General features: G+C 53.7%; 4 protein-coding genes and 1 non-coding gene across 15 annotated transcripts; 4 read left to right on the top strand and 1 right to left on the bottom strand.

The window, feature by feature from the left end:
• Positions 1 to 22,727: 22,727 nt before the first annotated feature.
• On the top strand, positions 22,728 to 33,956 carry SLC1A5 (solute carrier family 1 member 5). The gene is made up of 8 exons (XM_047711293.1): positions 22,728 to 23,886; positions 26,622 to 26,664; positions 27,096 to 27,143; positions 28,023 to 28,189; positions 29,851 to 30,084; positions 31,065 to 31,259; positions 31,394 to 31,528; positions 33,156 to 33,956. Exons 1-8 carry the CDS (start codon positions 23,318 to 23,320, stop codon positions 33,388 to 33,390), a joined length of 1,626 nt encoding a protein of 541 aa, XP_047567249.1. The 5' UTR covers positions 22,728 to 23,317; the 3' UTR covers positions 33,391 to 33,956.
• A 3,347-nt stretch (positions 33,957 to 37,303) lies between these two features.
• FKRP (fukutin related protein) lies at positions 37,304 to 47,749 on the bottom strand. 5 transcript variants are annotated; one of them, XM_047711298.1, is made up of 4 exons: positions 47,705 to 47,744; positions 46,047 to 46,104; positions 45,766 to 45,947; positions 37,304 to 41,815 (listed from the first exon to the last, which is right to left on the bottom strand). In XM_047711298.1, the coding sequence occupies exon 4, from the start codon at positions 41,774 to 41,776 to the stop codon at positions 40,289 to 40,291; it is 1,488 nt and encodes a 495-aa protein (XP_047567254.1). In that variant the 5' UTR covers positions 41,777 to 41,815; positions 45,766 to 45,947; positions 46,047 to 46,104; positions 47,705 to 47,744; the 3' UTR covers positions 37,304 to 40,288. The 5 variants fall into 5 exon arrangements, with proteins under 5 accessions (XP_047567254.1, XP_047567255.1, XP_047567251.1 ...); XM_047711299.1 differs by lacking the exon at positions 47,705 to 47,744 and adding an exon at positions 46,906 to 47,167; XM_047711295.1 differs by lacking the exon at positions 45,766 to 45,947 and having other exon boundaries at positions 37,305 to 41,815; positions 47,705 to 47,749.
• STRN4 (striatin 4) lies at positions 47,310 to 72,606 on the top strand. Of its 4 annotated transcripts, none has more exons than XM_047711290.1 (19): positions 47,310 to 47,651; positions 54,679 to 54,782; positions 55,319 to 55,392; positions 56,385 to 56,463; positions 58,179 to 58,376; positions 60,399 to 60,540; positions 63,776 to 63,935; positions 64,499 to 64,612; positions 64,956 to 65,071; positions 66,726 to 66,901; positions 66,985 to 67,032; positions 67,364 to 67,485; positions 68,597 to 68,764; positions 68,932 to 69,072; positions 69,530 to 69,628; positions 69,776 to 69,862; positions 71,138 to 71,372; positions 71,478 to 71,529; positions 71,628 to 72,606. In XM_047711290.1, exons 1-17 carry the CDS (start codon positions 47,370 to 47,372, stop codon positions 71,305 to 71,307), a joined length of 2,280 nt encoding a protein of 759 aa, XP_047567246.1. In that variant the 5' UTR covers positions 47,310 to 47,369; the 3' UTR covers positions 71,308 to 71,372; positions 71,478 to 71,529; positions 71,628 to 72,606. The 4 variants fall into 4 exon arrangements, with proteins under 4 accessions (XP_047567246.1, XP_047567245.1, XP_047567247.1 ...); XM_047711292.1 differs by lacking the exon at positions 71,478 to 71,529 and adding an exon at positions 53,722 to 53,839 and having other exon boundaries at positions 47,513 to 47,651; XM_047711289.1 differs by lacking the exon at positions 71,478 to 71,529 and having other exon boundaries at positions 47,311 to 47,651.
• Positions 72,607 to 75,075: 2,469 nt separating this feature from the next.
• PRKD2 (protein kinase D2) lies at positions 75,076 to 108,006 on the top strand. 4 transcript variants are annotated; one of them, XM_047711286.1, is made up of 19 exons: positions 75,076 to 75,402; positions 75,670 to 76,095; positions 78,352 to 78,490; positions 84,234 to 84,365; positions 87,661 to 87,815; positions 87,926 to 88,148; positions 89,423 to 89,500; positions 89,587 to 89,740; positions 92,607 to 92,724; positions 93,486 to 93,563; positions 94,847 to 95,105; positions 96,576 to 96,628; positions 96,759 to 96,831; positions 97,545 to 97,651; positions 98,493 to 98,654; positions 101,693 to 101,791; positions 104,484 to 104,751; positions 107,151 to 107,236; positions 107,569 to 108,006. In XM_047711286.1, the coding sequence occupies exons 2-19, from the start codon at positions 75,856 to 75,858 to the stop codon at positions 107,779 to 107,781; spliced, it is 2,637 nt and encodes an 878-aa protein (XP_047567242.1). In that variant the 5' UTR covers positions 75,076 to 75,402; positions 75,670 to 75,855; the 3' UTR covers positions 107,782 to 108,006. The 4 variants fall into 4 exon arrangements, with proteins under 4 accessions (XP_047567242.1, XP_047567241.1, XP_047567244.1 ...); XM_047711288.1 differs by having other exon boundaries at positions 75,080 to 75,402; positions 76,006 to 76,095; XM_047711287.1 differs by having other exon boundaries at positions 75,083 to 75,230; positions 76,006 to 76,095.
• On the top strand, positions 87,156 to 87,262 carry LOC125090050 (U6 spliceosomal RNA). Its single transcript, XR_007124160.1, has one exon. It is a non-coding gene; the product is annotated as a U6 spliceosomal RNA (small nuclear RNA).
• Positions 108,007 to 111,629: the final 3,623 nt, after the last annotated feature.

The raw sequence follows: 111,629 nt of genomic DNA, 5'->3' as shown, positions 1-111,629 counted from the left end.
ACATACGAGTATTGTATTTATAAGAACTGACAGGAGTATTATATATAGGAAAACTAGATTATAGTAATATACACAAGTATATAGAATATTATATGTCAAATAGATGAGTATTTTATGTGAATACTGTGTATAGAAAATATAGGAAGACTGGAGTTATAGAAATATACACAGAGGAATACTGCATACATGAAGTAGGAATATATATTTGAATACAGATATACGTACATAAAGTTTAGCAGTTAAGAGCATAACATGGCTTCTGGAGCTGCATGGCCTAGGTTCCAATCCCGGCTCTGCCCCTTAATATCCTGTGGCTTTGGGCAGGTGCCTGAACTGCTCTGTGACTCAGTTTTCCCATCTGTAAAATGGGGATAATTACAGACCCACATCATTGAGTTGTTATGGGGATGACACGCTTCCAAGAGGGCCTGGCATGTAGCTTAATAAACCAATACAGCGACACCTGACTGGTTCCTTGGGAGGAATGGGTGACTTTTTGATCTCGGGCTTGCAGGTTCGAGCCCCACATTGGGTGTGGAGATTACTAAAAATAAAATCTTTTTTTTTTTTAAGAATTTATTTATTGGGGCGCCTGGGTGGCTCAGTGGGTTAAGGCCTCTGCCTTCAGCTCAGGTCATGATCCCAGGGTTCTGGGATCGAGCCCCGCATCGGGCTCTCTGCTCAGCAGGGAGCCTGCTTCCCTATCTCTCTCTCTCTCTGCCTGCCTCTCTGCCTACTTGTGATCTCTGTCTGTCAAATAAATAAAATCTTTTTTTTTAAATATTTTATTTATTTATTTGACAGACAGAGATCACAATTAAGCAGAGAGGCAGGCAGAGAGAGAGGAGGAAGCAAGCTTCCCACCGAGCAGAGAACCCGATGCAGGGCTCCATTCCAGGACCCTGAGATCATGACCTGAGCCCAAGGCAGAGGCTTTAACCCACTGAGCCACCCAGGTGCCCCTAAAAATAAAATCTTCAAAAATAAATAAACCAATACACAGCGGGCTGTTTTTCCTTGGGGCTCACTCTACTCACAGCCCAGCATCTTCCTTCTCTGCTTTATGCGATGGGAAATCCCTCTAAGACAGTGGTTTCACTCTGGCTGGCCCTTGGCTTTCCTTAGGGGAGCTTTACAAAATACTGATCCCTTGGTTCCAGGGGTCTCTGGTTTGGCTGCTCTGGGGTGTGGCCTGAAGTTTGGAATTTTTTTTTTAAAAGATTTTATTTATTTATTTGACAGACAGAGATCACAAGCAGGCAGAGAGGCAGGCAGAGAGACAGGAGGAAGCAGGCTCCCTGCTGAGCAGAGAGCCCGATGCGGGACTCGATCCCAGGACTCCGAGATCATGACCTGAGCCGAAGGCAGCGGCTTAACCCACTGAGCCACCCAGGCGCCCCTGAAGTTTGGAATTTTTAAACACTCCCTGGAGATACTCCTACGGAGCTGAAGTCCAGGAGCCCTGGAGGAAGCCCTCCGGAATGGATCCTGGCTTGCCATTTGGGATGGCTGCCTGAAGCATTTATAAAGTGGGGGCGCCTGGGTGGCTCAGTCATTTAAGCCTCTGACACTTGGTTACAGCTCAGGTCGGGATCTTCGGGTCATGGTCTGCGGGTCGTGAGATCGAGCCCCGCAGTGGGCTCCATGCTCAGCGCAGAGTCTGCTAGAGGTTCTGTCTCCCTCTCCCTTCCTTCTGCCCCTACCCCTGCCCTTGGGGCCACACGCATGCGCCCTCTCTCTCCCTCAAATAAATACATAAATAAAATCTTAAAAAAGAAAAGAGTTCACAAAGTAGGCGAGTCATCACTTTTTCAACCCAAAGATAGTTTTTCATCTCTGATTTCCAGCTTCCTGCTACTCCAGTCCTGCAGTGAGAACCTACCCATCCATGCCTTTAGCTCACCCTGGAGACTCTATTTCTTGGGGATGCATTCCCAGCAATAGGGTTGTGATATTGTGATAGATGCTGCCAGATTCCCTCTCAAAAATGTTGTCACAATTCTCATTGCCGTCAGTGATAGAGGAACGTGCCCTTTCCCAAAGACCACACCCAGCAGCATGTGTACACCCCTCTGAAATTCGTACCATTTAGGGGGTGTAAAGGAAGGAGACTTCTCATATCTTTTCATATATGTTATTAGCCTGTTCGTTTTACCGCTCTGCAAATTATCTATTCAAACCCTTTGTCCATGTTTCTTCTGGAGTGTTTGTCTTATTGGTTTGCAAATACTTATTACCTATGTTAAACCTTTATATGTTGTCGGCATGGCAAGTAATCACTCCCCATTTGTCATCTGCCTGTAGGCCTTGTTTATATTTTGTTGTTTCCTTGCCATACAAATGTTTTTTGGTTTTAATGTCAAATATGTCTATCTTTTCTATTAATGTCTAGTTTCCCATCTTAAAATGTACTCCCCCTGCCCCCCTGCCCCCCAATAGTTGGAACCTGTATTTTCTTGTATGGTTTTACTGTTGCATTTTTATTTATTTTATTTTTAAATATTTTATTTATTTATTTGACAGAGAGAGATCACAAGTAGGCAGAGAGGCAGGCAGAGAGAGGGAAGGAAGCAGACTCCCCACCGAGCAGAGAGCCTGATGCGGGGCTCGATCCCAGGACCCTGGGATCATGACCTGAGCCGAAGGCACAGGCTTTAACCCAGTGAGCCACCCAGGCGCCCCCTTATTGTTGCATTTTTTAAAATAAAAAGATTTTATTTATTTATTTGTCAGAGAGATAGAGAGAGGGCACAAGCAGGGGGAGGGGCAGAGGGAGAAGCAGGCTTCCCACCAAGGAAGTAGCCCAATACATGACTTGATCCCAGGACACTGGGACCATGACGTGAGAGGAAGGCATGTGCCCAACCAACTGAGCCACCCAGGCATCCCAATCTCTTGCAATTTTTACATTTACATCTTTGATTTTTCTGGAACCAAACTTTTTCTTTTTTAAGATTCATTTATTGGGGCGCCTGGGTGGCTCAGTGGGTTGAGCCGCTGCCTTCGGCTCAGGTCATGATCTCAGGGTCCTGGGATCGAGTTCCGCATCGGGCTCTCTGCTCGGCGGGGAGCCTGCTTCCCTTCCTCTCTCTCTGCCTGCCTCTCTGCCTACTTGTGATCTCTGTCTGTCAAATAAATAAATAAAATCTTTAAAAAAAAAGATTTATTTATTTATTTATTTAAATATTTTATTTATTTATTTGACAGAGATCACAAGTAGGCAGAGAGGCAGGTAGGTGCGGGGGGGAGCAGTCTCCCCACCAAGCAGAGAGCCCGATTTGGGGCTTGATCCTAGGACCCTGAGACCATGACCTGAGCCAAAGGCAGAGGCTTAACCCAGACACTCCTGGATCCAATCTTTTTTTTTTTAATTTTTAAAAAATGTATTTATTTGACAGAGAGAGAGAGAGAGATCACAAGTAGGCAGAGAGGCAGGCAGAGGGAGAGGGGGAAGCAGGCTCCCTGCTGAGCAGAGAGCCCGATGATGCAGGGCTTGATCCCAGGACCCTGAGATCATGACCTGAGCTGAAGGTAGAGGCTTAAGCCCCTGAGCCACTCAGGTGCCCCTGGATCCAATCTTTTAATGTCATGTGCAACAGGGTCATCTGGACAGTTCAGGTGGTGAGTATCCGACTCTTGATTTCGACTCAGATTTCGATCTCAGGGTTGTGAGATGGAGCCCTGAGTCAGGCTCGGCACCCAGTGCATAGTCTGCCTGTCCCTCTTCTTCTCCTCCTACCCCTACCTCACACTCTCTTTCTCTCTCAAATGAATAAATAAAATCTTTTTTAAAAAATGCCGTGTGCGGGGCGCCTGGGTGGCTCAGTTGGTTAAGCGACTGCCGTCGGCTCAGGTCATGATCCTGGAGTCCTGGGATCGAGTCCCACATCGGGCTCCCTGCTTGGCGGGGAGTCTGCTTCTCCCTCTGACCCTCCCCCTTCTCATACTCTCTCTCTCAAATAAATAAATAAAATCTAAAAAAAAAAATGCCATGTGCAACAGAGGCACAATTCCCTTCACCTGTGTGTCAAAACCACTTGTTAAACTCTTATTATCTCACTGCACAGAGTTCCCACCTTTGCTATTGATTAAATTCCTGTGCAGCTGGGATTCACTCGTGGCCACTCGATTCTCTTTCCCCATTTTGTCCATTCCTTTGCTGGAACCCCACTGCTTTGATTATTATAGCTCTGTAGCTGGCCTTCCTATCTGGTAAATCCAGTCAGCCCTCATTCCTCTCTTTAGTAATGACCATTCTTAGACACCTCTCCATCTCCAGGAACTCCAGAATCGTCTGGTCCAATTCCAACATGAAATCCCACTAGAAATAGATCGAACCATAATGAATGAACTTGGCTAAGCAGCTTTATCTTTTTGAGCCTTGGTTTGACCATCTGTAAAACAGGGTCTATGGGGCACCTGGGTGGCTCCGTGGGCTAAGCTTCTGCTTTCGGCTTGGGTTATGATCCTAGGATCTGGGGATCGAGTCCCATGTCAGGCTCTCTGCTCAAAGCGAGCCTGCCTCTCCCTTTCCTTGCTGCTCCCCCTGTTTGTACTCTCTCTCTCTGTCTCTCTCTCTGTCAAATAAATAAATAAAAATCTTAAAAAAAAAAAAGGAAATGTCAAATCCAACTTTAGATGTGCTGTAGGTACCGAATACACATTGGACTGTGATGATATGATATGAAAAAAAAAAAAGAAAAGAAGGCCAAATATCACCATAATTTCTATGTTGAATACATGTTGAATGATAACATTTTGGCTTAATGGGTATCTTAGTTCCTTACTGCTGCTGTAACAAATCCCGCCCAGCTCGGTGGTTCAACAGAAGACAAATTTGTTATCTTACAATTCCGGAGGTCTGAAATGAGTCTTATAGGGCTAGAATCCTATAAATCCTTATAGGGCTAAAATCAAGCCACGTTCCTTCTGAACACTCTTGGGATAAATTCATTCCTTACTTCTTCCAGCTTCTAGAAGCTGCCCACATTCCTTGGTTCTTGACCCCCTTTGCCTCACTCCAACCTCTGCTGATGTCATCAGATCTCCCCCTCTCTCTGTTTCTCCTGCCTTTCCTTTCCCTTATTAGGACCCGTGATTACAGTAGACCCCCTCCCCACCCACAGGATGATCCAGGATAATCTTCCCATCTCGAGCTTACTGTAGCTGCATCTGTAGACTCCCTTGGTGTGTAAGTTAACACATTCACGGGTCCAGAGAACTAGGATGTGGGCATGTTTAGGTGCCATTATTCTGCCTACCTGGATTACCTTAGTAATATTATGAACGTTCATTTTGCCTATTTTTTTTTTAATTGTGGCTACTAGAAAAGTAATGACCTATGGGGCTCCCACTCTGTTTCTGCTGGACAGCACTGTTCTCTGTGTTCTGTTGGTCTATTCGTTATCTGCTCCCTCCTACGACGGGAATGCCTGCCCCAAGAAGACTGGGATTCCATTTCATTTACCACTATGCCCCTGGTGCTAGCACAGTTCCTGGCACAGAGTGGGACCTCCATAAATATTTGTTGAGAGAGCAAATATTGTGAATGTTTTTCCTGATGACTACAGACACCCCTACTTCCACTGCACACCCCCACCCCCATGGCTTCCTCCTCCTCTCCCCAGACCAGGGATCCAATGCTTAATGACTGGGCCCCCTCAGGTGCCCCTTGGATGTTTCAAAATGCAGAGATGGCTGTTCCAGTGGGCTGGCTCCTCAGTGCCTTGACCTCTCCCCCACAAAGACCTTGCCTTCCACCCGCCCTTCGTCCCTCCCTCTATCCTGTGGCCAGAGCAGACACCTGTCACTACTGACAACCACACGCTTCCTCCACTGTTTCGAACTTCTAGCAGCCCACGCCAGCACCCCATTTGGACTTTTCCCTCTCATTGCACCTGGTGTCCCAGCTCCTTCAGTCCCACCAGGACCTCCATTCCATTAGTCCAACTGCGTGATGCCGACTCAGGCCCCTCATGACCACTCAGCTGTCACCCAGCTGAGAGTCTGTGTCCCCTGCCCTCACCTCCCTGCTCCTTCTTGTTCACTGGTCTCCTAGGAAGATACCCAGATGTTTGCCTCATCTAGGCTGCAACCGTTCTGCTGAGTGGCTGGAGAAAAATCTGGAACCACGACGCCAGGTCTCATGTTAACTTCAGCACCTTGAACCTCAAGGGGGCACTAACGTTGTCTGGAAATTGGCTGTCTGAGCCCTAGCCCCTTTGCTCTTCCAAAACCTAAATTTTTATTATTTTTTTAGATCTTATTTATTTATTTGACAGAGATCACAAGTAGGCAGAGAGGCAGGCAGAGAGAGAGGAGGAAGCAGGCTCCCCGACGAGCAGAGAGCCCAATGCAGGGCTCAATCCCAGGACCCTGGGATCATGACCTGAGCCAAAGGCAGGGGCTTAACCCACTGAGCCACCCAGGTGCCCAGAGCATGGAGCTCTTAATCTCTAGGTCGTGAGTTCAAGCCCCATGTTGGGGACAGAACTTAAAAAAAAAAAAAAAAAAGCATAACAAAATTTATCATTTTAACCATTGAAAAGTGTTAAATTCAGAGTCTTTAAGCACATTCAGCATGTTATGCAACTATCCCCACTATCTTTTGGTCTCTACCGATTTGTCTGTTCTGGATAGCTCATAGATATGGGTCACTACAATATTTATCCTCTGTGTCTCACTTCTTTCATTTAGCATAATGTTTTCCAGGTTCCTCCATGTCATAGTATGTGTCAGAATTTCATTTCATTTTTTTCCCCCATTGAGGTATTTTATTTGTATGTAAGTATTCCATATCTAGGAAAAAGCTGCCAGGATCTTCCTTCCTGCGTGTTTTTGTTCTACTTCCTTTGGGTCCACGATGCCAGCTGCAGTTATCAGTGCGATGAAACCAAACTAATGAGATGGGTCTGTAAGTTTTGCAGCAATTTCCGCAGCTCCGTGATCACCAGTGATTTCCGTGTAATCAAGCTTCATCATCGCAATTAGGAACTGGAAAATGACTCTGGAGCATGGTGCCTCTGGTGCCTCTTTTGATGGCGCTGTTCATGCTCTTGGGCTCTGAGAGCGTCGCCTGGGACATTCACACCAGCTTTATGGAGACATGGAAGGATGGAGCCTGAGGAATCTTCCATTGTGTGGATATACCACAATTGGTTTATCCGTTCATGCGTGGATGGACTCGAGCTGTTTCCTAGACAACGCAAACTCCTACATCTCCTCCCTTCTTGCCCACTCTCAGCGGGGACTTTCCTTCCTACATCCCTGCAGGAAGAGAACCCACCAGAAGAAAACTTCCGCAGACTCCTACTACCCATCTACCTCTTTCCTCCTATTTCTTGGTATACCAGTTATCCGCCACCGCTGTGAAACCAACAACCCCCACGCTTAGCACTGCTCAACACCCCTGTATTAGATCCATGAATTCCGTAGGGCAGGCATTTGAACAAGGCACAGCAAGGACAGCTTGTCTCTGCTCCCTGATGACTGGGGCCTCCACTGGTGAGAGTTGCAGAATGGGAGGCTGGCAGTGGGGGTGCGACTCCCGTCTAGAAGCTGGAATCAGCTGGAGGAGTTATCACTCCTGTTTAGCAGCTGGTGGTGGCAGTTGCTGGCTGGGACATCAGCCGGAGTACCTTCATGGGACCTCTCTGGGTGGGCTACTTGGCCTGCCTCAGACCATGGTGGCTGGATTACAAGAGCGAGTGTCCTAAAAGCAGGTGGGAAGTGCCTGGCACTTGACCATGAGCCTTGGCAGCCTCCCCTCCTCTGTGCTTCATGGGTTCACACAGCCGCAAGGTTTCGCCCAGGTTCAAGGGGGAGGGAACACACCCTTGCACAGAACACACTCAGGGCACACACTCAGGGCGGAGGAACGTCAAGGTCACACTGTGAGAGCATGCAGGATGGGAGAGATTGTTGTGGCTGCCTTTGGAAAACACACCTTTCTTGCTGGTGATGGGCTACACTCTTAAGCCCGGGGACCTTTCCGGTCTTGCCTCAGGATGGACAACGTTCCAGCCATTCTCGTCTCTCTCCTCTGTTTCTCCTCTGAAACCTAGGACTCCGGGTCATCTCCACCAGCACACAAGACAGCTGTTTGATCTTCTTTGACCTTTCTATAAAACATACTGAGTCTCAGGGACGCCTGGGTGGCTCAGTTGGTTAAGCAGCTGCCTTCGGCTCAGGTCGTGATCCCAGCCTCCTGGGATCGAGTCCCACGTCGGGCTCCTTGCTCAGCAGGGAGCCTGCTTCTCCCTCTGCCTCTGCCTGCCACTCTATCTGCCTGTGCTCACTGTCTCTGTCAAATAAAAAAAAACAAAAAAAAACCAAAACAAAACTTACTGAGTCTCCCCAGCCCCCTCCATCACTCACCCTTATAGCCTTAGTCCTTACAACCGTGCCTGGCACATAGTAGGTGCCTAGTGAATATTTTTTTTTAAACAAGTATCTCAACTGAGCAGTGCCTGGGTGGCTCAGTGTGTTAAGCCTCTGCCTTTGGCTCAGGTCATGGTCCCAGGGTCCTGGGATCGAGCCCCGCATCGGGCTTCTGCTCATCAAGGAGCCTGCTTCCCCCCCCACACCGCCTGCCTCTCTGCCTACTTGTGATCTCTGTCTGTCAAATAAATAAATAAAATCTTTAAAAAACAAACAAATATCTCAAGTGAAACTGGTAATAAGAGCTGCCTTCAGGAGGAGGAACTGGGTGGGCAGCAGAAACATATTGTTTAAAAATGGGAGCTGCCCGCACCCAGCATGACAGGTGCTGTCTTCCACTCTTTGAAAATTGTAAAATAGGGGCGCCTGGGTGGCTCAGTGGGTTAAGCCGCTGCCTTTGGCTCAGGTCATGATCTCAGGGTCCTGGGATCGAGTCCCGCATCGGGCTCTCTGCTCAGCGGGGAGCCTGCTTCCCTCTCTCTCTCTCTCTCTCTCTCTGCCTGCCTCTCTGTCTACTTGTGATCTCTCTCTGTCAAATAAACAAATAAAATCTTTAAAAAAAAAAGAAAATTGTAAAATAGAGGGGCATCTGGGTGACTCAGTTGGTTAAGAGTCCAACACTTGATTGCAGCTCAGGTTATGATCTTAGGGTCATGAGATCGAGTCCCCCACTGGGCTCTGCACTCAGCAGGGAATCTGCTTGAGATTCTCTCTCTCTCCCTCTGCCTCTCCCCCACTCTCAAATAAATAAATCTGTAAAAACAAAACTGTAAAATAGAAATACTTACTTTTCCCTACAGGCCTTTTGAGTCTTCTGATTCATGCATTCTGACTCCATCTTACCCACTTAAATTAATACATTGTATTATTATTATTTTTTAAAAGATTTTATTTATTTGACAGACAGAGATCACAAGTAGGCAGAGAGGCAGGCAGAGAGAGAGGAAGGGAAGCAGGCTCCCCGCCAAGCAGAGAGCCCAATGCGGTGCTCGATCCCAGGACCCTGGGATCATGACCTGAGTGGAAGGCAGAGGCTTTAACCCACTGAGCCACCCAGGCGCCCCAATACATTACATTATTTTTAAAGATTAGCCCAGGGGCACCTGGGTGGCTCAGTCATTAAGTGTCTGTCTTTAGCTCCGGTCATGATCCCAGGGTCCTGGGATCGAGCCCCACGTTGGGCTCCCTGCTCTGCAGGAAACCTCCTTCTCCCTCTTCCACTCCCCCTGCTTGTGTTCCCTCTCTCGCTGTCAAATAAATAAAAAAATTAAAATAAAAAAAGATTAGCCCAGCATCTGGCACAAAATGAATGAGCAACTGAAAGTCATGTCATGATGATGGGGGGCTCACCCTGCCCATCCCCCCCTCCCTTCTCCTCCCTCTGAACACCCACGCCTGGGAACCTCCCTCTCCTCTGAGCCTCCCCACGCTGGCCCGGCCCAAGCCCAGCCCTGGAAGTGTTTGATCTGACCACTTCAGAGCCTTCACCTCTGGGCCTGCAGCCCATGAGAGGGACTGGAGCTGGGAATCCTCCCCAGAGGAGCTTTTGAGGATGGGATGAAAGAAAGTAGCCAGATGGGGAGCTCAGGAATGCAGGGCAGAGTCAGGAAGGGATGAGGCCAAGAGGAGTCAGGGAGGCAGAGAAGGAGAGCTTTCTAAGGCATTTACCAAGTATCTGCTGTGTACCTGGCCATGTGCTGGGCAGTGTTGGGGACACAGTGGTGACCGGCCGGCCCTGTCCTCACAGGGCATTGCGGGAGTTGGGCCAGTGACTAGAGAGTGACAACCCTAGAGTGAACAGGGTTGGGAGGGGAGGCACTTGATGCAGTCAAAGAGGGCTTCCTGGAGGAGGGGGTACCAAGCTCCTTACAGTCTACAACACACAGACACTTATCTGTTCGGCAGCATCTGATGACACCTTCCCTCATTCCCTTAAATCCTGCTGTGCTGGCCTTCTTTCTGATTCTCGAACTCTTGGAGCTCATTTCTAAGCCTCTGAGCCATCGTACTTGCTGTTCCTTCTGCCTGATTTTCTCTTCTCCTTTCCTCACCTGGAGGGCTCCTTCTCACTCAGACCATAGGCCAGTTATTCTTGCAGCATTGAACTTTTTAAAAAAAGTCCCGTTTGTACTTTCTGTTGTCTCCTTTATTTTCTGCCTGGTCACCTAGGATGTGGCCTGTCCTCAGTTCTAGCTCCCTAATCCCTGGCAGGCACCCCCCTCAGCCCCCCAAAGTTGATGGATGTCAAACCTTTGTCATGTGAAGGAAGGAAGCCAATGTCTCCCGAATAAATCTCAGTCTGGTGAAGAGGTGGGGGAAGGGAGTTCCAGGCAGAGGGAACAGCATGAGCAGAGAGGAAGCTGGTGTTTCAGAGGTCCCGGGGGGAAGGTTGTTTGTGGCTGGAAGAAAGAGCAGAGGACTGAGGAGGGAGGGAAGTTAGGGAGGGATACAGGGGAGCATGGAGGGAGGTGAGTCTGCTCCTACCCTTCTAGATGGGGTAGGAAGGGTCCAGAGCTTTGGTTCACTGCACAGCTGGAGGGGCCAGACTATATCATGACCCTTTTGTGTAGGGCTGGAGGTGGCCAAAGGTGTCTTTTTGGGAGACCCCATGGGTGGCTGGGTGAGACCAGGCCAGAGGGCCGGGTCTGAGGGACAGGCCTCGCCTCCCAGAGCCTCTAAGGGCTTCGTGCATAACATTCCATGGCGGGACCTTCTGGAACCGGCTACGACAGCTTGGCAGCCCCGGCCAGTCCTTGCTCTCGGGTCACTGCCTCAGCCTCCTCCAGCCCTGCTCCCCACAGCAGCCCTGGGCAGTCCTTTTTATAGAACACTTGAAAAAATGTTAATAGGTAATTAAGGGCACATGGCAGAGATTTCTAAAAGTACAGGAGGGGACTCAGTGAGAGCCTTCCCCTTCTCCCATCCCCCAGGGGCCCCTCCAGTTTCTTGGGTTTTCTCCAGAGATAGTCTGTCACATGTAAGCGCAGATGGCAAAGTGCTTTTCAGGTTTGTACCTTTTTCTTCTTTCTTTCTTTCTTTCTTTCTTTTTTTTTTTTTTCCAATTTAAGTATAGTTAGGGACGCCTGGTCAGCTCAGCCCGTGGAGCGTGCAACTCTTGATCTCAGGGTTGTGAGTTCAAACCCCACGTTGGGTGTAAAGCCTACTTAAAAAAAAAAAAAAAGAGTATATTCATTTATTCAACACATGTTTATTGAGTACCTACTGTATGTTGGGCACTGTTCTGGGTGCTGGGGGATACAGCAGAAAAGAAAATAGACAAAATTCTCAGCCTTCTTGGAGCTGACATTCCAGTGTGGGGAGACAGTAGATAAATGAACTAAGTACATTTTGACCTTATACAGTAGGTGAGATGGCACGGTAAGTGTTTTTGATAAGACATAAAGCAGGTGGATGTCTGGATGGCTCAGTTGGTTAAGCGTTGGCCTTTGGCTTGGGTCATGATCCCAGGGTCCTGGGATCGAGTCCCACATCGGACTCCTTGCTCAGTGGGAAGCCTGCTTCTCTCTCTGCCTGCCGCTCTCCCTGCTTGTGCTCTCTCTCTCTCTCTGATAATAAATTTTTAAAAATCGTAAAAACAATAACAAAAAATAAGGCAGGCAAAGAAGGCGGAATATTGGGGAAGCAGGTTTTTTTTTTTTTTTTTTTTTTTACAAAACAGTCAGAGAAGGCCCCAGTAAAGGGGAATGTTTGAGCAAAGGCCCAAAGAAGGTAAGGAAGTGAGTCACATGGCCATCTGGGAACATGGGTGCAAACAGCAGGCGGAATAGCAAATGCAAAGGCCCTGAGGTCAGAGTGATTCTGAAGTGTTCCAGATCCAGGAGGGAGCAGCAAAGCGGAAGAGGAATGCGAGAGACAAGTGGGGCCAAGACGTGCTCTCAGAGATGTGTCCTCAAGTTGACTTTTGCTTTCTCCTCTGGAAAATGTCTCTGTGGGATGTCTTAGTGGTGTGCTGGGACCGGCGTGTAGTGATTCAGGAGAGCCGATGGCTAAACTTTCAGGAATTTTGCAAGCCAGTTGTCACACGCAGCTATTACCAAAAATTAAATTATATACATTTACGGAGAAATAAATGGCATGAAACACAGAGATAATAAGCAGTCAACATTTACCACTTCCTAATGATTATACTACATTTTAACTGCTGTCTCTGCTCCAGGGGCTCCTTACACCTACCGTGTCTACCTGGTAGAAACACGACCTAACAGGGGGCTGTTTTGTTTTGTTTTGTTTTTTTTCCTGAATTCTGCATTCAACAATGTCACAATTCAGCAATGTCAACCAGTAGCTTGAAATGTGCAATGGTGGGGCACCTGGGTGGCTCAGTGGGTTGGGGCCTCTGCCTTCGGCTCAGGTCATGATCCCAGGGTCCTGGGATCGAGCCCCGCATCAGGCTCTCTGCTCGGCAGGGAGCCTGCTTCCTCCTCTCTCTCTCTGCCTGCCTCTCTGCTTACTTGTGGTCTCTCTCTCTGCCTGCCTCTCTGCTTACTTGTGGTCTCTCTCTCTGTCAAATAAATAAATAAAATCTTAAAAAAAAAAAAAAGAAAGAAAGAAATGTGCAATGGTGGGAGTAGGAAACCCATAGATCCTGACAACTCAGGGCTGTTTGTTCCCACAAAGAGCTGGTGGTTAAGCATTCACTAGCGCGGTTGTAATGCATAGAGATTTGGCTCGGGTTCCCTTGCACGGATGGGCCCAAAGGTATTCTGCTGTCCTCCCCCTGATGGAGAAATGCAGGTTTTCTGTGTTTTGCTGGCACAAACAACATCAGTGATTTCCAGCGTGTGTGACCACAGCCATGTAATAAAACCCCAAAGAACTTCTGTGTTCTTTGAACAAAGCAAAAGGTGTGGGAGTCTTAAGGTTAATGATTGTTGCCTAAGTTCTCTCCACGAAGGCTGTACCCATTTCCACACCCACTGGCAAATGGGTCAGAGTGCAAAGACTTCTTGTAAGGACCATGACCTTGGGGTCCCCTGGACGGCTCAGTCGGTTGAGTGTCTGCCTTCAGCTGGGGTCATGGTGGGGGGGGCCTGGGATCAAGCCCCGCATGGGGCTCCCTGCTCCCCCTGCTTGTGCTCCCTCTCTGTGTCAAATAAATAAAAAAATTCTTAAAAATAAATAAATAAAAACCGTGAATTTGGCTGTGTCACTCTGCCACTTAAACTCTTTGATGCCCCCCATCTTGCCCCCCCAACACCTCCCGCTGATTCTCCTGAGGCCTAGGTCCTTCAAAGTCAGGTCATCCCTTTGTCTGGCGACTGGGAGGTCCTGTCATGACCCTACCCTGACCCCTTGATAATCTGCTGTCTGTCCCCTGAAATGGGCCTTGTTCCTGCCCACTCTTGCTTCCTCCTACTTTTCCCTTCTCGGGGAAATTATTCCCAGAGCCTGACCGTCAGACTAACCCCCACTGGATCAGTTCGGCTCCTTTTCTTTCTTTCTTTTTTTTTTTTAAGATTTTATTTATTTATTTGACAGACAGAGATCACAAGAAGGCTGAAAGGCAGGCAGAGAAAGAGAGAGAGAGGAGGAAGCAGGCTCTCCATTGAGCAGAGATCCTGATGTGGGACTCGATCCTAGGACCCTGGGATCATGACCTGAGCCGAAGGCAGAGGCTTTAACCCACTGAGCCACCCAGGCGCCCCAGTTCGGCTCCTTTTTAATTTCAGGTGACTGAAATCCTTCCTTTAGCCGTCTCCAGCAACATCGGAATTGATGAGCTCATCAGAGTGAAAAACCGTCTAGTTGGCTGCCTTCAGGCAGAGCTGGCTCTAGGAGTTTGAACAATGCCACGAGGCCCATCAGCTCCGTTCTCTTTCACGCGGGCACCCTCTGGCAGACTCGGCCTTTAGATACTCCCCCTGCATCCTCCCCTGGTCACGGGGGACAAAAAGCTGGAGGGGTAGGTAAGGTTCCAGGTGGAGAAAGAGCGTGCCGTGGTGCGGGCAGGAACCGGAGCTAGAACCCAGATCCTGGAGGGGCCTGGTAAACAGCCCAGTAGTTACATAACACTCCGCAGGCCAAACTGTGAAGAGAGGACAAGTCCTTGCCCACTTGCTGAATTCCTCTGTTGAGAGGCAGAGTGGGAAAAGCTGCTTCGGCTCCAGAGGTAGCAAATCTGCGTTCAAATCCTGCCTCTGGGCTTTGGCACGATGAAAACAGGTTTGGAACTAGATAGTGCTGATAGTCAGTGTGAATGTCTTCAATGTCCCTGGATCCCACTCTTTAGAATGATTAAAATAGGGGCGCCTGGGTGACTCAGTTGATATAAGCGTCTGCCTTGGACTCAGGTCAGGATCCCAGGGTCCTGGGATGGAGCCCCGCACTGGTCTCCCTGCTTGGCGGGAAGCCTGTCTCCCTCTGCTTCTCCCCCTGCTTGTGCTCTCTTTGGCTCTCTCTCTCAAATAAGTAAATTAATCTAAAAAGGATGATTAAAATAAGGGAGCCTGGGTGGTGCAGTCGGTCAAGCAAGCGGGGGGGAAGAGGGGAGGGGATGACTTGCCACTCAAGGGCTTCCCTAGCCTCAGATGGCCCGGGGGCGGCAGTTTCTTCAGATTCACAGTGCTCTGGCCCTTCAGGTTGGTGGCCTTCAGAGGGGACGCCCACACAGTCACCCTAAGCAGCCCGTGTGATCATTTACCCTCTGAACCGGCTCCTGACAAGGCCGGGTGCCTTTGGAGCCCCACCCCCCCATCCCTACACACACCCCCGGGTATGAACAGGAAAGTTAATAATCACGGTAATACTCACCCCCCATATACTCATCTTTTTTTTTACATTTTTAAAAAATTATTTATTTATTTATTTGAGAGAGAGAGAGAGAGAGAGCACAAGCTGGGGGAGAGGCAGAGGGAAAATGAAGCATGCTTCCTGCTGAGCTGGGACCCCCCGATCCCAGGACCCTGAGATCATGACCGAGCCAAAGGCAGATTGCTTAACCCACTGATCCACCCAGGCGTCCCAACTTGTCTCTTATGGGCCTTCTGTCCCTGGTTTTATTGAATTCTCCTGCCATCTGGGGGTGGGGGTAAAAGGTCAACTAAGAAAAGGGAGGGCCCATCTCTCTGCTCCTACTCTCCAGCACCCTTGACCATTACCCTGTCCTGACTCCCTGGACGCATCAAATGTCCTTTACCCAGGTCCCCCAGGCCCTGAGGCAGCTGTGGGGTCGGCAGAGCGGGGCCTGGAGTGGTGGCTGCTCGGGACGGGGGTGGGGGGTGGAGGGTGGGGTGGGGGGTGGGAGGAGCTGCCACCCAGAAAGGGCTCCCAGGATCTTTTTTTTTTTTTTTAAAGATTTTATTTATTTATTTGACAGAGAGAGATCACAAGTAGACGGAGAGGCAGGCAGAGAGAGAGAGGGAAGCAGGCTTCTTGCTGAGCAGAGAGCCCGATGCGGGACTCGATCCCAGGACCCTGAGATCATGACCTGAGACGAAGGCAGCGGCTTAACCCACTGAGCCACCCAGGCGCCCAAGGGCTCCCAGGATCTTGAAGGCATCTGGGGAGAGTGGGGGAGGACAGCACCTGACACCCCTGCTCCGGGCCTCAAGGCCCAGAAACCTGAGTTACTCTTGTACCACAAGCCATAGGGACCTGATGTCCTACAGCTGGGGGAGGCGAAGCTGAGCAGCCCAGACAAGCCAGCCCTTAAATAAATAATTAGGAAGATCGGAAGGGAAGGTCTGGGCCCTTCTCCAAGGCCCCAGGCGGCAGCTTCCCAGCAGATCTCAATGCCTGAAGCCCCCCCCCACCCCCAACCGACCCCTGGGGGCTTTTGGCTCTGACATACCCAAGTGTCCTGTGTCCTCCTCTCCTTCCTGCTTTGGAAGGAATCAATGTGCATTCCCAGAGTCCCTACCGGGCCAGGCACATGGCAACACTGGGGACTCAGCGGGGGTCAAGACGACCTCCCCAACCCCCAGCCCAGTGGAGGGGAACAGACCCATCCCCAGACAGTGACCAGCCCGGGTGGGCGGGAGCTGGAGGAGCCTTAGAGGGACACCTGACCCAGTCTGGATAGTTCTGGAAGACTCAGGGGATCCCCGAGTCAGAATCTGAAAATTTGGGTTAAGCAAAGAGAGGGTTGTGTGAGAAAAAGATGGGGGGAAGGACCAGCTGCAAAGGTCAGTGGGGAGCAGACCGGTAGGGCTCCGCAGACCAGTGTTTTCCAAAGGGTTTCGAATTTAAGACACTCGATGGGCAACAGAAGGCAGGTTTGATTTGCAACACAGCATGTGTATGTACAGGTGTGCACACACAGATAAAGCAAAAAGCCACCAAACAATAATCACAAGACCTGAGCCGAGATTAAACGCCTGGTGCTTACCTTGCTGAGTCACCTAGATGCCCCTGAAGATTTTTATTTTTATGTAATCACTACACCCAACATGGGGCTCGAACTCGACCCCAAGATCAAGAGTCGTGTGTTCTTGTACTGCTCCAGCTTCCTTTCTTCTCTTTTTTTTTTTTTTTTTTTAAGATTTTATTTATTTATTTGACAGAGAGTGATCACAAGTAGGCAAAGGGGCAGGCAGAGAGAGAGAGGGGGAAGCAGGCTCCCTCCCAGGACCCTGAGATCATGACCTGAGCCAAGACAGAGGCTTAACCCACTGAGACACCCAGGCGCCCCCAGCTTCATTTCCTGGTACTTTCTGGTTTGAACTTCTTACTCTCACCAATGGAGCCACTCTTGGTTTCACAAATTCCTTATGTTCAGATTTTTGCCCTTACTGCATCCTCCGTCCATGCACCAGGTCCTTTTTCACTTCGCTGGTTAGCTCTGACAACCTTCAAAACTCAGCTCAGATGTCCCCTTTCCCAGGAAACCTTCCTCAGCTCCCCTTCCCAGACTAGGCTTCTCCCCTGGGCTCCTCTTTTCCTAGCACTTTCCACTTGGGGTTGTCACAGTCTGTCTCCCCAACTGGACTATAAGCTCAGGAGGACAGGAGCTACTCCTTTCTCGGTCACTGCTGGGACCCCCGTGCCCCTCAGTAAAGGCCAGGGACCCAGTAGGTGCTCAGAAAAAGTTTGTGGGACACATGAATGCCAATCTGAGAGAGAAGCAGAGGCTGCGTCCTCCGGGAGCTCCTGATCACAGGTCTGATGGAGAAGGCTTGATGCCCTGAAGTTAACTCAGTCCCTCCTGCTGTCCAATACCCAATCCTCTGATGGAGGACACCATTCCAAACAACACCCATTTCATAGATGGCAAAGTGATGTCAAGAGGGTTCTCTGTGCTCTGCGTAGTCCAGATTCCACACTGCTCAGCCCAACCACCTCCTGGCCCCTCTCACCTCCTTCCCAGAGGCCCAGGCCTTTTCTTTTCCAACGATGAAATTCGAATCTGGGTAGGAGGTTTGGCTGAACAGGAGGAATGGCTGGCTGAGACTAGTTGGTATACTTTGCTCCAAAGCTGGAGGAGGGAAGGGGGTGGGACGCTCCTGGCCAATCCTGGACCGGACCCTCAAACCTTCCCCTCTTGGCTCAGACCCATCCCACACTTCCCGAAAGTTCTGGGCTCCCCTGAGTCTCAGAGACTCCTCCCTCCAACTTGTCTCCCCATCTGGCACACTTGCACTTGAAATGTGAGAGCGGCAGCTATGTGAAGGCTGCCCTAGGCTGGTGTTGCCCAACAAGCCTGGGCCACTTCTCCATACCCAGGGCCCTGATTATGGGGGGGCTGCTGCTAGAAACTTCCCTGCCCCCAGCCTCGCCACCTGCTGGCAGGGCACCTGAAACCCAGCTGTCCGGTCCCACCTGCTGCCTCTCAAGGTTCCTTTCGCCCAGAGGCCCCAAGGCATGAACACTTCTGGGGGGGGGGCAGGGGGAGGGGGAGGGAGGGAAGGAGCGCCAGCCTGTGGGTCTCTGCGTCTTTTTAACTTACACCTTAGATAAAATGTTGATCTCAAGAAGCCATCGCGGCTTAAAATACCATGAGGCTGCAGTTTGCTAGCTACCAACCAAAGCACTTCCTACCCGTGAACTTGGCTCATCTCCCACCCCCCACAGCAGGATCTCTGAGCCCAGACACTATCATCTCTACCCCACAGCTGAGCAAACCACGGGGCTCTCGTTGAACCTCAAAGCCACGCTTTTCTTTCTGAAAGCCACCATTTCGAGCACCTCCTGTAGATTTCTTTTTTCTTTTTTATTTATTTATTTTTAAGATTTTATTTATTTATTTGACAGATAGAGATCACAAGTAGGCAGAGAGGCAGGCAGAGAGAGGGAGGAGGAGGCAGGTTCCCTGCTGAGCAGAGAGACCGATGTGGGGCTCCGTGTGGGGCTCCGTGTGGGGCTCCGTGTGGGGCTCCGTGTGGGGCTCCATGTGGGGCTCCATGTGGGGCTCGATCCTAGGACACTGGGACCATGACCTGAGCTGAAGGCAAAGGCTTTAACCCACTGAGCCACCCAGGCGCCCCCGAGATTTTTTTTTTAATTTAAGCTTTTTATTTATTTATTTGAGAGAGACAGAGAGAGAGCTCTTCTGTGGATTCTTACAGAGAGAGTCGATACAGAGGCTGGTCCGTATCTGTTTCCCCGCAGATTACAGGGTGTGCTGTGCTGCTTCCCGCCTGCTGTACCTTGTGTGTTCCCCTTCAACAATATTTCTTGACACCTGCTTTGTTACTGAAACCTGCCCTCCACCCAGTTCCACATCCGTCTCATTCTATTGGACGTCTCTCTGTGTTGTCTTCCGTGGATGTGGTTTGTTGACTGATTGAAGGAAGGAGTTACTGGATAGACTGATGCCCAGCTGAAGAATTTGGACTTTATCCCAAAGGAAGCCATTTAGAGGGCGGGGTGACCAAGTTAGATCCATGCTTGGGCACGTTCTGGGCTCTTCTCAGCTCTGGGGCTTTGCATGTACAGGTCCCTTTGCCTGAAATACTCCCTCCCTGGGCTTGGTGCAACCTTTTGCTATCCCAGCTGAGATGTCCCCTCCTCCAGGAAGCCCTCCCGGACCCCCAGGTTAGGTTAAGCATCCTTTCTGGGCTTCCCATCCCTGCTCTGCTCACTCTGTGTCATCCCCTTCTGGGGATGGGTGGTCTCCCTTGTTGTACCCTGAGTCCGCAGAGGAAAGGGCCAGGAATGTATCAGTCCCCAGTACCCGCCCATCACAGGGTCAAACACTGAGTTCAGAAGAGATGCTGGTCCCTTGAAAGAAATGCCTCTGTGTGGGGAGGACCCAACTGCAGGGGTAGCTGTGGCTTCTGATAGGGGTGGAGGGCACAGGCTGGGGTCAGGGACACCTGAGTTTGAATTCCTTGCCCAGGTAGGAGGTTTGGGCCACAACACACCTTGTGTCCCCAGCTGCTTCCAAATCGGTGAAAGCAGAGTGTGAGGTCTCAAGGATTAGTGGAGATAAGATAACGTCTTGACAGCATTTCAGACAAGGGGAAGCCTCTTCTCCGGCCGCCTCAGGGCTTTGCACCTGCCCTTTCTTTACCCTAGAATGTTCTTTCCATAGTGAAGCCTCCTTCTTGTCTTACAGGTCCTGTTGCAAATGTCACTGCCTCAGAGTGGCCCATCCTGACCACTCCATCTCTCTGCCATACAGAGTTTCATCTTTTTCCAGAACTTACCCTCTGGTAGACGAAGTTTATTTCCCTGTCTCCTCTCGATAGAATGCTGAAAAGGAGTTTGTCTGCCTTCCTTCCTTCCTTCCTTCCTTCCTTTTTCCTTTTCTTTTTTTCCTCACTGCTGAATCCCTACACAATGAACAGCCCTTGGCCCTGAGGAAAGATCCCAAGGAATATTTGTAGAGCAAATCAAGTGCTCAGGAACTGGCCCCTCAGGTTTTGTATCAAGGGTCACTGTGTGCACGCTCGAATTTATGCTTAACGTTGGCTTCGGGACAAATGAGAAAACCGATACTCAGCTGGTAAGTGGTGGAGTCAGGATTCGAACCTGTGTCCGTGTAGCTTTAGTGCCCACACTCTCTAGCCCACAACCAAGCACAGGAGAGCTGGGTGGGAGTTTGTTAAATGAATAAGACTCAGCCTACGAGGGTGAGATGGGGGTGGGGGCTTCCTGAAGTAGTTGAGGAGGGAGGACTTGGGAGGGGAGAGCATCGGAGAGACACCGGGAGGAGGACCACACCACATTCCGGTGTGCCTGGGCGACCCGTCTTCAGAGCCTGGGCAAACCTCAGCCGCCTGGTGTCAATGTCTGAGATCCTCCAGGATGTCACTGAAAGTTCTCCAGGCTCCTTCCCATGTGCCTCTGGGGCTGGGGCTGGCGGTGACCAGGACGTAGAGCTCAATACTAGGGCCCAGCAGTCCCCAGAGCTGGTCCGAGCCCAAACCATGTCTTCCAATAATAATAACAACAGCAATTACAGGAATAGTACTGGGTAACTTTTTATTTTTTTAAAAGATTTTATTTATTTATATGAGAGAGAGAAAGAGCACATAGGAGTGGGGGGAGATAGGGAGAAGCAGGCTTCCCACTAAGCAGAGAGCCCGATGTGGGGCTCGATCCCAGGACCCCGAGATCATGACCTGAGCTGAAGGCAGAGACTTAACCAATTGAGCCACCTGGGGGCCCCCTGGGTAACCTTTTAAAGGGCTGACCTGCACTGTCTAAATGCTCTAAACATATGATCTCTGATCCTCACAACACCCCGGAAGTGGGATCTGCTCTTCTTCTTCCCATTTTACAGGGCTAGAGACAGAGGCTCACAGAGGTTATGACTTGCCTGAGGCCCCGGCAGCTTCCGTAGGAGGAAGCTTCTGAGGTTATCAGTATCTACCAACTTTGAGCAAATGCTGATGTCTGAAATGTCTTCAGAGAACAGAGCAGCTGAGGGAGGATTTGGGATTTCTTTTTTTCTCTTTTTAAAGATTTATTTATTTATTTTAAAGAGAGGGAGATGGAGCATGAGTGGGAGGACCAGAGGGAGAAAGAATCTCGAGCAGACTCCGCACTGAGTGTAGAGCCCGAAGTGGGGCTCAATCTCACGACCCCGAGATCATGACCTGTGTGGAAACCAAGAGTCAGATGCTCACCCGGCTGTGCCACCCAGTCCCCGCAAAGAATAAGGATTTCAATACCTCCGGGAGGAGGAGTAGGGAATGGTGACTGATTCACTGGAAAGGGCTCACAACGACCAAGAAGGAATTTAGGGAGGCAACCCAATAGGGAGGGTTAGGAACTTGGGAGGCAAGCATGCAACTCCCAGCCTCCTCAGGTGTGGCCTCAAGGCATGTGACTTCCTCAGGCTCTGATCCCCAGTTTTACTCATTGGAAGAATGGGTATAGTAGTGGGATCCACCTCACCAAGGAGTTATGAAGATTCCCATGAAGTCAGGTCTATGCGTTTGTCAGAATCAGCAAATGGCGCTTACAATCTATGCATTTCATTGCATGTGCATTTTACCTTGAGAGGAAAAAAAAAACCGGGGCGCTTGGGTGGCTGAGTCCGTTAAGCGACAGGCTCTTGATCTCAGCTCAGGTCTGGATCTCAGAGTCCTGAGTTCAAGTCCTGCATTGGACTCCATGCTGGGCGCAGCGCCCACTTTAAAACAATCCCTATGGGGAAATCCTGGAACTCCAGGATCATGACCTGAGTGAGCTAAAGGCAAGTGCTTAACCGACTGAGCCACCCAGGCACCCCTAGATTTTATCTTTAAGTAATTTCTACAACCAACATGGGCTCCAACCTACAACCCCGAGATCAAGAGTCACACTCTCCACAGACTGAGCCAGCCAGACGCCCCTGGGACATTTATTTTTTTAAGTTATTAGCATTATTAAAATAAGTAATTCCATGTAACTTAAATCTTACACCAATTATGTGTGGGATGAGCTTTAATAATCTGCATTTTACATTCGAAGAATCTGAGTTCCGAGAGAGACAGAGGCGACAAAAGACCGAATTCAGGCTAGAGGCGTTGCAGGCTGGGTTTTGAACCACCTGCGGCTCACTTGCACTTTCTAGAGACCCTCAGGCCCGAGAACCGTTGCAGGTTAACGGCCCCTAGCCATGTCCGGATTCCTTTGGCGGGAAAAAAGTTTCCCCTCAACGCCCCGCCCCCGGCCAGGCCCCGCCCCCGCCCCCTCCGGTGACCCTGCCCCTGGCTGTAGTCAGACTCTGTAAGTCTGCCTTCTATGGGTGACTTGGCCAGACTCTGGCCTCAGCCCCACCTCTCGCCCACAGGAGGGCTCCGAACGCGACTCAGCCAATCGGCGCCCGCATTTCGCTCCCCGCCTTCTCAAGCCTCGCCCCTGCCCTTAATCCTGGAAGCTTCCGCCGGTGGGCTCAGAGCCACGCGGCGCGCCCGCGAGTTTCTGTCGGGGCCCGTCGCCGTTACCTCCCAGGGACCCGGACTGTCGCCTTCCGCAGCCAGGCGCCTGGATCTTCTCTCCCGGACTCAAAAACCTGGCTCCCCTCTTCCCGGAGCTCTGTCTCCCGCCCCCCAGATTCAACTCCCGAGCCTCCGTTTCCAGGACCCCGGCACCCCGGATCCCTGCCTCCCGGATCTGCGCTACCAGGACATGGCCTCTTGAGGACCTCTGCCGCTTGGACGCCTTCAGCTTTCTATAGCCAAGGACCGCGGGTCCCAGCCTGATAAACCCCTGTATTCCCATCCCTAGGGCCGAAGGAGCCCAGCGCTCCCAGATTTCGGGCTCCAGACACAATCTGGGAGAGCAGAAGAGCCTCCGCGCCCAGCTTGGGGATCTCGGGTACTCCAGGAACCAAGGTGCTGTGAATTCCCAACTCCGGGGAACCTTCCAAAGTTCCAGCCTCCAGGCTGTGTTATAAAACTCCTCGGTTCTAAGGAACGTCCGCGTCCCAGGAAGGAGTCCCCAGCGCGCCCAGCTTCCAGCGCTAAGGAACTCCGGGGCGTTCATCATGGTGGCCGATCCGCCTCGGGGAGACGCCAAGGGGTTCGCGGCGGCTGAGCCCACCGCGAACGGTGCCCCGACGTTGGTCCCCAGAGAGGACCCGGGCGCGACAGGAGGCGGATGCTGCCGTTCCCGGGACCCGGTGCGCCGCTGCCTTCGCGCCAACCTGCTGGTGCTGCTGACCGTGGTGGCCGTGGTGGCTGGCGTGGCGCTGGGTCTGGGGGTTTCGGGGGCCGGCGGGGCTCAAGCTCTGGGCCCCGAGCGCCTGGCGGCGTTCGCCTTCCCCGGCGAGCTGCTGCTGCGCCTGCTGAAGATGATCATCCTGCCTTTGGTGGTGTGCAGCCTGATCGGCGGCGCCGCCAGCCTGGACTCGAGCGCGCTCGGCCGCCTGGGCGCCTGGGCGCTGCTCTTTTTCCTGGTCACCACGCTGCTGGCGTCCGCGCTCGGCGTGGGCTTGGCGCTGGCCCTGCGACCGGGCGCCGCCTTCGCCGCCATCAACGCCTCGGTCGGGACCGAGGGAGCTGTAGAAGAGGCCCCCAGCAAGGAAGTCCTCGATTCGTTCCTGGATCTCGTGAGGTCAGACCCCGCCCGCCCGGTGGAGTCGGGATTGGACGGGAGTGGGAGGAAGGGGGGTGCCCCGGCTATGTGGGGAGGGAACGCATGTTAGGGATGGCGGGAGTGGCCACGTGAACAGGAGATGGCATCCCGGGGGGTCTGGAGGAAGATAGGACCGGATGGTGAGGGGTGGTGATGCTGGGTGGTGGGAGAGGACAGACTCCCGGGGAAGGAGGCTTCTGATGTGGGCGCCTGGAGACATAAGCCGGGACCCTACAAGAAGGTTGATAGGCAAGGACGTCTTAGAGAGGGAAAAACGAGTAATGCCTGGGGACTGTGTGGCGGGGAGGAGACATAAGAGGGTCTGGCGGCGGCGGGGGCGGGGGGACTTGGAAGGGGATTGGGGGCTGCTAAGGGCCTCAGGATAGGGCTTCTGGATCAGAATTTGAGTCCAGAGTCAGAGGGCTTGTAACCCCTGGGAAAGGAGTCCGTGGGAGACCCTGAGGAGATATGAATGACCTCCAGCCCCAGGGCTCCCCACACTACGTGTCACCCGGACATAACCAGGCTCTTTTCTCAGCCTCCCTTCCCCGCCCAGTTCAACTGGGCCCTGGCAGCTTCTCTTTTATATGTTCCTGCTAAACCCTGCCACCTCCGAGGACTTTCCATTCCATTTCCTCCTGTCTGGGGAGCCCGTCTGGGCTCTCTCTCCACCTGTCCCGCCCCCAAACCTCCAGGGGGTTGCTCAAAAAGGGGCCAGTTAGAAAGCCAGCCGACTCTTTGCCTTCTGATCTCTGCTCCGCACCCAAGAATGGCTCTCCCCATTTTGAGGTGGGCAGACCCCTGGGTTGCCCTTTGGGACCTGCTGATTCAGGGTCTCCAGGCTGGTTGGGGGACTTCCTGGAAGTGACAGGAGGAAATGATGAGTCACGGAACTGGGTTCTCCCAGCCGCTTGGGAGATCCGTGTCGGCTGGGGTGAGAGATGTGGGGGCAGGCTTGATGTCTAGAAGTTGTAGTGGGCGGGTGCCTCCTGGCTGGGGGAGATTAGCGGGGTCCTGACCCAGCCCTGCCTGGCCTGGGTGGGTACAGGCCTTCTGGCCAATGGGCACGCCCACTCGGAGGCCGTTGATGTGTCCACGCTGCTGCCCCGGTGTGTCAAAATAGAAGGAACTGGCAGTCGGCCAGCTCCGGAGACTTTGCTAGAACATCTCAGAGCCACACGACTTTATAGCCAGTTGGCACACAGCTGGACACAGACGCTTGGCCACAGCTGCGGCCTCTCACACTGACACATGGCCTTATACCAGTTGTCACACGTGTCCTCACGCACACAGAGGAACTAGCCTCCCTTGACACAGCCGCTCATGGATGCCACCGACCTCTCCAATGCATTGAGCGTTGCCCAGACATCCGTGCTCAAGAGCCTGTATGCACCAACACCGTCCCACAGATCTGAGCACTAACCTGCACCCCCCAACCCGATCCCAACACTTGAGAAACATCATTGGTGAGGGAGGACGCCAGAATGGGGGCAGGGGGAGCGTGGCTAGAACTACGCAGCCAGCTGCCTGGATTCAAATCTCAGCTTAGCCGCTTCCTAGCCAAGGCAGGTTCCTTTCCCTTTCTGTGCCTTGGTTCCCTCCTCTATAAAATGGGTCAGAAGGCTGTTGTGAGGATCCAAGGAGTGGATTTAGGGGCGCCTGGGCGGCTCAGTTGGTGAAGTGTCTGACTCTTGATCTCAGCTCAGATGTTGATCTCAGGGTTGTGAGTTCAAGCCCCGAGTTGGGTTCCATGGTGGGTGGGGAGCCTACTTATTTATTTTTTTTTAAAAGATTTTAATTATTTATTTATTTGAGAGGGAGACAGAGTGAGAGAGAGAGCGCGCACAAGCGGGGTGAGGGGCAGAGGGAGCAGCAGACTCCATGCTGAGCAGGGAGCCCCATGCAGGACTCGATCCTGGGACTCTAGGATCATGACCATTCCAGAATTATGACCGGAGCTGAGCTGAAGGCAGATGTACTTAACCGACTGAGCCACCCAGGTGGCCCGCGGAGAGCCTAGTTTAAAAATTAAAATAAATAAATGAGCGAGTGGATTTATGTAAAGCACTGCGGGGACTACAGTAGACACATTTGCTGGAATTTTTGTCCCACTCTGAGACACAAGAGGCCGTTGTCTCACTCCCTGACACGCTCGCTGGGGTTTAGTGCACGCTGCTGCCCAGACAGACATTCACGACACACACAGCCATCCCTTGTCACTCTCTCTCACTAACCTCCTTCCCACACACCCAGATCTTCCCCATACCCTGTCACCCCACTCAGCCCGGGCACCAAGGCCTGAGCCTTGAGGGAGGAAGTGGCTGATGCAAGACGCCCTGGGTATTAAGTTTGCTGCTTGGGGTGGAGCTGAGGCCCAGGGTGACCCTGCCCCAGCCTGCTCTGGGAAGCCAGCGTTCCTCACCTCTAGTCCACAATCCCTCGGGGCTGGTCGAGGCTAGCAGGCCAGGCTTCCGGGGCCCTTGGAGGCCAACTCAAGACTTCCCACCCCCTGGACAAGCGAGCGGGCCAGGGCCCAGCTCTGCCTGACCACACCCGGCCTGACGCATGGGTGGGGACCATAGTTGGGTGCCCATGGGGCCTCCAAGGTTCTTTGCATCCCAAGAGGCCAAGGCAGCCCCCCAGACCGCCCCCCCCCGCCCAAGTTCCTCCTGGGGTATTTAATAACCTACCGCCCTCCGTGTCTATTTCTGCAGAAATATCTTCCCCTCCAACCTGGTGTCTGCAGCCTTCCGCTCAGTGAGTCCTTGGGGCTATGTCCCGAGGGGTGGGGGGCAGGTGGGGAGGGACACAGCCAGCTGTAGCCCCTGGGTGCTTGCTTTCAGGTGATTTTTGAAAAGGCACGCGCATTCACAAATTGTTGAATGCTCTTGGAGAGTTCGTGGGGGGGCCTGTGAAACCCATCCATGCCCCTCATCGAGGAAGGAGAATATGGGTTCTGAGCCCCTTTGGGGTTCTAATTCTAGGTGTGTGACCCTGGGCAAGTGCCTTTTCCTCTCCTTGCCTCTGTTTCCACCTCTGGAAAATGGGCACATGGTAGGAAAATGCCACCTTGGTGGGGTTGCATTGAGGGGGTGCTTAGGGCCGGCTTGGAGCACTGATAGTGCCAGGATGGGGTGGGGTGGGGCCTCCTTGGCATTGATACTGACCTTGCCCATCCCTACCTGCAGTACAGTACCTCCTATGACACACGAAGCATCAACGGGACCAAGGTGAAGGTGAGAGAAGGGGACCCATCCCTCCGCCCATTGGTGGGGTTTTTCTCTTTTGTTCCAACCCAGCATTTGCTTGCCTACCACTGGCATCTTCCAACCTTTGGTGGTATTTGCTTTATAATCTGCCGCTGCTGCCCAATTTTTATTTTTTCTGGTCTCTCCATTTTTGCTCCTTTCTTCTCCCTCCCTGGTGCAGGCTTCTCTCTGCCCCCAACCCACCCTGGCCCCCTCTCTGGTCTGCCCCCCGGTTCCCCCCTCCCCCCTCCCCTCAGCCAGGCACAAAGTAGTCTTTCCCCAAAGCACAAACCTGACCTGTTTCCCTCCTACCCAGAGCCCCTTTCTGCTCCCTAGTGCCCTCAGAAGAAAGCCCAGGCTCCTCGCCACAGTCCATGAGACGCTGCGAGCTCAGGCTTCTGCCCAGCCACCCACCCAGCCTCATGTTTTGACTCTGGCTGGCCTATTCCAGCCCCAGTGGCTTTCCTTCTGTTCTTTGAATGCCCAAGGGGTTCTCATTTCCAGACTATTGCACATCGTTTCCCCTCTCCAGAATCTTCTAGCACCTCTCTTTACCTGGTTAATCCTCCTTTTCTCCAGATCTCAGCCCCTTCTTCCACGAAGCCCTCCCTGATTCCCCCACCATGCCACCCACCAAGCCGGCATCCCCGCTCAGTTCCGACACTCTCCTGGGTTTCCCCTCTTCCAGTCACTCTGGGTGGTCCACAGTGACCTGGGAGGTCTCCTGGACCTGGACTGTGAGCCTTGGGAGGAAGGGACAAATGAGCTCCAAGAGCTGTTTCGTCCACGTTGGGTCCCAGCAGGGCCCTTAGTGGCTGTGCAAGTTAACTGAGCATCCTCCCATCCCAATTTGTTCCTTACCCCAAGGTGCCCGTTGGTACCGAGGTGGAGAGTATGAACATCCTGGGCCTGGTGGTCTTTGCCATTGTCTTTGGTGTGGCCCTGCGGAAGCTGGGACCCGAGGGGGAGCTCCTCATCCGCTTCTTCAACTCCTTTAATGACGCCACCATGGTGCTGGTCTCCTGGATCATGTGGTAGGTGGTGGCAGGGGGGCGGGGGAGGGACATGGGACGGGGAAGCCCTCCCGTCTCTCTGCTCCGGGGAGCCAGATGGCCTGGATTCACACCCAGTGTTGCCCATCCCCTGGCTGTGACTTTGGGCGAGTGACCTACCCTGTCTGTGGCTCGGTGTCTTCATTCTAAGATGAGGAGAGTCCTGTACTCCCTGGGAGCTGAGACTGACGCCAGCCGGGCTGTGGCCACAGCTTAGTGAATGCATCTCCACTGCAGAGATTTGAACGGGATCCAATGTCCGCGTTACCATGAAGAAGGAATGAGTAATAGGAGGTCTAGGTGGAGGTCTAGGTCAAGCACTTATGAAGTGTTTAAGTGCCCAGTACCTCCTGAGCTACTCTTAGCTATGATCATCATCATTATGACCTCCCACCTGTGTGCCCTATCACAAGTGACTTACCGTATTCTGCCTCAGTATCCCCATCTGGAAAATGGGACTGACAGTATCAGACACAAATGAGTGTAAACTTCTTGGGACAAAGCCTAACCTATAGCATGGGCACAATAAAGAGTATCAGCTAATATTTATCAAGCATGTCCTTGTTTAACTTCTGGGCACCTCCCACTGGCTGGAGCTTGGGCATTTGGCCAAACCTCGCTGTGCCAGATTTGGACTTAACCCGTGGCCCCACTGGGCAATGGGGCCTTTCTTCTGTTAACCAAAGAGGGGAAAGGCTTTGGGCAACAACTAGCCACAGGGATCAAACTGGGAAGGCAGTCTTGGGGGAGGCCTCCTGGCTGGGAGGCACAAGCGCCTCTGGGACTGTCACTCCAGGAGAGGGTGATAATAGCTCCAGTAGAAGTTTATAGATCTCTTACTGTATACAAAGAGCTTTCAAGGCACTTCCCGTGGCACCCTATTTCCCCCAACATACCTATGAGGCCAGTAGCCTTAATGTACCTGTTTTACAAACCTATTAGATTCTTTTTTTAAGATTTTATTTATTTGACAGACAGAGAGGGAACACAAGCAGAGGGAGTGGGAGAGGGAGAAGCTGGCTTCCCACCGAGCAGGGAGCCTGACTCGGTGCTTGATCCCAGGACCCCAGGATCATGACTTGAGCCAAAGGCAGACGCTTAACCGACTGACCCGCCTGGGTGCCCCTACCAACCTGTTAGATTTTAATTCAACGGTGGCCATGGAGACTAAAATAGGAGCTTGTGCGGCATTGTGATAAAGATTCCATCGTGTTCCAGGGCTCAACCCAAGATAAATGCTTCGTGTCTGGGTGTTGTTACTAAGACACGAGCTACAGACTTTTTAATTTTCATGATGTGGTGAGAGATTGTATCAGTTTAAATCACTGTAGGTACTGTAACCTACAAACGCAGAACATGTAAATGACTCACTTGGGGGGGCCACGGGTTAAGTCCGAATCTGGTTAGTAATTCAACTCCAAGTGGCTTTAGAAACCCCCAGGCTTCTTTATCTCCCTGCTGTCCTATCTGCAAGGGGAAAGAGCTTGGAGGATGGCAGGCAAGGTGCCCAAACTTCGGCACACGCTGCTCTAGGTGTTTCCTGCCCACAAGGGAGGCTGTGGTCAGGCTGTGTACTGAGCCCAAAGCCTGGTGCTTCTGTGGACACACAGTCAGAGGCCGCAATCTGTCTCCTGGGTGCTTAGGTATGCCCCTGTGGGCATCTTGTTCCTGGTGGCTGGCAAGATCGTGGAGATGGAGGACGTGGGGATGCTGTTCGCCAGTCTCGGCAAATACATCCTGTGCTGTCTGCTGGGCCACGCCATCCACGGGCTCCTGGTGCTGCCCCTCATCTACTTCTTCTTCACCCGCCAAAACCCCTACCGCTTCCTGTGGGGCATCGTGACGGCGCTGGCCACTGCCTTCGGGACCTCTTCTAGGTATGGCCTCAGGGGAGACTCATGCAGGATTTCTAAGTTTAAGGGGCCTGCGTTAGGCATCAGCTGTCTGGAGACCCTTGAAATTTTGTGTTGTTGTTTTGTTTTTTTTTTTTAGATTTTATTTATTTATTTGACAGAGAGAGAAATCACAAGTAGGCAGAGAGGAGGCAGGCAGAGAGAGGGAGGAAGCAGGCTCCCTGCTGAGCAGAGAGTCTGATGTGGGGCTCGATCCCAGGATCCTGAGATCATGACCTGAGCGGAAGGCAGAGGCTCAACCCACTGAGCCACCCAGGCGCCCCATCCTTGAAATTTTGTATTTGGAGACACTGGATCTGGGTGTAGGGGACATACTTTGTGAGTTTCTTGTAAGGTTCTGGAATACCCCCCACCTTCCCTGTTAGTAAACCCCTGTCTTAGAGATTTCTCCTTTTTTCCTTCCTGAGAACCACTCCTCCTCCACAAGACCTGGCCCTGGGGGGCGATGGTCTCGCGCTCCACCCTGGATCTAATCCCTTAGGAGCCCTTTCCACTCCCTTCTAGGTGTTTTGTCCACCTCTGCCCTCAGAACCCCGCCTTCCCCTCAGCAGCGTACCTGACAGAATAGCAATTCTTAGACAGGATCTATTGGTGGAGCAGGGAGGGAGTGGGGGTGAGTGAGCTCCGAGGCATTACAGACTTTAGGTTTGAATTTTAGTGTGTATTTTGAAGGATAGCAGTCTGTACTCTCCCAGGGGGTCCAGGACTCCTATGCTTTGGAATCCTGGCACTCTGCAGGATCCCAGGCTCCTCTGGCTCTGGAAGAGTAGAGCAGGGAGGGCTGGCGAGGACAGGGTAGGGGTGGGTGGGTGGGTGGGTGGCGGGGGAGGGGATCTAGGCTGGTGGGCGGAGCCTGCAGTGCGCTGATTGGCCCGCGGGGCGGTAGACTGGGTGGGGCTTCGGCAGGGGGCGGGGCACGCGCTGACCGCAGCTCCTCCCTTCAGCTCCGCCACGCTGCCGCTGATGATGAAGTGCGTGGAGGAGAGGAACGGCGTCGCCAAGCACATCAGTCGCTTCATCCTCCCCATCGGTGCCACGGTCAACATGGATGGTGCGGCGCTCTTCCAGTGTGTGGCCGCGGTGTTCATTGCACAGCTGAACCAGCAATCCCTGGACTTTGTGAAGATCATCACCATCCTGTGAGTGTGGGGTGGCTGCGGCCGGGACCCCCGGCCCATCTGACCCTTCCCCGGAGAACCGACACGGGCTGGAGGGAGCCAGCTCCTCAGGCTTCCCGAGGCCCCTGTCCCTGACCTCCGCTCTCTTCCCGCAGAGTCACCGCCACGGCGTCCAGCGTGGGTGCTGCGGGCATTCCTGCCGGGGGTGTCCTCACTCTGGCCATCATCCTGGAGGCGGTCAACCTGCCCGTCCAGGACATCTCCTTGATCCTGGCTGTGGACTGGCTAGTGTAAGTGTGGGTTTGGGGCTTCAGGTTACCTAAAATGTCATATATCTGTAAGAATGGAATTTCATTCAACAGTAAAACTGAATGAAGCATCCACACATTTGTACATGCTAGCACATGGGACCCTTGAAAATCTCACGCTAAGTGAAAGAAGGCAGAATACAAAGGACCACATAGTGTATGATTTAAAAAAAAAAAAAGATTTTAAAGATTTTATTTCTTTTAGATTTTTATTTTTAAAGATTTTATTTAAAGATTTTATTTATTTATTTGTCAGAGAGGGAGAGAGAGCATGTGAGAGCACAGGCAGGCAGAGTGGCAGGCAGAGGCAGAGAGAGAAGCAGGCTCCCTGCTGAGCAGGGAGCACGATGTGGGACTCGATTCCAGGACCCGGGATCATGACCTGAGCAGAAGGCAGTGGCTTAACCAACAGAGCCACCCAGGCATCTGTGATTCCATTTCAATGCAATGGCCAGAATAAGCACTTCTATAGACCATAGATTAGCAGTTGCTGGGGGCTGGGGGATAAGTGCTTGGTGGGTGTGGGGGTGTCCTTTTAGAGCAATGAAAATGTCCTGGAATTAAATAGCAGCGATGGTTGTACAATATACTGAATATACTGAAATATACTGAAAACCACTGGGTTGTGTATTTTTTTTTTTTTTAAGAGAGAGAGCATGTGCATGGGTGAGGGAGAGGGCAAAGGGGAGGGGCAGAGGGAGAGAGAGAATCCTAAGTAGGCTCCATGCCAGGTGTGGAGTCTGATGCAGGGCTCCATCTCAACCCTAAGATCATGACCCGAGCCGAAATCAGGAGTCAGACTCTCGACCAACTGAACCATCCAGGTTCCCCTGAATTGTATACTTTTGAAGGGTGAGTTTGGGGACGCCTGGGTGGCTCAGTCAGTTAAGTGCCTGCCTTCAGCTCCGGTCATGATCTTGGGGTCCTGGGATTAAGTCCCTGCTTGGCGGGAGGTCTGATTCTCCCTCTCCCTCTACCCCTCCCCCACCGCTGCTTCTCTCTCTCTCAAATTATTTTTTTAAAAGGGTGAGTTTTATGGTATATGAATTATAGCTCAATTTTCTAAAATGGGATGTACACATACACACACACACACACACACACACAAAGTATAAAGAGGAAGTGAAAAGAGATCTCTAAGATTATAAGTAGAAAGGCCTCAGTGAGAAAGTAGTCTATCAGGGGGAAGAAGAGAGGTGGATGGGTCTTCTGAGGCCCCAAGAGAAGGAAGGGGTGACTTTTTGAAGTTCCAGGAGGAGCAAATTTTGTGATTTTTTTGGGAAGAAGAATCACCTGGGCTCCTGGGAGGATGGAGGAGAAGATCTTTGGAGTTCTGAGGCAGAGAAAGTGTGGGGATACCTTGGGATTCCATGAGAAAGAAGAGAGGTAGGGGGCTGCTTGGACTCTGGATGAAAAGGTCTTGAGGTTCTAAGATGAAGGGATAATTTGGGTCCTGAGAAGATGGAGGGATGACCTGGGTCTAGGAGGAGAGCCGGGTTCCACGAAGGAGGGCGCCATGGGGACTCCAGGCTTTGCGGGGGAAAAGCAGGGTGGTTGGGCCCTACCCTCGGCCCTCCCACTCACTTCCCTGTCACTCATCCCCCTTCAGAGACCGGTCCTGTACCGTCCTCAACGTGGAAGGCGATGCCTTTGGGGCGGGACTCCTCCAAAATTACGTGGATCGCTCGGAGTTACGGAGCTCGGTGCCAGAGTTGATCCAAGTGAAGAGCGAGATGCCCCTGTCTCCGCTGCCCGCCCCCACCGAGGAGGGGGACCCTCTCCTCAAACACCGTTTGGGACCTGCTGGGGATGCGGACCCCTGCGAGAAGGAATCAGTTATGTAAGCCCCATAGGGGCGTTCCCTGCCCTGATGGGCGCCGCTCTGGACATTGGGATTATGAACTAGGGCTTTGGAGGCTCTGTCTGCACGTTCGGGGATCCGGGGGCCCCAGGCGCTCGCCCCGCCCCCTGACCCAGCATCAGATCTGGGAGGCCTCAGTGCCGGGTATATGTGTATGTGTGTGTATTTCTTCCCCAAACTTCCCCAGTCCTCGATTCATGTTCCCACCCATGGCTGGGAAACAAGATGGAGAAATAGTGTAAATGTCTTCTTCTGGGCTCCCCATCTCCAGGCACCTGTTGTCACGTGGACTTCTGCCCTCTTGGAGAGGATGAATGTTCAGTGGGTTGCTGGCTATTTTGGTAGCTGTGTGTGTGTGTGTGTGTGTGTGTGTGTGTGTGTTTTGTGACTCTGCGGTACATCCCACCCTGTCTCCAGGCCCTCTGTCCCCTCCACAGTAACAGAAACACTCCATGGGACCCCACTGGGGAGGGGAGATCAAGGACAATGACTGCTGTCACTCCAAAGGGCCTTTTTGAGCAATAAAGTTGTCAAGCATTTCTCATCAGATGTTTGTTATCAAGTCAACATATGTGCATTTACCAACAGCTCAAGAGTTCCACTTAAACCAAAGAGAAAAAAACTGTCCCCCCAAAGTCCAGGACACAAATGTCTTCAGCCACTCTCCTTGTAACTGCCAAAATTTTGAAATGTACCAGTTGATAGATCAGTACAATCGTTCTGTGATGGACAGCCGTTCTTGGATGCATTCCACAGATAACATTTGGAGTGAAAGGAGCTGGAAACCGTTCATGCAACCTGATTCCATTTCTGTGAGGGTCTGGAACAGGCTAAACCGGTCTATAGTGAGAGAAATCCAAACAGTGATGACCTATGAGGGTGACTTCGTGACTGGGAAGGGACCCAGGGAAACTTCACGATCCGATAAACGTCCCGTATCTTGAGACAGGTGTTGCTTACACAGACCTATACATTGGAAAAATTCCCCTGTGCACTTAAGATGTGTGCATTTTAGCCTGTGTAGACCATCTTCCAGCTGAGAAAATTCGGGCGACTCCTGGGAAGAAATTGATTTTCCAGGGTAACCAACATAGGAATGCGGGTGCTCCTTGATACTTGAACTCTCACTATCCAAACAGTGCCAGTAGGGACATATCCCCTCCTTTTAAACCCCGAATTTGCCGTTCGAATAAAATTGTCGCCATGCAACTCTTTTGAAGTCCTATTTGAGTCCAGGTTGTGGATGGTACCATTGGAGCCTCATAGGCTCTACTGATCCTTGTACCTCTGACCTGCCTTGTACCTTGCTGAGACATGTTACATGTTACTGATCATTATCTTCCCCTTCCCAGGGCCCTTCTAGGCTCCTGCCCAGGTGCCTGGAGGCACCACCAATCTGAGTCCAATTACAGATGGTATCTTGAGTATCTTTAGCATTTTTTTTTGGTTGTTGTTTATTTAGTTACATCTCATGGTCGTTGAAGGGTGAAAGAAAAATATAATTCATATTTGATTTGGTGCAAAATCATTGTGCATTGCATACAAACATAACCACTAATGAGTTCATTAAGTGTTGAATAATGAAGTAATTAGTGTTTTCAATGCTTTCCATTATGCCAAAATCCTTGGGTGGTTATAAGAGTGTTTTAAGAGTTTTAATGGTATTCAGGGAAATTGGTTGGGGTTGTTGGAAGGAGCTGGGAGTGCATTATTATCCCCACTTAGAATAGTTGTTTATCTTTGAATTTTCACTTTAATGCTTTTGGGGGAATGGATCAGATTTAGATTATGAAGGATGCCTGTTTGAAGAGATTCACGCACGTGTGTGTAATATAGCGCATATTTTATATTTACGATATATATACATAAGAGGAATCCATAACCAGCCTAAGTTCCAATTTCCCCATTTTTCTATTCCATTTTCAAGATTCGCTCAGCACATGCCACAAACTCGCCTAAGATGCTGATCTGGGTCATTTAAAAAAAGTCTGGAACCATTTCAAGCCTCCTGAGTGTGGACAGGGTCTCCCACAACTGGACCCCACTAGGATGGGCACTCCACGAGGCAGCCACCTCTGTCCTGTCCACCACGGTCTGCCCAGAGTGCAGCATGGTGCCTGGCACATAGCAGACACTCAATAAATATTTGCAGAGGGCGCCTGGGTGGCTCAGTGTCTGTCTGGCTCTGGTCATGGTCCCGGAATCCTGGGATCGAGTCCTGTGTCCGGCTTCCTGCATGGCTGGGAGTCTGCTTCTCCCTCTGCCTCTGCTCCTTTCCCTGCTCATTCTTTCTCTCTCTCAAATAAATAAGATCTTTAAAAAATAAATATTTGCAGAATGGATGGATCGGGCTCCAGCTACAGAGCCGCCTGGCTAGAAAAGGCTGTCACCTGGTCGAGATCCTGTTTCTGCTCCCTGCCAGCTCTGTCGCCTTGTGTAAGCAGGGTGGAGTCTCACCCTCTGGTGACAGTGGCTCTGTTATGCCTCACTCCAAGATTACTGGTGAAGGTTACATAGGAACAGAAGGAAAAGCACCTGGACGGCCATCCTCTGGGGCCCTGCTCCCACCTACCTCTCCCTTTCTCCATGGCTCCACCCACCCCTGTCTTGGGAACACCCCTTTTGCTCCTTCGAAAGAGCCTGGCTTGGGAGGGAGTCCTCACGCTAGCCCTGCATTGGGCCTGGACTTTTCATTCTAGACTCACAGTAACAGGAAGGGGGGCTCCAAGTTCGGAGTAATGACAGCTTTGTCTTTCCCTGGCAACAGTGTTTCTTGGCCTGTTGGACTCCCTCTCCCAATCTGCCTTTTTTGGGGTGGGGACTCAACCTTATTAAGATATACTTGGCATATAATAAACCACATCCATTAAAGTAGGTATTTGGATAAAACTGACAGATGCATAGTTAGTGAAAACCACGGCGATCAAGATACACGATACTGCCACCACCCCAGAGAGCCTGGTGCTCCTTTGCATTTTGTCCCTCCCTCAGTCCCCAGGCCCAGGCAACCATTGATCAGCTTTGGGATGGGCCGAGGATTAGTTTGTCTCGCCTAGAATTTCCCATTAGTGGAATCCTATAGCAGGTCGCTTTTTGCGTCCTGATTCTCTTACTTAGCATAATGCCTTTGAGATTTTGTTACGTTTGTGCACTTATTAGTTTATTGCTTTTTGTTTTTAATCATGGACGAGTACGCCACTCTGGGCGCAGCAGTTTGTGGCTCCATTCACGTGGAATGGATACCAGGGGGGTTCTGGTTTGGGGCTGTACACAGGTGGGTTGTCTGCCATCAACCTCCCATAGCAAATCTTTTGTAATGCCCAGGGAGGACACACAAATATTTACTGCTTGGTTAAAGGGAGCAGCTCCTCCAACAGCTGTAGGGACATGAAACTTCCGTCTTCCCTGATGGAGAGTTGGGGCAGGGGGAGAAGTTCAGGGAGTCCCCACGGAGAGGCATTCATGGTGATGACCGTTTACCAACAGATCAGTAATCTACAACGTAGTATTGTCATGTTTTAACCACCATCATGGCCACACCAGCGCCTGTGCTGGCTTGAGTATCAGCTCTGGGGAAATCCTCTTGGCTCTGCTGACGTGAAGATCATGGTTACTATGACCTACCTGCATGTGATTTGATGTTATTCATTTTTTAAAGTTTATTTATTTATTTAGTTTTTAGTAACCTCCACCTCCAAAGCAGGGCTTGAACTCCCGACCCTGAGATCAAGAGTTGCATGCTCTTTCCGACCGAGCCAGCCGGGCGCCCCTGGAGCTTGGATAATTCTTAAGCAGGTTTTTCCGAGTGAAGCTAAAATTCGGTTAATGTGCACTAGTCTGAATGTGCTGGTTTTTACAATACCGAAAAGCTTCCGTTCTGGCTGGCTAATCATACAAGAGTCAATGAGAGAGCACTGAAATTCAGTGATATGTATCCTAATATAAACTCGTTAATTCAAGTTAATTGCTGCAATAGGTTTCCCCTCATATTATTTACCTAGTTGAGAATAAAAATACTGAATACACAAAGCTGTCAGGCAGTATTATAAAGGCTACAAAACTAGGGTTTTTTGGGAAGATTTTATTTATTTATTTGCAAGAGAGCGAGAGTGCATGAGAGGGGCTAAGGTAGACTTAGCAGACTCTCCACCAAGCAGGGAGCCCGATGCCAGCCTCAATCCCCGGACTCCAGGATCGTGACCTGAGCCGAAGGCAGATGCTTAACCAACTGAGCCACCCAAGTGCCCCAAGGTTACAAAAGTTTTTAATGTAAATTGTTGTTCATTCAGGAACAAGGAATAGAGGAGAAAACACCAAAACACTACAGATGGTGCTAAGAGAAATTTTTTTTTTAAAGAACTGTTTTTTTTTTTAATTTTTAAAGATTTTATTTATTTATTTGACAGACAGAGATCACAAGTAGTGAGAGAGGCAGGCAGAGAGAGAGGAAGGGAAGCAGGCTCCCCGCCGAGCAGAGAGCCCAATGCAGGGCTCAATCCCAGGACCCTGGGATCACGACTTGAGCCGAAGGCAGAGGCTTTAACCCACTGAGCCACCCAGGTGCCCCAAGAGAAATTCTTGATCTGTTGAGACCCCAAGTCACCTAATGGCACTCAGTTTAATGGGAAGTTGCCAGAAGCACTTGATGTGGTTCTCTTATCAAATCACAGCTAAGCCAGGGTTATTTTATATATATTTTTATATAATAAATAATTAAATAAATGAATATATATATATATATATATATATATAGCATATCAATCAAGAAACTGCACCAACAATTTCTAAGTAAGTTTCTAAATAAAACAAAATAATTGCATGATTTAACAATAATCTGAGTTTCAGCTCATGTTCCTGGCAAACAATTGAAAGAAATATGTATATACAGATCATTTCCATCCTTCAGAGAAGAAAAAAGAAATATTTACACATTGTGATGCATATACTGATATATATATTAATTTGTATCACCGTACCAGTTGCTAAGATTTTGAACATCGCACTCCCTTCAGGAATGTCCAACGGGGCTTTCAAAACTGTATATAAGGGCCAGTGCTTTACCCTGTGGAGAGGTCCTGCCTATTATGACCTCTCCATCCCTGGGCTACGCTTCCCGAGAGTCAAAATCATCCCCTTATGTTTCCAGAATGCTCTGTGGAAACCCAACAGTCTCTGGGAGCCCTTTGTAGGTTCAGTGGCTAAAAATAGAGGCTGTGATCTAAGAAGTCGGACTCTGCATGTCTGAGCCACGTTTGAGATGGGACTAGATTTGCATTGATCATCTTCTTCCTCTCCCTCCCCCTCCTCCTGGCTTCTGGCTTCTTCAATCTCGACCATCCCCACAACCAACCTATAGGTCCAGGGAGGCAGGGACTTGCCTAAGATCACAAATAAAGTTGGCCAGGAGCCAAACACAGCCTTGACTCCTGAGCCTTTACCACTCAAGTGGCTCACAGCACCCCTGTGGGGGGAATGTTCACGACCCGCAATTCCCAGGCGCAAAGCAGAGGTTCAGAGAGGCAGAGTCATGGTGGCCTAAGCTCCCAGTGGGAGAAAGAGGCAGAGCTGGGTTTTGACCCCAGGCCTCTCCTGCCTCAGAGCCCGTGGTTCCAAATGGGACAAGTCACTAAGATGAGCCATGTAAACAAAACCTTCTCTGTTTATTTTAAAATGGAATAATTTAAGCCTTATTACTAATACACAGAACAATAGAAATACCTGTATATAATTTATAAATAAGTATATTCGGGATACTTGCTCAAATGGCATTTAATCTTGGGTGCACGAGCACAGGAGGAAGGCCGCCATGGCTTCACCAGCTAAGGGTGTGGACTCCCAGGGACCCCCCCCTCTCATGTAGCGTAACTAGAAAGGGGGCACAGCAGCCAAATTCAGTGTGTGCTCCAGCCTGGCCGCGGGGGTTCAAGTCCCTGCTCTGTTGCTTTCTAAGCTGTCTGACCTTGGGCAAGTGACTCTGCCATTCTGGCCTCAGTGTGCTCACCTGTAAAATGGAAATAATAGCAGCTCTGGCCTCAGAGGGTTGAGGTGAGAGATTGAGCAGTCACTCGGCGTCCAGCACTGAGAAGGACGCCGGGCACACCATATGAGCTGAGTAACGCGAGCTCTGATTGCTGTTCATCCTGCCGCGCAAGTGGTCTACCAGGTGCGGAGCGCTGAAAGGACGAGGTAACGCAGTTAATACGGAGTGGGTCTGGCATCCAGAGCTCGGTTACTCACTGCGGCAGGTCAAGGCTGAGCCCGTTTCCTCCTCTGCAAGTTGTGGTTAAGAGCAGCATGCAATTCACAGGGCGCTCGCAGGAGGCCAGGAGGTCACATTCTGGAAGAAGGGAGACAGTCATCCTGTCCCGCCAGGTACAGGGGATTGGAGAGACCAAAAGGTTCAAGTTAGGGAAGCTCCGGGAACGGGGAGGTCCAGGGCTTACCTGGGCCTTGGACCCCAGACTTGGACAGAGGCGCCCTCTAGTGGCGGAAGCAGCCCCAGCAGCCAAGCGTCCTGCGGGCTCTTTGGGAGCACGACGCTGCGAGGACACTCACTGAATCCTGGAGAAACTGGACACTCACCCGGCCCGCCTAATTAGGAAGTGGCAGAGCTGGGGTTCTAATCGCGGCAGTCCGGGCGCAGAACGTACACATTTTCCTCTTTACAAAACTGTCTGTGCTCCAAGTAAACCCAAGCTCTCGGAAATCTTGGTCGGGGCACGTCTTCCAAGTGCAGGACGGTGCTGGGCCTTGCCCGGCAGCTCCGCAACCCCGGCCCGCCCACCAAATGCCAGCAGCACCATAGCCAAGGCCAGGTCTCCCCATACCCCCCACTCCCTGGCCTGAGTGTTCTCCAGACCCCCCGGGCGGGCGCAGGAGCTTCAGCCACTTCCTGCCAAACTCAGGAGGGACGGGTTGGGGTACTCTGGGTTCTCGATGACCCCGGGGCCGAACTTGAGCTCCAGGAAGCGACGGTAGTTGTTAGGTGCCTGCGCCACGAAGCCAGCAAAGGACAGGGGCACGAGAGGCTGCAGGAAGTGTTCAGGGAACTCGACATCTTGCCGGTGATCCAGCCATGTGTCCTTGGTCATGACTCCATTGCGGGGGTAGAAGGGCCACAGGTCCACGTGCAGATGGTTGCTCTCGCTGTACTGCACGCGGAAGAAGTCGCCCTCTACAGCCTTCTCCCACACGAAGCCGCGCTCGTCCACCACCGAGCCCGCCTCGGCCCCCCGCAGCTGCTCGCAGTTGCCCACGTCCTCCAGGTAGATGCCCAGGTCCACATCGTAGTCCCACGGGATGATGTCCCCGTGGCGGGCGGCCCCGAGCAGCGAGCCGCCCTCCAGCCAGTAGCGCACACCGGCCGCCTCCAGCACGCCCACCACATAGCGGGCGGTCTCCCGCAGAGCGCGCAGGCAGCACGGGGGCGTCCAGCGCTCCTCGTAGAGGTAGGCGGGTGTGTCGCCCACCACCGTCCCGAAGCAGCGCGGGGTCTCCTTGCTGCAACCGAACCACTCGAGGCGCCCGCCCTCCCCGCTTACCAGGCGGATGCCCAGCGAGCGCAGCAGTGCTGCCCGCCGCGCGCGCCCCTCGCGCTCTGCCTTCCAGCGCGCGTGGGCCGTGGCCAGGGGTGGCTGGCGCGCCGCGCCGAACGGCAGGTCCAGCAGCTGCACCGCCCAGCCCCGCAAGGCTGTCTGCAGGAAGAGGCCGGTGCCCAGCGGCCGGGCCAGGGGCGCCGACAGGTTGAAGAGGTCGCGGGAGCGCAGGAGCACCACCGCGTCTCCGTCCAGGGCGTCACAGCGGGGCGCGGAGGGCGCGGGGCTGTAGCGGGCCGTCCACTCCCGCAGGCTGACGTTCAGGGCCAGGCATCGGGCGGGGTTGGCCGAGGCGACAGGGGCGGCCACCAGGCGTGCCCCTCCTGCCCGGAGCACCTCCACCATGCGCTCCAGTTGGCCCGGGGCCTCGGCCCTCGCCCCGTCAGGCACCAAGGCCACGAACTCGGTGGTCACGTAGGTCTCGGGGCGCGAGGCCGCGGCAGGCCGGTCCAGGGCGGGCTGGAGCAGCGCCAGGCGAACGTTGGGAACGCGGGGCAGGGCCAGGGGCGGGTAGGGGAGCGTGTCCGCGGCCACCACCACCGGCTGGGCGGCGTCTTGTTGCAAGAAGGAGTCCACCAGCTCAGGCACCGCGTTGTCAAAGGCCTCGAACTCCCGCACCAGGACGGTGACACGGGGGCCGGCAGCCGCTCCACGGCGGGGACTCCGGGCCCGGGGGTTCCTGGGCTGGTGCTGCAGCCATGAGACATAGAAGAGGACCAGGAGGTTGAGGGTGATGGCGGCTGCCAGGGCAGCCTGGCAGCGGGTGAGACGCATGGGGCCAAAGTCAGGCCCTAGCTGGGCTTCCGGGGCATCCTGGGGAGGGGGGAACGAAAGGGGAGGCTGGAGGTGGTTGCCAGAAGTCTCCTATCCCCCAACCCCCCATCACTAGCGCTGCCCTTCTATCCCAGCCCTTTCTTTATTTGGTTTCAGCTCTGACTTCCCCTCCTCCAGGAAGCGCTCTCTGACCTTCCATCCATCCCCTCTGGGCTCCCTCAGCTCCTTGGCTTCTCCCACCCCAGCCCACCACTCTATGCTATTTCTGAGTGGGGACAGGTTTGTATCCTCCCACTGGGCAGGTTCTGAGGTTGTTTCAATCACTGCTGGGTCCCTAGTTCCACCCAGCACAGAGCCTGGTGCTTAGCAAGGTTTTTATCAAACGATTCGCCCTCCCTCCTTCCTTGTTCAATCGCACCTAATCTTTATCCTTTTCTTTGGCAACTTCTTATCCAGGTTTGGATTCAGTTACAAATGTCCCACTCCATTTCCAGGCCCAGCTTGCACCTTCCACTCCACCATTCCCTCCTCCAGGAAGCCCCCCCACCTCCCCCATCTGTCTCTCCGGTCCCTCTCACACTCTGGCTTGGGGTGGGGGGGGAGGGGAGGAGTGAAGCTGCTGGCCTCAGCATTGGCCCACCAAGCCCCTCCCCCACTGTCCCCTTTTCACTTCCTCAAATCCTGGGCCATCTGGCCGTCTCCTTCCCAATGGTCAGCCAGGTCGTTTTGGTTTTGCAAGAGAAGCTAGAAGTGTTTTCTTAAATCACAACTATCCCAATTTTTAATCTTGACCACTAATTAAAAAAACAAAAAAACAAGGCAATTTTACCATATGTGTTAACTAACTAGAATTTAACTAAAAACCTGAAATTAAAAAATAGAAATACTTTGAATGCCACATCCTATCAAATAAGAAATTAAATGATAAAAATAAAATAATGATTTTTTTTTTAAGGGGAGGGGGGTAGCTTCTTCTGATAAGCGGCTGTGGACCCGAGGACACACCCCCGCCCTGAATTCACCTGCTGCCCTCCTAAGCAACCTCCAGAGGGCGCTGTCTCCCAGTCCCCAACGCAACGCCAAGCTCTGGCTGGTCTCCAGCACAGGTGGTGTTGGGCTCTGAGCAAATACTCAAAAGTTTCCCCATGAAGGATTTCCATAGGTTTCTACTCCTCCCATAAAGGGGGACATCGGGGACCCAGCCAATCTTGCCTTCAGTCCTGGTCCACCCAGATCCCCGCTCAGCCTCCCCTGGTCTCCTGACAAGTCCACTGCTCATGGCAGCCAGAGGGATCTTCATAAAGCACCAACCTGACCTCTTCTTCCTTGCTCAGAACCTGCCATGGCTACCCAGTACCCTGAGGAAAAAGTTTCAGTTTCTTACAACCTGGGGGGACCCTGGGTCTCTTGCTGGTGCACCAGTCCAGTTCCACCTCCTGCCATGTGCCAAACTCTGCCTAAGCCACCCTGGACTTCTCCTCCCATAGATGTTACTTCTACGCCTTTGTATATTCTGTTCTTTCTGCTTAGAAGATGCTCTTCTCGAACAACCCTTCTCCCCATGCCTCTTTTCCCCTGCAGAACCCCTGCTTCCGCTTTTAGGCCTCAGCTCTGATGCCTCCTCCGGCAGGAAGCCCTCCCTGAACCCCAAGCTGGGCGAGAAGTCGTCTGTGGGCTCTTGAAGGCTCTGGGCCCCCCATCCCAGCCCTGCACATTCTGCTGGGCAGGCCTGGGAGGGTAAAGCCAGGGCTTCTTCAGTCATCTCTGTGTTCCCGGCACACAGGTGGGCACTGAAAGTGCACCTGATGGAAAACTGATGCCCAGGGTCAGGGTTCTCACAGTCTATAAGGCCTCAGGCTCCTGAAGCCAAATTGTACTGTGGCTCAAGGCCCCGGGTCTTCCTGCCTCCTCTCTCCCCTCTCTCTCCTACCAGGAATGCCCTCCTCCCCCTCTTCACCCATCCCAGGCCTGCTTGCCCTCCTGTGACCCAGCTCAGTTGGCATTTAAGAATTTGAGTTGCACTTTAAGAGCAACTTCTTTTTTTTTTTTTTTTTAAAGATTTTATTTATTTATCTGACAGACAGAGATCACAAGTAGGCAGAGAAGCAGGCAGAGAGAGAGGAGGAAGCAGGCTCCCCGCTGAGCAGAGAGCCCGATGTGGGACCCGATCCCAGGACCCTGGGATCATGACCTGAGCGGAAAGCAGAGGCTTTAACCCACTGAGCCACCCAGGCGCCCCTAAGAGCAACTTCTTAATCTTTAAAACCTTGGAATCACCTTCTGGACCTTAGATTGAGTCTTCCTTCCTTCAGTTTTTCCCTCTCTGTGGAACTCCTACAATACCCCTGGCACTGTTCTAGGCACTGGGGACCCAGCAGCAGACACACAGCGCGCAGCAACAGACAACAACCCTGACCTCACATTACTGTGCGGGCAGGCGGGCAGGGCGGGGGTTGGGGGGGGGACCTTTGGAATCATAGAATCTTCAAGGTCTTAAAAACCTTAGACTCTTAGAGCTTATGTACGCAGAATCCCCGGAGAGACCACTGATGGTTCTAGAATCTTCTAAAGACTCTGTAGAGACCCTTTTCCTGCTCTGCCCTCATTCCCCCACCTCCCCAGGGCTGTTCCCCACTCAGTACCCAGAGGGATCGTGTGAAAACTCAAATTAGATTCTGTCCTGCACCTGCTCGAACCTTCTGTGGCTTACAACTCCAAGGAAAAGCCAAAGTCTTCACCAGGGCCCATAAGGCCCCATGTGGTCCCAGTCTCTCCCACTGACTGTCAGCTCCAGCCACGCTGGCCAAACACTAGTCTTCAAATCCTCCCAGGGCACAGCAGCCAAAGCACTGGCTATGACCTCTGTCTGGACGCTGTCCCCCAGGTATCTGCATGGCTCCTCCCTCGTGACCCTTAAGTCTCTGCTCCGATATCACCTGTCCAGGAAGCCCTTTCTTTGGCTACTCTCTTTCAAAACGTATCTCCCTATCACCCACGTACTTCCTGTGCCTCATCCCTGCGTTTTTCTCCCCTAGTCGTTAGCTCGTAGATTTGACTTACTCTTTTGTTCCCTGCTGTGAGCTCAGGGCACAGTTCAGTGCCGGGAACACACTAGGTGCTCAATACATGTGTGTGGCACAAACGACTGGCTCTGGGTGTTCAGATGGGGAAACTGTAGCTCAGGGACAGAAAGGATGGAGGGAAAACCCCGGTCTCGACCTCCCAGGCCCTGGCGCTCGGCACGTTCCATCTGGCTGGCTCTGGGCCACGAGGTACCGGGGACAGAGGACAGAAATTGGGGCCTCGGAGACCAGTGGGTATGGCAGCCAGACCAGCAGGGGAGGGGACCAGAGAAGAAAGAGCAAGGAATCACTTAGTACCTTGACGCGGTTGGTCTTGGCTTTCCCAACTGTAAGGGCTCAAAACTCCTTTATCGAGGCAAAGGGTCTGAAACGATGGTTCTGAAGGTCTGAATGTCTGTGTTTCTCTGAATCACAGTACGATGATAGTATCAACAATCAACAATTCTAGCTGCTCACCATAGGGCCAGATCCCTTTCTAAGCACTTAAATTACCTTGTTTCATTTTCATGTTCTGATTACATTTAAAAGTGAGGACAAAGCAGCACAGAGAAGTGAAGGCACTCATTCAAGTCACACAGCTGGGAAATGGCGGACCCAGGATTTGACCCACAACCCTGGCTCCAGAGTCATGTTTTCAACCAGGAAGCTCTGCTCTCTCTTGGGTCCACTCAAGACGGCCCAGCTCGCTGTCCACCTTCACTGAGTATTCTGCAGCCCCAACCTGACAGGTGTTTTTCAAAGCTGAATATGGCAAATCACTGAATTAATTCACCCATTAACTCAACAGAGAGATACCTAGTGAGGACTCTCTGCACCAGACAGTGTTCTGGGAACAGGGAAAGATCAAAGCAGTCACTGGGCAGGCCCTCCAGAGGTGGGAAGACAAAAACCACACACAGAACTTACAGATGGGTCAGGAAACCGGTGGGGGGTGTGACAGAGAAAAGGTGGTCCAGGAGGAGAGGACAGTCAAGCTGAGACTTTGTCTCTCCATTCCCCAGAAAACAATGTAAGTAGACTCAGGTTCACTTTCGGCCTAGGTTCACCTGGCCTGAGCTCTGCTCTGGACTGAGCCTCGGCTGCCCCATCTGTGGAATGGGAAGGTGGCAGGCAAAGAAAATGAGTGATACGGAGGGGGAGAAGGGCAGTTTCCACAGCAGCGCTGGTGACACTCAGGAACTTCTTACCTCCTAGGTTGCTGCGGGAGCTCCGGGTGGGCGGCTCCAGCCCAGCTCAGCTGCACTGCTGAGGGAACGAGAACCAGAAAACCCCAAATCAGCCAATTTTGTACAGCAGAGTACGATTTCACCTTGCCTGCAAAAGTGGCAATGAGAAGGTCAGAGAATCCTTTCTCTTTGAAGTTCCATGAGCTCGGGCCCCACCTGGGGTATCTCAGGAATGGGTGGGAAGGATGTCAGTTATCCCAGCAGCCTATAACCATCCCTTCTTATATATGTGCCCAGAAAGGTGGGACTAGAAGTGACCAAAGCCATTACCGTAACAACCCCTTCCCTAGACCCACTCCATCCTGAGACACAATCTTAAAACTGTCCCCTACCTTGGTGGGCCTGGTTCTTAGGGACACGGGAAGGGGGACTATCCTTGTAGGTCCCTGGTTACCAGAGCAACCAGGGGTTGGCCTTGCCTGTTTCCACCTCCTGGTCCAGGCCCTGTAACCATAGCAACGGCTCCTCAGCAGAGCATCTTCTCTAAATAAAAACACCTGGTTGGCTTGGTCCATGGACCTCCCACGATGAGAAAGGGGGGGGGGGAAACAGTTACCATGGTAATGCCAGCTGGGTGGCTAGGGGGAGGGGTTGGGAAAGAGGTGTTCTCTCAGCAGTGCCCTTGGGGCTGGGGTCCTTTCTACCTGAGTGCTAGGTGAAGTTGCCATAGTAACCAAATGAAGGTTGGGGCCCAAGGACCACCCGGGACTTAAGTTACCTTAGCAACCTCCCCCTGGTGCAAGGACAGGAGAGGTTTGGGGCTCCATAACCACAAAGAGGGAGGGTTCCAGGCTGGGGAAGGGTTACCCTGACTACCGACCTGGGCCAGGAAACGGAGAGGATGGGGCCGTTGCTGAGACCACCCCTGGTGGTCGCCCTTTCTCTCAGAGGAACAGTGTCAAGGAGAGTGACATTTGGGTCTGGAGGGAGTTAGAATTTTTCTTTGGGGCGAAGCAGGAGGAGAGGGGCAGAAAGCGGCTCCTCCCAAAGTCCTGTTCTTCCCAGGCGCGACCCTCGCGCTCGGCCTGGGTCTCGGTTAGCCCTCCTCGGGGCGCGCGTCTCCGCCCCGCCCCTTCCCGCCCACCCGCGCGCGCGCGCGCGCTTTTGGGGTCGACCCGGGTGGGCGAGGCGCGCGCACGGACTCGTTCCCATCATCGGCACCCCCGGCCCCCGCCGAGCGCGCGCGCGGGCCGTGCGGGGCGGTGGGGGGGGGGGGGCGGCGGTTGGTACGGCCGCGCAGGCGCGCGAGGCACAGCGGGCGCGCGGGCCGGCCCCGGGGCCTCCATGATGGAGGAGCGAGCGGCAGCCGCGGTCGCCGCCGCCGCCTCCTCCTGCCGCCCGCTGGGCTCCGGCGCGGGCTCCGGCCCGACGGGGGCGGCCCCGCCCGCTGCCCCTGCCCCGGGGCCCGGCCCGGCTGGTAAGGGAGGCGGCGGCGGAGGCAGCCCCGGGCCTACGGCGGGGCCTGAGCCCCTGAGCCTGCCGGGGATCCTGCACTTTATCCAGCACGAGTGGGCGCGCTTCGAAGCGGAGAAGGCCCGCTGGGAGGCCGAGCGCGCCGAGTTGCAGGTGAGCGCCGCCCCGGGACCCCCGACCCCCCGCCCGGCCCGGCCCGGCCTCACCCGCCGCCGCCGCAGCCGCCATCTTGGAGCAATGGCCGCCGGGACGGCCGGGGGGGCGGGAGGGGACCGCGACCGGCCCGGAGACGGAGTGAGGGGCCGTCCGAGGGGGGTCCTGAGGGCACCCGGCGGCTCGAGGTGGGAGGGGGGCCCCGGGGCTGGAGAGTCCGACCGGGGCCGGCCGAGAGGAGGGGCGCAGGGGACCGGAACCGGCTAGGAGCTGGAGTGGGAGTGAGCTGACCGGCAGACGGGTTCCCTGGTGAGGACCTCGGGCCCTGAAGGGAGCCCAGGAGAACTCAGCAGAGTGGTGGGAGGACTCGGGGAGTGGGGGCTCTTGTTGGGAGTGAGCAAAAGCCTGAAAGGTACCGCTGGCCTCCCAACCCCGTCCCCGACCAGGTGAGGGTTGGAGGTGGAACCTGATGGGCTTAGGGTGGGAGAGGGGGGGCGTCGGAGAAACTTGGGAGCCGCCGAGAGCGAGAGTGAGTCGAGCGGGGAACTGGCCTGAGTGGGGAGAGGAAGTCAGGGAGCCTGGGACCGGGTGTGTTCGGAGCATTTGGACGGGGGAAGGAGGTGGGGGGGATTGAAAGATGGCTGTGTGAGGACTCGGGATGAGAAGAGGGCAGAGGCGGGGTCCCAGGAGGAAGATGTGTGTCCTCTCCTTTAAGAGGCAACTTTGGGGAGGCCGGTATGTGTGGCTATCGGGTGTAGGGTGGGGTGCCCTGGGGGTGGAAGCGTGGACAGGGCCAGGACTTGCTCTAGGAGTCGGTATGGAAGAGCTGCAGAGCCGAAACTCCAGTTTGGGGGGTGTGGAGGAGTGCGGAGGGGGTGGGGGGTGCAGGCAATGGTTTTGAGATGGGAGGTGTGTAGAGGATGTCAGGTGGAGAACCCTGGACTGTAGTGCTGTGCCGTCCAACATAGAGATAAAGGGACCAGGGACAGGAGGACTTGGAGGGATGTTCCTGGAGGGTGACAGGGAGAGGGTTTTGCGGAGCAGGCAAACAGCATTGAAGAAGCATTTCAGAAGGACTCTGGGAGGAGATGTGTTTGTGGAAGTTTCTGGGAAAGGACCCCATGGTTTGTGGAGTAGCGTGGGAGAGGATTGTGCCCTGGGATGATGTTTATTAGAGCCTGAGGAGTTGGGCTGGGTTTGGGCTCTGTTTCGTGACCTTGAGAAGTGTGGGTCTGTTTGCCCAGTGTCTGGAGGGTGGGGCATCAGAGTTGGGAGGATTTGAGGGGATCCATGGATTGGCCACCGGGACTGAGGGTTCCTGAGCTGGGATATAATTAGCAGAAGCCAGTATCTACTTCTAGCAGCCCAGTTTTCCCCTTCTGGTTCATGGTTTCCTGTCTAGTTGATATGGGGACCCCAAATAAAGAACTGATTAGAATTTTGTCCACAGGATGAATGAAGAGAGCATTCTACATTTCTCCCCTCTCCAAAAATAGGGATCTTAGCTGTGTGGTAGCTGAGGCTTGGCCTTGAGATGGGAGAGGAAACCTTACGTAAGCACCCCTCACTTTTGTGTTCAACTCTGTTTCTGGTGCTCTTTCCCAGCATCCATCTCACTTGATCCCAGGACCCCATGATGGAGACCGGGCAGGTGTCCTTGCCTTCACTCAGCAGTAACTCGGGCAGTTGCTGTTCGCTTGGACACAAAGGAGGTGCCAGGCACTGTGTGTAGCACTTTAGATACATGGTATTATTTCGTCCTTGCAACATTCTGGGAGCGGGGTGGTCCTCTTCCCTGTCCCTGTCCCTTGCTTTTTTTTTTTTTTTTTTTTTTTAAGATTTTATTTATTTGACAGAGAGAGATCACAAGTAGGCAGAGAGGCGGGCAGAGAGAGAGGGGGAAGCAGGCTCCCTGCTGAGCAGAGAGCCCGATGTGGGGCTGGATCCCAGGACTCTGAGACCATGACCTGAGCCGAAGGCAGAACTCAAAAAGAATCTGAGAGGAAAGGGAGGCTCTGAGGGAGAGTCAGGCTGGGACTGAGCTATGATCCCAGCCTGTGGTTGGCAGGGCTGGTCTGTGGGCTTTTAGAAGCCCATTCTCTGTCCCTCCTTACTGCCCAGTGCAGACGAGGAACATGGAGCCTGGTAGCCTCCTCAGGATCATGCAAGCAGTCGTCAGCAGACCTGGGATGGAATCTTGGTCTCTGGGATTTCACACCAGTGACCCCTACAGCACCCACCGTACCACCTTGTTGTCCTTGAGATTGGAAAGAGAAGAGCTGTGTGTTTATGCCCTCACCGAGTGGCTCTTCTTGGAGTTAGAGAGGAGCTTGTGGAGAGCGCCTGCTTAGGCTCTCCCTGTCTCCGTCTCAGCTGCAGCATCGCTTACTGTGTACTGCTGTTTCCTTTTGTCCTGTCACATTAGTAAGAACACAGAGGTCTCGTGTGTGTGTGTGTGTGTGTGTGTGTGAGTGAGTGAAAAGAGAAAGCCACCCCCCGTCCTTTTTCTGCTCATCTCTGCAACCGTTCCTGCTAGAAAAGGGGTTCAGCTCTGTGTGTGTAAGACACGAGGTCACATACGAATCATGTTGCGACTTTTTTCACATACCCGTGTCTTGGCGTTCCTTTCCTGTCGGCATCGAGAGCTTTTGTACTATTTTGATAACTACACTCCCCTGGATGTGTATACCGAAGCTCCCTTGGTTGACCCTTGGTGACAGACTTTAAGCCTCTTTCCAGACTCCCCTCCCCGCCCTCCTGCCCCCTTCGGAAATGGCTGCAGTGAACGTCTGTATATTCCCATGTGAGTGTAAAGCGGCCTGGGGGGCGGGAGGGCAGAACAGCTGTGCTCACGAAACAGCGGTCGGTGCAGGGTGCCCCCACGGTTCCACACACCCCCTTCCGGGGCACCTCACTCGACACACCTCTGCTCGAACACTCACCGCTTAACAGAGGTGGGACTCCTCTTGTGAGATCCTTGGAGGCCTGGCCCGTGTCAGACCTTTGCGAGGAGCCCTGAATGTGTCTTCTCCAGATCGCCGAGTCCGGCTGCTCCTGGCACAGGAACATGAAAGGTCACGTGCAAACCCTATATAGTTTATAGGTGGGAGGCCCTTTTGGGGAGGGGAGCTCCCCCAAGGATGGGGGACCCTCTCAGGGGAATCTCAGCTGGACGTTCCTGGAGAAGCAGTGATGGGGGATGTAGGGAGTGAGGTGGGGGCAGAGCAGGTGGGGGGCCGGCCCCTCCCCCACTGCCAGCCTCCCCAGGGCCTCTGAGGGATTTGGGGAGGGGAATCCCTGCCAGGAGCCTCTGGAGGAGAGTAGGAGATACAGGGCTGGGTGGGTCCCGAAGAGAAACACACACGACTGGCGTCCGGGACGGAAGGGTCCACAGCAAGATAGGGAGAGGCATCTGTCAGCTCCTGGGAGGACTGAGACCCTCTGGCTCCTCGGGAAGCCTTTCCGGTGCTTCCTGGCTGTAGAGAGGGAGCAGCCGCAGGGAGGCACAGTCCCCAGGGTGTGTGTGTGCTAACAGTCTGGCCAGGCGGAGTGGTGGTGGGTGGATATGGTGGGTGGAGAACTTCCAGATCCTGGGCTTACCTGCCAGCCCACCATGGCACTCAGAGATGAGGCGGCGCAGGCTGCTGGCATTTTCGGCGGTAGGAGGAACTGGCCGCCAACACTTCCCCTCTGTGGGATTCCTCCCAGTTGGTTCACTTGAGCCACATGTTTCTGGTTCTCGTTTCTCCCTTCTTTGCCAGGGGAGCTGGAAAAGGGACAATAGAGCAGAGCGGGCTGAGTCAGGTTCCCACACCATAATTAGGAGAAGGGAGATCGGGGCTTGCTGTGGTGATAGCAGGGAGATTAAGGGGCCAGGCCCAGCAAGTGTGAGGGCCTGGTATGCTCCTGCCTTCTCTTTCTTCTCCCCACAGACTGAGTCACCTGTCTTATCAGTCCTGCCTCCTTATTACGGCAAATCCACTAACCTAGCCCCCGGTCCTGGTCTGGGCCACTGTCAGTTCTCCCTGGGATTCCCGGGACTGCCTCCTGGACTGGACTTCAGCAACCCCCCAGCCGTCAGTTCTCAGCAGTATAGCTGCAGTTGTCTTTGGAACGTGCACTGACTACATCTCTCCTTTGCTTAAAACCTTTCTATGGCTTCCCCTATGCTCTGAGGACAACTTTCAAACTCCTGCTTGGTCTGTGGTCCTTTCTTGGGCCTAGAAGCCTCTCTGCCTTTCCTCACTAACCCTGTTACACATTCTCATGTGGCTGTACTGGCCTTCTTAGCGTTCCGTAAGCCTGCCATGCAGCTCTTATCTCTGCCCTCTGCCCACAGCACACGCTACTCCCCTAGCCAACTTCTTTTTTAAGATTTTATTTATTTGACAGAGAAGAGATCACAAGCAGGCAGAGAGAGAGAGATAGGGGGAAGCAGGCTCCCTGCTGAGCAGAGAGCCCGATGCGGGGCTCGATCCTAGGATCCTGAGATCAGGACCTGAGCCGAAGGCAGAGGCTTAACCCACTGAGCCAGGCAGGCGTCCCTCCCAGGCCAACTTCTAACAGCCTTCAGGTCTTGGCTTGAGCTGTGCCTCTTACCTCCAGGAGCAGGTTGGGTGTTCTCCTCCCTTTGCTCCCTCGCAGTGCCCAGTCACATGGTATGTTGGTTCTTGATGCTCCTGCCTGTTTCTACACTGCACTGAGAGCTCTGTGAGGCCAGGAACCAGTCGTCCTCTCCGTGACTCTCCAGGGGCTCATGCGGGATCAGGCTGTCTAGGCAGTCCCCAGTGCGGGATGTTGAATGAACGTGGGCGTTCAGCAGGCTGTTCCAGTGCTGGGAAGTACAGGGCTCACTATGGAAGCCCCAGAGGGTAGCGAGGGCAGTGAGGAGGTAGAAACTTGGGGCTTCTGTTTGGTGATTGACCTTTTCTTCTCCACCTCTCCCCCCACCTTCTAAAGGGACTGGACAGGGTGGATTTGGGTGACTGAGATGATACACAAAGGACAGAAATTCAGACTGCTAAGGTGGTGACCACATGTGATCTGCCTGTCTGGCCTTAGGTATTTATGCGTGTATGTGTCGATTTAAAGTGTAGAGAGAAAAAGGTGTTCAGAAGGGGGGAAAAGTCCATTCCCACAAAGGACAGATTGGGTCCCCCCCCACCCCAATGCTATACCTGGTGACATACAGTGATCTGTTCATTATTTATCCTACACCCCTCTCTGGAACATGCAGTCTGTCTTGAGTGCTGTATGCTCTGTCTGCACCTGTACCTGATAACACAGCTGGGGCTTAGTAAATATTGCTGTTGTAAGCGAATGGGTGCATGATACTTTTGTCTTACATTGAGGCAGGGATACTCCTTTTTATTTTCTGGAAGGAAGCCCACGTTGCACTTATGCCTGTAGGCTCTGTCCCTGGAAGTGGACCTATCAGGGCAAAGGGAATGTGTGTTTAACGTTTCTATAGATGTGGCGGAACTGCCCTCCAGGAAGGGTGCATCGATGTATGACCCCCACCAGAGGTATGTGAGTGCCCGTTTCCCGGGTTCCCAGCCAGAGGCGGGCGTTAACTAGCACGTGCTCAGTTCTCAGCCAACCTGAGGGAGAGACCCGGTCCCTAGAGCAGGGCCGAGGCCATAGGAGGCTTGAAGGCACAGAGCTGTGCCATGCTCCCAAGTGTCCAGGGCAGGTAGGTCCTCTGGGCCCTTCAAGCCTCACGGAGAGAGAGAGAGTGCAGGTGGGCATCTGAGAGGCTGCTGAGCACTTGCAGTCCTGGAGCCGGGCTCTGAGAATGGGCACGGCCTGGAAAAGGGGTCTGTGGCCAGACCCGGGGCTTCTGGTAGAGTCACCGAAGTTCGCCAGTGAGCACGTGGTGTTTGGGGATTGGCTCCAGGAAGATGCAGCTGCCTGTGGGGGCAGGAGGCCTGCGTGCCATGGACACCTCTGCTGGATGGGGCTTGGGTCTTAAAAGAACTGGGCCTGTTTCAGTGTTGTGGAAGAACAGACAGGGAGAAGAAACATGCTGAGAGGTAGGAGCTGGCATTTATTAGCCCTTCTTCTGTGCTAGGCCTCGGACTGAGAAGAACTTAACACATGAGGGGCAGGCACTCTCGTGAGCCCCATTTTCTAGAAGGGGAAATGGAGGCTCAGAGAAGGCCGATGACCTGCCTCAGATCATGCCGCAAGTAAGTGGCCGAGCCCGGCCTGGAGCTCAGGCTGTCCCAGCCTGTAACAGCGGAGCACTTGGGGAGAAGCCAGGGTTGAGCCCTGCTCTCAGGGCTTTGGCACAGGACTTCTGGAACATGGTCAGGGGCCAGGATCCTGCCTCGAAGGCCGTTGGCCCAGTGTCTCCAAAAGACCTGTTGACAGACCAGAGCAGACTGGGGTAGCCCATGCCAGCAGACGGTGTGAAGTGGTTGGCAGGGGCCCTGGGTCATGTCTGTGGCATGTCTTGCTCACCCTGGGCAGACTCCAGTGGGACGCTTGATCCCTGTGGTGGGGGTTGGGTGGTAAAGCTTTTGCATTGGAGCGGGAGCGGGAGCTGAGCTGAGCCACCCACTCTTGTCCCTAAGCTCCCGAAGTAGCTTCCTACGCCTCCCAGAGACAGATGCTCTGGTAGAAATAGTGAGACACCACCTCCACCAGCAACCTAGGGGACAGCACCTGGCTCGGGGTGGGGGAGAAGGAGCCCGGGGCTCTTCGTGCCTCCCTCCCCCACTTTCATCCCCTATCTGACCTCTCCCCGAAAGGCAGGGGCCAAGTTACCCATTTTAATGTCAAGGGTTAAGGACTCCTCCTCAGCTCTTTCATGGTGGGTCACATGGCAGGGGACTCTGGAAACAGATCCAGCATGCCCTGTCGCTGCTCCATTGAACCCTGGCTCAGGGTCTTCACGCCTGAAGAAGTGGCCGCTGCATGTCATTGTGGGGGTGGGGGCTGGAGCTAATTGTCCTTGCCTGAGCGAGGGACACGCATCAGTGAGCCTGAGCCCTGCTGTCTTCCTGTTCCCTTCTGTCCCCCCCAGGCTCAGGTGGCTTTCCTCCAGGGAGAACGGAAAGGGCAAGAGAATCTCAAGACGGACCTGGTGCGGCGGATCAAGATGTTGGAATACGCGCTGAAGCAGGAAAGGTGAGCCCTGCCGCCCCGGGTCAAGCCCGAGCAGGAGGCTCCGGAGGCCGCCTGCAGTGCCTTCCAGTCCGGGGAGGTTTGGAAACCGGCGTTCCCTTCCCCGTCGCCCCAGGACTGTGTGGTTCTAGCACAGGGGGACAGAACAAGACACGGTAGATGGTATTCAGGATCGGCACTAGTAACAACATTCATAGCGTTGATGGCCCCACGGAAGACTCATTGCCTCACTGACCCCTCCCAGTCCCCTCATGGGGACAGGGGAAGCTTCCAGAGGGGGAGGACTTCTTCCGGGACTCCTGGAGCTGGGGTTGCAGCCCAGACTGCCGGACTTCGAAGAGTGGGTTCAGCATAATGCTGTGTGTGGTGCCTTTACCACCAGGGTGGCTTCCTAAAGGTGGGGGGGCGGGGGGGGCGCGGCTCATCTTTAGCGGTCGGGGAGCGGACTGTGGGAGGCCCTGGGATCTGGGACCCCTGAGGTGAGGGCTGGCCCTGTCTATTCCTCTGCGTCTGTCATCATTAATCATCTGCTCTTCTAGGGCCAAATACCATAAATTGAAGTTTGGGACGGATCTGAACCCAGGGGAGAAGAAATCAGAACCGGCAGAACAAGGTGCCCACCCCCAGGCCTGCCTGACTGGCCCACCCCACCAGATCGAGCTCAGCGTGGTGGCGCCATGTAGAGTTGGGCCACCTCTTTCTACTGTGCTCCACAGAATGCAGTCTTGACTGGGGAGCTGGGGAGGGCGTGAACTTCACTCTCAGTGCCCCCTGCACGGGCTGCTCTGCAGGGCCCCTGAGCAGGGAGGGGGCTAGATCGTGATGAAGAAGGCCAGTCCTGCCTGCTGTCCCTCTGACACAGATGGACACTGTCCCTAACATTCTAAGCTCCTTGTTCACCAACAAGTGGGTAGGGCAGGTGTTCCAGGTAGAGCGACACGTGTACGGAAGTGTGGCAACGTGAAAGAGGGTGGTGTGTTAGGGGACGGGGAGTTATTGGGTGTGGCTGGAACAGGTGGTGCGGGACAGTGGAGGTGAGGGGCTGGCGACCCATCAAGGCCTTCAGGGCTGGGTTAACAGGGATGTTGTTCTTCACATCAGACCCCTCCCACCAGGACGGGGGCAGGGCTCTTTGTAGCTCAGGCACCAGCCAGGTGCCTGGTAAATGCCCGGTAAGTAGTTCATGAGTAAAATGAACAGATAATCTCATTTAATCCTCGCAAGAATCCTAAATGCTGGGTGCTGCTGTTATTAACTGTTCCTTGGAAGAGGAAGCTGAGGCTCAGAGAGGTAAACCAGCTTGCCCAAGGTCACACAGCTGGTGAGCGGCAGAGCTCGTCTTGAAGCATACAGTCTGCTCTGCCTGCGCGTTCAGAACGGGGCCAGCTCCCCGTGTGGCAGAGCAACATAAGCTGATGGGATCTGAAGGAAGGCTGGGAGGTGGTTTGGGGAATGACCTCAGGAGAGTAGAGGGCGTGGAGGGGTGAGGGTAGGTTTCAGATGTGTGACAGTGACTGAGGAGGGTTTGAAGGGGAGGAAGGTGAAGGAGGATGGGTACCCAGCACTCCCCGAAGACAGCCTGCCTCCTTTGTCTCCACTCTGCAGTCTCTAATGGCCCCGTGGAGTCAGTCACCCTGGAGAACAGCCCGCTGGTGTGGAAGGAGGGGCGGCAGCTTCTCCGACAGTGAGTGCGAAGGACAGGGGTGCTGGGATGGGGCAGGGAGAGGGAAGTGTTTGGCTGGAGATAAGCCTGAAGACTCTGCATCCCTTCCTGTCCCCGCTGGGGGTGGGACTGTGGACTGTCAGGACCCCTGCTGGTCACACTGTGGGTGGAGCCCAGCCTGGGAGGGAGGGCAGACTTGCTGCTGGAGGCCGGTTGGGAGGTGGGGGGGCTCTCTACTCTTGGGAAGTGACCCCAGATATCGCTCACTTTAAAAAAAAAAAGGGGGGGTGTTCTGTTTTACTATTAAAGAGATCAGTGTGTTTTAGAGAATGCAAGAGTTATTGGGTAACACAAAGAAAATCACTCATAATTCCACCACCCAAGGAATCTCATGCCCCTGTAAACATTTTGGCAACTCTGGTAGGGCTGTGTGTGTGTGTTTTATAAAAGCAGGTGCGTGTTTCTCTGTTTCTTCTACTGCCTTGTTTTCGCAAAGTGCTGTGGATGTCCTTCCACATAATTTAGTTAGGTTGCATCATCGTAAGAGCTATGGGGTCGTCTGTCCCATGCATGACCGTCACCTTCCATAGCCAGTTACTGCTCACATATCATCACATTGAAGATGGTTCCTAGCGTGACAAGCCCCAGGAAGGTATTTGTCCCTATCCCCGATTTCCCTAAGCCAAATGTCCGGAAGCTTGCTAGCTTACGGTGTGTGCCGGCTGTAGCGACCGGACGGTTCTATAGGCAGCACTTGCCAGGGTGCCAGTTGCTGCCGTGCACGCGCAGTGATGCCTGGTGGAAATTCCCACGCGGTAGTATTCCCCTAACACAGAAAGGCAGGGAGGGCGTGTGCTGGCAGGAGATGACACAGCTGGTAAGTGAGGGGGTCTGAGATGTGACCTCGGGCACTCGGCTCTCAGAGCCCAACCTCTTCACCACAGGCACTCGGGATGACACAGCCTGTGAGGGGTGGGCTCAGGGGTCCCAAAGGGACCAGGTTGTGGTAAATGTAAAAGGCTTCTGAAGGACCACATATCCATAATTAATTTTTTTTCCTATTTGTAACTTTTAGACCTGTCCCAGCTAGCTTTCATTGTTTGAAATTGTGAAAGTAATAAATGCTCATTTGTAGAAGCGAGTAGAGTGAACTGTAAAGGTCGCTCTTATGTCTTTAATCCCTTATTCCAAAGGTCCAAGATCACTGCTGGTGCATCGAGTATGTATTTTTCCAGGCCTCATGGGGGGCACGTTTCAAATACGTGTTTGCGTGTGGCCTGTACTTGTACACACGTTAACTTTTTTTTTTTTTTTTTTTTTTTTTTAGTTTTTTAAACAAACATGAATTGTGTGGCTCACATAACTTAGGATTTGCGTTAAGCTGCTTATTGTGGCCATCTTGGCCCTGTGCCTCTGTTATTTTCTGCTTCTTGTCCCCATCAGTCATTTGCGGCCACAGTCGTCCGCAGTGGGCATGTAGTGTGGCTCCTGTGTCTTGGCTCTTCCGTACGGCATCCCCACTAGCATCTGTGTGACCGCATTGTGCCTGTATGTAAAGGCTTACCCTGGAAATAGATTGAAAGTGACGCATTGGGGCCTGGGGTGTGCTTATTTAAAACACAGGCGTGTAGTCTTAAGTTGCTTCTCCAAAAAGCCTGTCCCCGTTTGCCTCAGCCCCTATCGGATCTAAAGAAGCCAGGAGACACCCGAGCTGCCCTGGTTCTGTCTCTCTGCAGGTACCTGGAGGAGGTGGGCTACACGGACACCATCCTGGACATGCGGTCCAAACGTGTGCGCTCCCTCCTGGGCCGCTCATTGGAGCTCAACGGGGCCGTGGAGCCCAGCGAAGGGGGGCCCAGGGCCACGCCAGGTCCTGGGGGGCTCAGCGGTGGGGAGTCGCTGCTGGTGAAACAGATCGAAGAGCAGATCAAGAGGTGAGCGCTTGGTGCGCCCCAACAGGTCCGGTCCTCTGCGACCCCTCCTCCTGGTGACGGCCAGTGTCCTAAAGTCAGTAGTGCTCCCAGGTGCTGCGGTGGCCACTTCCTTCCTGAAGCGTACTGTGGGCTGGTTTGTTCCAGAGCTCTCGGTCCCTTTGCTGTGGGATCCTTGGATCCTGTTCTGGGTCCCCCTGTGTGTCCTCTCCTATGGCATTGTGTTCGTGCCCATATCGTGCCGCAGCTCATGCCCAGTCCAGCCCCCCTCCGGAGGCTCAGGCCTTACGCTGCTCAGCACACGGAGTGTCTCAAACACACGGAGGTCGGCCCTGGATGGTGCGCGGGGGTCCAGTGGGGAGTGAAATGCATGGCCGCCGGCCCAGGGACTTTTCCTGGTTCCTTCTCTTCTCCGTAGTTGTTACTCGTCAAAACAAGCCATTTAACAATTGCTGATGTTCAGTGCTGCAGGGAAAGGTGGAAAGAAGGAAGGACAGGGGCATGGGCAGTGGTGGGGGGGCATTCTTCACGGAGGTGACAGTGGGCAGAGAAACACAGGAAAGGGGAGAGGAGGCTGCACAAGTATTAGAAGGAGAATGTTCTAGGCAGAAGGAGTGATGATTGTTAGGGTTCCACTTGGCCCGTTCAGGAGCCCACAGCGAGTGAGCACATGGGGCTTGTGGTCTGTGGTGAGGTTGAAATCTCGGGAGTCAGATCAAATGGGGCTGGAGCGGCTGCGATAGGCAATTTGGAGTCTGCAAGTTGTGGGAAGCCCGTGGTTTTGAGCAGGCGTGTGACACGGTCTGATGTGCTGGTAGGCTTCGAGAAGGAGGGACCCTGGGGCCAGAGCGGGAGCCTCCTGTGCCCGTGAGACGAGGTGGATGCGAGCGGTGGAGGGGTGAGGAGTGGCCAGCCTCTCCTCAGGTCTGCTTTTTAAAGAAATGGATGTTGGGGAGAGGAAGGAAGCGAGGGGGTGGCTCTGGGGTTTGGTCCAAGCAACGGGAGTGGCGTTGATTACAGTGGGGAGGGCGAGGAGTGGAAGGAACAGCAAGGGGCCTGTCCGGGGCAGGTGGTTTGCTGGGTCACCCCCAGGACGAGTGATGAGCAGCCAGCCTGGAGCTCGGCCGGGGGGCGCTGCGGTCTGAACTCCCCTCCAGTTCACCAGTGTGCAGGTGGGATCTGACAGCTGGAGGCACAGCACAGGAGGCTGAGCGGGCACAGCCAGGGTTGGAGAGTGGGGGGCACCTGAGCATACGTGCTCCGCCAGGAGGCTGTGCGCACGGTGGCTGGGGAGGGAACGCCGGAGAGATCCGTCCTCCGAGCAGTGACCGTGAGCAGTTGGCAAGAACCCTCTAGAGGACCGGCCTAGTGGCAAGAAAGGAAGATGTTTCATTTATCCGAACTTCGAATTCCACCTGCGTTTCTACCGTGGACTCAGGTTTGGCAGATATGTCCTTTGCTAAGATTTGTCATACGGTTGGAGGCATTGGACAGTCGGCCAGGAGTGAAAACTGGAGGCCATCTGTCAGTCAGGAGGGGACAGGCTCATTGACGGCGAGGCTGGCAGTAGGGGCGCAAGCATTTGCAAAGTGACCGGTTCCTCTTTCCCGCCGGGCGTGTCTGCCACTTGCCTGACCTGGCCAGGATTTGCCCGGGCCGTGGGAAAGTGGGCTGTCGAGTCAGTGGTGCTTTCTCAGCTGCTCTCCTGACTCAGCACCGGCTCAGCATGTGCCCACAGATGCATGGTCGGGCGGGGGCTCGTGCTCTGGGCCTCAGAGCCCAGGGAGGAGGGGCCTGGTGTGGGGTCTGAGCGAGGGTGTTCCAGTCGGGGTGAGTGTGTGTCAGGAGGAGGCTGGGACTGGTCCCCCCTGTGTGATTGGGGTCCAGGCTCCTGTGGGGTCATGGTGGGCTCAGCCCTCTTAAGAGTGGAGTCCAGGCTCTGGCCATGGCCCCTCGGCACCCTCCCATCTGAACTTTGTCACCTAGTGGGACTAATGCTCCCCTCTGCCCCCATGTCGTGGGCAGGAATGCGGCCAGCAAAGATGGCAAAGAGCGCCTGAGTGGCTCGGTGCTGGAGCAGATCCCCTTCCTGCAGAACTGCGAGGACGAGGACAGCGACGACGACGATGAGCTGGACGGCACGCAGCACAGGAAGCCGCGCGTGAAGGTGCGCCCTCTCCCCTCCGCCCTCCGGGGGCACAGAATTGCCCCTGTGGGTGCTCTCGGGGCTCCCTTCATGGCCTGGTCTGTGTGGCCTGACCCTCTACCTTCCCAGGGTCCCCGGCCCCTCTCGGCCAAGCCCCTGCCTCAACGCTGTGCCAGGGCCCGCCTCTCCCTCCCCACCTGTCTTCTCCTGTCCTCCCTTCAGCTCACACGTTCCCCAGAGGCCTGGACCCTCCATCCTGGGCTGGCCATGCGCTGCCCTTCGCATCGCGCCCCCTTGGCGTAGCCTCATCACTATTGCGCTGAGATATTGTTGGTGCGGCTGTGGCTGTCTGTGTTCCCCCTCAGTAGCCCGTGAGCTCTGCCGGGCAGCGACTGGGGGGTTTCCTTGCTCTTCTCTCCCCAGCACCTGGGTTCAGTCTGGGGCCGGGTTGGGGGTCCCAAGGGGACTTTGTAGGTGCGAGTGTCCGGTCTGCTCTCATGTCAGGACCTAAGCCCAGGGCCACCTGCAGGGTAGCGTGCAGGTCTCAGCATGGCTTCACCGTAACGGCTTCTACCGTGCTTCACCCCTCCTTCTCAGCTTCCTGAGCCACCGTGTTCCTGCTGTTCAGTGCCACTAACCTGAGGCATGGCCTAGGCTGCTCTGGCCGATAAGCGTCAGTTTGGGCCTTTGTGGGTCTAGCCCTGAGCCAGCAGCAGCAATGTGGAGACAGAGGTCCAGTCCCTGGCTTGGGGGAGCTTGTGGCCAGCGGCGTGCCCATGCAGGGAGCCTATGTGTGGCCTTCCCATCAGAGCCCCTCCCTGCCTCCTTCAGCCTCACCGTAGCACCCCTCCTCCAGGCAGCCCTCTCTGACCTCTTACCTGCCCTTCCTCCCCTTCGCTCGGCAGGTTTGAAGCCATCTGGACCCAGACCACTCTAGGTTCATGAAACCTAGTCTGAGAACCAGTGTTCTGGTCCAGTCCTTTAATTGTACAGAGGGAAGACTAAGACTCAGGCAAGGGAGGGAACTTGCCCAGGTTCAAACAGTGAATCCCACAATCCAGATAAAACTGGAACCCTAGATACCTTATTCCTATTGGCCAGAGCTTTCCATAAACTTCTTCACCCCCGGCTGTGTGGGACCAGCTCTGTCTCCAGTGTCCCCAGTATGGCTAAGCGCAGGGTCCCGCCTGGCGTGGGTGCTCAGGGATCACATAGAGCCAGCGTGCTAGAGCTGGGTTATGGGAAAGTCAGGATGGCACTGAGTCTGGGCCTCTACCCCTGTTCCTGCTCCTTCCCGCCCCTGTTGGTATTTTCACTCCTTTCTCAGCCCTTACCTCATCCTCCTCTGGGAAGCCTGCCCGCTCCTCTCTGCTCCTCCCAGTGGAGATGATGGCTGGCTTTCCGTGCTCCTTTAGGCCTTTGTCTGTCACTGTTCTTGTCCCGCAGGCCCAGTGGAGTGGCTTATTGTGCAGGGGTCCTGAGCCTCCCCAGGCCCCCTCTCACCCGCAGACCTGCAGTGACCAGGCTGATTCCAAAGGCCTGCGAGAGTGGCCCTTGGCCTGGCTATGTCCCTTTGGGCACGTGATTCTGTCTTAGCTGCAGTTTCGGAATCCCTGCCTCTGGGTTGTTGAGGATTTAATTAACATTAACTCATGCCCAGAAAACCCTTCGCTAAGCTGGGGGCTGGCTGCACTGAGTGCTCAGTGATGGCAGTGTGAGCCAAGCCGAGCACAGCGGGCAGAACAGGGTTACTCGGGAACCCTGTCTCGTGGACCTGGGAGGACGCCTGTTACGCCGCCGTGCTCCTCTTGAGCCCGACATCCCCATTGCCTCTCCGGGCATGCTGACTGAACCTGGACCCCGGCTCTTCCACGGGGAAGGAAGGGCAGGTCACTGTGTCCTGTCCCTCCTGTCCTCCCACAGAGGCTGGCCTCTGGATGCCTGAGCAGTTTTGACTCTAGTCCTGGCTTGGACTGCTGAGCCTGTGGGAGGGTGAGCTGCAACCTCGAGGAGCTTGTGGTCTGAGTGTGGCTGGTCCTGGGGGTGCCTGGGCCTCAGTCAGGGAGCGCTGAGGAGGGACAAGCTTCCCCGGAAGAGGCAGCGTTTGAGGCGGGGGTGGACAGAGCGCTAGGGCAGGGACGGGGCATGTTCGTAAGCCAACGCTTAAAGCGAAGTCAGCATTCAAAACTGTTCGTGAGAATTCTGGGCTTCCCTTAAGCCATTTTCTGCAGCCTCAGGTTCCGAGCACACAGCTCCTGGGTGGCACTTTGTGTACGATGTGGTGACATCAGGCAGAACACGTCACTGTGGAAGGCATCCATGCGGGGAAGTGCGGGTGCCATGCCGCCCCCAAACCCCAGTCTGAGCAGGGGTCCCAGTGCACTCATCGAGGCACATGGGAGGATGGGTTCCTAGCGCTGCTTTCAGCCTGGCACGGAGGGCCGCTGGCGCTCACCAGCCCCAGCGGCCTGCTTCTCAGGATGGGGGAGCCGTGCTGTCTGCTCCCGTTCCAGAAGCAGCGCGCTGGTCACGTGAGAAAACAAAGCTTGAGCCGAGGGTGTTCTGAGGAGGACTAGGAGAACCCTTGGTGGGCTCGCGGTCCACAGCTGCCTTAGTGTGTGTGGGTCTGGGCCGGCTCGGACCAGGGACCTGAGGCCAGGGGCCTCCCTGCTCGGCCTCTCTGCTCGCGACACGTGCAGTAAGGGTCGCTGTTCGCAGGGTGCTCCAGTAACGGGGGACGCCTGCCTGGCGCGCCAAGTAACACAGAGGCTGGCGCCGCCGTTCGCCTCGGCGTCTAGACGCTGCCACTTGAATAGTGCGCCTCTGTGCACACACGTGTTCTATCGACTCATTTTCCCTGAGAAGTGCCGGTGCTGAGGGTTGGGGGTGGCGGCAGGGAGGGGAGCGGGAAGAGCAGGCAGAAGCCAGGAGGAGGGTCCTGGGAGGGGGTCACACGTGGAGGCGGAGGTGGCTGCCCTGCTGGGGGTTTGGGGGGCTGGCAGTGCCCTGGGGCTGGTAAGGAGCCGCCTCTGAAGGCTCCCAGCAGGGGGAGCACAGCGGCCCGAGTGTACTGAGGGGGGGCCCTGCTGGGGGGGAAGGGCGCTGGGAGAAGGGAAGCGGGGCCGCCCCTGGTGCAGGACGCTTCTGAGCAGGGCGAAGCCAAGGCCGGGCGCCCTGGCTTCTCTGCCCTGGAAACCCGGCGGGCTCAGGCTCCCGGCCAGAGCCTCCTGACCGGTCTGGCTTTTTCCGCGCACAGCTGCCCTCCAAGGCCCTGGTGCCCGAGATGGAGGACGAGGATGAGGAGGATGACTCTGAAGACGCCATCAATGAGTTCGATTTCTTGGGCTCAGGAGAGGAGGGGGAGGGCTCCCCGGACCCCCGACGGTGCACTGGAGAGGGGACCCACCACGAGCTGGGTAAGCGGCGGGTTTCCTGGCCAGCCTCCCTCACCGGGCGAGGTAGGGGCGCACGCAGCCCCCGGCAGCTGCTTCCTGCCCCGGAGTCTCCACCGGACGGATACGCTTCCTGAGAGGAGGGTGGCCCAGGAGAGCAGGAGGCCCATACCGTGGTGGCCAGGCCCTCACCCCTTCCCTGGAAAATCCCTGCAGGGGTGCAGCAGCCCAGCTCTTCCTGGAGTGGGGCCTCCAGCCCTCCCTGAGAGTGGCTAGCCCTTGGTGGCCTGCAGGGAGGAAGAGGATGAGGACCTGGTGGGGAGAGGCAGACAGGGCAGGGCCGCACCTTCCTCCTGCCCTGTGACTCTGAGCTGCGAGGCCCTCAGTGGTCACGTAGGTTGGCTAGGGACTTGAGGCTCCTGCCAGGCTGGGACTGACAACAGCTCCAGCTCAGTCTGTCTCCGCCCATCCCCCACTCCCACCTTGAGCCCTCTGTGGGACTAGCCCTTCCTGGCTGCCCCACATTTGCAGGAGGGGAGGCTGGTGGGCTGGTGGGCAACTCCAGCCCTTTGCTTTTGTTCCCCCAGAAAGCCGGCGGGTCAAACTCCAGGGCATTTTGGCCGACCTTCGGGATGTGGACGGGCTGCCCCCTAAAGTGACTGGTCCCCCTCCTGGCACACCGCAGCCCCGGCCACACGAAGGTAAGAGGCCCCTCCCCAAAGTCCGGTCCCCTGGGGCCCACGGCAGAGGGGGGGCTGCAGAGCTAAGCCCAGAGCTGCTGTGGCCTCAGGGTCAGAGCCTGGCCTCTAGTCTGCAGCCTCCCTGTCGCAAAAGTTCGTCTGTCTGTCTGTCTCCCTCTTCTCGTCTGTCCTGCCCTGTCTGTCCGTCTGTCTCTCCCTGTCTTTCTTTCCAGCTGTGATTCTTGATCTTGTGCTCTCCCTGTCTCTCTTTCTGACTCCTTGCTTATCTCCCTTTCTGCCTCTCTCTGTCTTTCTCTCTCTCTCCCTGCCCCTCTCTGCCCCCTCCCTCCCCTACCCCTACCAGGTTCCTTTGGCTTCTCCTCAGACGTTTTCATCATGGACACTATCGGGGGCGGGGAGGTGAGCCTGGGGGACTTGGCAGATCTCACCGTTACCAACGACAACGACCTCAGCTGTGATGTAAGTTCTTGGGGTGCCCCCCCGCCGCGGGTCCTCACTGGGCATCCTGCACTGTGCCTGCTCTCGCTGAGCTCTGACTGGTGCCCTGCCTGCGCTCGGCCCCCTTGTGGGAGGATGCTGTGAGGTTATTCAGCAGCTCGCCCTGGTTTACCAGGAGCTGCGGACATGGCTGGGGGCGCAGGGCTTGAGGGGGTTCCTGAGGTGCGGGACCTGGTGCCCGGCTCCTGCAGGTGCTGCACCCTTCCACCCCGGCTTATGTGCATCTCGTGTCCAGGCCCCCCACGGGCTCAGTGCAGGGCGAGGGGGTAGCATCTGAGGAAGGGGGCCGGGGGGCGGCACAGCGCAGGGAAGATGGTCTGTGTGGGGGGTGGGCACTGAGCTGACTTGTGCAGCCAGAAACCTCAAGAGCAGGCGCGAGCGGGGCCGGTGGGCAGAAGGGCCGGGGTGGAAGGAGGTGTCAGGGCCAAGTGTTCGGAGCCAGCACCCGCAGAGGGCCCTCTGGCCATCCGGGAGTCTGTGAGTCAGGTGTACATGTGCGTTTTCCCATGGCAGACCAGCTGCCACAGCCCTTAGCCAGATCTTGAGTGCTTGGTGACCCCAGCAAGGTTGGGGCACGGCTGTTGGATGCCCGGAAGGCGGGCTTCCAGGGTGGAGGCTTTGAGCAGGAGTGTGCCTGTGAGAGCATACCTGCACAGCGACAGAGGCTTGGGGGTGACGGCGGAAGTGGGGACCGTGGGGGTGGAGTCCACGTGAAGGGGTTGGTCAGGTGTGAACCCCATGTTGGGGCAGGACACCGAGTCTCTCCTAACAGTCTGCTCGTCATCTTTGCCAGTTGGTTGCCCTTGGGTTCCCCCCAGAGAGTGCCACCATTGTCCACCAGGGCCTGGGCAGCGTCTCTGGCACACACACGCACCCCTCCCCCGCAGGTCACTGACTCTGCTCCGCAGTCTCCTCCCACTGTGTGGACCTGTCCCCATTTCCACTCCCCAGCATGTGCTCTGCGTGACCTTCTCTTCCCCTGAGAGGCTTTTCTCGACCCCTTAGCCTCCCTGCAGCCACCCACATCTTCCCCAGTCCGTGTCTTTTCCCTGCTCTAAACCCTCCTAGGGCTCCCTGTTTCCCTCGGGGTGAGATGCAGGTGCCCGAATGCCGCTCCGGCCTGAGCTCCTGCCACTCTCTGCCCTGCTCTCTGTAACCCGGGCCTCCTCTCAGGCTCCAGACCCGCTCCGGTAGCTGCAGGGGCTCGGCACACGCGGTGTCCTTCCTCAGTCAACTCGCCTGATCTGGTTAAGGCCTGCTCCTTCGGTGTCTTCTCAGGAAAGCCTCACTCATGGCAGCAGAGCCAGCCAGGCTGCTTGGGCACCTCTTTCCAGTCTGTTTTTAATTCCTGGCGCTGCTCAGAGTTCACAGTCCCGGGCAGTGTGGGGCGATCTGACGTCTTCCCCGAGCCCCCTCTGAACTGACTGTCTGCCTCAAAGGCAGCTCATGCCCGCACACTGTAGGACTCAGTGAGCGAGGGGGGCTGCAGGCAGGGAGCCTGGGGCTGGAGGCTAGTTGGGGGTGCTCCACGGGGGTCTGGGTGATTTGACATCCTGGATGCCAGTCAGTGTCCGCGGGAATGCGGGGACACTGAGGCATCTCCCCCCCGCCCCAGCTCTCTGACAGCAAAGATGCCTTTAAGAAGACATGGAACCCCAAATTCACTCTCCGCTCACACTACGACGGCGTGCGCTCCCTGGCTTTCCACCACAGCCAGTCTGCCTTGCTCACTGCCTCCGAGGACGGCACGCTCAAGCTGTGGAACCTGCAGAAGGCTGTTACAGCCAAGAAGTGAGGGCGCAGCCGTGGGCTGGGAGGGGATCTGGGTTCAGGGTGAGGAGGGGCTCTTGGTGACGTTGGGCTTCCTCCCCCAGGAACGCTGCGCTCGATGTGGAACCTATCCACGCCTTCCGGGCTCACAGGTAGGGCAGTGCCCCTGAAGGGAGTCTGGCCCCTGGCCTGCCCACTGCTACCCCAGGGGGGCCCTCTGCACATGCACCCCATTGCTCCCAGTGCTCTGCAGACCGAGGTGCTCCGTAGCTGGTTCTCAGCCCAGGCTTTGGAGTTAGAAACGGGCGTGAGGAGATGGGGGAAGGCAGGCCTGGGGGGAGGACAACCAAAGTCCCCGATGCTGAAATCCTTTTGGCCATCCTTGAAAAATCTGGCATAGGGCTTGAAGGTCCCATGCAGGGGGCCTGGGGAGGGGTGAGATTGAGTGTTTCATCGCCCCTCCACCACCTGTGCATCTTGCAGGGGCCCCGTGTTGGCAGTGGCCATGGGCAGCAACAGTGAGTGCTGCTACAGTGGGGGGGCAGACGCCCGCATCCACAGCTGGAAGATTCCAGACCTCAACATGGACCCCTACGATGGCTACGGTGAGGACAGTTCCCTCCACCCACCTGCTCACTGTGTCCATGGGAGCCCCTACATTCCCCCTGCATCCCCTTGTGCCTGACCGTGCACCACCAACCCAGGGGAGCATGGAGCAGAGTGTTCAGCTCGTGATGGGGGTTGGACAGGCTGAGGCAGGAAAGAGATGGCCTGGGGGGACTGCCTCCCAGGGGATCTGGGGGGTGAGCTACCCAGCCCATGCGTGGCGGGCTCTGGCGGTGCCTTCTGGGGACTGAGCGCAGGGAGGTGGCAGCGAGAAGCCGAGCAGGGAGAGGGGAAGTTAGTTGGGCGGGGCTGTAGGGAGTCTGCTCGATCCTTGGTACACCTTTAACAGCTAAGTGCAGAAGTGACCACACTCGCTTCTGTTCAGTGCGTTCCGTCCCTGGTGATGGTTCTTTCGATAACAATTTTGATGACACGGATGGCTGTCTGGCATTTTGTCAGGTGGAGTTTAAAGGTCTGTGTCTCCCCTTGAGGATCTTACACTGTTTTCCTCAAGAACGGTACCCACCCTGTGAAAGGTCAGGGGTCAGTCCCAGGGAGTCTGCGCTCTGGGCCAGGCAAGCTGCCCCACACTGGGGGTTGGCGGGGCCTGAACAGAGCGGCCCGTGTGGACTTGAGTGACCAGGGAGGCAGGGCTTGTGCCTGGGGCCAAGCCGGTGGGGGGAGGTTAGGGGGGTGGGGAGGGCAGCAAGGAGCATGGCCGGGCCAACTCAGAGGGCCCAGACTGCAAAGGGTCTGGGGACCACAGAGCTACCATTGTCCCTTCTCCCCTTAACTAAGAATCACGTACCAAGCCCCTGTTTTGTAGGTCCTGTGGGGTTGGCAACAAACGGAGCATCCCTGCCCTCTGAGCTTCCATTCTGGGTTGCTTTTGGAGCCCTGAGATTTTTTCAGAACCGCCAGTGGTCAGAGTGTGAGCAGCTAGCTGGGCAGGTTCCTGTGGTGACAGCTCAAGGCCATGAGGAAGCTGGGGACGAAGCTGGGTGAATGGGGGGGCCCCAGCCTAGCCGCCTGGTTCTCTGTGCTCTAGAGCTGGTTAGGTTGGGGCTGGCGGCCCTGACATGGCTTGTTTCCTCCCTTCGGTGCGACTAGACCCAAGCGTGCTGAGCCATGTCCTGGAGGGCCATGGGGACGCTGTATGGGGCCTAGCCTTCAGTCCCGCCTCCCAGCGCCTGGCCTCCTGCTCTGCCGACGGCACCATCCGTATCTGGGATCCCAGCAGCAGCCCAGCCTGCCTCTGTACCTTCCTCACAGCCAGCGGTGAGTGGCGGGAACAGGCCTGGAGGGATGCCAACACCTCATGGAGGAGCCTTGTAGAGTCGGAGGCCCCAACAAGAGCATGAGGGCGCAGGCTTCCCAAGTCCTGTCCTGCAACCCCGGGGCAGGACCAGGTCTGTTAAGCAGCCTTCCCTTCCCTCTGTCCTCAGATCATGGGATCCCCACCTCAGTGGCCTTCACCAGCACCGAGCCTGCCCACATTGTGGCATCCTTCCGCTCCGGCGACACCGTCTTGTATGACCTGGAGGCTGGCAGTGCCCTCCTCTCGCTGGAATCCCGGGGGAGCAGTGGTAAGAGGGGCCCAAGTGCCCGGGGCTGGTATCTGAGTGCCTCCAAGGCCTCAGTCCCTCCTGTGGCTTTGGTGACCTGACATCCAGTGAGCAGAGGACAGTTTCCATACCTGCCTCAGGGGATCTGGGTGGGAAGGAGAAAAGCCCAGCTGCCACCACTGTGGCCAGCACGGGGCTCTCAGGAAGGTCAAGGGAAGAGAGATCATCAGGGACTTACCTGTCAGGCGTCTTGGAGGAGTGGATGGCCTCTGTGGGTTGCTGTTCCCTGTCCTGTGCCATCCCTGGCAGGGCGTGGTGCCCGTCTTACAGATGAAGCACTATGGTCCCAAGCAGGAGAGCGCCGGGCGGGGGGCAGGGCTGTGGACCGTGGTTCTCCTCTTGTCTTTGTCCGGTTCTCCTCTTGTCTTTGTCCTGGTCTCCCTGATATCTCCCATGTTCTTCCCTCCTTGCCTTCTAGGCCCAACCCAGATCAACCAGGTGGTGAGCCACCCGAACCAGCCCCTCACCATCACCGCCCACGATGACAGAGGCATCCGCTTCCTCGACAGCCGGACAGGTGAGGCCCCGCCTTCCTGAACCCCTGCTCCCTCATGCTCCTGGGGGGACTGCCCACGTGGCAGGCTCTCGGCGTCCAAGCTGGGCCTCTGCCTTCCCAGGCAAGGTAGCGAGGAAAAGTAACGTGCCACCCACCCTCCCTCCCCAGGGAAATCTGTGCACTCCATGGTTGCCCACCTGGACGCGGTCACCTGCCTCGCCGTGGACCCCAACGGTGTGTTCCTGATGTCGGGAAGTAAGTCGGGAACCTCGGGGCTCCTAAGGAGCGAGGGTGTGTGGGAGCGGAAGAGGAGGAGACTTGGGCACTGGTTAGGGGGAGTGCTCCAGGGTTCCCTGAGGTGGGGGAGCGGGGGCAGGGGGCCTTTTCGGCAAAGTATCCTGCACGCAGAGCCTCCTGGAGGCATTTGCCTGCGTCTCGGTTCACGCAGGTAACCCTCTCGGGTGGGGGTGTCATGCCTACCGTGTGGATGTGGAAACAGGCTCACAGAAGGGACAGACTTTGGTCACAGCGTAGTGGCTTGGGTGCAGGAGTGAAGTTGGGGTCTGGGTCTCGGTCCTCACAGGGTCCTTAGCATTCGGGAGCACGTGCTGTGTGCGGATGCGTGCGCAGAGGTCCGGGTCCTGTGCGGCCGGGGCCCCGGAAGGATGGGGTGGCGCATGGGCAGATGGAGAAGGGGCCGTAGCTGCCCAGGGAGCTGAAGGTTGTGCACGGCTCATCAGGGAAGCCATGGGCAAGGGGCCTCCTGCCACTCGCCTCTGGTCCCCGCCATCAGAGCCTGGGTGGGAGGTGACGAGTGAGCACACGGGATGGGGACCCATTGTGGCCTGTTCTCCATCCGTCCTGTGATAGTAGCAGCTGATGATAGAGGGGGTGGTCAGTGAGATCGAGTTCGGGAAGGAGAAGCTTTGGGACAAGGCCCAGGGACCCGCTGTGAGGGACAAATAAAGCCAGCTTCTGCCACAGCCGGCCCAATCTTTCTAACACCTGAGTCAGGCCGTGTCCGTAGATAGCTTGTGCATCAAGGCCCAGTCCTGTCTGCTCCCCACTCTCTGACCACCCCCCACCCCCACCGGCCCAGTGTTCCTAGTTGGGCTGCTCCAGCTGTACCCACCTCTCGCCAGTCCTCAGAACCTTCCCTTGGCCCACCCTGCTGTCTCCCAGGCTCTTCCTCCTGATACCCCCTTGGCCATTCTGTCCTCACAATGACCAGGGCCCACAGTGCTGCTGATCCCCTGCAGGATTCGTTCTGCTGTCTCGTTTCCTCCCTGCCACATTGGCATGTCAGCAGCCCCAGGGCGGGGAGCTTGGCCTGGTTGGCCTAGGACGTTCACTGTGCCCCCCAGGGTTGAGTACACAGGCGCCTGGTGAATACTCGGCAGCCGGGCGGGTGGGCGGCGGGCTGGGCATCCAAAGATGGCTGGAGAAGAGGCTGCCAGTCCAGAGGCTGAGGGTCAGAGGAGCTGGGGTATGTGCCGGGGGACAGCCCTTTCTGCTCCCGCACCTGCGCAGGCCACGACTGTTCCCTGCGCCTGTGGAGCCTGGACAACAAAACGTGCGTGCAGGAGATCACGGCCCACCGCAAGAAGCACGAGGAGGCCATCCACGCTGTCGCCTGCCACCCCAGCAAGGCCCTCATCGCCAGCGCCGGCGCCGACGCCCTGGCCAAGGTCTTCGTGTGATGCCTGCCTGGCCCCACTCTGGCCGCCGCAATGGCTGGGGAGGGGGCCGGGCAGGTGGCGCTGAGGTGAGGGGCCGGACAGGAGGGAGGCTCGGCCTGGGAGGGTAGAAACCCCCCGCCTCCTCACCCTAAGCGGGACCTCACACGTGTCCCTTCGCTTGGCCCTTCTAGAGGGTGCTGTGTCCCAGGGTGGTGGCTGAGGCACCTTGTGCGAATCATCGAGGTAGCAGCCCCTGGGCATCGCGGGGGCTAGCCAAGGCGGCCTGAGCTCTGGTACCTGGGGCATCACGCTCCAGCCTGCCTTCCTTCTCTCTACCTCAGGTGACTCCCAGCCTCCCTAGAGGTCCGGCCTCTTCCCGCCTGCCTGGGAACCTGGTGGTGCTAACGGCCCTTTCCCCAGGAGGCCGTCCCCCACGGCCTGTCCTTCCCCAAGCATCCAGCCTGGGGAGCAGCCTCCTTCAGGAATCCCCCTCCAGGATGGCCTCAGGGAGTTTCCTCTCTGTGCCCTGACGCCCAGTCCTGGTATCAGAGCTGCCGTCTCCGGTGCAGCACAGCCAGGGCTGGGTGTCCTGGGGGATCAGCTTTTCCAAGATGCCAGAAGGTGCCAGGTTCTCTCTTTGAACCCCCGACCCCCCTTCTCCATCTTCCCACATGAGTGGGAGCTGTGCTTGAAGGAGCCCCAAGCGCCACTACTCTGGGTCCCCTGGGAAGCCATGGAGCTGGCTGGACCCTGGGCTGTCCTCAGGGGGAGTGCCCGGCCTGGCCCACCCCAGAAGCACGCCCAGTCTCCCACCCTCCCCTCCAGTTCCCTCAACACAGCTTTCCAGACACTACCCAGCGCCTCCAGGGCCAGTAACTGCCTGGGGAATAGGTGATGCCCTCGGGGGGGGGGGGGGGGCGCGCCTACCCCTACTTCCCCCACCGCTCCCAGCACTCTTCCAGGGGCAGCCCCCCAGCCCCCATGGGGTCACCCATGGGGACAGATGGCCTTCTCTTGCCCCTCCTTGGGGCATGGAGGCTGGAGGGGGCCCCCTGGGTCCCCCACAACTCCCTGTATATCTGTATAAATAAATGGGATGTTAATGGAGCCCTGCCCCCTACCCCCATGTCATTATCACTGTGTGATAGTCTGTGTCTCCTCTCCTCGTCCTCCACTCTCTTCCTCTATTTATTTCACTCTCTTTTTTGGGTTCCACCCTGGGCCCTCGGGCCCCCTTCCAGGTTCCTGTTTATAAGCCCCCGTCCCCCATGCTCTGGACTTGGATGTGAGAGTCGTCTCAATAAACCCTTTGGAGTAAGATGGGTGGTGGCGCTGACTGTCAAGGGGACTGAGGGGGCCAGGACTTTGGGAGATGAGTCTGGAGCTCTGCCTGGGCTGGGTGGAGCTCACGGAGGGGATATGGTGGGCCGGGGTTTTGTGGTAGGGTGGGGGGCGGGAAGAGAGGGGCCCAGAGTTTGGGCGGGGTGTGGGTGGAGGCCCGGAAATGGGGCACAGGACCGAATCTCCCGTGCCCCTCCTTTCTGTTCCTAAGTACTCCCTCCCCAGGGGCCTCAGAAGCAGCCTGGGGACAGAGCCCTGACAAGCAGATGTGAGGTGATAGATCAAGGCCTTCCCCTTCCCCCCACCCGCACCTCCTGTATGATGGGTGGTAGGAGGCCCAAAGGCTAGCCCCGAGTACTTAACCTCCCACCTTCCCTTCCCTCCCCATGTGGGCCTGGGCTTCCGTGGAGCCTCATCTCATATGGAGTGGGGACTACAGACCCCGAGACCCGCCCCCCAGAATGCCTCCGCCCTCCAGGGAGCAGCTGCAAGGGCGCAGGCGATGGAGGCACCCAGTCCCTGGCTGCCGGTGCCCTGATGAGCCCCTGCCCTTCACCAGGTCAGTTCCGCACTAGCAGGAGCTGGAGCCCGTGCTCAGTTCCTCACACGCTGCTTCACTGGATCCTCACAATGACCTCAGAAAGTGAGGATCAGGAGCACAAGTTACAGAAGACGAGATGGGGAGGCGCCACTCAGGGCCCCCAGCGGGTCATCAGAATCCGTAGCCAGTCCTGTGGGGCCCCCTCTGCACATCTCGGGGCCTCAGCATCCTCTGTACGACGGGCCCGATGCTAATGCCTACCCTCTGGGTTGCCAGGGGCTGTGCCCCTGGGCCCAGAATAGGACCTGGCCCCTCTCAGGGCCCCGGGAACACTTGAAGAAGGACGCAGGTGGCCAGATGGCCATCAGGTGAACACTGACAGGATCCTAGCTACAAGCTCCACGTGGCCCCACTCCCCCCTCATCCTTCTGAGCTCTGAGCAGCTTCCCCAGGTGGTGGTTTGGGTTTTCACTCCAGCCTCAGACTTCCTTCCCCAGCCCCCGCCAGCCCCCGGATGTGGTGGCAGAGTCACTACTGTACCGACCTCAGCTCCCCCCAGCAGCCCTTTAGCGGGAAGGGGGGGGCTCCTCTCTAGGCCCCCGTCCCCAACCAGCAGGGAACCCAGGTGGGCAGGTGGCCTGTCTCTGCCAGAATGCCTTTGAAGCTCAAAGCCAGACCTTGACCCCTCAGTGAAGGGGGTGGGCTGGCAGCAGCTCTTGTGGTGATCTTGGACAAGTCATTTTGTCCCTAGGGGGTTCAGTTTCCTGAATGTAAACTAAACGGCAGCCGCTCTTATTATTATTAGCTGGGAGGAGAAATCCAGCCTGAGGGGCTCCTGAACATGCTAGAAGAGCTGTTTTAGCCCAAGCCTAGCACTTTGCATAGTAGTAGGTCGGCATTCAGTGCTGGCTGGCTGGATGACTGAATGAACTGCCTCCTAAATACTTGAGAGCTTGAGGTGCCCACCCCTTTATCTCTATAGGGTTCAGTGGTGGCCACCGCCTACTGAACTTAAGCCCTGTGCCACCATCTCATTAATCCCCAAAGACCGTCTGGGCACAATCCTGTTACTGTCCCATCTAAGAAACCGGATCAGGGAGGGGAAGCCACCTACCTAAAGCCACAGTCAAGACACGTGCACACTGCCCCCCCCACCCCAGAACAACCAATTATCTAGAAGGTGGGATGGGTGTGCTGTCCTCCCTGGGGACCCTTTCAGCTTTCCCCCGCCCCCCAGGTCTGTGGCTCTTCACTCTTCTGAGGGCTGGGGCAGAGTGGGGAGCTCACTGAAGGAAACCCCTGTCCCACCGGCCCTGTGCCTGAGCGGCCCTGCGCCTGAGCGGCCCTGCGCAGATAACCCAGCCCCGGCCCCTTCAGTTGCCTTCGTGCACCTCGTCAAGGCTGCCAGAGACGGGAGGCAAGGTCCTTCCCGCCCATCCGGAGGTCTCTGTCTTCTCACCCGTGAATGGGCTACATCACAGCACCTACAGCACCGCCTCCCCTGCGCGGGGTAGGGGAGTGGGGAGGACGACGCTCTGAGAAGAGACAGGCCGAACCCAGAGGTCCCAGAGCGGGCTGGACCTGACACCGGTTTCCCACCTTTTCCCCTGCGGTGGGCGCCGGATGCAGACCAGGCTAGCCTAGACGGCCCCCTTCCTTAAAGGGCCAGGCGCCTCCTCAGCCCCGGCCCCGCGACCGGTGGCTCGCCCCTCCTCTCCAGCTCTGGGAATAGTTAACTTTCCAGACCTGGGTGTGTTGGGGGAAGGAATCAGTCCCGGATCCCTGCCGGGCATCTCGTACCCCAGACACCCGGACCCGGGCGGGGCTGGTGACGCCCCCGACTCGGAGGTGCCGGGCCCGCCCTCCCCTTCCGCCCCGGCCCCCACCAGGCTCCGCCCCTCTCCTACGTCACCGAGGCCCGCGCGGATTGGCCGACTGCGCCATCGCTCCGGACACTTCCTCCTGGGCCGCAGCCGCAGAGTTAAACTTTGGAGGGGGGAAAAAGAGCCACGGGCGCCCAGCGCCGGGCGACCCTCCCTCCCCCCCCCCCGCACCGCCGCCGGTAACGCCCCCTTCTCCGCGGCCCCCGACCGAACTTTTCTCCAACTTCTGAGACCCGTGAGATTCCCTCCTTAGCACCCCGGCCCTCCGGATCTCTGCCCATCCCCGAGCCCGTCGGATTCTTGGGATCTACTCGATCCCCGACTCAGAGACTCCTGTCCTCCACCCCCAAGGTCTGATGAATCCCTAGGGTCCCCTTCTTAATTGGATTCTCGTCTTAGAGCCACTGGATTCTGGGATTCCCCCTGCTGCCTTCTCAAGCCTTTCTCTCCCCAAGGGGCTTTTGGATCCTGGGCTCTTCTGATCCCTGAGATCCCGACCTACTGGATTTTCTTGATTTCTTGGAATCTCTCAAGCGCTGGGTCCCTCAAACCATTAGATTTCTCCTTTATGATTCCCGGGCGTTTGACCCACTGGATTGCCTTTCTTTAATTTCCCAGGGTCTCGCCATCCTCGAGCGCCCTCAACCTGCTAGGTTTCTTTTCTCGTATCCCCGGAATCCCCGCGCTCCCACCACCAGGTTACGGGCTCCCTCGGATCCAGTGACCCGGCTTCCCCGGGCTCCTTCAGCCGCATCCCGGGTGGGCGCCGGGAGGCCAGTCCCGGGACCTCCCCCCGACCCACCCATGGCCGCCTCCCCCTCCCATCTCGCCGGGCTCCCAGGCTCTCCCGGGCCGGGGTCTCCTCCGCCCCCCGGCGGCTTGGAGTTGCAGTCGCCGCCACCGCAACTGGCCCAGGTCCCAGCTCCGAGCTCCGGGGTCTCCTTCCACATCCAGATCGGCCTGACCCGCGAGTTTGTGCTGCTCCCCACCGCCTCTGAGTTGGCCCATGTGAAGCAGCTGGCTTGCTCCATCGTGGACCAGAAGGTGAGAGCGCAGGGTTCCTCCCAACTGGCTTGGGGAGAGGTCCGGAGGGGGTGGGGGTGCCGGCAGAGGTGGCCAGGAGCGTGGCATAGAGGAAGGGAGGAAAAGGAGGATTAAGCCTTGGGCGACTGGGGGGATGGGGATAGGGCGTTTAGCCTCCAGTTGGCTCCTGACCCCACTACCCGTTGAAGGGAGGCCTGGGCAGGGGCGGGGTGCTCCAAAGGCCTCCCCAAATTGCGTATCCCCGCGTGTTATTGTTTTCTGCAGCCAGCAGGGAGGAAGGGAGGGGCCAGCTAGGTGTGGAAGTGAACAGGAAGGGCAGGTCAGGGAAGGGGGCAGATGGGGGACCTCTCCATTCAAGCCCACCCCGACCTCCCATTTGGTGGAAACAGTAGAAATTGAAGCCGCCCTGGCCATGGCTATTGGGTGACATGTGTGGGTGTGGGTGCCTGCCAGAGCTGCCAGGGGCAAGCGAGGTCTCCAATCTCTACCCTCCCCCAGGCCAGAGATGTGTGTCAAGAGGCAGGCACCTCTTTGGAACCCCCAGAGGCTCTGGGGACTCTGTCCCCTCTCCTAATCACAGTGTCCCCACCCCTCAGGTCTGATGCTGGCCTATTAAAACCAGCCTTCCCCAACCCCACCCTACTCTTAGTTTTGGACACCAGGGTGGGAAGCTGGGGATCCTGGCAAGGAGAAACCAGGTAGAACTCAGTGCCTGCATTCTAGAATGTTGAAAGTTAGGAGAGTGGGCTTTCCTCTTGTTGGAATTCTACACTTTAAAAATGTTAGAATATTAGAATTCTAGATTACTCGACTATGCCACTGCTAGGTAATCGAACTCCTCTGATATCAAAGTGTCCAGGGGCACCTGGCTGCCTCAGTCAGTGGAACATGGGACTCTTGATCTCAGGGTCATGAATTCCACCCCCACGTTAGGCATAAAGCTTGCTTAAAAAAGAAAACACACACACACACAAAAACAAAGACAAACAAATTGTCCAAACATTAGGATCCTAGATTGTTGGAATACTAAAACAATCAAATGTTAGACTATTAGAATTCTAGATTGTTCCGATATGCCACTGCTAGGTAATCGAACTCCTCTGAGTGTTCCAACATTAGATTCTAGGTTGTTGAAATCCTAAAACATGTCATGATAATACGCTGGAACCTAAGATATATGTATCATATAGCATGTGAGCATTTTGGAATCCCAAAATGTCCAAATTCCAGCATCTTCTCAGACCCCCAGAAATGAATTCTTTGGGCTTTAGAGAAACATGGGGAACTGTGCCAACTCCCCCATTTTACAAACAGGGAAACTGAAGCTTAGAGACAGAGTCCCCCCCCACCCCCACCAAGGCAGTCAAGGCCCAGGCAGTCCCTGTGAGCTGTGGACCCTCTCCCAGCAGGCAGGAACAATATGGGGCTTCCTTGGTCCTCCACCAAACCCCCAAGCCCACAGGTCCAGTTGTCACACCCAGCTCAGCCTGCTCTTTGCGAAGACAGATGGGGGTGGGGTAGAGGGCTGACTGCCCCCTGGGTATAATTTGTCCAGTGCCCAAACTTGGGCCTCCTTCCTCAGGCCTCACCCCAGTTTTGTTTTCTGTCTTCTGTCCAGGTGTGGCGGGGCCCCTTTCCGTCCTTCCCGCGGCTCCACCTGGGCAGTTTCACTTTCTGTTCTACAGGGTTTCACTTCCTGCCCCCCCCCCAGCCCCAACTAGGGACACCTGGGTCCTTTGGACATTGGGTGGGGGGCACCCTCTAACTCCATCTCCCTTGAGTCCTAGCCTTCCTGCCTTCCTGCCTTCCCTCCGCCCCCAGGAGTCCTAAGTCCCCTTCTTCCAGCTGGCCCCACCCCAGTGCTGGGCCTGGAACCAGGTAACCGGGACTATAGATCCAGGAAGGAAGCTGGGGTGGGGGCTTAAAGGAGGGGGTGTTCACTTAACCCCCCACCCCCACGGAAAATTCTAGGTGCTCACGGTCCCAGAGCCACTCTCCCTGCCACTCCAGTTTCCCGGTCCAGCCACCAAACTCCATGGGCGCTCTCTCCCAGCACACCTGAGGCCCTGGCACCGTGCCCGCCTGCTCACTCACTCGCTGGCTCGAGCTGCCCTTGGGAGGGAGCAGACAGGAAACGCAGGGCTGCGGGGTCTGTTTCCGGGGGAAACTGTGGGCCCTGCCCTGGGAGTGTTCCCGACTGCTGCCGCTGAGCGGCTCTGAGCCTTCCCGTCACCACCTCTCTCTCCCGCCCCTCAGTTCCCCGAGTGTGGCTTCTATGGCCTTTACGACAAGATCCTTCTCTTCAAACATGACCCCACGTCGGCCAACCTCTTGCAGCTGGTGCGCTCGGTTGGAGACATCCAGGAGGGCGACCTGGTGGAGGTGGTGCTGTCCGGTGAGCCAGGGGCCCGCCTGGGGGCGCCGCCTCTAGTGGGGGGCGGGACTAACGGTGCGGGGGAGAGGAGAGGTGGGTCCAGAAACATGCTTCTTCAAGTCAGGAGTAGTGGGTTCCAAGCCCTGGTCGCAAGTTAGAATCACGCTTGGAGCTTTGACAAGCTACCGCCCCGGAATGGGTAAATATGTTGCGTGTGCGCACCATGAGTGTGGCGTGTGCGCACCGTGAAATTCGCACAGCACTGAACGAAGGCCATGTCCAGCCACGTGGGTGAATCTCACAAAACCTAACGTGGAAAGGCATTTGCTACACATCAGACTACATATTGTCTAATTCCTTTTATGAAGACCAGAGACGGATACAGTTAGGAGGAGCGAGGACGGTGGAGCCTTCGCAGCAGGGGTGGGGAAAGGCACCACCATCACCTGGGAGGCGGAAGGGAGATTGCTGGGGACTGATTTAAACTGCCACTTTACTTATCAGGGTGTTGGTGACACAGTGTGTACAGTGTGACAGTTCTGAACCAGGCACTGGGGATACGTCTTTTTCTAGATGTATGTTGTACTTTGATACAGAGTTTGAAATGTTCTGACGCCTGTGGTCCTTCCCGCTGAAATGCTAAAGGAAATGAGTCTCTGCAAGGTCAGAGAAAGCCTGGGCACGTGTGTTTTCAGCCAGAATCTAGTCACCCACCGGCCAGTCGCATTTTAGAGATGAGAAGCTCTGGGCACTGCAGAGTAGAGAGCCCAGGGTGCTTCAAGAAGGGTGAGGGGTGGGAATTACCTGCCTTATTCTTGGCTGGGTCTCCTCCCTCAGTCCTTGCATAGCGCAATGCTCAGTAAAATGGGTTGAATGGACGGATGACAATTAGACGTTTGTGTTTATAGCCCTGGTGACCTTAACTTAGGTTTTAAATCCTCTCCCGTAGGCTGGCTACTCTTGGAATTTCATTCATCCTGGTCTCCCTCTGCTACGTCCAAATCTCGGTCATGTAGCTTGTCCCCCTACACTTTCACTTGGCAGCTCTGGGAAGCTCAGAGATGGCTTGTCCAAGGCAGAAATCTTGATTTTGTCCTTTCTTCCAGCGGTGTTCTCACCTCGGTGTAGGGCATCACCATTCACTCAGGTGCTCTTGCCACACGTCCTGGGGGCCATCCTGGTGACTCCTCCTTTTCTCTCACCCTTTCCCTTGATCTGCATCAAACCAATTAGTCTCACCTTTTTTTTTTTTTTAAGATTTTATTTATTTATTTGACAGAAATCACAAGTAGGAAGAGAGGCGGGCAGAGAGAGAGGAAGGGAAGCAGGCTCCCCACTGAGCAGAGAGCCCAATGCGGGGCTTAATCCCAGGACCCTGGGATCATGACCTGAGCTTAAGGCAGAGGCTTCAACCCACTGAGCCACTCTGGCATCCCGTCTCACCTTTTTTTTTTTTTTTTTTTAAAGATTTTATTTATTTATTTGACAGACAGAGATCACAAGTAGGCAGAGAGGCAGGCAGAGAGAGAGAGAGGTGGAAGCAGGCTCCCTGCAGAGCACAGAGCCCGATGTGGGGCTCGATCCCAGGACACTGGGACCATGACCTGAGCCGAAGGCAGAGGCTTTAACCCACTGAGCCACCCAGGTGCCCCCCTAGTCTCACCTTTAACATACATCCTGAATCTGTTTCTTACGGCCTCCTCTGGTCCAGGCAGCGGTCACCTCCTGCCTAGACTGTGACCTGTTACCCTAGCTCACAAGTCAGATCACGACACTTCACTGCTCAGAATCCTCCCATGGCTCCACATTACCCTGGGGGTAAAATGCAAACTCCTCAATATGGCCTTAAATGGCTGCTCATGATCTGGCCCCTGCCAGTTCCCTGAATTCACCTGTTACATTGTCCCCCTAACTTTCTTTGTTCCTGTCATGGTTGTCTGTTCTCTGTCCCTTGAACAAACAGAGCTGCCTCCCATCTCCAGGTGTGTGTACTAGTTCTCAGTGCCTCCCTCCCCGCCGCATCTTCTCGTAGCTAGTTCCTTCTTGCTAGTTGGATCTGAGCTTCAGTGCCATTTCCTCCAGTGTCTGAAATTTCCTTCTGTGTGTGTGTGTTTCCTGTCTGTCTCCCCAAAAGAATGTCAGCCCACTGAGAGCGGAGTGTTCATAGCTTTACCCTGTGTAAGCAGTGCTTGGCACATAGAAGAGAGTCCGCTTTCTTTTGCACGATAACAAGGACAATAGCTCAATATTAGACTGAAATTCGGGGGTGGGGTGGGGAGGGTAGGAAAGAGGATGAGGCTTAGTGCAAAAATGAAACTTTAAAAATAAAAGCCAATATTTATTGAGGACTTTCTATGTGCTCTGTTTGTTTATTTATTTATTTATTTTAAAAATGTTTTTAAAGATTTTATTTATTTATTTGACAGACAGAGATCACAAGCAGGCAGAGAGGCAGGTGGGTGGGTGGGTGGGATGCAGGCTCCGTGCCGGGCAGAGAGCCCGATGTGGGACTCAATCCCAGGACTCTGGGATCATGACCTGAGCTGAAGACAGAGGCTTTAACCCACTGAGCCACCCAGGCACCCCATGTGCTCTGTTTAAAGAGCACTGTTTAAAATTTAAAAAAAAAAAAAATTATGGAGTCCTGGGTGGCTCATTTGGTCACGTATCTGCCTTTGGCTGGGGTCGTGATCCCAGGGTTCTGGGATCGAGTCCCACATTGGACTCCCTGCTCAGCCGGGAGCCAGCTTCTCCCTCTGCCTCTGCCGGCCACTCCCCCTGCTTGTGCCCTATCTCTCTCTCTGACAAATAAATAGATAAAACTGTTACAAAATTAAATAAAACAAAAATAAATTTTAAAAATTAAAAAAAAAAATATGGAGCACCTCACTGGCTCCATCAGTAGAGCATGGAACTCTGGATGTCAGGCTTGTGGGTTTCGGCTCCACAATGGGTGTAGAGATGACTTAAAAATAATATCTTAAAAAAATAATAAGATAAGAAATAAAGAGCACTGTCTTCTTCTTTTTTTTTTTTTAGATTTTATTTATTTATTTGACAGAGATCTCAAGTAGGCAGAGAGGCAGGCAGAAAGGGGAGGAAACAGGCCCCCCGCTGAGCAGAGAGCCCAACGACAACGCTGGGCTCAATCCCAGGACCCTGAGATCATGACCTGAGCTGAAGGCAGAGGCTTTAACCCACCGAGCTACCCAGGCACCCCTTTTTTTTTTGTTTTAAGATTTTATTTATTTGTCAGAGAGATCACAAGCAGGCAGAGAGGTAGGCAGAGAGAGAGAATGGGGGAAGCAGGCTCCCCGCTGAGCAGGGAGTCCGATGTGGGACTCGATCCCAGGACCCTGAGATCATTACCTGAGCCGAAGACAAGATGCTTAACCCGCTGAGCCACCCAGGCGCCCCAAGAACACTGTCTTAAAAGCTTTCCATATAATAATTCATTTAGCCCTAAAGAAAGATTCTGTAGAGACTACTATTATGATACTGGGCATGTTCTTTCCTGGAAACCTGCATGGCTCATACCCTTGCCTCCTTCAGGCTTTTGCCCTAACAACAACTGAAGGGGGCCTTCCTCAACCACCTTCTAAAATTGTACATCTTGTACCTTCCCACTTTCCCTTCTCTGCTTAATTTTTCTCCTAAGCACTTATTGACTTCTAGTCTGCTGTATGTATGTTCTTTTTGGAGTTGTACTTTATTTCTGGAATATATATATTGCATATACATATATATATATATATATATATATATATATATATATAGTGGGCAAATATTTATATCATTTACATCATATGTTTTAATATTATATATTTATATAATGTAAATTATGTAATTATATAATAAATATATATAAACAATAAAATTATATATATTTACATTATATAAATATTTAATACATATATACTGTATAATATAATGACATGTAATATGTAGTATGATATATAATGATATAATGATACATAACATATATTACATAATATATATAACATGTTATATATGTTATAGTGTATTATTAATATATAATAGATAATATAGTATATAATAATAATATATAATTTACATTATATACAAATATACACAATGTACAAATATATATACTTATATGCACAGTATATGCATGATATGCAAATATATGTAAATATATAATTTTACCCTAGGGAAACATGTAAAATGACACGTATAGAAACTAAGAACCTCAGATAAGACCATGCAAGTGTTTCAGCCGGGCTTTGTCTTCCAGAGTACCCAGTTTATGTTGGTTCTCCGTAAATATTCGTCCCGTTATTGAGATAAGAAACAGCTGCTTGACAGGTTTTTTTTTTTTTTAATTTGAGTATAGTAGACATATGCTGTATATTTTATTACTTAAACATTTCCAAGAGGCAGTAAATTCAATACTGAAAGCATGAACTTTGGAGCCACACTGGCTTGGATTAAAGTTCCACAGCTTGCTAGCTGTGTGACCTTGGGCAAGTTGCTTCACCTCTCTGTGCTATAATCTTCTTATCTGGAAAATGGAGGTAATAACAATGTACCTCCGGGGCTCCTGAGAGAACTGAATTCACTAGTATTTTATTTTTTTTATTTTTTTTTAAGATTTTATTTATTTATTTGACAGAGAGAGATCACAAGTAGAGAGAGAGGCAGGTGGAGAGAGAGGAGGGAGCAGGCTCCCCGCTGAGCAGAGAGCCCGATGCGGGACTCGATCCCAGGACCCTGAGATCATGACCTGAGCCGAAGGCAGCGGCTTAACCCACTGAGCCACCCAGGCGCCCCCACTAGTATTTTAAAGTACTTGGAGCAGTGCCTGGCACTAGGTAACTGCTAGGTTGGCTAGGTTGGGCGAGTTTTTTAAAAGATTATATATATATATATATATATATATATATATATATATGCGCACGCACATACACACACACACACACACATATCTATATTTTTTAAAGATTTATTTATTTGTTTCACAGGGAGATGGAGAGAGCAAACAAGAGAGCACAGCAGGGGGAGGGGACAGAGGGGGAGGGAGAAGCAGACTCCCTGCCCAGCAGGGAACTCAGTGTAGAGTTGGATCCCAGGCCCCAGGGATCATGACCTGAGCTAAAACCAGACTAACCAACTAAGCCACCCAGGCACCCCTGGGTGATTGTTAAGTAAGAATATTTATTTTCTTTATTTTGGTTGGCTGCCTCCCTTACTAGAGGCCAGGCAGGGAATTTGTTCTGTGTGGTGTCCCTGACACCTAGGACAATGCTCTGTGTTTGTTGGATTTCCAGTTTAAAGATGAGAAAACTGAGATACATAGGGATTTGGTTTTTTTCTCTTGACACTCAAGCTCCATCCTAGACCAAGCGGATCAGCAGCTGTGAGGGTGGGACCCAGGCATCTGTATTTTTAAATTTTATTTTAAAATGTTTCATTGTGAAATGTACATAACATAAAATATACCATCTTAGCCATTTTTAAGTCTCCTATTCGGTAGTGTTAATTACCTTCACGTTGTCCTGCAACAGTCTCCTCGAATGTTTTCATCTTGCGGAACTGAAACTCTGTACCCACTAAACAACTCCCCAGTCCACGGCATAGGTGTCTTGCCCAGTGGTGACGCTGGGATTTGAACCCGGGTACAATGTAATATGCGCATAAATGAAGGCCGGCAAGATCAAACCTCCCGGCGGGGAGGACTGTGAGAAACCCAGGAATAGCCCTTACCGCTCAGGCTCAACCATCCGCCCCTCCCTGCTGCCTGCAGCTTCGGCCACCTTCGAGGACTTCCAGATCCGCCCGCACGCCCTCACGGTGCACTCCTACCGAGCGCCGGCCTTCTGCGATCACTGCGGGGAGATGCTCTTCGGTCTAGTGCGCCAAGGCCTCAAGTGTGATGGTGAGGGGAGAGGGGGCTGGAGGCGGGGTCGGTGGGGAGGGGGGGCGGTTGGTGTCAGGGGGCGGTGCGGGGCGGTGCGGGCTGGAGCTCAGGGATAGGGGGCGTGGCTCGGAGGGAGAGGTAAGGGCCCAGAGGCACAGCTTTGGGGAGGAGTTGGGGGCGGGGATTGAGTGATGGGTGGGGGATTGGGCGGGGCTCAGCTGCGGAGGTGGAGCCCGATGCGGAGCTCCGAGGGAGGGGTAAGGGGGCAGAGAGCTTGGAGGAGGAGAAGGGGAATGTGCTTAGGGAAGAAAGTGGAGCCGGTAACAGGAATCACCAGAGAAACAGCCAGTAGGAGATAAATATTAAGGGATATTTGGAAGGAATTCGCTTACAGGAGTGTGGGGTATGGCCCAGCAACTCTGAAATCCACAGGGCAGCACGTCAGGAAGGGCAGGCTGGACTCCCAGGAAGAATTTCTTCATCTGGGAAATCTCAGCTCTGCTTTTGAACCTTTCAATTGATTGAAACGGGCCCACCCGGATTAACTAGAATACTTTCCCTCACTTCAGGTCAACTGATTTGTGCACTTGAATCACATGTACAAAATACCTTCACAGCAACCCCTACATTAGCATCTGAATTACTGGGGCTGACACAGAAAGCTGACTAGCAGAGTCCCCTCCTTACTGACTGGGCCCCTCAGTGTGCCAGGACCTGCCATAACAAAATACCACAGGCTGAGTGGTTTAAACAACACATATTTAGAACTCACGGTTCCAGAGCCTGGAAAGTTTAAGATCACGGGTCGGACAGGGCATGGTTTCCTGGTTAGAACCCTCTTTTTGGCTTGCACACGGCTGCCATCTCGCTGTGTCGCTCCCGTGGTGTGAGGAGAGACAACAGTTTCTCAAGTGTCTCCCTTTTATAAAGACCCTGGTCACGTTGGATCAGCGCCCCACCTTTATGGCCTCATTTAACCTTATTTATCTCCTTAAAATCTAATACAGTCACATTGGGGGTTGAATTTGGGGAATGGACACATGTTCAGTCTACAACAAGCATCCACATGCATGTCCTTCGATCATACTTAAAAAATAAAGGAACACACCAGTGTGTCTCAAGGTGAAGCCCAAGGGTCAGGTTCTGCAGGTCCACTCTTCCCAGATGAAGACCATCCATTCTGCGAAGACCACACCTCCATCAGAAGCATATTCTCGAATGTTCCACCATCCAAGGATCACCAGCTTCCGGCAATGGCGCTCACACGGACCCTGTGTTCCAGAAGACCTGCAGCATTGACCAGGATTGTTACCACGCAGCCCTAAAGAGACCTGTGGCATTTAAGGGCTGGAGGGATGATAGCCACATTGGGTCTGTGGAAAACCAATTCAGCACGTTCAAGGCTGTTATCAGTACTGCCATCCTGCGCAAACCACATCCAGCTCTTGGTGTCTTGGCATTTGTAACCTTCATCTTTTTTTTTTTTTTTAAGATTTTATTTATTTATTTGACAGAGAGATCACAAGCAGGCAGAGAGGCAGGCAGAGAGAGGAGGAAGCAAGCTCCCTGCTGAGCAGAGAACCCGATGCGGGGCTCGATCTCAGGACTCTGAGATCATGACCTGAGCCGAAGGCAGAGGCTCAACCCACTGAGCCACCCAGGTGCCCCTGTAACCTTCATCTTGACGTGCAGTCCTGGTGTCTTAAAAGGGAAGGTGTTTTTTTGTTGTTTTTGTTTTTGAGAGAGAGAATGCATGCATGCCCATGCACAAGCAGGGGGGAGAGGGGAGAGAGAATCTTAAGCAGGCTCCATGCTCAGCAAGGAGCCTCACTCGGGGCTCGAACTCACAACCCTGAGCTGAAACCAAGAGCCAGACACTCAACTGACAGAGCCACCCAGGAGCCCCTGGCATCGTCGATTCTAATGGGCACCCTTAGCACGGATTTCACTGGCTCAGCGACACAAATGATGGTCCTTGTTCATGTGGTTCCAAAGGAGTCCCAAGTGACTGTTTTGTTTTTTTTTTAAGATTTTATTTATTTGAGAGAGAGAGAGAGAGGATGAGAAGGGGGAGGGTCAGAGGGCGAAGCAGACTCCCCGCTGAGCAGGGAGCCTGATATGGGACTCCATCCTGGGACTCCAGGATCATGACCGGAGCTGAAGGCAGTTGCCCAACCTACTGAGCCACTCAGGTGCCCCCAAATGACTGTTCTTAATGCCTTCATAACACCTTCTGATGGGAGTTTGACTCTGCCTTGATACTCAGAGAGTCATGGATGAGATTTTGAAGTCCCGTGAAGCACACGAGGGAGCAAAGGCCAGTGCTGGGAAGTGTTTCCTGTTCGCAAAGGTCGTGGGCCATCCCGAAGCTCTTCTCATACCACCACCTTTGGGAAAGCCTATGACAGCCAGGCTGCCAGAAGACAGGCTCCATGAGGCAGCCCCAAAGAAGCTTCCAAAGGCTGGAGGAACATTCTTCACTCCAGAAGAGGGAGCCTTCTTGGAATCATTTGGAATCTCTGGAGATGTATAGGAGCAAGGGTTCAGGAAACCTGCTAGGAAGACGGCAAGCTGAGCCCGATTCTTTCATGGAAGAGGATTTTGGATTTTTTTTAATGATAAATTAAGGAAGAAATGACAATAGAGTCATATTTCCATCTGATTCGGTAGAATTGTCCCGAGTACAACTGAAAACATGCTAATAACCCTTTCCCCAGGAGATGATGCTTGTTCACTCTTTTCCTTCGATGTCCTGTAATTTTTTTTATTTCTATTTTTATAATGTCCTGTAACTTAAATACGAATACAGTGCTCCGTTCGGCAGCACATGTACTGAAATGGGGCCAATACAGAGAATAATAGCATGGCCCCTGGGCACGGATAACACATGTATTCCTAAAGCGTTCCATATTAAAAAAAAAAAAAAAGTTATGTCAGGTGATGGGAGATAGAGGGAAGAAAGCACAAATAGTTGTTGTACACACATATAAGTATGCTCCTCCTTTGTGCAGCTGGTCCCGTGGTCCCTCCTTCTGCTACTGCCCCCCAATCCACATTCCCCGGGACCTCAGCAAGGGCCTTACCTGCTCGTGGTTCTTTGCCTGGTGGACTGGCCCAGAACCTTCTAGGCCGGTAGTGGTTCTACCCGATTTGGGTTTTTGTAGTTTTTCGTTGGCTTTAGTGGCGCTCGCAGGGGGCTCTCCTGAGAGGGCTGCTGTATTCCTAATCTACAGAAAGGGAAGAGGGGCGGGGCGGAGTTTTAGAGCCCAGGACTGGTGCAAGGATGTCTCTGATCGTCTGGCGCCCCCCGCAGGCTGCGGACTGAACTACCACAAGCGCTGTGCCTTCAGCATCCCTAACAACTGCAGTGGCGCCCGCAAGAGGCGCCTGTCGTCCACGTCTCTGGCCAGTGGCCATTCTGTGCGCCTCAGCACCTCCGAGTCCCTGCCCTGCATGGCTGATGAGCTGGTGAGGGGTTGGGGAGCGGGCGGGCTAGTGGCGGGGGGCTGGGGGCGGATGACAGGGCCCGGGCCCGGGGCCGCGCACTAATATGTCCCCTCCATTCCTGCTGACCATAGAGCCGCAGTACCACCGAGCTCCTTACTCGCCGCCCCCCATCCTCCTCCTCCTCCTCTTCTGCCTCCTCCTACACGGGCCGCCCCATCGAGCTGGACAAGATGCTGCTCTCCAAGGTGAAGGTCCCGCACACGTTCCTCATCCACAGCTACACGCGGCCCACCGTCTGCCAGGCTTGCAAGAAACTCCTCAAGGGTCTCTTTCGCCAGGGCCTGCAGTGCAAAGGTCAGCGGGGCCCCCCTGGGGGAGACGGATGGGGTCAGAAGGCCTGGACAGACACATACTCACTCAGCGACCTGGGGCTTCTCTCACCTGAGCTTGTGGCAGGAACTAAAACTCCCAGTACTCTGGGGACGCCTGGCTGGCTCAGTCGGTGGGGCCTGAGACTCTCGATCTTGGGTTTGTGATTTCGAGCCCCATGTTGGGTATGGAGAGGACTTAAAAATAAAATCTTAAAAAAAGAAAAAGAAAAAGAAAAAGAATCCTAGTATTTTGATCCTTAGGAGCCCAGAGCCTCAGGAGAAGAGTGCCCTGAATCCTGGTGTTCTAGAACCTTTGGAATTCTGGAATCCTAGAACCTTAGAAATTTAGATCTATGAGCCACTTCATATGGGATTCTTAAACTGTAGAACTTGAGAATTCTGGAACCACAGAAGTAGAACCATAGGCTTCAGGAATTCTGGATCATGGGGGTCCATGAAAAGAACCACAGAACCTTAGACTTGGAGATCCTAGGACTCCCAGATTATAGATTCTCAGAATATTGGAAATTTAGAACCATCAGATTTGAGAATGGTAGAAGCCTAGAAGCATAAAATGTAAACCTTAGAAGTCTAGAATCATATACCCTTGGGGCCATGGGATCCTACCGTCCTAGACACACAGAACACAGAACTCTGGATTATCAAATTCTAGAATACCAGACATTGAGATCCATAAAATTTAGAGCTGTCCAATTCTAGAAGTCATTGGAAGAGTCAAATTCTAGAATCTTGGGTGTGTGGAATCCTAGAACCTTGGAATCATCAGATTCTGGATGGTTCGAAGTCCAGAACTGTAGAACTATAGAGTCACTGATATCTAGAGTTTAAGTTATCAATAACCCTAAAACCTTGGACATCAAGGAATCTTAGCAGTCTAGACTCATAGAACTGTAGAATCATAGATGTGTCAAGTTCTAGACAGTCGGACATTGAAATTTGGAATCTTAGAACTCTAGAATTAGGAAAAAAAATCTAGAATCTTACAGGATGTGCTAGTGACATCTAGTGGGTAGAGGTCAGGGATGACCGCTAAACATATATGACGCACAGACCAGCCCCCAACAGCAAGAGATTCCCCAGCCCCGAATGTTCTGGACTCAAAGAGAGAGACAACCAACCCCAAAACAGCAAAAGCGGAATCTTCTGGGCCTGGGGGTTAGGAGTCAAGGTTCAACCCTTACAGGTGACGTCTCTCTCCCCTCCTACCCATCTGCTTGTTCCCTGTCGTCATACCAGACTGCAAGTTTAACTGTCACAAGCGCTGTGCCACCCGCGTCCCTAACGACTGCTTAGGGGAAGCACTCATCAATGGAGGTGAGAGGCTGTGGGGTGAGCAGGGAAGTGGAGGGGGGTGGTGGCGGTACTGGGAAGAGGCTCCTCTAACGCCCTCATCCTGCTAGATGTGCCGATGGAGGAGGCCACCGATTTCAGCGAGGCTGACAAGAGCTCCCTCATGGACGAGTCTGACGACTCGGGGGTCATCCCGGGCTCCCACTCGGAAAATGCCCTCCACGCCAGTGAGGAGGAGGAAGGCGAGGGAGGCAAGGCTGAGAGGTACCTGGGGCACCCTCCGGGAAAGGCCCGTCCTATCTTTACAATAACTCAATGTCCCTTGTAAATTTTCCAGGCACCCACACTTTGTTTTTAAATTATACCTTTTTCCTAAAAAATGTATATTTTTAAAATATTTTATTTATTTGACACACAGAATGAGATCACAAGTAGACAGAGGCAGGCAGAGAGAGGGGGGAAAGCAGGTTCCCCATCTAGCAGAGAGCCCAATGCGGGGCTCCATCCCAGGACCCTGAGATCATGACTGAGCCGAAGGCAGACGCTTACCCATCTGAGCCACCCATGCGCTCCCAAAATGTACATTTTTTGAAAAGCTTTCATAGAATCGGATTTCTAATTTAGAGTATATTTCTCTTTTGGAACTGCTAATCCAGTCATTCAAACGGTAATCAAACCCTCCGCTTCCCTGCTTTCCCACATCCCAGCTGCTTAGCTCCTCCCCCTGGGATCAGCTGCTGGCAGGCCCTTCCAGAAACAGTCTGTGTTGGGGCGCCTGGGTGGCTCAGTGGGTTAAAGCCTCTGCCTTTGGCTCAGGTCATGGTCCCAGGGTCCTGGGATTGAGCCCCGCATCAGGCTCTCTGCTCAGTGGGGAGCCTGATTCCTCCCCTCTCTCTCTGCCTGCCTCTCTGCCTACTTGTGATCTCTCTTTGTCAAATAAGTAAATAAAATCTTAAAAAAAAAAAAAAAAGAAAAAGAAACAGTCTGTGTTGCAAAGTGACAGAGCAAAGAGTAAGAACGTGGGAATCTGCTGTATGGCATTAGGCAGGAGATTAACCTCTCTGGGCCCTCAGTTTTTTCATCAGTAAGATGGGGATAAAAGTAGGACCTACCTTTGCGGATTGTCCTAAGGGTGAAGTGAATGACATTCTCTGGGCCGATGACAGCACCTGTCTTGTAGGGCGATTTTCTAATTCCATTAGATCACACAGGTCAAGTGCTTGCCAGGTTGTAAACGCTGAGCAGATGGAAAGAGAATCCTCCCTGGTACTCTGTTCTTGAGTACCCAAAGCACGGAGGGTGGGAGGTGATCCATTCTGGAGTATGGGGAGAAATATTTGCCTTTCCATTTCTCTTTACTTTTAATCTCATCTTTTAGATGCTTTCGCTCTTTTGGCATGTTTTAGAATAATATTAACACACTATTATTGGTATATTGTACTAATACAGTAAGACATGTGTAAATGAGGGTAACCTGTGGATTGAAGCCATCATCGATGTGTAGGTCTTTATCCTTGAATGAAATCCTTCTCAGAAGGACTGTAAGGAACACCGTCCTCACTCCTAGGTTAGAAGATGGAAGTTTACTGGCTTCAGCGGTCATTACTAAAAGAAAGGAGCTGAGACTTCACCCCACAGGGCCAAGGGGGCATTGATGTGAGGAGGGTGAGCCATTTCCATGGTGCATCAGTAGACACTTATTGAGCACCGACTGGGTTCTAGGACTTCCCAGCACCCAGCTGTGAACCAAACCAGGAAAACTCTCTGGCCTCATAGAGCCGACACTATAACTGGGGAGACAGGCAGTAAACAAATGCATCCATAGCATCAGGTACTGATGACTGCTATCAAAAAATAAATAAAAATAAAGATACATTAAAAAAAATAAAGCAAGGGGGGGCACCTGGGTGGCTCAGTGGGTTAAAACCTCTGCCTTCGGCTCAGGTCATGATCTCAGGGTCTTGGGATCGAGCCCCACATCGAGCTCTCTGCTTGGTGGGGAGCCTGCTTCCCCCTCTCTCTCTGCCTGCCTCTCTGCCAACTTGTGATCTCTGTCTGTCAAATAAATAAATAAAATCTTAAAAAAAAAAATAAAGCAAGGGGAAGGGACAGAGAATGAAGATACATTGTTTTAGGGTCATTAAAGGGGGCCTCTCTGAGAAGGTGACATTTGAAGAGATCTGAAGGAGGTGGGGAGGAAAAGAGACATGTGGAAGATAGTTGGTGGAAGAGCTTGCCAAGCAAAGAGAGCATCAAGTGCAAAGGCCCTGTGGTAGGGCCAAGCATGTTCCAGAAACAACACTGAGTTTGGTGTGGGTGGAGCAGAGAGGGCCAGAGGAAGGGGATGGGAGACCAGCCCGAAGGGAAGATGGATATGCAAGTCACAATAATTACAGGGAGTTTCTTACTTATTCTACCTGACTCGAGCTGCCTGGAAGTTCAAGTTCCCTTTCTGCCAGGTCTTTCCTGAAGTGTTTAGTAACAGAGTAAGAGGCTGTAAGAGTTGGATCTTGATGAACTTGGGTGGGGTGGGGGTGTTGGGAGAGGCAGCCTATTTCACAGATGAGGAAACCAAGTCTCAGAGAGGCAAAGGGAAGTGCCAGGGCCACCCGAGTCCTGGTTTAATGTAGGGATCAAGAGGTGGTTGGTTCTGGAGTTGAGCAAGTCTGTGAATCTCTCTAAGCATTTATTTCCTCTCTATAATAATAGCTTGTGCACTGATAAGGGCAATGAGGTACAGAGAGGTTGAGTCACTTCCCTAGTGTCACACAGCTGGTTCCACAGTCACTGGGCTCAGTACTGATTAGCACTTATGGGAGGACCACTGGGTGCCAAGCATTGTGCTAAATTCCTAAGAAAGGTTTTCACCCCTTACAGCAACCCCTTTGGGTGGAGAAACGGAGGTACCGTAGAGGTTAGGTGATTTTCCAGGCTGCCTGACTTCGGACCCCAGCCTTGTAATGTGGCCCTATCTAGCGTCCCCTTCCTCATGGGAAATGTGGAAACCACAAAAGTGTGGCCAAAAACAACCCCACTCCTCGTTGCCCAGAAATGAGCTCTGAGGCCCCTAGTGCTTATGGGTATTTTCCACTTGTAACCTCTTGCCTCTTCCTCTCCCCCTCCCTCCCAGCTCCTTGGGGTACATCCCCCTAATGAGGGTGGTGCAGTCGGTGCGACACACGACGCGGAAATCTAGCACCACCCTGCGCGAGGGTTGGGTGGTCCATTACAGCAACAAGGACACGCTGGTGAGTGGGCGGGATGGGGCTAGGTGAGGGGGAGCTAAGGTTGGGGGGGCAAACTCCGCTTTAGGAGGTGGGGCTGGGTGGGGTTAGGGGGTAGGCGGGGCCCATCTGGAGGCGGAGCTAGAATTAGAGGGATGGGTTCGAAGGGAGAGTGGAGGGGCAGGGCAGGAGTCGGGGAAGACTCGGGGCTAAGGACAATGTCAGGGGAGTCGTGAGACCAAGAACGGGGAAGCTGGAGTTAGGAGTAGGGCCGAGAACAGCTCAGGTTCTAGAGGATGGGCTCAGGGGGTGCTAGGCCTGGCTAGAGGCCTAACTGGAGGTAATTAAGTGGGGTTGTGATATAAGGTAGGGCCAGGTGGGGCGAAGTTGGGAGGAAAGGTGGGGAGGGCTTATAGTGGAAGGGCCGGGTCTGGGCAGGTAGGAGATAGGGGTGGGGCAGGTTTAGGGGCCAAGGAGTGTGGCTGGAGGCTGACCTAAAGTTGGAGAGGGGTTATGGGACGGGGCAAGGTGGGGTGAGCTAAGGCGGGAGGGACGGGATCCACTTGAGAAGGGGACGAGGCGGGGGTGGGGCGGCAGTTAGGGATGGGCGGGGCCTTACTGGAGACGGCGCTAGAATTAGAGGGGCGGGCGATGAGAGACGGAAGGGGTGGGGCCTTTCTGGGGCGGGGCTAGACTTGGGGGCGGGGCTTGGCTCCGGGAAGAGCTGGATCCCCGACTGCGCCAAGGACGGACCACCTCACCTTCTGGAGCACCTCTCCCAACAGAGGAAGCGGCACTATTGGCGCCTGGACTGCAAGTGCATCACACTCTTCCAGAACAACACGACCAACAGATACTACAAGGTGGGCCTTCCGGCCGCCAGCTCCCCCAGACCTCCTCCTCCCACTCCTCTCCCAGTTGCTTGCCTGCTTGCATGTCATCAGCAAATGGGCCCACCTGGGCCCACCACTTTCTGGCTGGGGAACCCGGGGCGGCTTACCTGACTTCTCTGCCCTCCCGTCTGGCACCTGTAAAAGGCCTCAGTGACTAGTCCTCACCGTAGGGCCGCTGCCCTAATTCAGCGATCACCTCCGCGAAGCAGTTAGCTTAGGGCCGGCTTGTGTGGAGCTCGCTGTTATCATTATTGCTTTATAATGAAGTACTGGATCATTTATCCGTATTCCTCACCACCCACCATGGCCGCCGGGCGCTCTGGGCCGTCTCCTTCTAGGGCCTCGATTCTGCGCTTCCCCCCACCCCCACTCCGCCACAGCCTTGTCCCACATAGCAGCCAGAGGGGCCGAGAAAACCATCAGAATCCTCCCTTTGCCCTTAAAATAAAACTCGGACGCCTCGGGGTTCCCTGCTCTGCAGCGGCTTCCCACAGGGTGGGGGTGGGGGTGACTTCGCAGCCTGCCCCTATTCTCGGCCACACTTAGATGCTGCCCCCACCACGTCTCTGTCTCCTGCCTTTATAAGCTGTGTCAGTCTGTCCCTGTTTCGTTCTTTCCTTACTTTAATTTTTTTCTCTCCCTTCTGCAAATGTGTCCTGCAGCCCCCCGCCCAGTTTCTCTTCCAGCACTTTTCAAAGCATGCTCTTTTCCTTCTGCACAGACCCTGCCCCTTCTCTCCCTGTCCCCTCCCCTCCACCTGGCCCTCTCAGCCTCCTTTCTGGTCTCCTGTCTCAGTTCCATCCTTTCCTGTCCACCCTCCGCACACAGACAGACATCTACCTCTGCCTTCCTCTAAACCCTTCCATGGCTCCCCAGGACCCTGGAGACAAAGCCCAGGCTCCTCTCTGTGGCCCATGAGGCCCTTCATGGCGTAACTTCATCTGTTCACCAAACATGGCATACATACCACCCATGTAATGGGAATAGAGCATATTCTTTGAACACAAGCCTTTCCCACCTCAGGGCCTTTGCACATGCTGTTTCCACCATCCTCCACCAGCTGGCCTCTTCTTACCTTTCTGATCTCTTGTTTCATGTAACTTCTGCCAGGAGGCCTTTTCTGACTACTCTATGCAAATATGCAAATCAGGCCCTTTCCCACTGCCACTGGATTGTATGTGCTGTTCTGAGTAAGTGGGGAGCCCCAGTGTCTGCTTGGCATCCTCACTAATGCTGGTTCTGTATCCTGCCAGGAAATTCCACTGTCAGAAATCCTCACTGTGGAGCCTGCCCAGAACTTTAGCCTTGTGCCACCAGGCACCAACCCTCACTGCTTCGAGATCGTCACTGCCAATGTCACTTACTTTGTGGGCGAGACACCTGGTGGAGCCCCAGGGGGGCCCAGCGGGCAGGGGGCCGAGGCTGCCAGGGGCTGGGAAACAGCTATCCGCCAGGCACTGATGCCAGTCATCCTCCAGGACGCACCCAGTGCCCCAGGCCACACACCCCACAGTAAGTCCTTCCCCCACCCTGCCCCGGATCCTGAGAGCATGGGTCTGGAAGGGCTTGTGTGGGCTCCCAGGGAAGGGAAGAGCCAGGGAGAAGGCCGGGAATGGCACAGTGGGGAATGTGGCTTCTGGATTCAGCTGGCATGAGTCCAAATCTCCATTAAGCCCTAGACCTGATGTGTGGACTTGGGCATGTCACTTCTCTTTTCTGAGTCTTGTCCTAGGTGGCGACAACTCCTCCAGGTTGTGAGTTCAGGCTGTTTCATTCAGGCATTTACTGAGTGTCTTCTCTGTGCCCACCCTATGCTGGGCAGTGCTGGGGACATAGTCGTCACCAAGACAGCCCAGGACCTGTCCTCATGGGGCTCACAGTCCAGTATGGGAGACAGACCTGTCCCCAAGCAGTGACAGCCCAGAGTGACAGGGCTGGGACAGGGGACCAGAAAGCTGTGGGGGCTCAGAAGGGATAGCTAATCCAGCTTGGGTATCCAGGAGGGCTTTCTGGATGCAGCAACACCTGAGCTGAGACCAGAAAGCTGAGGAGGGCTGAGAGAGGGGATTGCAGAAGGGAAATATTTCAAGCAGAGGCAGAAGATGATCAGAAAGTCTCAGGCTCCTGCCTTCTGGAGCTTATAATCCAGTGTGAGTGACAGATCACCCTGCATGAATGACAGATGTAATGTAGAACATGACGTGGCCCCAGGAGGGAAGTTTGAGCTGAGACTGAATGGGGAAGGTTTAATTAAGTCCAGCAGAAGGGACACACGTTACTGGCAGAGGAAACAGCAAGCGCAAAGGCAGGAGATAGGAGGGGACTTGGCTGTATCCGAGGCCCGGCAAGGAGGCCAGCTGTTGGGAGGACACACAGCATGGTGGGGGTTGAAGTCAGAGATATAAATGAGGGACCAGTACCTGGGAGGCCATGGGAGGGGGTTGGGCTTCCTCCTGGGGGCGCTGGGGAGCCATGGTGGAATTTGGAGCAGGGGAAGGACAGACCCAGGTTTGTGTGGTGAATAGGAGAGAACAGAACAGGGGCAGAGAGACCAGGGAGGAGAAGGGGCCAGGCCTGGAATGGGAAGGGGGTAGATGTTCAAGCAGCGGAAGGCTCAGAACCTTGGAAATGTTGTGGCTCCGGTTGGGTAGTGGGTTGGCAAGTTCAGGGGGGAAGATGTTGGAACCGGTTTGGACTTTCCTCCTGAGAGAGCCTCAGTGTCCTTCTCTGTAAAATGGGATCAGTGTGCATCCCTTGGCCCTGAGATCTTGGGGTGTGGTGCTCAGTGAAATCGTTCATGACACTTCTCCAGTCCCCTCAGCCTATCACGTTTACTTCTCCCACTGGCCCTACGAGGAAGCACCTGTCACTATTCCCATTCTCGAACCTGGGTGGTGTGGCTCCAGAGGCTGCCTCTGGAGCATGGGTGAAGACAGTCCTGAGTCCAGGGTTCCCTCACCTCCACCTCTCCCCTCTCCCCAGGACAGGCTTCTCTGAGCATCTCCGTGTCTAACAGCCAGATCCAAGAGAACGTGGTGAGACCCTGCCCATACCCCATGGTCCCATGGATGGCCTATGCCTCCCACGCAGCCTCCCACCCTCCCTAGTCTCCTCAGCATCCGAGCTCCATCTGCCCCCTTGACCCTTCCCATCCCCACCATGCAGGACATTGCCACCGTCTACCAGATCTTCCCGGATGAGGTACTGGGCTCCGGGCAGTTTGGAGTGGTCTATGGAGGTACGGATGCTTCCGAGCTGATCCAGAGGGGGTCCTGGCGGTTCCTGGGCTCCAGACCTTCCTATCTGTGTGCTCACTTCCTGTTCTGGTTGACTTGGAAAGCTAGGTCCTCCAGGCAGGTGCTTGCAAGCCTCTCCTTTTCTCACTGGGAAAAGCCAATGGGCTTTCTCCCGTTCGTAATAGGGAGAGAGCAGGGGCGCCTGGGTGGCTCAGTGGGTTAAGCCTCTGCCTTCCGCTCAGTCATGATCTCAGGGTCCTGGGATCGAGCCCCGCATCGGGCTCTCTGCTCGGCAGGGAGCCTGCTTCCCCACCCCCCCGCCGCCTGCCTCTCTGCCTACTTGTGATCTCTGCCTGTCAAATAAATAAACAAATAAAATCTTCAAAAAAGAAAAAAATAAGGAGAGAGCATTCTGCACTCTGATTGGCCACAGAGCTAGTTCCTAGATTCTGATTGGTCATAAATCTAGTTTCCCTTGTGTTAGATTTCCCTCAAAGCGCTTGTCTTTTACCTTCTTCATTCCACCTTTATTCCCAAGGCCTCTCGCCCCTCACATCCCCTCCTGGAAGCCCCACAGAGCCATCTTGATGCCTTCTGCTCACCTTTGTTCAACTATGTGTCTCTGTGGTCGGCGGGGGGTGGGGTGGGGTTCCCTCTTACCAGGACTGGAAGGTCTTGCTCCCTTCATCCCCAGTCTCCCCTATGTCCTGCCCAGGAAAGCACCGGAAGACAGGCCGGGATGTGGCAGTAAAGGTCATTGACAAACTGCGTTTCCCCACGAAGCAGGAGAGCCAGCTCCGGAACGAAGTGGCCATTCTGCAGGTGACCGGGCTCTAGGGCCCAGCTCAGGCCCCACCTAGGAAGGACCTTCCTTTCCCACCTCCTCCTTTCAGAGGCCAACTGACCCAGGCTGGAGGTGGTCAGGGAAGGCTTCCTGGAGGAGAGAACATGCATGTTGGGACTTAGGGGGTAAAAAGGTGTTCTCAGCAAAGGGACCAGCCTGTGCAAAGAAAGGTCTGGAGGTAAGAGGGAACATGAACCCTTCTAGGAATTTGAAGTTTGAGGTTACTAGGTGGCTTATGTGTGGGGAGGTGGTGGGAGGTGAGGCCAGGGAGGAGGCCTGTGGATTTTCTCCTGAGGGTACTGGGGAGCCCTGGAAAGATTTTTAGCAAAGAAAGGACAGGGTTGGGTGTGTACTTTAGGAAGATCTCTGAGGCTGCCACCAGAGGGTGGGTGGAAAGTGGTGGGACCATAGCCTAGAACCCAGGGAGGAGGTTGGGTAGAGACCTGGAGGGTAGAAATGGGGTTAGGTGAAGCAAGGTGTGCCGGGGAGAGGGAGAAGAATTTACAACACAGAGATGCACAAAGGTCCCATTGTTCCATACTTCTGCTCCCTCCCTCTCCCACCCCACCAAAACCCTGGACCTTCAACAGAGCTTATGACGTGAAGATCCTTCTAGATACCTGGTGGTGTGGGGATGTGGTTCTGTCTGAAGCTCCTTCCCCCTCCCCCAGAGCCAGCCACGGGGAAGGAGCTGCTGACCCTCTGGGGACATCCTCCTCATTTGTCGTCCGTCTGCTCCCGTGGCTCACCTCTGGGGTCCCAAGTTCACGGGCAACCTGGACCCTGACTGCCACCCTCCCCTCCCCACCCCTGCCCCAGAGTCTGCGGCACCCCGGGATCGTGAACCTGGACTGCATGTTTGAGACACCTGAGAAGGTGTTTGTGGTGATGGAGAAGCTGCACGGAGACATGCTGGAAATGATCCTCTCCAGTGAGAAGGGCCGGCTCCCTGAGCGCCTCACCAAGTTCCTCATCACCCAGGTGCGCCCGCCCCCCACCTCCCTGCCTGCCTCCACTCGCCTCCCCACCTACCCTGCACCCAGACACTGGCAGGAGTCCTACTTGCAGATAATAAAAAATAGAGAGTAATAGTAACAATAGAAAAAATAATAGAACGATAATTTCAAAATAATTGAGTAATAATAGAACAGATTGTAGAGTAATAAGAATAATAACAATAGGAAATAAGAAAACAGTAAGAAGAGAGCCGTAGTGATAATTATATTAGTAGTATAGAAAAATCAGAAATGATGATTGTATAATTTTTATTCCTTTATATTCGTGTAGGAAAAGGGAAGGGGAGGGAGGCCTTTCTGTGGGGACTTCATTCATCCATTCCTTAGGTGGTTCACCAAGCTCTCCGTCTTCCCCTGCTCTGTTCCCAGCAGTGCTGGGGACATAGCTGTGACCGAGATAGCCCCAGGACTGGACAGCGATCACCCAGAGTGGGCAGGGTGGGGGAGGGGGATGCTAATAGTGTTTTAACTCATTGTATCTGCATCACAACTCATGTGGTAGTGGCCGTGATCACTTCCGTTTTTGAGTCAGGGAAAAAAACAAGGCTCAGAGACTTTAAGTAACTTGTCCAGGGTCACACAGCTGGTGGGAGCAGACCCTAGGATCTGGGCTTTTAACTAGTAAGGTCAAAATCACTGGTTTTACCTGTGTGTCATTCTGCCTCTTACTTTCTTCACTTTTTAAAAGTACTTCTGGAAGGTTATTCTATTTCTGTATGCAGTGAGCAGAGCTGCCTCTTTTTCTTAGTTGTATCCCATGGTAGATATCACCAAATCCTGTAATTGCTGAGTACAGAGGTTGTTACCACTTTTCCACCATTACAGACAACATCTGGTGAATATCTGTCCACACACATTGCTGGGCTCTGGTGGGAGAATTTCCAAAGAACACGTTTCGGACGATAGACTCCTAAGTCCAGGGAAATGTGCTCTAGGAGTTTTTTAAACACGCTGCCCAGATGTTCTCTAAAATCCCTTCAGTCTGCTCTTAACAGCAGCTAACTCTGGGTGAAACAATGAGTAGTCTTACAGGTGGAGATGTGGCTTCATTTAGCAGTTTAAAAATTATGGGTGAAAAAAAATAAAATAAAAATCATGGGTGAGGTTGAGTGTATTTCCCTATGTTTATTGGCCTGTGCTTTTTATTCCCATTGCCCATTTTTCAGTTGGATTATTCTTGTTGAATTGTGAAAGCTCTTTGTATACGAGGGACACTGGATCCTTGTCACTTGTGTTGTTCAATTTCTTTTTTTTTTTTTTAATTCCAGCATTTGTTTTCCTTTTCATTTCATTCCTGGCTTTTATTTGCCATCAAGAGTTTAACTTTTACAATGTTAAATGTTGCCTTTTGTAGCTTCTGGGTTTTACAGCCTTCCTAGAAAGGCCTTCCCATCTGGCTTGTCCCTCACCTGATTCTGGGACTTGTTCTCTTGGATGCAAAGTCCCTTGTGCTGTGCTTCCTTTATGGAGGTCCTTTATGGAGGTCCCCTTGCTCTTCCCAGCACTGAGCCTTCATCAGGTTGACTTGTGGGATGGGGAGAGAAGCCCACTGAGGCAGGCTTATCCAGACTTAAGGTGGGGAGAGGGAACTGCCTGCCTTCAGCAACTGGTTGATTTCTCTTTCTGGTCTTCCATTGCTCCCTCCCCTTTTGCCTCTGCTCCTCTCTCTCTCTCTCTCTGCAGATTTCTGCCTTCTGCCTCTTCTCTGCCCCACCCCAAGTCCTGTGCTAGGCCCTTTACCTCATGGGCTTGTTTATGCTTCACAACTGTCCTCTGAGGTAGGTATTACCAGCACCCCCATTTTACAGATGAGGAGACTGAAGTGGAGGAAGGGTCCATGTCCTGCCCAAGGTCACACAGCTAGGTGGCGGTCTAGCTGAGATTTGAACCCAGATCTGTCTAGCTTCCAACCAGCCCTCTTTGTTCTCCTCCTGTCCTAGTAGGGGAGGGAGGTGGTCAACAAACAGGAAGTGGAGAAAAGGGGTACGTACACACCGTGGATCTCAGTGTCCCTGGCCGAAGCCCGAGGATTACACAGAATCAAGGAAGACCATAGTGTCCACAGAGAAAGTAGTTGGAAATTGTATCCAGATCTTTCGCTTTTTGCTTCGTAAATCAGCTCACCTTGCCACCCTAGAATACTCTTGAATTAACAAAGCAGGAAGAGCTCTATCTGAAACATGCACAGAAATATGTTCATCCACAGGCCATCCCGAGGAGAGTAACAGGTACCAACAACAGTAATAGCTAATGTCATGTTTGCTCTGGGCTGGACACTGTCCTAAACACTTTCTATGCCCCAACGCATTTAAACTTCACAGCGACCCCTGAGGATGGGTACTTTCATTACCCCCCATTTTACAAGTGAGAACACTGAGACTCAGAGAGTTGAAGTGGCTTGCCCGAGGCCACAAGCTAGTGAGTGTAGAGTTGGGTCTTCCACCTGGGCAGGCCGGCTCTAGAATCCCACCTCCCACCCCCGACCAGTACTGCATTTGATATATAACGTAGATCATGTTGGTATTTGTACTGTTCCATCTTAGAGATTTTAATGAATGAAACATACTTCTTAAAAAACGGAGTCACACAATAGTACCTTCTTAAAGGCTGCTACTTTACCAATAGCCCACCCCGCCCCCAGCTTTTAGGGTAAACTCCAGGCCCAAGGTTAGGCTCAAACTCATGATCCGGGAGGTCACAAGTCACCAGCTCTTCGGACTGAGCCAGCCAGGAAACTCACTCCTAACTCTTTTTCGTCAGGAGCTTACCACATGCCAGAGGGTCTCAGTCTCTTCCCAAACCCACTGCTGCAGTCGAGTCTTTCTGGAATTATCCAAGTCCTATCTCAGGTGTCATGGTTTTGGGGCTCCAATGCATCCCCTGGTCCTGGGAGATATCTTTAGGGGTACAGAGAAGGGCATGGATGGGGTTTGGAGGGCTGGCAGCAGAATCTGGGGCAGGTAGCTTCCTACCTTTCTTACCGGCCCCACTTCCTCCCCTCAGATCCTGGTGGCTCTGAGACACCTTCACTTCAAGAACATTGTCCACTGTGACTTGAAACCGGAAAACGTGTTGCTGGCATCAGCTGACCCCTTTCCTCAGGTCAGTCATGTCCCCCAGCTTGATTTGGGGAAGTGCAGCTAATCCTGGGAGGCGGGTGGGGATTGTATGAATCAGGATAATTGGACACAGAGACTCAAGATAACAACGGCTTAAAACAGACTCTGGTTTCACACTCACGTAGGGTCCAGCATGAGCATTTCGAGGCTGAAAAAGCGGTTTCTAAGAGTCAGGTACTCGGCTCTGGATGTCTTGTTCTGGCCTCTATGATGTTCTAAACTTCATGGTTCTTGATGGTCCCCGTCATGTGACAAGATAGTAGGAAGGGGGAGGAAAGAAACAGGTGGAGGAAATGGACACACCCCCTTCCTTCTCTGAACCTATGGAAGTTTACAAGGCACGTCTTCTAGTATCCCATTGGCCAGGACAAGGTCACGTGGTCGTGGCTGGCTGCAAGGGAGGGCAGGAGATGTAGTCTTTATTCAGCGTGGCCGTGTGGTCCATGCCATTCAAGATTTTTATTATTAAGGGTGAGAGCGGAGAACAGATACTAGGGGACAAGTGGTAATTTCTTCTGTAGGTCTGTTAGGAAAATAGTTCTGATGAGCCTCGGATTGGGCGGTGAGAATGCTTCCTCCCACCCCCAGGGGTAGAACCAGAGTAGGTAGGGGTGACAATTATAACAGATACAATTTATTGAGTGCCTACTGTGTTTAAGGACCTATAGCTCCAGGTTCTCATGTAGCCCTTCCATGTCCTGGAAAGTTCTTGCTTTATGATCTGTGTTTTGCAAACACTGAGTTCATTTCATTTCAAAAGCCAGGGGTTCATTTTCGTCACCTAAGAATTGCTGTGGAAACAACTTACATCAACCTCATGGTTTCTTTCTACTGCTGGAAGTCGCTCAGTTGTTAGTGGCAGCCTGGGATGGAACATAGGATCAGTTTTTAAATGTAAATTAATGAAAATTAAATAAAATAAAAACTAATTTGTCTTGCCACATTTGAGTGCACAGGGAACCAGTGGCCACCATATTGGTCAGCACAGATCACAGAAGGAAGAGCAAATGTTGATCATGTTGTCACAAAAATAGAATTACATCTGTACTGTGTTCTGTGACATGGTTCTCTGAGCTCATGTAACTCTAAAGCCCATTTGGAGGGTCAGAGGGGAAAAAACACTCTGAAGAAAGAGTAGGAGTCCATTTTTTTTATGGGCAAGTATTCCAGGCAGTGGGAACAGCTCTGGCAAAGAACTTTTGTAGCAAGATGATCTGTACTTTTTTGGGAACAACTTTATTGAGATATAATTCACACACCATATAATTCACTGATTCAAAGTATACAGTTCAGGGGCACGTGGGTGACTCAGTTGGTTAAGCATCTGACTCTTGACCTCAACCCAGGTCTTGATCTCAAGAGTTGTGAGTTCAAGTCCCACACTGGGCTCCACACTAAAAAGAAAAGTGGACAATTCAGGGACTTTTAGTGTATTCACAGCATTGTGCAACCGTCACCACAATCAGTTTTAGAACATCTCATCACCCCAAAAACAAACCCTTGTACTCTTTAGAAACATCATCCTCCAAACCCACCACCCCTCATCCCGACCATGAATCAACGTCCTGTAGATTTGCCTATTCTGGGTGTTTCGTATAAGTAGCACATTCAGTAATAGCATATGTGGCCCTTTGTGACTGGCTTCTCTCATCTAAGTTCATGTTTTCAGAGTTCACTTATGTTGTAGCATTGATCAGTCATTCCATTTCTTTTAACAGCCAAGTAATATTCCATTATAACATCTGGAGAAAAGGGTGGATCTTTGAAAAGGAAAAGGATTTTAGGACAGGTGGTATGGCTGTCACATTGAGTCAGTGGTTGGGTGTGGCTGTTTTTGAGGGCAGGCAACAGAGACTTGGGGCTTCAAGAGTTTGGAGAACCAAAGTGAGCCACAGAACAGTTTTGAGCCAGGGAGGAACCATATATGAACAGAGATGGCGGCACAGAGGTGGTGCTGCCTATGGACTTGGTAGGAAGGTGAGCAGGACCTTGAACCCGGGTGTGGCTGGCTCCAAAGCCTGTCTGTGACCCTAGACTGCTTCCATCATCAAGGGAAAAGTGGCCAAACACCCGTTACTGACTGCTGGCCATACAGCAGTTTGCAGTCAGGGTCCCATTTAATCCCCAGGGAAGCCCCAGAGGAAGTTGCTATTAACATCTGTGATACAGATGAGGCCGCTGTGGGCTGGGAGAAGTTAGCTCCCCGCCCTGAGACCAGTGAGGCTCATTCTGAGCTCCCAGCACTTTCCATGTATTTATTCATTCAATCCATACAACCACCCTTTAAGGTAGGGATTTTTCGGATCTCCGTTGTGCAAAAGAGGAAATAGAGGCACAAGATGATTAAGAGACCTGTTCAGTGTGGCGGAAATACAGGAACAGGTGGCATTTATTAAGCGCTCATGACATACGAGGCATTTCTGGTCCCGTGAGCCTTAGATGGAGAAACTCATGTAATCCTCATGACGACCGTTTGAGGGAGGTGCTGTTTTGATCCCCCTCCTCATATAGATGAGGAAACCGAGGCACAGAAAGTAAGTCACTGCCCAGGTTCCTCAACTAGTAAGAGGAGAAGCTCGGTTTTCTCTGAAACGCTGTTGAGGGCGAGGGGGTGCGTCGTTGGGTAGGTGCAGCCTTAACGCTCCTTCGGCCCCTCCACCCCACACCCCCTGCAGGTGAAGCTGTGTGACTTCGGGTTTGCACGCATCATCGGTGAGAAGTCGTTCCGGCGCTCGGTGGTGGGCACCCCTGCCTACCTGGCGCCCGAGGTGCTGCTCAACCAGGGGTACAATCGCTCTCTGGACATGTGGTCGGTGGGCGTGATCATGTACGTCAGCCTCAGCGGCACGTTCCCCTTCAACGAGGACGAGGACATCAAAGACCAGATCCAGAACGCTGCCTTCATGTACCCAGCCTGCCCCTGGAGCCGCATCTCCTCGGGAGGTGGGTCGGGGGCGGGCGAAGGGGGGAGTGGGCGGGGCCATAGAGAGGTGGGCCCTGGAAAGTCTAGGCTGTGGGGGTGGAGCCTAGTGGTGGGTGGGGCCACAGGGAGGGCTGTCCTTTAAACTGGAACCTTGGGGCAGGGACTCAGGGATGTGTATTGAACTGGTCAGGCCTGGTTCCTAGTTCACAGAAAACGAATTACTCCAGAAGGACTGAGACAGGCACCTGGTGCATTAGGGGCTGAGCGAGGTTTGGCCTAAGGTGGGACCAGGAGAGGGACTACTGGACCCGTGGAAGCCATACTGCTGGGGGTGGCCAGGGGAGGGGACAGAGCCTTCCTCCCAAGGCATGGGCTGGGGCCTGGAATCTTTGGGGTTATGACCCTGAAACGGTTAGCCTTGCAAAAGCAGTGGCACAAGAGGGCAGGGTTGGGGAACAGTTGGAGAGAAGAAGTCATGTGGGGAGAAGGTTATTGAGCAGGGAAAGACCCTGAGGGATATGGCTTCATGGAGCAGGTGGAGAGGGGTTGACATGAGGGTTAGTGCAGGGAAAGGTGGCCGCAGTGGGCCCGAGAGAGGTAAGCACTAAGTGGTAAAAATGGATTCATCCGTACTGGAGTAATACTGGAGGTCCTCAGCGTTGTCTTTTGGCACCTGCTCAGAAGTCTCAGTAAAAGTGTGTCGGGTGTAGGAGAGTGAATTTGGTGCAGACCGACGTGTGTGAGGGTGGCCATGTGGACAAGGCCTATACTCAGAGGGGTTCACACAGTGAGGCCTTGTCTCCTTCAAGGCTTCTGATCAAGGAGACAGTCTCTGCTGAGTGTCGGCTTGTCTTGAATGCCTGATACTTGCTAATTTTCCTCTTCCTAAAGAACAGGCCTATCTCTGAGCCTCTGCAGGAAACCACTGACTACCTTCTTCTTTTTTTAAATTAAGATATAATGTATTATTTGTTTCAGGGGTACAGGTCTGTGATTCATCAGGCTTACACAATTCGCAGCACTCACCATAGCACATACCCTCCCCAATGTCCATCACCCAGCCACTCCATCCCTCCTACCCCCCTCCATTCCAGGAACCCTCGGTTTTTTTCCCTGAGATTAAGAGTCTCTTATGGTTTATCTCCCTCTCTGGTTTCGTCTTGTTTCATTTTTCCCTCCCTCTGACTGACTGCCTTCTAATAATGCTTATTTTCATCTTATTTTTGTAGACATAGCAAGTGATCTTTGGATTTTCATTGACTGGGCTGATATATATTTCCATTATAAATAAATTCATTTTTCCCTTAAGGTCTTCAAGGGGAAAATGAATTTTTATTTTTTAAATATTTTTGTATTTAAAGATTTTATTTGTTTATTTGACAGACAGAGATCATAAGTAAGCAGAGGTTCAGGCAGAGAGAGAGGGGGAAGCAGGCTCCCTGCCAAGCAGAGAGAGCCCGATGCAGGGCTCGATCGCAGGACCCTGAGATCATGACCTGAGCCGAAAGCAGAGGCTTAACCCACTGAGCCACCCAGCACCCCGGAAAATGAATTTTTTAAAAGTGAAGTGATTTAAAGCCAAATGTTATCGATTTTTGCTTTGATCAAATAGTGACATGGCTCAAATTCTGAAATATACAGAAGGGTCTGCAGTGAAAATCCTCTCTCACTCCTTTGTCTGACATTCTTCCCAAAGGCATTGGCTATTACAAGTCTTTTAAATACGTGCAAGCAAATATGTGGACATATATTCTTTTATTTCCTCCTTTGACACAGGTGGTAGTGCCCTATATATGCTGCTTTTTAACTTGCCTTGTCCTCTTCACAGTTTATCTTGGACAAATGGTTTGGCTTAAAGAAAAAAAATTTTAAATATTTTATTTATTTATTTATTTTAGAGAGAGAGCATGTATGAGCAGGGAGAGGGGCAGAGGGAGAGGGGGAGAGAGAATCTCAAGCCGACTCCACCCTGAGCTCAGAGCCCTATGCAGGGCTCGATTCCACAACCCTGAAATTATGACCTGAGCTGAAATGAAGAGTCAGTGGCCCAACCGACTGAGCCACCAAGGCATCCCTGGCTTAAAGAAAACCACTAAGTGAAGAATAAGACAGGTGTACCTGTGTATACCTCTGTATGACAAAACTTACAGAGGTGACATAGGAATGGGGAAACTGAGGGAGAGGCTTGGTGAAGGCGCGTAGGAGCTAGTGTGTGTGCAGCGTCGGGGGAGAGGTGGACAAAATGGTAATTTGATGAGGAAATGGATGAGTGAGCAATTGGTGCAGGTGAGGCTTCCAAGCTACCTGGGCCGGTGCGGAAGGCAGGCCGGAATGGTAGCTGGTCGCCTGCAGTGGCCTGTTGCAGGAGGGGCGGCCCCTACCATGCAAAGCTTAAACTGTCCGTCTCCTCCCCGCGCAGCCATTGACCTCATCAACAACCTGCTGCAGGTGAAGATGCGCAAGCGCTACAGCGTGGACAAGTCTCTCAGCCACCCCTGGTTACAGGTGATGCAGGGGGCGGGGCTTGAGAGCGGAGGGGGAGGGAGGTCTCATTGGCTGGGTTGGAGGAAGGGGTGGAACCCGATGGCTTATTGGCTCTATAGCTAGTGAAGGCTTGCAGGTGCATTTTCCGTGGCTCCGAGCGTGGCTGAGCCTCCTATTGGCTGGGCTGTGGAAGGAGGCGGAGCTGAATATCTATTGGCTGGACAGGTTGCAGAGGGTGTGGCTTCACCTTCATTGATCCCAGCCCTGTCAGCTTCAGGGAGGATAACGTGGGGGCGCAGCTCAGCCGCTATGGGCCCTGCTCTGCAAGCTAACCCCTGTTCTCCCGGGCCCAGGAGTACCAGACATGGCTGGACCTCCGAGAGCTGGAGGGGAAGATGGGCGAGCGGTACATCACGCACGAGAGCGACGACGCGCGCTGGGAGCAGTTCGTGGCGGAGCACCCGCTGCCCGGGCCTGGGCTGCCCGCTGATGGGGACTTCGAAGGGACCCTCCTGCCGCAGGACCATGAGATGCAGGGGCTGGCCGAGCGCATCAGTGTCCTCTGAGGCCCCATGCTCCCATCTTGGCTGTCCCATGCTTCTGTCCTCCGGTCCCCAGAGAGCGGCCCTCTGCACCATCTCAGCGAGGAACTGTTGTAAACAGAAGCAGCTTCCTGCCCCAAATGGATGGGACACACCCTGGGAGAAGAGCATGGTGGGGGTCCGTGGCGGGTCAGGGGTAGTTATTTCCAACCTGAATTCCCCAGCAATTAAAACGAACTCATCTCTGGCCCCATGGCCTCCGTCTCTGGCCACACCGCACTCTCTTATCATGAGTCTGTTGTTCACCAAGACGGAGTTCCCCTGGAAGGAGGACTGTCTGAGAAGAAGGCAGGAGGAAGGGGGGATGGGAGAGGGTTGGCGGTTGGGGAGAGGAGGCTGAAGGCGGAGGAGTTTCGGAAGGAGGACTGACTGGGGTGGGAAATCTGGAGGGAGGACTAGAAGGGGGAAGACACAAAGGGTAGCCTAAGGACAGGGAAGAGAAAAGCACGAAGAGTTCGGAGATGGAAGGAGGATGCCAGGCTGGGAGGATGGATGGAGGAACATGACTGGAGGGATGGAGATTTAGAGCAAAGTAATCCCGTGGCTTGTTTGATCCACTGTTTCACTCAGTGGCGTTACCTCTAGCATAACCACTGATAACGACATGCCATTAGCGCAGGTCTGGTACATAGCAGAAACTCGATCCACAATATTTAATATTTTCTTTTAAATTGATGTGATGACTTCCCTATGCACCAAATGTGCGCATTGACGGGTTCATCCATTTGTCATGGTGGGGCCTGGGTGATGCTGGGGATACGGTGGTGACTGAGACAGCCCAGACCCTACCCTCAGGGGGTTCATCATCCAGTGGAGAGACAGACTTGTCTGGGGTCAGTGATGACCCAGAGTAGGTGGGGCTGGGGTGGGGAAGTCCAGGAAGGGGGGCATCCTTGAGTGATCCAGAGGGTTGGGAAGGTGGGTGTTCTGAGCTGACTTCTCAAGCCTCATCCTGGCCTGGAGGTTGTAGAAAGAACAAATATCTCTCCACCTTTGCTCCCTGCCCTCCTGTTCCCCAGCTCCTCAGTGTCACCCAGACTTGTGACCCTGCAGCCGAGGGGAAGCAATTGGAGGGTGCACCTAAACAAGGTCTCTCTAAACACGCAGACTTACACACCATGAAGGCTTTCCTGAAGCCTGGAAAAACAGGCCAGTGGAGGGAGCTTTACTCTCTGAGGCTCGCTGCTGTATGTCACCTAGTCCATCTGTGGGTTGGCTCCAGAGCTACAGCTCTGAATAAAGAAGCTCAGAGGGGCGCCTGGGTGGCTCAGTCGGCTAAGCACCTGCCTTCAGCTCAAGTCATAATCCCAGGGTCCTGGGATCAAACCCCGCATCAGGCTCCCCGCTGAGCAGGGAGCCTGCTTCTCCCTCTGCCTCGGTGTTTTCTCTCTCTCTCTTTCTCTTACACTTGCTCTCTCTCAAGTAAATAAAATATTTTTTTTAAGAAAGCTAAGAAGAACTTCAGTCAGTGAAGATCTCCAAATGAACAAGAATGCCCTTGAGGCATAATTCGAGCTAATAATATTGGGAAATACTGGAGTCTCTCGGACTGCATCCTGAATGCCTCTCCCGCTGACACTGATTAGTCTGAGATCCAAGAGGATAAGCAACAGAGGGACAACTCCATTTCCAGTGACAGAGCCAAGCTAGGAAATGCATGGACCTACTATCTGGGCCCGATCCTGAATAATCACTCGGCTTCCATCTTGGCCAGCAGTTTTGTTAACACCCTGAGACGGGAAGTCAGAGATATGATCATAAACATAATGGTAGGGGTTCCTGGCTGGCTTGGGAGAGCAGGAGACTCCATCTCCGCATTGTGAGTTCTAGCTCCACGTTAGGTGTAGTGATGCCTTAAATGAATAATTGAAAACTTAAAACCAAAATGCCATAGGGTGCCTGGGTGGCTCAGTGGGTTAAACGTCTGCCTTTGGCTCAGGTCATGATCCCAGAGTCCTGGGATCAAGCCCCGCAGCGCAGTCTGCTTCTCACTCTGCCCTCCCTCCATCATGCTGATGTGTGTATGTGCAAAAATAAATAAACTCTTTCAAAAAAATAAAATAATCTTTAAAAACCTCATGACGGGGGTGCCTGGGTGGCTCAGTGGGTTAAAGCCTCTGCCTCCGGCTCAGGTCATGATCCCAGGGTCCTGGGATCGAGCCCCACATCCGGCTCTCTGCTCTGTGAGGAGCCTGCTTCCTCCTCTCTCTCTGCCTGCCTCTCTGCCTACTTGTGATCTCTGTCAAATAAATAAAATCTTAAAAAAAAAAAAAAGAATGTCACTTAAGGCCCCGCAACTTAAACACTCAGGGATGGAAAAAGCCCATCCCATCAGGGCCATCAGATACCGCCAGCCCTGATCTTGACAGAGGCATTTGTAGGGACTGTAAAGAAAAGGGACACTAAATTCGAGGGGTAAGATTTCGTCTCCCCAAGGATTCTCTCCTGGCACGCTTTCTCCTCTGTGCCTATAAATACCCCTCAAGCCACAGGGGAAATGATTATCCCCATTACTGGGTATCCTGCCCCATTTTAGACATGGGCCACACCCTCCCCATAAATATCCACCCCCCCTTTCCCCGTGCCCCAGTACACAGCAATGATTATGATGAATCCCACAGTTCACCATGTGTTTACGCTTGTCTAAGTCACTTTGTGACTCATGAGTCCCCCTTACTACCCAGCACGGTTTATACCCAAACTCCTTCATGAAATCGTTCAGGAAGGATTATTCTTTCAATCCAGAATGTCAAGATTTCATGTTCACAAGAGAGCCTATGTCTCGAAGTCCCAGACTGCTCCTATCCATCTCAGCCCGCTACCCTTCCTACTACCCTGCTCCCTCCCTCTCCCCAAAAAACCCCATCAACCTTTCCCTCAGCCCACATATTCAAGACACAGCTGCCCTGCATTTGGATTCTCTTTGGGCCCCAACAACATAGGGCGAATCTTGGAGGCTGACCCTCTCTCAAAGTGGAAATGGAAACTTCTTGCCCTTCCTGAAACTGACTTCAGGTGCCTCCATCCATCACCCCAGGTCTCCTAATCCCGGCTCCCGGCCCTTGCAGTACTCCTGCCTTGTCCATCTAGAACTCCAGACTACCATGCGGATATGGCTAGTCCAAGACCCGAAGGCCCTAAATAAAATAGTCAAACCTAGGTTCCCAAGAGTTCCCATTCCACACACTGTCCTGGCCTTTCTCTACCTTCCAGCACCCGCCCCCCCCCCCCCCCACTTTAACACCTCCTCTACACATTCTTTCATAACTCTCTACGTCTGGTTCAGCATCTTTTTGTTTTCACCCGGGAAAGTCAACAATACACGGGGACAGGTGGGCTCAAGGGTTCACTGAAGCCCCTGCTTAATTTTCCCGGACGCTGAAGGCTAATTTGCAGGACGTGGTTTTCCCTTACAATACCCCTCGAATCCAAAATGTGGATGATCCCTTGCTGAGCTCACTTTCTGGCAATACCTACCCCAAGCCCTTGCTCACAGGGACACAGGTATCTAGGGAAGGATTACAGCCATGTAAGTCACAAGGACGCCATCTAGGACATGACTTCGCACCGGAAGTCTAACTTTATCCATGGAATGAATTTTTTTTTTAAGATTTTATTTATTTATTTGACAGAGAGAGAGCTCACAAGTAGACAGAGAGGCAGGCAGAGAGAGAGGAGGGGAAGCAGGCTCCCCACCGAGCAGAGAGCCCGATGATGCTGATGCGGGGCTCGATCCCAAGACTCTGGGATCATGACCTGAGCCAAAGGCAGAGGCTTTAACCCACTGAGCCACCCAGGTGCCCCGTATCCAT

This window comes from Lutra lutra, chromosome 17, assembly GCF_902655055.1.
Source record: "Lutra lutra chromosome 17, mLutLut1.2, whole genome shotgun sequence".
NCBI lineage: Eukaryota > Metazoa > Chordata > Mammalia > Carnivora > Mustelidae > Lutra > Lutra lutra.
The sequence above is the reverse complement of the archived record's forward strand: the minus strand, read 5'-3'. Positions and strand labels throughout refer to the sequence as shown.

Coding starts and splice junctions, on each gene's coding strand:
- SLC1A5 (XM_047711293.1), top strand. CDS start 23,318: ATGGTGGCCGATCCGCCTCGGGGAGACGCCAAGGGGTTCGCGGCGGCT. Junction 28,190..29,850: donor CTGGTCTCCTGGATCATGTG/GTAGGTGGTGGC, acceptor CTGGGTGCTTAG/GTATGCCCCTGTGGGCATCT. Junction 31,260..31,393: donor GTGAAGATCATCACCATCCT/GTGAGTGTGGGG, acceptor CTCTTCCCGCAG/AGTCACCGCCACGGCGTCCA.
- FKRP (XM_047711295.1), bottom strand. CDS start 41,776: ATGCGTCTCACCCGCTGCCAGGCTGCCCTGGCAGCCGCCATCACCCTC.
- STRN4 (XM_047711290.1), top strand. CDS start 47,370: ATGATGGAGGAGCGAGCGGCAGCCGCGGTCGCCGCCGCCGCCTCCTCC. Junction 63,936..64,498: donor GGGGACCCACCACGAGCTGG/GTAAGCGGCGGG, acceptor TTGTTCCCCCAG/AAAGCCGGCGGGTCAAACTC. Junction 69,629..69,775: donor CTTCCTCGACAGCCGGACAG/GTGAGGCCCCGC, acceptor CTCCCTCCCCAG/GGAAATCTGTGCACTCCATG.
- PRKD2 (XM_047711286.1), top strand. CDS start 75,856: ATGGCCGCCTCCCCCTCCCATCTCGCCGGGCTCCCAGGCTCTCCCGGG. Junction 76,096..78,351: donor GCTCCATCGTGGACCAGAAG/GTGAGAGCGCAG, acceptor CCCGCCCCTCAG/TTCCCCGAGTGTGGCTTCTA. Junction 96,832..97,544: donor GTTTGGAGTGGTCTATGGAG/GTACGGATGCTT, acceptor TGTCCTGCCCAG/GAAAGCACCGGAAGACAGGC.